Here is a 144,179-nt window from a genome sequence, read left to right as displayed (position 1 = left end):
TCAAAACAAGTGACAAACAAGTATCATGCGAATCGTCTTGTCAGTTTGTGGAGAGTATGGTGGCTCCGTGGATAAGTCGCCGGAGTTTGAAACACAAGATCCGGGGTTCGCATCCCACGACAACACTCACGTCCTTTGGCAAGGCATTTGTCTACATCTGCCACTCCCCACCCAGGTGTAGTAAATGGGTAGCCGGTAGGAGGACATTCCTTGCATGCTCAAGCACCCGAGCAGAGTGGCAGTGCTAAAAAGCAGTGATAATAGTATGCAGTGCTAAGCAAACATTGTATTACGTTGCATATAATCATAGCATATATGTCTCTGCATGTATCTGATGTTAACTGTCATTATCATACTCGATTTAATATCATTGCCACCAGTAGCATAATGAGTCCAAAGTTATTAGGGGCACAGCATGAAATGTGCCAATAGTCGCGCACGAGCGAAGCAAGCGAGCAAAAAAAAAATCGACTTTTTAAATAGAATTTTTTTATTATTATTATTTGCTGGGGGTCTCCTGTGCCTGGGAGGTGAAAAGCGAACTGAATCACTATGACCCGCAGGTCTCTCCTCCCGATACAACTGATTGGGGGAGTGTAGGTGGACCACTACACCGGGGTTCCCCCCCCCCCCCCCGGGGGGGGCACTCGACCAAAAAAAGTGGTAGGGGTGTGCCGCGGGCGAGACAAAAAACGGGGGCCTTGGAGCGGGCTTATTGTAAAAGGAGGGTCCTCGGAACGGGCTTCGGAACTACAAATGTTTGTGAAAACGGGGGTCCTTGGAACTAGTGGATCGCCAGCGTGTGAGTGCGTATGCATCCCTATGGAACGGGCATGCGTGCATGATGCAGCTAGCGCGGCCTCCGCCGGGTGCGCTCGCGCAGAGGCGATGGTTGAACATCGCTCTGCGGCCGCTTTTCACCAAAATTGCAGCTCACTGTAGCAGATCAATGCGACCGGAACGGCGTAACGAAAAATATGCGAAGCTTTGGAGTGGATTTCTTTCTTCTTTTTTCTCGATAAGAAGAAAATGCTATGCTTTGGAGCGGCTTTCTTTGTTCTTTTTCTCAATAAGACAAAAATGCTATGCCTTGGAACGGAAATTTGAGTGTAAAAATGGGGGTCCCCTCCGCGGCACATACCCACTATGCATTATATACTGAGTGCCCCCCCCCCCGGGGTTTCCCCCTACTCTTATACGAATAGTGCAGTGGGTTCTTAACGTGCAAAGGTGGTGACTCTCCTCTACACGGGGCCTTCATCGTCCTATCCGAGGGACGGAGTGTTTTCCATTCTAACATTCTGCATCTATGAAACATGGGAGAGACGTTTACATACAACGCACTGGCTTCAGTCATCCGCCCGGGGTGGACTCGAACCCACGATATTTGGTTCGACGGGCAGACGCGTTACCGACTGAGCCAAAAAATCATATTTACATTAATATCATAGCTTTGTAACAAAAGTGTTTTTTTTTTATGTGACATAAACTGACATTCTAATTTCAGTTTACAAAGAATCTGTCAATGAGAATTGATATGGTGGTAAAGAAACTTTTATGACGTAATTTTATGTATATTATTCAATTAAAAAACGGACTCTAATTCTACGGTTAAACTACAAAGTTACCAGAAAGATGATATTACGTGTACCATGGCGAATATAAACTGTGATGTGATAAAATGCACCAAAACAAGATATATTTGGTATGTGGCGTCATTATTTCACTCATTTGCATACCGCCGCATATTTAACATATGACTTCCCAATTTACACGTTTGTTTAATATTCAATATTTACTCAATCTAACTTGATATTTTTGTTCAACAGTAGTGTTCACTGAAAAGCACAGTATTGTCCGGCGAATATCCGAGCTATTCCAACTTCAGGTTTTAAGTACCTGGAGATACGATATTTATTTGGAAAAAAACCGCGTTATGTCTACATACTATTTGTGTAATAATTGGATGACATTATGTCGAAGATATTACACCAGTTCAAGCATTATGTATGTTAAAAACAAAATACATTGTTGTATTTTTATTCTTGACACATGTAATTTATCGGAAAGATTTTGGTGTAATGAAGGCAAGATGGATTTTTTTCCTGTACTCTTGGTGTCAAAACCCCCGCCAAATAAATTTTCCAAATTCTACTGATGGATATCACTAAGTAGAAACGACAATACCAAGAAATGTGCGATATTTCAACAGCTTTGCATCTTTTTATATAACAGAAGTTCTGGGCCCCGTTTTACAAAGAGTTAGGATTGATCCAATCAACCACAACTATGAAAAGCAAGCAACGTCAACATCTAAAATACATGTTCGTTCAAAATATTTTCTAGAAATATTGTATATTCATACATTCATTGTTCGCTTGAACATTCAATGTGATTCTCTTTGTTTACGAAGGAGACTGTGCAAATTTCTTAAAGAAAAAAATTATGACACTGAGGATTTCCATATACTTGATGTTGATCGGATCAATCACAACTCTTTGTAAGACGGGGCTCTAGTGAATGTTGAGTCATTGGACCATGTTCCCATTATTCAATAATGTATTGATCGAATTATTTGCATAATTCTATTTCAACCGTTAATCTTTTTTTTCTTTCTTTTCTCAGTGGGGAAGCAAACATATTGAAAGAATGAGCTCCATGAATAGCTTTCCTTCTTTTATTCAGTGTTCAAGGTTGTTCTATATTGCAAATCCCATTTTTCACAAGACATGATCACAACTAGTCTAGATTCTAGACGTCGGTGTCCTTGTTATTTCTCTCCCGTGCAGCTTCATTCTCCCCTGCGCGCCATCCCCAGTGATCGCGCTATCCCCTCTTTCACGCCCCTCACTAGGAAATCGTGGGGCTGTTTTCATTTCGGGCGTAGAGGTCGAGGATTGTGTTATTGATCAACTGAAAAGCAGAACAGTCCTGGCAAAGGACTATATCACAACTTGAAGCACATCATACCTGAGGCCACAATCGACCCCCTCAAGTTCTCCTCCTATCCAAGAACGATAAGGAACTGGAACAACCTACCCAGCTCAGGAATGTCCAGTTCCAAGGAGGCTGCTCCCCCTGCCATCAGAATGATGCAGCCTCCTGTTGGATCCTAAATGGTTTAAAGTCAATAGCTTGGTTTTTACTTGCACTCGGGCATAGCATGTTTTACTGTACATATACAAAATTGCTATGTCTATCCATGGACCTACTACACTGTAATAGGTCCATGGTCTCTCCATCACCATTTCTGCACTTCATGACACTCCTTCCATAGTGGCTCACTTTATTCATCATCCCAGTAGAGCTTCCTGTATGAGCTGCCAAAGGGATTACTCCATCAAGTATCAAGTATTCCCCTTAGATGTTAACACTTAACATGGCACTGCAGTGTAACAGTGAACCTTAAATCTACAGGTACAGGGTATGTCAAGGAAAGTTGAAATTTGTGTTAATTCATTTTTCAATTATTTTGGTGCTATTCCGTTGCTAGGAAGGTGATAGGAGCATTGCTCTCATAATGGCAATTAATCCACATACTCATAATTAGGTCCGGTCATATTAGGGGAAGTAAGTTACCAATACGTCTATTGCCAAATCGTCAACACATGGTCTACCTTCATTTAGTCTAATGCCACTACGTCCATCAACATTTCGTCTAACAACCATTTCGTATCTTAACCATTTGATCTAAGGCCAAGTAAAACAAGTAAAAAAAGATAGTAGTTGATCGTCCGGTTTTTTCGAGAGAGAGTAATGATGAGGGAGGTCCTTGCTATTTGCTATCTTACTATTTTTTTTAATTCCTCTTGTTAAGTTTTTGCCTCCATTGTCTATACATATATTGGTTCATATATATATATATATATTCAGATACGATTCGATTACTGAATGGGCGGATTATATACATTACAAACAAAAGGGAAATGCGGTTAATAGGTGCACTGTCATTGTCAATTTTTTTTGGGTAATAATATTTATTAATCATTCAGTTCAAAATCAAAGTGATGGTACATTGCAAAAATATTACAATATAAATATTAACAAAACACTGTTCACAAAAGACAAATGATTATCCATAATACAAATAATCGTAAAAAATTCCATAGTATTAACATAATCATATACAGTGGATAAATTCAGTAACAAAAAAAGTAAATATTAACCATTTATAACCAATATAAATTCACAGAATCATACAATAGTTATGCAGACAATTTTTTGCTCAACATTGGAGAAACTGAATGAAATTTATAATATAAGAAACGGAAAAGGGTTCGAGTGCTCACTCCCCACACACGCCCATATACACACACAAAAAGAACGAAATCGCTCTCACACCCGACCCCCCCCCCCCCCCCAACACAGACAAGACACAAATCAGTAGACAGTACAAAAAAGGCAAAAGAATACAAAACAAATAAGAAAGAAAAGCATAATGAAGGAAAGAAGGAAAGAAAGAGAGAGAGAGATATTAAGAAAAAAAGGAAAGAAAAAGAAAGAAAGAGAGAGAGAAAGGAAAAGATAAGTAATAATCTCCAAAACGATGGTAAAAAAGTATAATATGCCATTATGCCTCCGAGGGTTAGGCAGTCATGTAGATTCCGGGAACTTTGTGAAGAGGCGCCAATATATTCCAAATGATGCCTGAATCATCCGTGGCGATGGGAGGATACACGATTGGCTGATCGAGAGAAAGAGAGAAGGGCGGGGAGGGGGAGGGAGAAGGAGAGGGAGAGAGAAAGAAGAAGAGAGAGAAATATAAAAAAATGGAGGGGGAGAAACAGGGATACCGGTGAACTTCCATCATACGTGTCATAAGCCGATGAACAAATACGAAAAAAAATACCCACATTTTTTACGCTTCAACTCCGATACTTTTTTTCTTTGTAGACTTGTACTGCTCTGTGCCTGGTACTGTCTTGTTTTCCCCCGTTATCCTCTCTTTATTTGTCATTGTCATCAGCGCCATCCACCATAGAAAGTCAAACACGATCTTGAACTTTGTTTACAATTTTAACCACGCCTAAAAAATTGTTGGTGGTTGTCTTTAAATCGATTGAACTTAACTCTTAATAAGCTGTAACTTATACATTGTTATAGCTTCTAATTTTATCCGCCATGATGTTACTATCCTTCCAAAATATTATTTTGTCATTAAGTTGAATTGATTCATATTTTCATTTTGATAATGCTTTTTATTTTTTAAACACAACAAGAGAACATTAAAAATATGTTTAAGTTTCATTTCATGTACATACATCATATACCATGAGGTCGAGTAAATAGATTTTTAAAAATAGAAATCTAGCTACCATGTTATTCGAAATTTCGAATTAATTTGCAGTAGTTTCAACTCGAGTTTGGCTTTACGTAACAAAATAATTTTGTATTTTCTCCTCTTAGCAGATAGCCCACACCCCCCGTAATATCTGGATAAAATGAGCATCCCGTGTCTCTGACGATGACCTCCAAATTGTATATATTGTATACATGTATCTCAATTTTCCATATTTATGACTTATGACTTCCACTGCAAATGCATACATTTCAAATTTATTTGCGGCATGTATATGTATATTGTTCACCTCATTTGAAATACAACTTAGGATGAGATTATACAGTGGCGGACCGTGACCCGGAGGAGACAAAGCATTGGAGGGGCACAGCATTGTTCACAAACAATACAGTGCCCCTCCAATGCTTTGTCTCCTCCGGGTCACGGTCCGCCAATCTGATTATATACAAAAAAGTAGGCTAGACGTACTCTCTAAATTTTCCCGACGATTTAAAATAAATTCAGCTCATCTACGAGTAGTAACCAACCGAACATTAGATTTGATTTAAATCCTTTTGCCTTAGCGCTGTTACTTCTCTTTAAATAGGTTGGATGTCATGGTTTTACCATCTTTTCTCTTCAGTGCTATCTCACAGTATTCATTGATCTTTCTGCCTGTCATTCCCTCATTATTTCCAAGCCAGCTTTTCCTTATACGTCCTCTTCTGTCTTCATCTTCTTTTTTTAGATTGAATAATAATTAATCTCTTAAGGATGAAGATTAAATCAATTTTTTCGGCTGGTCAATATTCACAGCCGATCTTGACTTATTTGCAATAGTAAAAACCAAGTGGAAATTATGTTTATTATTTTTCTTTTGTTACGTCACAGGACGTGAAGGATGTCGATCCTATCGTCGAGGGCATGGAGCTCGAGACGTACGAAACCGTTGATGAGAAAAGGCGGAACGTTTTCCGCCAGCCCGACGATGGGGACACGAGCACCATAGGGGAGGAGATCTTCCACCCAGAAAGTAGGAAGAAAAAGTCGATGACCAAGTCCCTGTTAAAGGGATTCATCGTGGTTGCAGTCGTAGTCGTCATCGTTGTCGCAATCATCTGCCTTGTCATTTTCCTTGGTGAGTGGCGCCTTATCATCCATTTAACTTCTCGAAAGAAATACTGCTTCGTTTGTCAAAACGTGACTTTTCATGTAAAAGTCCATATGTAAAACTGTCACTTTTATTTCAAAATTTGTGAATGTTCTAAAACGTTGGTCTCTCTTGCTGTCTTTTTCCGGTGACAGCCCGCGAGACCGAAGGCCCATGAGACCGACTTTTTCCCCCATCATCGGGTGCCGCGGTCGAGTGGTTTAAGGCACCTCGTTGCAGCGGCGTAACAGGTGCCTGTTATCAGAGGGGGAGGGGGCAGAGGCAAATATTTCCCAGTAATTCCGTCTAGAATTAGTGGCATAACTAGGATTTCAGTTTAGGGGACAGTAGTGAGCACGGGAAGCCTGCACCCCCCCCCCCCCCCGAGAAGCGCGGAAGGTCCGACGTTCCTTTGAGCTGTTCCTTATCTGCTCTAGCTCATCTTAAAACGTCCTCTGCCTGTTATCGGAAGGGGGGGGGGGCAGAGCAAGAAATTTCCCGGTGACTAAGTCCAGAATCGGTTGCTTGGATTTCAATTTAGGGGGCGGTAGTGAGCACGCGAAGTGTGCGAAACACTTAATAATGAGCGCGCGAAAGGCGCTCCATATTATAAGGGGAGTTTTCCCCCTCCCGCGAAGCACGGAAGCTCCGATGTTTTCTTCGAATCGTTCCTTGCCCGCTCCTGCTCTTACGGTCTCTGCCTGTTAACGGAGAGGGGGAGAGAAACATTTCGAATTGCGGAAGCTCCGACGTTTCTTTGAATCATTCCTTGTCTGCATCCGCTCTTCTTACGTTTTCTGCCGGAAATGGGGAGGGGCACAGCAAAAAAAATTCCCGTTAACTTAGTCTAAATTTAGTGGCGAAGCTAGGCATTTAATTCAAGGGGGCGGTAGTCAGCACGCGAAGCGTGTGAAACACTTACTGACCCCCTCTCTCTGTCTCCTTCTCTGTTCTCTTTAATTATGTTACCATGTTCTTCCTAAATAAATTCGCTTCTTTTTTCTTCGTGATTTTTGTCTACGTCTTTTTTCTATGCTCCAGGTGAACTCGGCGCTTCTATTAAAATATTTTCCTACCATTTTACGGCTATTTTTATTATCATTTACCTCATCTACCATTTTTTTCTTCATCTGGATTTCTCTTTTCCTCTTTCCTATCTATCTTATGCATGTACTTCCTCTTTCACGCTTCCTCTACATTAATAATATCAATAAAAATATCAATAATCGTATGATGATAATGATAATAATGGTGAATAATAACGACAATAGAAACAAAATATTGGGTTTATCACGACTACTTCTACTACTACGACTACTACAACAACTACTACGACGACGACTACGACTCCGACTACTACGACTTATAATTCTACTACTGCTGCTGCTGCTGCTGCTGCTCCTGATATCATAACAAAAATAGTAACAACAACAATAAAAAATGGGTTTAAGGACAAATCCCCGAGAGGACTACTCCTCCGGAGGGTGATTCCCCCATGAAAACTCCCCCGAGGACAGATTTCCCGGAGGAAAACTGATTTACGTTCTTTTCTTTAAAACTTTCACCTTCTTGTATTTCTTATTTTTCTGTTTAAATGAGAAAACAAAAATGCTACGATAGGATTGCCCACAATGAAGGCTCAATGTTCCAGGTGTATGTATTTCCATAATATTTCCAGTTTTCTTGTTAAACATTAAATGCGCAAGATCATGAAGCAGAATTACCATAAAAATAAACGTTAAATGAGTAAAGTTAATGATTAAGTAGGTTCAGTGAAATTAGGCAACGTAAGTTTATACTGTAAGGAGCGGAAACATCCCCTCCCTGCAACCCCCCCCCCCCCCCCCAGAGAGTCGTTTTGTACGCGCAGTAGGTATTTCGCACGATTCGCGTGCTCACGACCGCCCCCTTAAATGAAATCCTAGCAACGCCACTGATTCTAAATTTAGTTACCGGGAATTATTTGCTCCCCCCCCCCCCCGATAACAGGCAGAGAATGTAAGAGGAACGCGAGCAGACAAGGAACAATTCGAAGAAAACGTCGCACAGTGGGCCAGGAAAGAGCAAAAGTGCGCCAAAACTGGTTTTGGGTCATGAAACAAATTTTGTTTATTTCATGTTCTAAGCAAAGATAAGAACCTGTAGAATGTCTCCGTACAATATTTCTCAATGAAATTGATTATTAGTTGCCCATTTTATTTAATATTACCGGAAAATGACCCTTTACGGCTACCGCATGTGTAATTGACACGTTTTTAGAACTTTCATTGTTTTAACAAAACGGATTGCTTAATTTATTTATAATTCACGGTACTTTTTGATGAATGATTGTTTTAGGTGATCGGAAATTTTCAAAATAAAATGATAACCCCTTCAGAGGAAATTTTGGACGAAACCATTTGACAATGGGGGGGTTTTAGCAATTTTTTTTTCATGAGCATTTCTTTTACAAATTGCTGCCGATTGCTGCGCTGTAAATACCATGACGGTCTTTGTTATAGTTCATGCTTTACACTGATACCAAATTTAGCTGCATATATGTGCATTTTCTGGAGATATAACCAATTTCCAACCACATGTTCGCCGTATTTATCACAAAATTGTTCCAAGTTAGTGTCCCATTATGCGCGTGCCGAACGTTGCGGGTGACATTAGACAAACTCCCCGTCGCGTGCTGGGAGATAGAAAGAGAGAGAGAGGGGGGGATGTCTTGCTCAAGTGTAAGGCTCTTGTGACTGGTATCTGCCTAAAATATTTTCGTTAAGCCTACGTAAAGACAAGCTTTCATTTCCACTTCCACTAACTATATAATAATACATGTAACACAACTTCATTTTGATGTCAACCTGTTCCATCCCGTGTTCCATATCTGATATGCTATCATCCTGAGAAGATTAATTCTTAAGGTAAGATTCCCGGATAAGATTATTATTTTTTTTTTCGTTAATAAACCAAGTAGGGGCTACTGTATATCGCTATAACACACATGACTAGGGATGTGATAGGTCTCACGCAGTTTTCTGCCAAAATATGAGAATGTGTATAGGAAAGAGATGGGATATATGTGGGCTCTATACATGTATAAGTTGCATTATCATTATTATAATATTTATCCCCCAAAAGGGTTTGTAACTTCACATACACGTATGAATTCGTTTATCTCTTGGCTCATTCTAAATTTGGTATAAGTTATTGTTAGTATCGATCAAGAAGGAAGTGTATATTATCATTTCAAGGATTGTTTGGTTTGTGACTCTCATTGACTTTATATACATGTATTCCACAGACTAATAGTAACAGGTGACATTGTGATTAGTAGCAAGTTTTTAAGAGTACAACAATCACAGCCTCTTCCCCCTGATGTTCAAAGTATGCTAAAAGATCCTCTAACCAAAGACATAATAGTTGGTGAGATGGCAGAGAGAGACTCTGATTCGGAATAACTTTGTATACGCCGTTATTGGTGAAATAGGTAGACCTTGTAGGGCCTTGTACTGATTAACCTGCAGAGGACCCGGCCTCTATTATTTATCATTGGAATAATTTTTTTAAAGATTTCACTGTCCACTTCTGGTATCAATCCATTTTAATTCATGTAGGTGTGGTTAATCATTGTACCCAGGGAATGAAAATACTCCTTTGCATTTTTTTTTTACAATTTCACTTTGAATTTTACAATTCCGGATTCATGGTAGGGCGCCCTCTTTAAGCGATACTCAAGTCACCAATTGAATTGTTTGTATACCCCGAGCACAGACTTTTCTTGTTTGTTTGCCTGTTTGTGTGTTTGCTGTTTGATAATATGCTTAATTATTGCTGAAATTTCTCTAAAACTAGTTTCTGAAAATTTGAAACTTATTGTAGAATTAGAAACATGTAATTTCTTCTCAAATGTTAACAGCCAATCAGAAAACAGTATTTTAACGACGTCATCAATATTTGAAAATATTTTTATTGAATTCTACGGGTGAAATTACCCCTATCTACCAAATTTAATCGTACAAATGTGTGAATAATAGGTTTTGGCGCACTTTGGGTTCATTCTGGCCCACTGTGCGTCGGCGCTTCCGTGCTTTGCGCGGGAGGGGGACTCCCCCTTATAGGGAGCGCCTTTCGCGCACTTAGTATTAAGTGTTTCGCCACTTCGCGTGCTCACTACCGCCCCCTAAAATGAAATCCTTCTGGACTTGGTTACCGCAAAATATTTTGGCTCTACCCACCCCCCCCCCCCCCCGAAAACAGGCAGAGGACGTATTAAGATGAGCGGGAGCAGACAAGGAACGATTCACAGTTTACAGGAACGTCGGAGCTTCCACGCTTCTCGCAGGGGACACTCCCAATCCCTGCACCCCCCCCCCCAAGAGCGCGCTTCCGGTGCTCACTCCCGCCCCTAAACTGAAATCCTAGCTATGTCACTTATTCTAGACGGAGTTACCGGGAAATATTTGGCTCTACCCCCTCCCCCTCTGATAACAGGCATACGCCGCTGCAACTAGGCGCCCTAAACCACTCGGCACCTGATGAAGGGAACAAAATCGGTCTCGCGGGCCTTCGGTCAAGCGGTCGGACCCCCTTTTTTCCATTGGGTATCAGATTCTTATCATAATTGAACAAGGGCGTAGGCTATAGGGGTGCACCTCCCCCCCCCCCCCCCCCCCCCCCCGCTAAGGCAGAGGGATCGACACTGACGAGCAAAATGAAAGCAAAACAAAATTGGTACCCCTTCTTCTGCCTTCAATAGCTGATTTTCCAAACTTTGGTTCCACCTCCCGAAGATGTGCACACCCATACCACTTTAGTTCCACCTCCCCATGCAGGAAGTGCATCTCCCCATGCCCAAACCAGCCAACGCCCTTGAGTTGACTTTTTAAGTCTGATTCCCATGGTGCTAAACTCGGGTGACTACTAACATGCAAAGCGTTAATTGATTAAGTTGGCTCTCTCCTTCCCTGGCAACCTTGTTTTAATTTCTGAGAGAATAAATTTTCGAATCACGTGTAATTTATCAATCAGCATTGTATAATCAATGTATTTTTGATATAAATTTGTCAAATAGATAATAATGCCTGAAAAGCAAAAAATAAAATAAAAGTTCGAATTATACCAAATTCATGAAAATATTAAATCGTTGGAAAAGGCGCATCATAGATGGTATTTCTCTTAAACAGAACAACTTTACGCCCGTAATTCTACGTGGACATATTGTCCCTATGGATTAGTCTCCGGACTTTGAAAGAGATGGCCGTGGGTTCGAACCTCAGCCACGGTGTAATTTTGCTCCAGCAAGAAATTGAACCAGGTGCTTCACTCAACCCAAGAAATGTACCGACAGGAAATATGCAATTCCTAAAAAAAGACGTGATCATCGAAATCGTGATATACCCAGCAAAGCCGGGGACGAGCACATAAAACAGTAAAATAAGGATATATGTGCGTGCCTTATACATGTACAAATATCCTATATAATAGTTATTATAATTTACTGTTATCACATTCTCCCCTCACGTTCACAGGTCCAGAAATAGCAGGGCCCACAACGAAGGCGCCACCAAGATCAACGACAACTCCAGGTAAATGTGATAATTCACCCCAGCCCGGCTCGATCTTCACACACACCTCCTATTTTATCCAACTCGAGAACTCAAATTTGTTTATTTGTATTCATGCCCATGTGAACAAACAAACAAACGAACAAACCCATGCCCATAAGACCGGTGGTGGTAAATGTTGGATTTATTCCACCTCGATCTTCACCCACATGCTCACATACTTTTCAAATCCCCATACTGGTATAAGTAAGGTCCAGGGAAACAAACATATACAAGCCCGTATCCACGTACTAAAACACTTATGATGGGCTTACTGCCTTAACCACGCTTCAGTGTCCACCCACACCTTGAGACACCTTGAGGACTTAAATCCCCACACTAGGCCCATAGAAGCAACAACAAACAACACGTACACGTATTTGTCCATGTACTAATACCCATACATCTTGCACATAACCCCATCTGGTCTTCACCCACATACACACCCACTCCCTCACACACTCTTTACCCCTCTAAAGAACGGAAAAAACCCCATATTGGTACACAGGCCCACATAATAAACACACCCATGCTCTAATAAGATCCGTTATAACTGATGCATTGTAGGTCACATAACCACATTTCTGTCTCCACCCACCCACACACACCCACACCTATCTTAATTAGACACTACTCACCAGCTCCTCTGAAGAACACAAATCCCCATACTGGTATTAAGGTCCATAGAAACAAAGACCCAAGACCCGTGGTAAATGTTCCATTGCAAAATCACATAACCCCGCCTCCGCCGGTCTAATTCACCCTCACCCACTCCCTCACTCATTCGCTACCCTCGAGAACGCATATTACTCTTATAAAAACCCAAACAAACAAACACACACGCCAAATTGCATTACGAAGGCATCAGTCTTCGCCTTCACACACAGACCCACTCAAACTACCCTCTCCTTTCTAGAATGCAAAAGCCATTTACTCGTATAAACGCCTCCCACAGACAGACACACACACGCGCACGCGCACACTATACACGCCTTTCAATGCTCCATCTATTCCGTTCCCCTTTGCATTTTTCATATCCCACACTACCCACATGCACATCCTTGCACTCTGACAACTGGAACGGTTTGACGAAGGTTTTTCTTCTACTTTTTATTTAAAAAAATCCTTGTTCTACTGATCTCTATAAGCACGTACACACACACCCTCTTACACACCTTCCTGGGTACACCAACTTCCGTGGTTCAAGAAAAGGCATGTTATTCAGATTAGCAAGCAATTGCATTTAGAAATATAACGCCATGTACACTTAACCCCCCCCCCCTCCTCTCACCCTCTCTTTCCCGTAACCGTCAATTTCCAGTTTCCTTTTCTCAGACCAAGAGAAAACTATCCCTATCTTAAAACTTTTTATGTCAGTGTTATGTCATGTATGTGATAGCCATAATTCCAATTAAGCCACTGAATAGGTCTAATTATAAGAGAGCACAAAATAAAAATAAATGTAATTGAGGAAAAATGAACTTCATCGTTACAATCTTTTACGTGCAAAAAATGAGTGAGTCAATGAAAAACATATATGCAAATCATCACTTCATGTTTCTATTTCGTTTTCAAAATGCTTTTCTTCGGATTTTTTCCTTTTCTACCTAGCTCCAACCGTCATTCCGGGGGTAGTAGTTGGTAAGTATTCACTTGGTGTACATGGTCTATAACATTTATAAGCAGTGGGTCTTCTTCTCAGAAAATACTCGCTAAAAGTATAATTGCAGTTTGATTTACGCTTCACTTGGTCTAGGACCCGCCTGGTCTAAAAGATCTCATTTCCACTTCGTCTATGAATTAGTTTCCACTTTATGACAACTTTTATTCATAAAAAGACTAAACATAGACTAAGAGATGTTAAATTACCTAGATATTAGACAAAATGGCCCGTCTTGATCTGGTTTGAATAACTAGACTTTGTCTAACCTGTACTAAAATTATGGGAAGCCAACAGTGTCAAAATAATTTGTTGACATTGTATGTTAATTTGACTGAGTGTTAATTGTGCAAAATGAAGAAAATGAAATGGATGTTAGACCACTGGTTATGAGAGTAAATGGTCATAGACGAAATGGTGATTAGACGAAGTGATGATTAGACCAACTGGTTATTGGAACAAATGGTTGTTAGACGAAATGTTGATGGGCGGAATGGCATTAGACTAAATGAAGGTAAACCGTGTGATGAGTGGACCAGTTGGCAATAGACGAATTGGCAATTTACATCTCAGATGAGCTGAGAACTCGAACCTGCACTGTTATTGGTGTTTGTCTCCGAGTCCACAACCACAATCACGTCAGACAGTTAGACCAGAGTACGTTTGAATTGAACCCGAGTTTGCATACATGCCACTGTGTAGCATATTCTGAGCGTTATGGGCTGAATGGTACATGTAGTTTTAGACAAAATGGTTTAGAAGACGAACTCGTTTTAAAAATAATGAGATTAAATCATGTAAGGTGAGATCAAACGGAAAGTATACGAAACTGCCAGGCAACAATTTACCTATTTGCACTTGTGTGCCAAGTTGTCATACTCTAGAAAAAGTTTACCCAATATTGGGTAAAATCATGGGAACATGCATGTTTGTTGGGTAAAAAGATACCAAATATTTTGTAAATTTTACGCAATATGTCGTTGAAATTTACCCTTCAAACGTGCATTTTGCCCAATATTTGGGGGAAAAATTACCCAGCAAATATTCATGCTCCCTTTTACCCAATATTGGGTTAATTTTTACTCTCTGTTTTAGAGTGCTTTATCCCTTTCCAGTTTGGCTTTGATGGTGCTATAGAAGACGCATTATAAATGCCGATTATTGCATGATCATCTTTCACTCAAATGCTCACTTATACCTGATTTATAATTCTCATTTGATGTCATCAATCCCAGGCGATGTGAACATCAAAGTGTCTGCCACCCTGAATGGAGTTGTATTCATTCCAGAGTTCAGTGACCCCTCATCTACTGAATATATGGAGTTTGCGAGCAAGACGGAAGCTGAGGTAATCTTGTACCCACATGGGGGTGGTGGTAGAGAGCAAGGGCCGCGGAACGGTTTTGAAAGTGGAAGGGCTGAGTTAAAAGTTGGGGCCGGGCTAAGTCCGGATAACCATGCAAAAAATCACCATCAGATGGAAATCTTTTACGTTTTTTGTACACGGTTTATAGGGATAGAAATGGGGGCTGAAGCATCCGCAGCCACCCCCCCCCCATTTCGCGGCCCCTGGAGAAGGTCACTACCTAAAGAATGAAATTACTTTCTTTTTAACCAGAAATGGCACCGATCAACATGTTTCTATTTTGTGTTTTTTTTTTTCGTTTTCCTCGTGTCCCTTCACTTTTTTTCCAATTTCCTCTATTGTTCATATCCTCATTTTCGAAAAATATTTTACAGAGGGAATACATCATGTTAATCATTCTGTGTCCTTTCCTGCATAATAATGATAATAATAATATGTCCATTTTTATAGCGCAGTTACTATTTGCATATACTCAAAGTTCTGCGCTTTGATACTTGGTATCATATTGTTACCCCGGCTTTAGCTGAGCCGCCATATTAATAGGCGCTAAAGCGTTCAAGGAATAAATCCTACCGGGTACCCATTCACCTCATCTGGGTCGAGTGCAGCACAATGTGAATGAATTTATTGCCGAAGGAAATTACGCCATGGCTCAGATTCGAACCCACGACCCTCTGTTTCAAAGTTCGGAGACTAATCCACTGGGCCACAACGCTCCACACGCATAAATGAATGATACAATATTTATCGTATACATAAAAAAAAACATTTAAACGGATACAAAATTCCAATTCATACATCAAGAATTAGCATTCATATATTAATTACATGGCGTACTATTGGGAACAATAGGCAGAGTTTAACTAATTTATTATTTTCTTACCGTTTGCTATTTGCCTATCACTTCATGCGATGGATAAGGTTATCTTTATATGTCTGGGTCAAATTTTGTATTCCTTTTACGAGTCAAAATATTAGATTTTATGATTCTTCTCTTTCTTTTAAGATGATGAACGGACTACAGAATGACGATATGATTGGAGGCTTCGTCAACAATGTAACTGTGACAAGTTTAAGGTAAATAAGTACTCTCTTAATAATTTATGATAATAATGATTATTAGCCCGGCTTTTGACTGGTGGCCTTGCAGTGCACAATCATTTCAAGGAATTAATTCCTGCCATGCAAGTACACGTTTACCTAACCTAGGTTGAGTGCAGCACAATGCAGATCAATTTCTTGCTGAAGGAAATTACACCATGGCTGGGATTTGAACCCACGACCCTCTGTTTCAAAGTCCGGAGACTAATACTAGTATATTGGGCCAAAACGCACTCCCGTGCACATCATGGGGCCCTATTGCTTCTATGCGAAGTCTTGGGATCGCGGCAGGGGACTTGTACTTGTATTTTGTCAAAGTCGCTCCTTAATGTTAAACCCTCAAGAAAAGAACGATTGTATTTTGTTTTCTTATATGCCTCTAATTATTTGAAAGACACAGCAAATTAAATATTGTTTGAATGATGCAGGATATACTTTATATTGATAGGGTATACTTTATATTACAAAATATATGATTAGAGGTATTAGTAGTTGTGATAGTATAGCAGCGGTAGTAGTAGTAGTAGTAGTAGTAGTAGTAGTAGTAGTAGTAGTAGTAGTAGTAGTAGTAGTAGTAGTAGTAGTAGTACAAGTAAAAATAGTACTAGTAGTAGCAGTTTCAGTATCAGCAGCAGTTTTAGCAGTAGTTTAAGGTACGGAAGGAAGCAATTTTAGCACAGGGGATGCCTGTATAGATCTACTGCAGCCATACATGCAGACCAAAGTAAAGCATCAAGAAAATGGCTTTAAACGGCTACTTATGTTGGTATCGGCATCGCGTTTTCATATTATGACCCCATCACCAAATGATCATCATTTTCTTATTCCCTCTAGTCCTGGGAGTATTGTCGTGGGTGCAGAAATCGTAGTTTCTGGTGACGTCGCGACGGCCTTGCCTGGAACCGCAGACTCCTCATCGGCATTTGATGTTCAGCTTGAAGTGGCGAATCAGGTGTCTGACGCCACCAACGACGCTGTTATGCAATCACTGTCCAACAATGGAAATCTTGGATCGACAGATGTCCAAGTTGAAATTTCAGAGGGTAATTTTTGGTTAGCTTATTAGGTCTAGTTCTCCCCCATTCCAGAGAGAGCACAGCCACTGAAACACCACAAATCGTTATTGATTTTCAAAGGTGTTTCTGTGTACTATGAATGGCCCTTGAGGTTACTGGTTCTTCACAATTCATGGCCGATTCCTCGGTGGTCTTTGTGACTCCAAAACTTTTGGAGATGTCTTATTCAGGGTTCTTTGGGCTGTTCGTCTACCCCTGGAGAAAACTTTGGTTTTCATCCGAATAAACTTTGAACTTTGTATATATATATATATATATCAGTATAATAGTTGAGATTTCCAAGAGTGCTCAATTCCAACGAAGAGCAATATGTAATTTCATATTCATATCAATTCAATTCAATTATTTATATTATATGTATTTGCACAGCATTTCCGATATTAGATACGCAATTCTCAAAGAGCATTTTTTTTCCCTTTTTTTGTTTTTTACTTTTCATGACAGTATCTGTTCCGGTAACAGCAGATGGCACGAATCTACCAGATACCGTCACGCCTGGTATGTATTGCTGTTTTGCCGTTTATCTCAATATCTCGTCTCTAAATGCCGCAAACAAACAAAGTTTTTAAATAATGTTTCATAATTGAAGGGCAATTCCCCCAACAGAAAATTAATCTGAATATAAAGCAAATAATGGAACAACCAATACATTGGTAATTTCGATTAGAATCGGGTGTGAAATTAAAACGTGCCCACTTAAAAGTATCATTTACTTTCTCAAAGCAGTTATATGCACATCCTAAGTCCCGTTCCATATGCATAAAGACCTGTTGTTGTAACAATTGGACAATATCTTTAACATCACTTTAAATAAATTCATTAGCTTTAAACTGTTATTGTAAATTTGTTATTAGAAGAACGGGCCCCTGGGCAGTAGGCCCTATGCAAGTGAGAGAGCGTGATGTCACTTGTTTTCTACCTTGCACTGTACTATATGAAAATAATATAGAATATTTATCTTTTATGAATATAACAGTAAGGACGTTTTTCAAAGATTTACAATAGGTTATGATACAGACAATTAATTATGTTATTAGTAATCAAATTATAGTAATCAAACCTTGATTTTTGTTGCAAGTACTGTGACATAAACATTTCGTATTTCAAATGATAATGTACAAGAGAAATAGTAGTGTAGTAATCCGGCTTTCCACTAGTGCCACCGAATTGCAAAGTTAGGCCTATATTGCCGATATGAATGATAAGGATAACACGATTAAATTGATTTTTATCATGACGAGATGGTATGTAGACCTATATGATTATTATGTAATCATCATCATGAATTTATGTTAGCCTTACTTCAGTATTATCATTTTTATCATCATCATCATCATCATTAGGTCTATCATCATCATCATCATCATCACCATTTGTCATGATCATTATCATCATCATCATCATTGCATCATCACCTTCAACACCATCGATCACAATATTCTCCCCCTTCTCCTCCTCATTATCACCGCCATCATCATCACCATCACTATGTCATCATCATCACCATCGTCAATCATGATCATCGATATTCATCGTTATCATGAGGCCTATATAATTGCCAATTCTGCCATTTTCATTATCATATACACCATGATGTTAAAGGAGAATGAAACCCTTGAAACCAGCTGAATCCATATCAAAGAGAAAAATCAAAGAAACATATTGTTGAAAGTTTGAGGAAGATTGAATGAATAATAAGAAAGTTATGAGCATTTGAATATTGAGATCACTAATGCCATGTAGATCCCCCTATTGGCAATGCGACCAAGATCTGTGATGTCACACACGTACAACTCCCTCATTACTTTAGTACTTATTTCACTTATATTCTCACTTTTATAGAGTCTTTCACAAGGTGAGGTGTTCTCTTTGTGAGAGGACAAGTACAGAGGTTTCACAACATTATATCATTGATGAATCGTTTGTCATATGATGAGAAATGAGCAAAAAGAGATGTTTTGGGGTATATTTTCAGTGTCCAAAAGGGGAGAGTTGTTCATCTGTGACATCATAGATCTTGGTCGCATTGCCAATGGGAGGATCTCCATAGCATTAGTGATCTCGACATTCAAATGCTCATAACTCTTCTATTGCTAGTCCTATTTTACTCAAACTTTTGTTGATCTTATTCTTTGATTTTTCTGCTTTCACAAAAGCTAACTTGCTCCAAGATCAGAGTTTCATTCTCCTTTAATATTTCCCGTCACAGGAGAAGCTTGCGAGGAAGGATTTTTCCGCTGCAACGACGGCACATGCATCACTCAATCGTTAAGATGTGATAACGAGGAGCAATGTTCGACTGGGGAGGATGAGCAACTATGCGGTATGTTTTAGCCCCCTGTCACCCCCTTCCCGCTTCCTCCAACTAGGAAACATGGAAATACTTAAAGGTCAAGTCCACCCCAGAAAAATGTTGATTTGAATAAATGGAGAAAAATCAAACTAGCATAATGCTAAAAAAAAATGTCATCAAAATCGGATGTAAAATAAGAAACATGACATTTTAAAGTTTCGCTTATTTCCCAAAAAGGTGATATGCACAATATAGTGACTTGTAAATGATCAGTCGATGATGATGTCTCTCATTCACTATATTTATTTTGTTTTTTTATTGTTTGAATTATACAATATTTAATTTTTTACAGAAAACAAGGACCAACTTGACTTAACCATATATTATTAAACAATCGTGCTAATATAACAAGAGGAAAAAAATAAAATATTTCATGTAATAAAAAACAAAAGAAATAGTGAGTGGATGACATCATGAGTCTCCTCATTTACATGCCGACAAGGATGTGCATATAACTGTTTTGTGATTAAGCGAATATTTAAAATGTTGCATATCTTTATTTTTCATCCAATATTTATGAAATTTTCAGTGTTATGTTTGTTGGATTTTTCTCCTTTTGTTCAAATCAACTTTTTTGCTGGGGTGGACTTATATCCTTTAAGAATCAATTGATTATTTTGTAGTTATTCCCTTCCAATGAAAAGCTATTGCTCGGGCCGAGGCGTCAAAGCCGGGGTCGCCAACACCCCCCCCCCCCTCCCCCGGACTGCCGAAATTATTCATATCCATCCGAAATAAAGGGGTCCAAGCTTTCTCAGATGCAGAATCTGGAACAAGGAAGAGATTGGCTAGTTATATATTGCATAACAACATATAGTATGATCGCGATTTCGAGTTGATGATGCCGTGTCGTTTATCCTCATCGAAGATTGAATGAAAGTTAGCAAACACAGCTAACATGTGTGGTAGGCCTGCCCCGAGTCTCCGGTGTCATCCACCAAACGGTGTAAGAAACGACTGTGATTTATTTTTTCCCAAGGATTCAATCATTCAAAATAAAGAGATGGGATGCGGATTTTCAACACCGAGGCCGTGTGCCTCCAACAACATCAGCGAGGTACGAGTGTGTGACTGTGGGAAAGATTGTACGGAAAGTCTGGGGCGATGTGCGGTGTTGGTTGTGGCAAAGCATGGTACCGGTACTGAACGATGCGTTTCAATTAAAAAAGCCATGGAGCTGAAAGAGCTTAGTTAGCCGATGACTCTCCGTGATCGGCTGATCGATTGTCGGTGACACTGTAACACTACATTTGTTGTGGTGACATTTGATCTGGTCTTAATATCTCGAAGGGCATTGGGTTAGACTTATTAGAGTGAGAATTTTAATTGAGTTTTTTTGTACAGAATAGTGTAAAGATAAGGATTAGGGTTTATTTACCTTTGCCCGCTTTGGAGGTAAGGTTTTGTGTTTGACTCAAAGAGCAGTTGTTGCAGCTAGGAGCGAATGTCATGGAACCCAATTGTCCGAGCATGCATGGGGTAACATTTCTCTGGTATGTTGATATGATTTCCATTCAAAGAACATTTTTTATTCTGATGAGTGACGGTGGTGGGGAATCTCGGCTGGGCTGCTCCCCCTTGGACCCCAAGGAAAAATTGGAAATCTCTTAGGGCTATATAGTCTTGATAAGAGGCAGGGAACGATTGGATTGATCAGTGATCGACAACTTTTATTCATTTAAAGTTATTTTTGCCTTTCCAACTAGATGATAACAGTACCCTAGTAGTTTTTTGCTGCAAGAAAATATTTTTTCCCCCTATTTTCTCTCTATTTTTTGACTATTTTTAGTAAAAGGGGACTATTTTTTTACCATTTTTACAAATGAAATAGAAAAAAAATTGTCTATCTTTTCCCTATTTTTTACTCACCAACTATTTTTTTGCTATTTTTACAGGTGAAATAGAAAAAAAATAGGCTATTTTATTTCCATTTTTAACGCGCATGCTATTTTTTGGCTATTTTTACAGGTGAAATAGAAAAAAAATAGACTTTTTATTTCTATTTTTAATGCGCATGCTATTTTTTTGCTATTTTTACCGGTGAAATAGAAAAAAATATGCTATTTTATTTATATTTTTAACACGCATGCTATTTTTACAAGTGAAATAGAAAAAGGATGAAATAGTTCTATTTTTAACGCGCAGACTATTTTTTTGCTATTTTTCAACCTTCAAGGCTATTTTCTATCTATTTTATTATAATCAAACAAGTTTGTATGAACTGAGATGTTGAAAATTGGACCTTGGGCCTGTTGAACAATACTACAGTATGATAGGTCAATTTTTTTTTTTAAGTAAATCCAGCAAGTGTGTAAGGAGTGCACATCTTGAAGAGGGGAACATGAACTATTGAAATGAGTGTTTAGTTTCATTTAATTTGAAAAATTGATATAAAATCATTCGATTAAACTAGGGTAAATTTTCTCCATGCTGACATTTAAAGGAGAATGAAACTCTTGGAGCAAGTTAGCTTTTGTGAAAGCAGAAAAATCAAAGAATAAGATCAACAAAACTTTGAGTAAAATAGGACTAGCAATAAAAGAGTTATGAGCATTTGAATGTCGAGATCACTAATGCTATGGAGATCCCCCCATTGGCAATGCGACCAAGATCTGTGATGTCACACACGTACAACTCTCCCATTCGGACACTGAAAATATACCCCAAAACATCTCTTTTTGCTCATTCTAATCATATGACAAACGATTCATCAATGATATAAATAATGTTGTGAAACCTCTGTACTTGTCATCTCATAAAGAAAACACCTAACCTTGTGATAGACTCTATAAAAGTGAGAATATAAGTGAAATAAGTACTAAAGTAATGAGGGAGTTGTACGTGTGTGATATCACAGATCTTGGTCGCATTGCCGATGGGAGGATCTACATGGCACTAGTGATCTCAATATTCAAATGCTCATAACTTTCTTATTATTCGTTCAATCTTCCTCAAACTTTCAACAATATGTTTCTTTGATTTTTCTCTTTGATATGGATTCAGCTAGTTTCAAGGGTTTCATTCTCCTTTAAAGACCATATGCCTCCTATGAAATCATGAGTATTTTTATTAAGATATTGATCAATTGGTGCTCACATGATAAGAGATGATTTCACTAAGAAAAAAAAACTCTGCTCAAGCTCTGTGTATAGTTCATTGAGCATGCGCAGTTCTTCCCAGGAAGTAAAATGAAAAACATAGTGGGATCGAGCTCTCACCGAGTTTTCATCATGCCAAACAACAACTACAAACAAGTTGCAGTGGTGGCGGATCATTTAGATCAGTCAAAGAGTATGGGGGCAGAATGGAGATTCGACCCCCAACATTTCTTTTGTCTCAATTAGCTCGAAAAGTTCCGCCGAAAAGTGCCCCGTCTTACAAAGAGTTACGATTGATCCGATCAATCGCAACTATGAACGGCTAGCAACGTCAACATCTATCATGCATGTTTGTTCAAAATATTTTCTAGCTCATGCATTCATTGTTTTCTTGAAAATTCACTGCGCTTCTCTACAAAAGACATTGTGCAAATTTTTTGTAGAAAACAATTATGACACTGATGGATTTCCATAGAGTTAAGATTGATCGAACTAATCGTAACTCAAACGTAACTCTTTGAAAGACGGCCCTGGTGATACCACATATGATATGGCCATGCAAAACACTCTGAACTAGCATGCTCAATGGTTAAATGGACATTCTATTGCATAATACTTGGCCTGGGGGCCGTTTCATAAAACTGTTCGTAAGATTAGAGCAACTTTAAGAACGACTGGTGATCCTTTCTTGTGGTAAATGATATGTTCATTGGTGATTACCTAGCACATAAGAAATGTTCACCAGTCGTTCTTAAAGTCGCTCTTAACTTACAAACAGCTTTATGAAACACCCATACATGTAGTTTTATCAGGAAATTGATTTAGTTTGTATCTGTTAATGTCTTGTAAAGAACCAGTATGTCATTGGCGAGAATTATTTTTTTTCTTTTCAAAGTATTGAACGGTGTGTTTAAAATTGATCTAGTTTGTATTTTTAATGTCTTGTGAAGAAACATGACCAATATGTCAACGTCAATTTTTTTTTCAATTTTACACACAGAATCACCAACAGAAGAGACCACAACAGCGACACCTACGACAACAGGTAAAAAAAATCATACTTTATTGCCTACTTTCCAAGACTGCAGTATTGCAGAGTGTGTTCAGAGTATATGCAGAATATGTCCACAGTGTGAACACACTGTCAAATGATTCTGAACACATCCACTGTGTACAGACTGTGAACACACTTAACACACGGAACACCCTGTTAAATGATTCTGGACACACTCTGAACACATCCACTGTGTATACATTTAATACACAGTAAACACACTCTGAGTACACACTGAACAAACTGATAAATTATTCTGAACACACTCTGAACACATCCACTGTGTATAGACTGTGAACACACTTAACACACAGTAAACACACTCTAAGTACACCGGAAACACACTCTAATAACACACTGAACACACTTTTAAATGATTCTGAACACATCCACTGTGTATACACTGTGAACACACTCTGAGTATACACTGAACACACTGTTTAATGATTCTGAACACATCCACTGTGTATACACTAAACACACAAAACACAGTAAACACTCTCTGAGCACACACTGAACACACTGTTACATGATTCAGAACACACTCCGAACACATCCACTGTGTATAGACTGGGAACACACTAAACACAATTAGCACACACTGAACACACTGTTAAATGATTCTGAACATATCCACTGTGTATAGACTGTGAACACATTAATCAAAGTAAACACACTGAACACACTGTGAATACACTCAGAACACACACTGAAAACATTTTAGACACACTCTGAACACACCCACTGTGAATAGACTTTAGGCACACTGAACAAACCGTGGACACACTGTGAATACATTCTGAATATATATACACTGCAAACACTCTGAACATGCTGTGAACGTACACACCCTGAAAACACGGTGAACACACGGTGAACACACTCTAAATAGAAACTGTGTTCTTACTATCAGGTACTGAGAGTGGATAGAGAGGTCCATTAACATGAAAGGCCTACATCAAGTGGTTTGACAATGACTGTTTTTCGAGGCCTTTTCAAAGCTTCTTTTGTTTTCATGCACCTTAACATCAACATTAACATGGAATCAAACACACCTCTGCACAAGCAAAAACATAACAAACAAACATGCATGGGCATTTCAAACCACGACTCAAACCATGTTATCTCACAGAACCATCACTACAGAAGCACGGGCTTGATTTGAATGGATTTCATCTCTATTGACACAGACAAAAGAATCATGTTCTGTATTAACCTTCATGACTATTTCTGCTCGTTTTGCAGCTTTTCAATTCAGTCCTCATCCAACACTTTTGAATCCTGCTCTTTTCGTGATGGCATGATCATAACAAGCATAGTATCATTTTAAAGAGAATTAAATGATCTTTTGAATGATATCAAATATGCATTGTGTAAAATTGGGAGTTGGGAGAAATTAATGGTCAAACTAAAATTTTCAAACTTTTTTGCTCTTTTTGCAGTTTTTCAATTCAGACTTCATCCAACACTTTTGAATCCTGCTGTTTTCGTGATGGCATGATCATAACAAGCATGGTATCATTTTAAAGAGAATTAAATGATATTTTGAATGATGTAAAATATGCATTGTGTAAAATTGGGAGTTGGGAGAAATTAATGGTCAAACTCAGATTTCCAAACTTTTTTTGAGGGGTTTATTTATTTTCAAGAAAATAAAAAGTGATGTGGTAGAAAATGTAAATGATCTCGTCAAAATTATTAATGAGTGCCCAAATTAGGCGGAGTTTCATTTTCATTTTCACAAAGTTATTATTGTTCTTTTACTTGTTTCCTACTAGTTACCATGGCTCCAACAGTGATTCCTGGAGTGGTCGTTGGTAAGTTAATGTCACATATAGCATGGCAGTTGATCATGAGGCTGAATTATATGATTATGATCAATTATAAACATGATCTCCATGACCAATCGCCAAGCTCTACGATTTAAGGCCCTGTGTACTGAAGCACCACTTGCTCTTATCCCACTTTGTCTAATACCTATTCCGTTAATAAACCTGCCATACGCTGCAAAAAGTGGTGTTAAACTACTCAACCGTTTTGCTTTGAGAGGAAAACACCAAGCACTTTTCACCAGTGTCAGATTCATGGTGTTATATATTTCAACACCCATTGGTGATGTTTTGATAAATAGGCATACTGTTTGTCATTTCAACTGTATGTGGTGTTGTGTTCAAACTCTCAGTGTATTTAACACTTCAACCCCCCCCCTCCCACACCATCCCCCATCCCACTTTTTTTTTCTTTTCTTTTTAACTTTTGTATACCGTAAGTAACGGTGTATTAACCGCACCCGTGTATAAACCGCACCCCCAACTTTGGACTAAAAAAAAAAAAAAAAAAAAAAAAAAAAAAAAATCCTCACATTTACATGCATATTTGAGGTACGAAGAAACAAAAACTAAGTTAAAGATTTCAAAGTATTCAAAGAGATTACCAGTATGCAGAAATCTGCTGTTCTTGATCAATTCATCTACAAATGTTAGCAAGAAAGAAAGGTCCCGCCAATATTGGCAATTTACACACTCACTCACCTCACAGTCACAGTGTACACACACACAGCACTGCCTTTCTAGTTTCTTGTACATGTACATTTCAAACTTCGATACGGTACCACTACCAGTACATCTTATCAAATTGTGATCTGTGTCTTTCACATTTCTTGCATCACAACCTCACAATCACTTTCAGAATTTGTCTAGCATTCGATGTCTTAGCATGAATTTTGGATACAGGATTACAGGAAGGTTCAAGAAACAAAGAAATTTGTATTTTTTCCAGTTGTTTGACGGCTTCGTGCCGTCTCTATCGTGCGTGGTGCACGGTGTACATGGTATCTTATGAAAAGCAAACGGGAAAGAAAAAAATAAGCTGGCGCGAAACGGGACTTTGAGGGGTTAAATTAAATGAATAGCGCCAGCTTAAGTCGCACTAAAACCAAAATACAACGCAAGCTAGCTCTTGGCTCTCGCTCAGCTGTGACAAATTATTACCGAGAATGCTTGGCGTCTCTATGAACTTAGCCAGGGAACTTCGAGAATAAAGTCGAAATTAGTGTCATGAAGGTGGGTGCATTTGTTACGACAGTATTTGATCATAAGATCATAATAATCGCTACCCATTACCCGCGGCTCATACCCCTCTAAGCGACATTGCACTGGGCGGCTACGGCCGGCCACTCGATGGGTTGTGAACTGGCAGACTTCTTACATGTTCGGGAGGGGCTACGCGGGCGGGCTCAGACCCGTCACCGTGTATAAACCGCACCCCCGACTTTTGCTTATATCCCGCCGAGAAAAAGGTGCGGTTAATACACCGTTACTTACGGTAAGTTATAATTTGTAGTCATATCTTACCTTGTATAGGATTGATTTATGTCTTCTTTTATACATGTATTTGTTTGTATATTGTATGTTTGTATTTTTTAAACGCGTCCACTGGACCCCTCAGTAGAACAGCCTGTGGCTGAAGGTGGCCATCCAGCCCACGAGTGGAAAATAAATAAATAAATAAAACAATAAAACACCAACTATTCAGAATACCTTAGTTTTACAGCATACCCTCATACAAATTTCTCCAGTTTGTCTCATTGCTTTGTCAAATTGCCACATAGCTAGTGTGCCTTGCTATCTTATTGCCAATTTAATGGTGACCGTATAGTCGGTTATTATTTGTCACCAAATGGTGAAAAACAAACAAAGAAAAGAAGTGTCTTTATTTCTGGTGTCATTCACATTATACTGTACATGCTGTGTTAGTATTAGTGTCATTTTATTGGCACTATGTCATACGTTGGAGCACAATTCAGTGTCATGTGGAGTATAGTGGTCCAGTGGATTAGTCTTCGGGCCTTGAAATAGAGTGTCATGTGTTCTGATCCCAGCCATGGCGTAATTTCCTTCAGCCAGAAATTGATCCACAATGCTCTACACTGAACCCAGGTGACCTAAATGGTGCTGTGAGCACTTCAATCGGTAGACTAGCTTAACCGGGGTTATAAAGGAGCACCTCGAGCACCTAATAAGGTGGATATTTGCTTATAAAAAATACACTGTTATTATAACTATTTTTTTCGGGGCAGGGATTTGCAATTTACACAATAATATATCTTCTGTTGTATTTTTCAATTCTAGGGGATATGAATGTCAAAGTTGCCGCCACCTTGGAGGGAGTTGATTTCATTTCCGAGTATAATGATCCTTCATCTACTGAATACATGTCTTTCACTGGCACAGTAGAAAGTGAGGTAAGGTTATTATGATTTGTTTTATATGTGACCAATGACCATGAGGAGGATCCCAGTATAGCTTCTGTATGAGCTGCCAATAGGATTACTACATCAAGTATCAAGTATGGCTTGGTGTAAGCTGGGAGCACTGTTAAAGCATGCTATGTTTTATATTCTTATTACTGACTCTCAACATAGGATTATGTGTTGATTGCTCAATTATCCGTAGATCTTTCATTGTTGTTCAAATTATCTTATGGGCTATTCCACGGTTACTCACGTTACATTTGGAGACACCTTGACTCATACTTGGAGCTGTAACTCCTTTATTATTGATAGGAACCAAACATCTCTTTATCACAACATAGTATGCAGTCTGACTATCCTTTGTATAAAAACAAACTTGGGAAATTTCATTATGCTCCTGGCAAATCTTTGAAATGTGTCGGTTACTCATGTTACATGATTTGGACATGCATAAAATGAAAAGTGGACATAAGTGAAAAGAGTCCTCATGCAAGGCTTTTATGAAAGTTGATTATATCCATTTCAAAGAAGTATATTAGGGAGACAAATTTGTATATAATAAAAAAAATAAAGAACACATAGTTTTTACAAGGGGTGCAGATAAAGTGGTTACTCACGTTACGGTTCAGATGGGCTATATGTACAAAGACACATTGAGCTCATGTCCACCAACCTATGGAATTGCCCTTATCATGCTGACTTTTTATTTTTGGTTCTTCATGTTTTTTTCTGTGGAGAGGAAAGGGGTGGGTGTACAACCCTGATAAGCCATGCATGTAGTTGCTTTGTTGCCTAATCCTGAATTGGTTCAAGTCTGTTATTAGCTTTCAATCAGGGGTTTTTAATTTTGTGAGACACGGTCCTCAAGGATTCTGTTGTAGATTGATGAATCAAATCCACATTCAGTTTGTGAAATTCAACCCATGATTTTTTTTTTGGGGGGGGATGTAGATAGGCCAAACATCAATTAAGACACAGTCAGTGTGTCATTTCTTGCATGATCAGGTTTCATGAACAAAATTAAGATATGATAATTGATATGGTGTGGTCTAGTGCTTAGAGCACTGGACTCATAATCGCAAGGTTGTGAGTTCAAATCCCCACTATGCCATTAGCTCCACTTTAATAAAAAGACCCAGTAGTGACTAGTGATATCTGTCTATAAGGTCAGCTACTATGCCTGTATGTGATTGGTGATATACACCAGCTTGGTATTTACCAGCAAAAAAACTGTCCTGTTGAGTTCCTACAGGTGTTACCATGAACATAGCTCATGCTACCAAACCCTAGAAGAGGAGCTGCTGCTCTTGGAGAGAACTCAGAGGTCTTGCCTCTTTGATTCATAAGCTTCAAGTGACAACTATCAATTCTAACTAGGGTTCCTCCCATATAAGAATTCCAATCTAAACCCAAGCTACTTAAATATTGCATTCACCTGCTAATAACAAAAACCTTGCAAGAAAACTATCTGAACCGTCCTAGCGTTGAATAGGGATCAGGATTTAGAACTTGCAAGAGAGTCTATTTCAAGCTGCCTAACACCGAGTTATGCAAGGTATGAAACACACAAATGAAAAAGTGCTAATAGCCAACTGCACTGCATAACTCTGGACAAAAGGAAAAGATTCATAACCAAGACAAAATATTTGGGTCACTGGCATAGATAGACATGACTTGTAACACTCATGATTGCTAATTTTACAGAGAATATAAAAGGTAAAGTGTTTTGTGATATACTCACATCCTTTTTTTTATAGCAATTCAGGTCTTTCATTGGTTCCATTATTTTGACATTTTTCAATTTTTATAACAGTATAGTTGTCCGACTTTTTTAGCAGCAGCCTAATATTTGAGACCTGAGAAAAATGATTATATTCCTATTTTTATGTTGTTTAGTGAGCCGATTTATTGTTGCTGGTGACATATCCATGAATTCTAACTACCTTATGAATCATTGATTTAACCGTTTACTTCAACTTGATTTTATTAATCGAACTTTTCAAAATAATTAATTCATTACCTTGAATTTGTTCCCTTTTCCAGCTGATGAATGGGTTACAGAGTAATGTCCAGCTCATGGGTTACATTACTGGTGTGAGTGTGACGGGCCTAAGGTAATTCCTATCCCTTTTCATCAATTTGAATAAAAATCCATATTTTATTGTTTGAAATAGTAATCTGAAATAAAAAACTAACTTTGCCCAATTGATCATGGGCCCAGGCACTGTGCAGTACTGGATCGACGCTGCTCTATCCCTTTAATGGTTGATCGCCGAACATGGTAGCAGCAGTATCTTTTTGGTCTGACGGGGCTGGGCTTGAACTTACACTTGGTTGATGTATCTCTGGATGTGTTGTTTGTCTGCACACGACGGCAATTTTAAAAAATTTGTGATGAATATACAATTGAAATCAACGTTACAAAGCACAGATATTCACAGTTATTTTTTATAAACTCCTCGAAAAAAAGTATGGAAATCTGACTTTGATCGATAATCTCTCCTTGGTTTTTAGTAAATATCAATGTGTAATTAATATATATGAATAGTTCATTTAATTGTCTTTAAAATGATGCCCTACATGATATGATTGTGGTTCATATGGAGGTGCAGTACCTTGAAATGTGGGGTAAGGTCAAAATTCAAAAGTTGCAAAATGACACAATATTGAAAGTCACTGTTCTTTTTTCAGTGGTGATGAGTGAGTTTTTCAGCGGTTTCTTTTAATTGTTTTCATGCACCTTAACATCAACATTAACATGGAATCAAACACATAACAAACAAACACACATGCATGGGTATTTCAAACCACGACTCAAACCATGTTATCTCAAAGAACCATCACTACATAAACCACACCAAAACATAAGAATGAAGAAGCAGGGGCTTGATTGACTGGATTTTCATCTCTATTGACACAGACAAAAGAATCATGTTCTGTATTGACCCATCATGACTATTTCTGCTTGTTTTGCAGCTTTTCAATTCATTCCTCATCCAACACTTTTGAATCCTGCTCTTTTCGTGATGTTATGATCATAACAAGCATGGCATCATTTTAAAGAAAATTAAATGATCTTTCGAATGATATCAAATATACATTGTGTAAAATTGGGAGTTGGGAGGAATTAATGGCTAAACTCAGATTTTCAAACTTTTTTTGCTCGTTTTGCAGCTTTTCAATTCAGACCTCATCCAACACTTTTGGATCCTGCTCTTTTCGTGATGGCATGATCATAACAAGCATGGTATCATCTTAAAGAGAATTAAATGATCTTTCAGATGATGTCAAATATGCATTGTGTAAAATTGGGAGTTGGGAGAAAATAATGGCCAAACTCAGATTTCCAAACTTTTTTTGAGGGGTTTATTTAATGCACACATTTTGAAAAAGTTAGCAAAAGCTGTTATGGAACACATGCAGAAGTTTATGGATCTAGTTCTTGAAACTTGGACATCAAAGCAACCATGTATCACTGAATATCATGTGCACATTTCAGGAACATGACCAAGATCAAAGGTCATTCAAGGTCAATGAACTTTGGCCTTGTAAGGGATTCTTGTTGAATTGGCATTCTAACTTAGAAAGTTTATGGATGTAGTTCTAAACATAGACATAAGGGTAATCAATTATGAATGATTGTTTTGCACACATCTTAGGTCACATGATCATGGTCAAATGTCATTTTGGGTCAATGGACATAGTACATATGAATGTTTTCTGCTGTGAATAATTATACAATAGCTGTTTTCAAAGTCAGCACTGCTGCTATATCGTATCGCATAATGCAGGTGAGACTTCCAGAGGCGTTCCACTTGTTATATATCATGAACTCTTTACCAAGTCATTTTTCTCTAACTAACCTTTATTTCCTGTTAGCCCTGGGAGTGTCGTTGTGGATGCAGACATTGGGGTCTCATCAGTGTTCGGGATGTCTCTATCTGAGGAATATACAAACACCATGTCAGCCTTCGAAGTTCAGCTGGCCGTAGCGAATCTGGTATCTAGCGCCATCAACGACGCCGTTATGACATCACTCTCTAATAATGCTCAGCTTGGTTCATCAGATGCTCAAGTTGATATCACAGATGGTAATTTGTCATCTTTTATTAACTTCTTACTTTGTAGTGATTGTGACCAGCCAACAACTAACTAAAGTCATAGCATAATGCGCTTTTACGGTATTCTGAATTCAGAATTGACGGAATGGGCGTTAGAAATCAGAAAGGTGTGTGTGGGTGTGTATATATGTGTGTGTTTGTTTTCAAAGTTTTTTGTCAATCCAATATCGAATTTGTAGAATTGATAGCAGACTCAATATTTTAAATTGCCCTTACCAAACAAAAACCTGTCCAGTCGGTTTGGTAAAGATTATTAAGAATATATTTTATACACTCTATTTACCACTGATATTTACAGCAAATATTCCAATAAAATGATTCCAATTTCTAAGAAAGTTTCAGCTGAAAATATGATCACATGTCAAATTTTCACTGCTCTAGGGCAGTACACGAAGCATTAAACACAATACATGTAAGGATTTGGGTTTGTCTGTAAACTAGTAAAAACCTGCAAATGGAAAACAGAGCTTGACATTTTGATGGTCCCCTAAAAGATACAGTGAGTGGTTTCTTTTATAACATGTAGTGATTGTGACCAGCCAACCATCAACTAACTAAAGTCATTGGGAAGATTCTCTGTAAATACCCGAAATAGTACAGTGTGCAAATCTCATGCCTGATGAGTGAACCCCAAACTTCAAACCTCGTTTTGTTATTCGTAGAAGCTCTCACAGGATTTATTTTAGATTCAATCAACTAGTACACATTTGAATAATATGATTCCTCCTAATGTTATTTGAGCAATGTTATTATCATCATTCAATGTAAAAACAAGGAGAGTCTCTCCATTTTGGGAGAAATTATTCAAGGCATGTGAAATATACAATTATATGTATCTTGCAACCTGGCTGACCATAATATTCTCCACCCTGTACATATAATGTGATTACTAATTGTATAGCCATCTAGATTGTACCATTAATACAGAATTTTACCGTCTGAAAAGGTACAGTTTTATCATTTTGATTTGTTGTTCAGACATTTTATCGCGATAAATTATGTGGATATATTTATTATGATCAAGTCCCCATTAAAATAAGCTCAGTTTTATGCAAAAAAACCTACATTATAAATGTTCAATGACTACATTTTATACTTAATCTTTGATCTTAAGCATGTATTAAAAGAATTAGTTAAATAAAATTTGATATAAGCACCTGGCATGCCTTTCCAATACTGAAATCTCATGTGTACATAAAACATATCGTAAAGTGGACAGTAATTTCTTTTTTCTCTACAGTACGTGTTCCAGTAACAGTCGATGGCATAAGTATCCCAGAGAGCATCACTCCAGGTTCGTCTCACAGTTTCAATGTTTATTCATAATATACACTATTTATTTATTTATTCATGCATGTTCACAATGTACAATGTAAAAGAATACACAGATAATATATAAATATATATATGAAACACAAGTAAATAAGGAACATACAAAGGTGTTACAACATAAGCTAAAAGCTTGATTGGTTGAAGCACCTTTAAACTGGTTTTGCATTCAAGAAAACAAAATAAAATGTAAGAATAAGGAGGAGAGGAAAGAAAGAGAAGAATGTAAAAGTGATAGACTGCCGAGATATTACAATTAAGTTTCAAATTGTTATGAATATATGGTATTTGGCTCTGCATATATGTTTATTGATAATTTATAGGACAATAATTGCTATTAAACTATAAGCCAAATAAGCATTATCTTAGCATTATTTTCAAAAAAAGTGCACTTTTCGTTACCAAGAATTCATATAGCATTTTCATTTATTTGAATGCAGGATAAAAGAGCACTGTCGATTAAATGCCTTGCTCATGGGCATAAGTGCCGTGGCCGAGGATTGAACCCTGGACTTTCCATGTACAGTCAGGCGCCTTAAGGCGACCGCACACCTTACGATTGGTCTGCGACTCAATTTTGGAATAAAACGTAGTAGAATTTGATGCTAATATTGAGACTTGGAATATCATACCGTGTAATGTTCGAAATCATCATACGAATACCTATGTTCAAATTTTTGACTATATGCTATCATCCTTCTTAGAATAAAAGCAAATTTAATATCTAGTCGGAATGACGTCATAGCAGTCGTACGATTGGCTACGATTTGAAACTAATTTGGCCTTTACTCCAAAATAAAGGCTTGCAATCTTTCAAAATAGTTATAAAAGTATTCTTTCAATTAATTTTAATCTCAAATAAAATGATAAGTTCCATTCACATTTTCAGAAAATGAGCAAAATGCGATTTGTTCCAAAATCGGATCGCGAACAGTCGTAAGGTGTGCGATGGCCTTTAGACCACTTGGCCATGGAATCTTATCATTATTATGCATGGTTTTGATTGAATAACAATTGTAATAATGTTTTCATTATCTGGCACAAATCACTCTTTGTAGCATTGAAAAATATAATATATTTCATTACATTTACGCCTGTACGTGTATGTATTTATCTCAGTTGTTGATCCAGTCAGATTGGACTAAATATTTTAGCCAGGCCCCCACAATTGTAAACAAACAAAATGGGCCCCATATGGTATTTTGTCGAACCCACATGGATCCCCTACTTATTAACTGATGGAAGTCTTCCTGTTAGTTGTTATATCAATGAATTTCCAACATCTTTTCCTTGATCACATCCCGATGTATAGGCCTAAGCATTGATTCACAAAATGAGGCAATAAGAGAAAAACTGGCATAAACCAGATGTCTCTATAATTCATTATTGTTTTATTATTATTGTTATTATTATTATCATTACTATTATTATCGGTACTATTATTATCATTATGATTATTCTTGTTATGATGATGATGATCATATTTCATATTCCTTGTATTTTGAAAACCAGGGGATCCTTGCCCTGATGGGTTTTTCCGCTGCACTGACGGTACCTGCGTCCATGAAACCTTGCGATGCGACTACTTTGATCAATGTCGAATGGGAGAAGATGAGCAATTATGTGGTAAGTGGAAAAACAAGTAGTTTTCACTGTGATTTTTTTTCTTACCATAGAAATCTAATTTTGTTGGGGATTGGTTGGAAACAATCATAAAGTGTGTATTAAATGCCAGACTGCTTATTTGAAACAACAAAATTTAATTGAAATAATCAAGGGTTACTTAAAATTGTGATCATTTCATTACCATGTGCTCTTGCTCATGTAGCTAACACAATAAAAAAAAAGTGAGACCACTCTTTAAATGGATAGGCCTTTTTCAGTAATTTTTCTGATCTTAATTTGTTCATTACTCTGTAATTACATGTATATATTTTCTGCAAAATGGTTTGACACATTATGTAGAGGTATTGTGGCTCAGTGGATAAGTCTCCGGACTTTGAACCACAAGGGCTGGGGTTCAAATCCCACTTTAGCCCACGCGTCCTTTGGCAAGGCATTTATCTACATTTGCCACTCTTTACCCAGGTGTTGTAAATTTGTACCCAGTAGGAAGGAATTCCTTGAATGCTTGAGCGCCTGATCAAGGTAATGAAAATCATGAAAATTCTGGGGTTATACTTGTTTGGTATTTCTCTTGTTTTTCAAATAAAATTTTTGTTGGGGAGGGTTTCTCCTCGAGGGGATTGGGGTTACACAAGCTGAGTCAGTGCTCCAGCAATAAGTAATTCAGTCATGTTAGTTTTTGGCTTGCCTGCATAGCAGTGCGAAACTATAGGCGCCGCTTTTCCGACTGGGGCGGCGTTGTTAACATCCAATCTTAACCAAAGGTTAAGTTTTTTAGATATCATAACTTAGAAAGTATATGGGCCTATTTCATAAAACTAGGACATAAGGGTAATCAATTATTACTAAACATACTTTTTGAATTTCAGTTCATATGACAGGTAAAAGGTCATTTAGGGTCAATGAACTTAAACTATGTTAGAGAAGGTTAAGTTTTTTAAATGTCATAACTCTGGAAGTATATGGATCTAGTTCATGAAACTAGGACATAAGAGTAATCATGCATCAGTGAACATCCTTCGTGAGTTTCAGGTCACATGACCAAGGTCAATGAACTTTGGCCGTGTTAGGGGAATTTGTTGAATTGCATTCGTAACTTTGAAAGTTCATGGATCTACATTAGTTCACTTCATGAAATGTGGACAAAAGGGGAATCAAGTGTCTCTGATTGTCTTGCACAAGCCTTCGGTCACACGATCAAGGTCTAATGTCATTTAGGGTCAAGGAACATAGTATTTTATCATCATATGAATGGTGTTTTTTGTGAATGATTATTCTGTAGTTGTTTTCAAAGTCAGCACTGCTGTTATTTTAAATCACGTAATGCAAGCAGGACTGCCAGAGGTGCTCCACTTATAGTTTTTTATCAAGCATGTGCAACCCCCCTCTTTCTTTGGTAGTAGAATATCATACAGCACCACTGAGAAATGGTTTATATAAAGCAGACTGTTCATTCAATTTTTTTTTTCACTGAATTTAGATTGGAAAATCTAATCTAGAATTTGAAAAGTATCCTTTATTAGAGGTAACATTGTGTAACAAGGATTTTTAGAGAGTATTGACATATTTAATTTTTTTACTGAAACCAATCATCTTTTTACAGGTGAATGTGAAAGCGATGAGTTCACATGTGACAACGGCAAATGTATACCAGAGCAATGGCAATGTGATTTTTACGTTGATTGTGGTTCTTACAGCAACTATGAAGACGAGACTGGCTGTGGACAAGGCGAGATAGGTGAGACGGATAAAAAAAAAAAAAAAATAGTTAATCAGGTAACTTTAAGTCACATAATCCGGTGGCAAATATTACTGTGACTGGTTGAATATCTATTTTACTTGCAGGAGGATGGCTTATGCTTACTTACCTATATATTTATTGTTTTTTTATTTATTTATCTTGATCATCATCTGACTATTGTTAGTGTTATCCTCCTCAGTCCTACTCCTCGATATAAGTCTTGTTTATTTTCCTCATCTTCCTCGTCCTTTTTCTTTATCATCTTCGTCCTCCTCCTCTTCTTCTTCCCCCTTTTCTTCTTCTTCCTCCCCCTCCTCTTCCTCCTCCCCCTCTTCTTTATCATCTTCCTCTTCTCCCTCCCTCCTCTCTTTCTCCTCCCCTCGTCTTCTTTCTTCTTGTATTTTTGTCCCTCCTCCTACTGATCATTGCTTTTCCACCTTCTCCTCCTCATCATCAATATCAATTCTTTTCTCTACAGTAAACATCACCCTTGTTCAAGGAACACCGGTGCTTGTCCAGCCCCCATCATATCCCAACCCGTACCCCGCTCTTGAGAACCGATACTGGGCCATCACCACCGAGGACCCTGACCTCATCATCGGATACACTTTCATAACATTCGACCTTAGACTTACGGCCAGACTGAACTTTGAAAACGGATCAGATACAAGCCATCCATCAAACGATTTGGCGTTCTATTATTACCGCTTTGAACCAGTTCCAGGAAGAGTTTATGCTCTACAAACCAACGTCGCATTAATGTTCTTCTTTCCCGGCACTCATCCTGGTGGAACGGGATTTGAAATTGAATTTAACGCCATTCATCCATCTAGTGAGTCGATATTCAAATTTAATTTCCTATAAAGATATTATTTTTCTTAGTGAAGATATAAATAAGACATCATCAGCATGTTGAATATAGAACATTAACAGAGCAGAGCAGTGGGGTAAAAAATGTACGAGGAATTAAATCAAATCGAATAAGATTAAAAGAAATTACAATCAAAATAAAGAAATTGAAATTGTCTTCTGACGGTAGTATTAAATGTAGATTATATATAAGGGACGTGGCTGGTGAAGGGAATATTTAGAGCTGTCATTTGGACATTTCCAACGCGGAAAATATTTTGCATTTTGGGACGGACGGATACGTTTTCTGCCTTGGGTTGATGACTTATATTCACAGCAATACATTTTCAATGTCTATACTGATGTTTATTGTATATTTTTACTTTTGTTGTGACATCTATTATCGTGTTGACTTTTTTAACTACTACTTTAAAATTCTGAATGAAAACCACGTTCATTTACTTCCATTGTTAAGAAATGTGCATTTTGGGTTGTGTTAACAAGCTGTTTACTTAATGTCGGGTGCCACATTATTTCCCTTCTTTTTTGCTCCCCCACAATGATGTTTCTAGATTTATTTGAATTATATTTTGAATCTTACTCTGTTCATATTCATTTTGTATTGTCCATTTTTTGTGTGTATATTTGTAATGTTTTTTGCATTGTTGTGGAAATAGATGATTTTATTTGATTTTGATGTGGTCCAGTGGTTACCATTCTCGTCTTCCAATTAGAGGGACGTGGGTTCAAATTCCAGCCACAGCGTGGTTTTGTGCAGCAAGAAAATCACTCACATTGTGCTGCACTCAACCCAGGTGAGGTGAATGGGTACCCAGCAGGATTAATTCCTTGAATGCATGCACTGAGCGCTGGAAGGCAACAGGAGCTAAAGCCGGGATAATACATGTAGTAGTAATAACAATGCACGTCGGAATATATTTTTCTGGGTACATGGTGCTGTATAAGTGCTTATTATGATAATTTATACTATTTATAGCATATACACCTGTTTCGTGTGACCTTGGACAGTTCCAGTGTGCCAGTGATGGAGAGTGCATCCCCAGCTACTGGCAATGTGACGATTACTACGACTGTTCAGACAAGTCGGACGAAATTCCAGAGGTTTGCGCCAACATGCCCGCTCCAGGTAAGCCTACGTTTCTCTGTGTGTTGCAAGAAACTGGCAGTCAATGGCAGGTCAGTTTCAACATCAAAATCAATCATAAGTCTTGCAATTCTGATTTGCATTTGATCGCTGGAGTTTTGCTAGAAACTTGCAATCATTGCAAGTCAATTTCAGGGGCCTGTTTCATAAAGGACTTACAACTGATGTAACTCTGCCATTATGGCAACTACCATTGTAGCAGGGCTCAGCAGCCAATCAGAATCAAGGTTACCATGGCAGTTGCCATAATGGCAAAGTTACAACAGTTGCAACTCTTTATGAAACGGGCCCTTGGTCCCAAATTAAATCATGAATTTTATGTTAATTGCAAATACAATGTCTGATTTATATATCAAGTCGAATCATCTGATGTTGTGTTGTTCTTGTATTATGTTCACATGTGGAATATGTAAAATAAATTTAAATTCAAATTCAAATTCAATTCAATTCAATTGAATGAAACTTGATTGAATTGAAATATTATACTATATACTATACAATAATATACGGGAGGCGCGATAGCTCAGTCGGTAGAGCGGGGAATTCGTATTTCGGTGACCCGGGTTCGATTCCCACTTGGTGCGCTATACCCTTTGGTAAGGCATTAATCCTCAGTACCAGGTCCTTCGGAGAGGACCTTAAGCCGTCGCTCCTCTGGTTGCTTGCTTACAAGCATTAATGCTTTCTTAGCAATCAGGTAAAAAATCACCACCAATTTCTATTCCATTTTGCAGGAGAGTGTGTTGCCGGCAACCATCAGTATCAGTGTGCGGACGGTGAGACATGCATCCATGCTGCCTGGGAATGTGATCACTTTGAAGATTGTCCCGGTGGAGATGACGAACATCAAAATTGTGAGTTTTGTTCAGTCGTCGTTGGTGCTGTTGTTGAAGGGGACGAGAGTTCAACCTGACGATAAGTTGGATTAATTTTGATAATTTAAGTAAAAGAAATAACGGAGCATTTTGGAGAAGGTTCAGTGATATGAAGATTGTCCCGGCGGAGATGACGAACATCAAAATTGTGAGTTTTGTTCAGTCGTCGTTGGTGCTGTTGTTGAAGGGGAGGAGAGTTCAACCTGACGATAAGTTGGATTAATTTTGATAATTTAAGTAAAAGAAATATAGGAGCATTTTGGAGAAGGTTCGGTGATATGTCAAACGATAACAGAGTTCTGAATTTTTAAAGTTTTGATTCTTGGGATGCTTCTCACGAATTATGTCGTGTGTTGTGAATTCAAACAAATTCAATTTTCTCTAAAAATTGAAAATGATTTTATGTGACTTACTATTGATAAGAATGTTATAAAGCCTGCCTATAGCTGTGATAAGGGCCAGTGGTGTAAATTATACTTAAATATCATTTGATATCATAATATTAAAAAGGATCTGTAGTAGTCATTGAATGCATTTTTATCCATTTTAAATGTGGTATGTTCTGGCTGTTGGGATTTAAATTCAAATCTAGCGCCCTCTTGTGGTATTTCTCTTACTTTTATTTGGATTAAAGATGAGCATGTACTATTTAAATATTTAGTATTTGGATATTAAAAATCTCCTGACAAAGATCATATCCCGAGATATTCAGCCTTTGATTTCCATGCTTGTAAAGTCTTTTTTATAAGTAAGACAAAATTATGCAGATATTTAATTTTGATTGCATTTTATGGGCACCCAATTGAATTAAAGTTTGATGTGTAATATGTAAAATTATACTCTGAAACACATTTTTAGTTCATATCCTTTACACAAGAACCATTTTGTTGCCCATGCAGTAATATAATCTAATAATGAAATGGAATAGTGGGCAAGGTTATTCTAATAAATTTGAGTTCTGACCATCAATTTTTTTTGGTAAATATTTTGTTTTTGTTTTAGGTCCTTGTGATTCAAATAGTACATTCCGATGTGCGCCCAATGAGAGGTGCTTTCCAGTTGCCTGGATGTGTGATGGGTATCTCGATTGCGCCGATTTTTCTGACGAAACATCGTGCGGGGGGCCAGATTCTATAGGTAAATACAGTGTACATTTAGGGTACTGTTTTATAAAGACTTGTTTTAATAGCATAAACAATTTCCTTCAGCCAATCAATCGAATGATTTCAGTAGCTTTAAAATGCTATTGCAAATGATTGTTTTATTATAACAAGTTTAATGTAATGCATGCATGGCCATACTTCGTGGATTAATTTTTTTTTTTTTTCAAATCCCCTCATTGCCTAGCATTCTTTTATGAGGCATGAATCCACATTTTGCCACTCTCCACCCAGGTTTTCAATAGGAATGTGGTACGTGGATAATTTTTTTTTCCAAGGAAAACACCATGCTGGGGGGAGGGGGGCGATTTCTACAGGAAAATACATTCAGTTTGTGGAAGAGCCTTTTATGACGCATGAATCCACACTTTGCCACTCTCCACCCAGGTTTTAGATAGGAATGTTGTATGTGGATAATCTTTTTTCCAAGGAAAACACCATGCCGGGGGTAGGGGGCGATTAATTTCTGCAGGAAAATGCATTCAGTTTGTGGAAGAGCCTCCTTTGACAATTCATGCTTTATTGCCGCTCTCCACCCAGGTGTTAAATGGGTTGTAAAAGCCTATGCTTCATGGCTGGTAATTTGGATTAGACTTCTCAGGGCGTGGAGATTCAAGTGCTTACATTGGATGTGGACAAGTAGGGATCTGCTGAACACTTTTCCAATGCTTTAAACCACATTACGTCAAACCCTCGTTGCAAAGGCGACTGCATGCACCAGCTCATGGCTTTGCTGCTGTCGTATACCCCGATAACAAAATCGTTGTTGGAGGAACCAAGATATTTCATTCCCAAGCGATATCAACCCTGAATTGCCCGATAATCCCTCTTATGTAACGTTTCTCCTTCTCAGCTAGGCGCAAGCCCAAGGGTTAGACCACAACAGCTGTGATATTACGTAAGAGCAGCTCTGCCTGTAGTAGGCCTTTCTGAATTAAATTATTGTATTTGATATTTAATCAAGATATCAAATGCATATTGTATTTTGAAATCCAATGTTATTCTGTTTTAAGTTTCGAACGAAGAAAATCGGCCCCGAAATAAGGAAACTTTTAAAGAGAAATCAAAATGACTGCATGCGATGGCGAGCGAGTTTGCTCGAATTGGTGCGCTGTGTATGTAATTGCGGTTTAGTTTTTTTTTCGGACCCATCGAGGTCAAGAAACATATGTCTAGATACTTAAATAACTGACCTGGGGTGATTTGGGTTTTCCATGGTTCGTAACAGGGGTTTGCCTTCTCCAACGATGGTTTTGCGTCATGAGGTACTTATTCGAATTCTTTTAAATTTGGGTTGCTAAATGAGAAACAATTCTATCAGCGGCATAGATTTCGATTTGTCAGCATTTCTTAAATTTGATTTAGTAAAACTTTATTGCCTAGAGGTTAGAATTATAATGGTTTTAAACCAGACAATCATGATTTAAGAATCAACTGAACATAAGGGGGGATGGAGAGTTTATTCAAGGTTTCTTCAGTTTTCAATTATCCCTATGAGAATGACAGTATACTTCCATAATTAATCTAAAAGTTCTTGACATTATTGAGACAAACTAGTGTTGATTCTGTTTATGGGTCTGTGAATAGAACGTGATTATCAGATTACTTATCAAGCAGGATTGGTCTTTCTTGCACTTTACGGGAACAACATCGCATTACCACTCTAAATTAAGCTAAGTTTTAGTTCTGGTATAGAGTTCTAATTTCAATAGGAAATGGTTGGAAGCAATCCTTAAGTGTTTATCATACGCCAGAATGCTTATTTAGAACAAGCAAGTTTAATCAAATAATTCAATCATACTTGAAATTATATTCATTTCATTACCATGTGCCCTTCCTGGTTTCGCTAACACAGGAAACAATATGTGTGTACAGACATTTTTCATGAATTTTTCTAATCTTTTATTGCTCATTACCCTGTAATTAGTCCTATACATTTTCCTGAGAAATACTTTGGCAGATATCATTTATTCATAGTTTTTTATAATTCTGTGTAAGTTTTTTTTTTTATTCTATGGACATTTTATTTTCTGTTGTTCCCAGTACCAGAATTTATCTGTAATTCTATATGGCTTTTTGTTTGTTATTTATCTGCAGATGCCCGAGTTTTAAGTCCAGGACAAACCATGAATTTCACATCCCCCAACTATCCTAATGATTACGGGATGAACGTGTTCTACGTCTTCACCTTCCAAACCATCGAAGGATATAGAATTCGGGTAGGCCCGCCATAGTAATTGTATATTAATAGTGATAATGATGATAATGATAACAATCTCTCTCTCTCCCTCTCTCTCTCTTTTCTTTTCCTTGAGGGGGGGTTCACACCCGGGGGGGCCACTTACATTGACGAGTGGAAACCATGCGCGACCAAAAAAACATGTAAAAAGGATGTCTTTTTCAAGATAGGGCACGTTACGTAAGTAACGTGATAAGGGTGTCAAAAACACAAAAATATTTCGCTCGGAAAAATATACGTGTTTAGGGTCAAATATGCGGGGATGATAAAACAAAATCAAAATGTTTTATAAAGGATGTCCTTTTTGCCCCAACACTACGTGTTTAGAGTCTGTTTTGCGCGAGGTGTGATAGGTGGGGCCGTACTAAACCAAAATAATGGTGTGTAAAGGTAAAACCGACGACCGACGGACCCGTGACATAACAATAAAATATCGCTGTACTTGTTTAAGGGTTCATTTCAGGAAATACTTGCCAAGAGTATCTTTTGTTTCTAATACTTGTTAAGGGGTGCATTTTCAGAATATGGAAAATACATCGCTGTACTTGTTTAGGGGCTCAATTCTGGGAATACTTGCCAATAGTATTTGTTTCCAATACTTAAGGGTAGGGTTTCACACGCCAATACTTGTTAAGGGGTGCTTTTTCAGAATATGGAAAATACGTGTTTAGGGTGCTTTTCAAGACCCCGTGGTCGCGCATGGTATCCACTCGTCAATGGAAGTGGCCCCCCCGGGGGTTCACATTATACAAGCTAAACATGCCTTTGAGTGAATCTCCCATTTCCACAGATACCCTTTTTTCTATTTAAATCATAATATATCATTCATCTACAAAATGCATCATATTTTGTATATATCTTTATATGTTAATTATCATCGAGGTTTTTAATATAATTATAATAATGATTAGTGTCGTAAATATTTGTTATAAATGCATGAAAATGATTTGTATCAATATTTATGTCATTTCTGTTGGAAATAAATCTGAATCTAAATCTAAATCTGAAAATCTAAATGATAATAATAATGATAATAAAGATAATGATAATTAATACAAATAAGTATAGTGTAGCTTTTGTATGAATATATTCAGCTGCGCTTTAACCACTTGGCTGCGGGCCATGTAATATTACGTGCTTGGCTAGTTTGCATTCTGTGCGGACCACGTAATATTACGTGCTTACAACACTGTCCGATTTAAGTGTCAGCATCGCGCTGTAATACCCCTATGGTGGAAATAGCACAGGACTATCAAAACTGCGGATTTGGACAACAGATGGCGCTATAAAAAATAAATTTCGGGACTTCCCCTGTGATTTGTAGAAGCTCAAAGCCACTTGCTATGTAGTGAAATTTGAGTGTGTATTAAATTGGCTCAGCACAGAGGGGTTGTATATACTAATTATGGCAGTCAGCAGTCAAGTGGTTAATACTCAGAGACCGTTTTACTTAATTCTGCATGTTCACCACATTTTTTTGAACTAAAGAGAAAGGTTTTCAATTTCAATTTGAAGATTGACAGAGACGAAGAGCTTATTCAGCCGAGGGTTCCCAGCCCGTCAGGGAAATCAGGGAATTTGATAAAATTTACCTCAAATCAGGCCCAAAAGTTGAAAGCACAGTCGTCAGTCAGACTCCATTTTACTTTGTTGCATATCAAAACAACATCCATCGAATGACTGGTTTGGTGGGTTTTTTTTTGTATTTTTTTACATTTAGTTCACTGCATCAACTTAGAAAACATGCGAAACTGGGAATGGGTTCAAATAATTATCAGGGAATTTTAAAAACTCCATCAGGGATAAATCAGGGAATTTTGTTTTCTTGAAAAGCTGGGAACCCTGTTCTTGTGTCAATTGGCAGGTTATTCCATTGCCAAGTGTGACTTTTGGTTTGCGATAGGAGATCTGGAACAAAAGTTTATCTGTTGAACTTTGAAGGCTTCCAGTGTGTGAATGGGTTTTACAGACCTGCCAACCAGTACGTTTTAGCCGTATTTAGTACATTTTTGCAACCAAAATAGGGCAGTACGGTTTTTCTTTAAAAAATATGTTTTTTGTTTTAAAAAAATAAAATAAATAAATAAAAAATCGTAATTTATTGAGAAAAATCATCTCTATATGTCTCTATTTCATAAAACGTACACAAATATGGTTATTAGATCAATGTAATTTCAGGTAACTTGTTTTTTTTTCATCATTTTGTAAAAACCAGGGTGAGATATACACAAGTTTCAATGGGTTTTTTTTTCATCTGCAAGAGCAGTGCGCATTTTAGCTTGCATGCAGCTTGAGCGCCGTGATGGGCGAGTGCGCCAAGCATTTTATTATGAAATACACTTTTGGGGGGGAAAATACATTTTTTTGTATCACAGAATACAGTTTCTCATTCCCAGAGGTTGGCAGGTCTGGTTTTAAGGTTGAATTTTAATTCCATAAATAAGGTTAAATAATGATTCCATGGGGGCGTCCTGGTCTAGTGGTTACGGCTCTTGTCTCTCAATCTGAGGGACGTGGGTTCAAATCCCAGCCATGGCATGATTCCTTCAGCAAGAAATTTATCCACATTCTGCTGCACTCAACCCAGGTGAGGTGAATGGGTGCCCAGCAGGATTAATTCCTTGAAATGCACTGAGCACTGGAAGGCTGCTTGAGCTAAAGCTGGGGTAATAATGATAATAACAATGCGCCTCGGAATAGATTATTTCTAGATAGATGGTGCAATTTTTTATAAAGGCCTATTATTATTATGCTGATGATAATGAATCTATTATATGTGATAATGATGATAATAGTTTTAATGATGATTAAAATTACTATTTTTACAATAATGATTATAAGAAGATAGCTTGCTGATTTTGGTATTACATTCCTTCAATATGCACATATCTTACAAACCATCGAGGAATATAGAATTTGGGGAGGCCTGCCAGCTGGTGTACAAGGCACGACAAGGTCTTGTGAATAATTTGGTGCCATACCGTTTAACACTTTCCAAGTGAGAAGAAGTATTTTAAATTCTATACGCTTCCGGATTGGTAACCAAAGTAGCTTTTGGAGAATTGGTGAAATGCGTTGATATTTTGCTGTACCAGTTAATGGGTGAACGATGGTGTTCATGATGCACTAACGTAAATATTACTTATACGTTGATACCGTTCTTGCCACCCAGATCAATGTTTATGACTTCTCCACTGAGGTCGGAGGGTACGCACTGGTAGGGGATGGATTCGATCCAGACAATTTTTACACAACTCTACTCTACCTGGACTATACTACTGAAGTCCCAAGCGTAGCACCAATATCGGTGATATCGCCTTCACATGCAATATGGGTGAAACTGCACGGGGGCCCGTATGGATTCAACAAGCTATATGCGTCGGCGACGTCAACAAGTAAGTGTTTTGTTGATACATGTACTTATTATTCATACGTGGTCTGGTGTTGCCACATTCTGTTCCAATAATACATATCATTTGCCTTAATTCAATCGCACCCTGGTGAATAAGGCCACCGCACACCTTACGACTGTTCGCGATCCGATTTTGGAACAATTGCATATTGCTCATTTTCTTTGGGGTTTGAATTAATTAAAAGAATACTAATATAACCATTTTGAAAGATTGCAAGCCTTTATTTCGGAGTAAAGGCCAAATTAGTTTCAAATCGTAGCCAGTCGTACAACTGCTATGACGTCATTACGACTAGATATTAAATTGCTTTTATTCTAAGAAGGATGATAGCATAGTCACAGATTTGAACATATAGGTATTTGTACAATGATTTAGAACATTACACAGTAAGATATTCAAAGTCTCAATGTTAGTATCAAATTCTACTACATTTTATTCTGAAATCGGGTCACAGACCAATCGTACGGTGTACAGTCGCCTTAAGGGATTCTTAAATGATATTGAGAACAAAGTGGAAATAAAACACATCGGAATAATATGTCTTCTAAGCTTTTATCTTCCCCAAACTATTTTGTATTTATATTGCCCGCCAATCGTAATTTGGTACTGGCTAACACACACCAGAGCAATCTTTTAAAAAATTATGTTCCCTTCAAATGTGATTAATAAGACGGATCATTTCCACCAGACAAAAACATACCAATTACCGACACAATGTTCATTCCATTCCCTGAAACTGCTGAATTTATACAACAATACACTTTAAAAGCAATTTAATTTTGTGTAGAAATGATTCCTAAGAAATTTCATGACTTTTTAAAGCATGTATCAAGTATGCATAATTCTCATCACCTATCTATTTACATAGCAGTGTGTCGTGCACACTCATTGAATATCATCCTAAAGCATGAAATAGTCAAATTATTGACCAGTTATATAGAAACCTTGTTGATCAATGAATTTGCCTTCATTTGAAATGAGGATGAATGCATCAAATGGATCATGCATTCTTAACAAACACTCATTGATGTTCAGATGACTTCATATACCTTTACTCGTCTTTTTTCCAAAATTAGGTGAATGCATGAAATAGTCAAATTATTGACCAGTTATATATATAACCCTTGTTGATCAATGATTTTGCATTAAATTATCATTTGAAATGAGGATGAATGCATCAAATGGATCATGCATTCTTAACAAACTATATAAGACTCATTGATATTCAGATAACTTCATTTGCCTTTACTTGTCTTTTTCTGAAATTAGGTGAATGCGTGAAATAGTCAAATTATTGACCAGTATCATATATAACCCTTGTTGATCAATCATTTTGCTTTTGATTATCATTTGAAATTAGGATGATTATTCAGATTACTTCATTATGCCTTAACTCGTCTTCCAAAATTAGGTGAATGAATCAAGAATGAATTTGAATGCCCAGAATGTATCCTCATTTTATATTGTAATAAATTTTAGTATTCCTTACATTATTTTCCAAATATAGTCAATTGAAATGAAAATGAGTTTGAATTCCCTGATGGCTAAATACACCAATTACCTCTTTGATATTCAAATTGCAGTTTTCTATTCCTTAAGTTTTCTATCCAAATATAGGTGAATGCATTGAAAACATGTTTGAATGGCCAGCTTGCTCATGCATTATTGACCAATTACATAAACCTATTGCCGTTCTAATGATTTTGTCTTTGTGAATATAGATCAGTGCACTGAAAATAGTCCCAATGCCAAGATGGCTTATTCATTTTTGATCAATTATGGAATTCTCATTGACTTTTGAGTGATTTTATAAGCCTTTAAATTGTGCATTTTATAATACCGGTACCTGTGCACACTGCACTCTTATTGCAATTTTTTTTTTAGCTCAATCCATGTTAATTCTGGGCCCCTTTGCATGAATGTTACTATTATGTCAACTTTTTCTTCCAACGGTAACTACTATCATGGTAACACTGATCAGCGGCCAATCAGAATCAAGGATTCCATGCAAGTTACAATAAATTGCATGGTAAAGTTACATCGTAACTTTTATGCAAGGGGCCCCTGGAAACGAAATTCTTAATATGCCTTTAATTGTCTTCAAAAATGAAGAGCTCACTTGCAAAAGGGGTTAGGTCCATTTTTCATCAAATTTGATTTGTATGTCTCAATGTATAGATTTTTAGTAGCTCTATAATATGATACCAAAGAAAAGTTAAAATTCCTATTAAAAAGTTAACTAAAATGAAAATCACTTTTTTCAAAAAAAGTTAGGTCCATTTCAGTTTAGTTGCAAAAGGGGATAGCTACACATAATTTTTTTTTGGAAAAGAATATCTTAAAAAATTTGAAGACAGGTAGATTTCTTTTATACCCAATTTTATGTTCTCATGGTAGGGTATCATGAAAATTCAGTTTCGCATAAGAATATTGCAATAAGGGAGAATTTAAAAAATTATTTTCTTGGAGTGACCTAATCCCTTTTGCAACCAAACTCTTCTGAAGAATTCATTTGTCAAAAGGGTTTAGGTCCATTTTTCATAAATTTTATTGTTTTCTGTCTCTAAACCTCTAAATTTTTAGTCACTCTGATGATACAAAAAAAAATTTGAATTAAAAAGAAAACGTGAATGAAAGTGGCAAAGAAAAATCATTTTTTTAATCAAAAGAGATTAGATTCATTTCAGTTTGCTTGCAAAAGGGGTTAGATCCACAATGATAATTTTTTGTTAAATATATAGAAAAAAATTGAAGACAGGTAGATTTCTTTTATACCCAATTTTATGTTCACATGATAGGGTAGTACATCATGACAATTTAGTTTCTCATAAGAATATTGCAATAAGTGAGAATAAAAATCATGGTTTTTCTCGGAATGGTCCAAAGTGGACCTAACCCCTTTTGCAACTAAACTCTTCAAATGTAGATGAATGCATTGAAAACAATTGCAAATGGCCAAATCCAACAATTGTGCAAGCACGATTCATTTACTTGTCTTCCTAATTGTAGATGAATGCAGTGAAAACGAGTTTGAATGTCCAGACGGCTCTTGCATACCTTCATATTACTTATGTGACTTTATTGCTGATTGCAATCCGGGATACACGGATGAACTGAATTGCCCAGAACACCCTTCCATTGGTAAGAGATGTTTTAGGTTTTGGGGCTGGTTCTTGATTTAAAAAAAAAGAAAGAAAGTTATTATCTGGTCTTGAGTATGACTTTGAAGTAAATCACTCTTGGAGTGACAAGGAAAGGTAGTGTATAATTCACCTTGGATTATGTCTATGCCGTGAGTTGTTGAAATCAAGAATTATGCTAATGACTTGTTAGAAGTTTGCCAGGTGAGAGCCTTTTGCACACAAATTTATACATGTATGGGACTATATAAACACATTGGGCTTAAAGTGATTGGTTAACATTGGTTTGACTTTTAAAAATTCTGAGCTAGAAGGTCACACTTGTCACCTGTGTCTGTGATATGTTACAAAAATGAAGCCCAGAAAAAATTGCGTTCGAAAATAATTATTTAGTGCTTCAAAAATTGAAATATAATGTGACCGAAAACACCATCTTAATCTCATCCCATACACTTATGTGTACTATTTAGGCATCTATAAGACGCCTATTTACAAAATCGGGGTTTGCCTTGTAGTTTTAGCTTTTCATTCTCAATAATGGTTGTTTTCAGGGTTTATTAGTTCTAATACATGCACTTGTACACATGTTTCATCTTGGTTTGAGAATTTTTTAAATCGGCTGCTCACAAAGTTACACAATACCTTTAACTGTGTCAGCTATGTTATATGCCAGAAGCATTTATGTTTTCAGGTTCCTGGTCAGTCTGTCCCCTTGATTTTGTAATAACTAAAGAATAATTTAATGGATCAACTTAAAATTTGGGTCATGTAAATATGCATACAGAAATGCAAAAAGAAAGATTTATTTGGGCAATGGGGGTTACAAATTCACCGGTCAAATGTTTCAGTTGTCCTTTATATATACACAAATATCCTGTTCTTCTGATTAATAAAACGGTTTGAGGCCTCGACTTCAAACTTGACTTACAGTCCTATGAAAGATTTTGTTGTCGAAAAAGTCAGAAAATGTAAGATATTCTGACGTTTCTTTCTTGCAAATTTGGCTTTTTTCAACTCAAATAGAGATGTCAAGTACAGCTACAGTGTATGCACAAGATTTTCTGTGATTGGGCACAAGGTTACAGGCATTATGCATAATATATATATTGGGATAGGCTGTGGAACATGCATGAGAAAGGTTTGCTTGGATGAACAAGCTAGAGTCCCCAATGTGGGAGTCTTTGTAGTGCATGAGACTAATAGGCAGGTCTGTTGAAATATATTGTGTAAATTCCTACCCTAATTTTTGTATTTTTTCTCAATTTCCAGTTCACCAAGATGTCTTAGTGGATACTTCTCATACGTTCACGTCCCCTCTCTATCCTGCAAACTATCCCGGCAACAGCACGTTCTTCCCCTACACCTTCTCATCCCCCGACCCTAGCAAGCACATCAAGTTTGAGTTCACGCTCTTCGACCTCGCCGAAGGTGCCTCTCTCATTTTTGGAACGGGGCACGATTATTACGATATTTCGTCGGGGTTTGATGTGTTCCACACGAGAGTGCCTCCTACTACCGTATACGCACCGTCAGACCGCGTATGGGCCGACTTCTATTCTGGTTTCACAGACGCTCCAGGATTCTTTGCCACCGTATCGACGTACCCTGCTGGTCGTGAGTATATCACTATCTTTAGACTAGACCCACACCTGACTGAAGGCACCTTGTCAAAAGTCAGAGCATGTCTATCCTGCAGGAATCCTGCAAGCGGCTTATCATTTAAATTAAACCCTGGTTTAAAGTTGTGGGGGTTAAGTATGGAGAGCCTGGGGTGGTCATGTCAAATATATTGCTGTTCACATGCATGACCAATAAAAAAAAAACATGTTTAAAGTGGTGTTTTTTCAGTTTTAAACGCGGGCAGTGCGTGCACTCGTTAAAGGTATAAAAAAGACAAGATAAATGGTCAATCGCGGGGTCAAACGTTTTTAGGGTGTTTTTTTCCAAAGCTTTTTTTTTTAAAGAATAGCCAAACGTGTTTAGGGTATGTTTTTTTCCCCCCATGAATATAGTTTTGTCTATTCAAGCTTATTGTTAGCAAGTAGAAAAAACTTGTTTAGGGGTCGTATTCTTGCAACAACTTGTTTAGGGGCCAAAATGCGTAAATAAAGCCCACAAAAAACTTGTTTAGGGGGTTATTTTGCACACAGAAAAAAAACTAATTTTGAGGGTGTTTGGATTATTTTGGTCACACATGTGTACAGCAATACCTTTGACTGCCTCCCCCTGGGATGGACAGCCAATATGGGCACGAATCCCTCAAAGTACACATCCAATTCATTCACTCATTTGACACTAAAATTATTCATAATTGTCTGGAAATGATAACTATATTTGAGGTATTTTTTTTCCTTATTATGGAAGCAAAAGGAATCAAAATGAGAAATATAGAATATAAACATAATTTTTTATTTTGGCTCCCCATAATTTAGCACAGAGTTAGACCGTGCCCTAAGTTATATAAACCTGACTTCAGAATACGAGTTATAGTACTTTTATATTGGGATTATTGCTAAAAGATGTGGCACATACTTTTGAAAAGTTGAGTTATGGGGAGTTCCAATTAAAGCCTGGCTCACATCCTGTGCGTTTTGGGCTGTTTATTGCTGCGTTAGCTAAAGAAAGCAATAGATAAATCTTCTTTTTCATTAATTGTCTAAAGTGGGCTTATTCTTAAAATAAGTTCTTTATTAAAATCATGGCCCCCTTTCTTCTCCATTCGTGCTACACTTTACATTCCTTTTTTTGAAATCATTACAAATTTTCATATGAACCGGAAAATAGGACAAAAACAATCATCCCAAGAAGGTCTCGAAAATGAAACCTTTGGAACAAGAAAGCTTGTGTGAAAACAGAAAAATCAAAGAAACAGATCAAGGAAAGTTTGAGAAAAATTGAATGAATATTACTGTAAGAGAGTTATGAGCATTTAGAGTTTAGATCATTATTGTAATGTAGATCCTCCTATTGGCAATGCGACAAAGATGTGTGATATCACATGTGAACAACTTTCTTATTGCTTTTATATATATTTCACTTGAAATGCCTCTTTTATCACATCTATCAGGAGATCATTAATTCTTTCTATAGGAGGGCTTGTATACAGATTTTCGAAGAAGATATTATGGATAAAGAGTTTGTATCACCATAAGAAAGAGCAAAAAGAGACATTTTGGGGTTATTTTATAGTCCATCAAAGGGAAAGTTGTTCACATATGACATCACACATATCTGTCGAATTGCCAATGAGAGGATCTCCATAGCATAATGATCGCATTATTCAAATGCTCATAACTTTCTCATTATTTGTCTGATTTTTGTCAAAATTTCTTTGATCTTATTCTTTGATTTTTCTCTTTCCACACAAGCCCACTTGTTCCTAGGGTTTCATTCCCCTTTAAGGGTGGGGGTAGATGTTCCTACTTAACTCTTTGCTTGCCACGTACAGACAGAATCACTCCTGTGCCACATTAATTTCAAGGTGCAACTTTAAGAGGGATCCTGCATGGACTCTGCTAAACCAGCTCACATAAGCTTGTGATTGGTTTATTGTAAAGAAAATCTTTGGGTGTGTGTATACAGTACGATGCAATGCAGACAACTCTATTGTGCGTGTGTGTATGAACAACTAACCTAATGCACTCTGTGTATACTGTGAATAGAATGTGACTGGAGTCAAAGTTGGCAGTCTGATGTAGGTGACCCTAGTCGAATAAAGCGGGCAAAGATTAAGTGGAGTTGCTCTAGTGTTAAAATAGTGTATTTATCGCACCCATTTTCTTTTTCTCTCTTTCAATCCCGTAGTCATTCCTCCCCAAGTGGTCTGTGATTCAAGCCAATGGGCATGTCACGATGGACTGTACTGTATTCCACTAAGCTATCGATGTGATGGTCATCGGGACTGTCCTTCCAACGGAGAAGATGAACATGGATGTTGTAAGTTGATTTATCCTTTATTTCTTTAGTTTCATCCCACCTACCAATTTTTTATGAATATTTATATCAAAGGATTTTGGGTACAGTTGATGAATTTAGTCCCTAAGAATGATCGAGACATGGACTTTTGAATTGCAAAAGTATATTTCTATAATGACCCTGTAAAGATATTCTAAGGTTTAAATCACACTGATAACTGGTTATTACTGATTACTACCAGAACATAAGATTACTGTGATGTTAGCTTAACCCTTAACCCTAAATCTCCCGGGGTATTTTTATTCTTGTCATTCCGGGGGGGGGGGGGGGGGCCATTATGGCCCCCCTTGAGATCTCAGCCGCGGATTGCGTGATCACAACGAAAATTTGCATGATGGTAGAGAATGACGTAATCTACGCAGTTGTATTGGTAAATTTCACTGAATTCATATATTTTTATTTTTATGAATTATGCTAATTTATTCATGAAATCATACTCTTTGCTCTGATTCACTAAATAAAGCTCCTAGAATGCTATTTTTTGGTGAAAATATTCTTTATAGCATTCCTAACAATTGTGAATGAAAAAAATTCTGGTACCAAGTCCGATTTCTTATGTATCTTATTGGTTTTTTTATTTCTTTGTTTTTTTACTTTTTGTTTTTTTATTGTTTTTTCAATGGATATCGTTCCAGACTTAATTCTGATCATAAACAAGGCAAAATTAATTAAGTTTTATCAGTAAAAGTAGAAATAAAGATACATTTATGAATTTTGGCTAATACACAATCTGCATTGGATTTGTACATGAAATCACGTTTATGAGCAATTGTCTGACATGCACTTACATAATGTTGCGTAATGTCGTAACCGCGTACCTGGGCATCACAAATTTGGTCTCAAAATTTGCGCGAGACTTGAAATGAAGAAGTCAGTGAGCGGCGAGGTCAAAAAATTTTGCGCAGCAGATATATCGCGAAAATTGTCGAGGGGGGGGGGCCATTATGGCCCCCCCCCCCGGGAGAATTAGGGTTAACTTTTATCTCCTTCTCTGTCTCGTCGATCTGTATCTCCTTCTATGTCACCATCTCTCTATTTTTTGTCTTTCCATTTCTCTTATTTTCTATCTATCTAATTCTCTCTCTCTCTCTCTCTGTACGTCTTTCAATACCTGTTTCTTATGTGCAGCTTCAAACTGCAGAGAGTACCAGTTTGAATGTAAGAACGGTGAATGCCTTCCTGAGCATTCCCAGTGTAACGGCCTAGAGCAGTGCTCAGAAGGAGAAGATGAAATAGGCTGCCAAGTTGAAGGTAAGGCTGGGTACCGTAACACAAAGCATAGCGATTAATCATACGCTTGATTTTCATGATTACTTGTACATTGTAGTCAATGGAATCAATCATAGAAAAATGTGTCTACAATCATTGCTAAGCCTTCTGTTACGTGGTCCCCTTGCGTACTGATGTTGGTTAGGGGCATTGACCTAAAAAAAATTCAGGAACAAGAAAAAAAGGAAGAAGGGAAGGGGTGACATAAGGTATTATTTTTGTGAATATTTATTAAAATCTTTGGTAAACTGATATATTTGTATTGAAAAGGTCTACTTTACAAAAAATCTTGCACGATACGCCATGTTTGGCCCCTTCTCGTTACGCCACTGGTTTGGTCCATGGACCTGGGGGGTGTTTTAAAAAGATTTAAATATGACTTAGAGTCGCACTTAAATGTCTAGGTGCACGTGGTATAAAAGGCATGGCAGTATTGGCCAGATCATGCCGAGAGGACGCACACTACTGCGTATTGATCCAATTAGATTGCGTGTGTTGCATATCATGCACGCGTCGGCATTTGAGTGCGACCTAAATCATACTTAAATCTAAATGAAACATCCCCAGGCCACGGAGGATTATCTATTGTTACTTGGGGTGCTGTGACAATGCTCAGCACCCCCAGTAGAATAATCATCCGTGGACAGGGCCCTGGTTTGGTCGATTTTGCTTTTTCTTCTTGCAGTATGGTGTCATCCCACATGATCTTCACCAGTTATTATATCTGATTTGTTTTGTGAAATTTCGCCCTCGGCGAGGGTAGATGTCTTAATCGCCCCTTTTACGATGGTCGCGCACTATAAATGAGGTTTTGCCCAAAAATAGTGTAATAAAAGTGTTATTTCTGTAACGGGTTTCCCCATCTCCTATGTTACTTAATGTCGTGGTGGCAGCGGTGGGATACAAACCTACGACTACAACCAGTTTGTCTGCTAAGCATTAGGTTTGATTACCAATGAGTCCATTTTGTCTCATTTCCAAAGAGACTTTACCCATTTTGCCTAATATCCACATGGTCTACTACCAACTAGTCTGTATGATAAGTTAAGTTTTTTTTTATAATAATGCTTATAGATAAATATTTTTTCTTAAAGGACAAGTCCATTCCAACACAAAGTTGATTTGAATAAAAAGAGAAAAATCCAACAAGCATAACACTGAAAATTCCATCAAAATCGGATGTAAAATAAGAAAGTTATGACATTTTAAAGTTTGGCTTAATTTCACAAAACAGTTATATGCACATCCTGGCTGGTATGCAAATGAGGAAACTATGATGTCATCCACTCACTATTTCTTTTGTATTTTATTATTTGAAATATGAAATATTCGAATTTTCTCATCATTGTCAAGTGATACAATGATTAATTCCTCCCTGAACATGTGGAATTAGCATTGTTTTATACTATATATTGATGCAGTCAAGTTGGTCCTTATTGTAAAATCTATAATAATAATAATAATAATAATAATATAGGGTATTTATATTGCGCACATATCCACCTTGTTAGGTGCTCAGGCGCTCCTATATTACCCGGCTAAGCTAGGTGTTCATAGCGCACACAGCTTTTTAAGGAATTACTTCCTACCTATAAAAAAAAGAAATATTGTATAATTCAAATAATAAAAAACAAAAGAAATAGTGAGTGAGGGCATCAACGACTGACTCACCTAGTTGTGCATATCACTGTTTTGTGAAATTAAGCGAAACTTTAAAAATGTCATAACTTTCTTATTTTACATCCGATTTTGATGAAATTTTCGGCACTATGCTAGTTTGATTTTTCTCTATTTATTCAAGTCAGCATTTTCCTGGGGGTGACTTGACCTTTAAGGTGCAGCTGGGATAATAATATGATCGGGCGCACTAGAGTAAATCCATAAAGTAACTACGTTTTATAAAATCGGCATATTATAATTTCTGATATATTTTTTCTAGGAGAGTGCAGTGATCAACAATTCAGATGCAACGATGGTCTTTGTATCCCTGATAATTTGAGATGTGATTACTTTTACCAATGCTCGGATGGTTCAGACGAGTCACCGGAAGAATGTGGCAAGTTATAATAATAATGATAATAGTTATGATAATGTAAAATATTGATGAAATAATAATAGCAATAATAGTAGTAATAATGATGATAATGATATTAATACTTGGTCCTTTTAAATCACTTCACACATACAATGTAGTTGAAAAGACTAATGTTTTGTGCTTGATATGACAGCAATGGAAGGATGGCAGTATGGTATTCTGTTAAGTGCATGTAGGTTGGAGCAATATTTTCAAACCATTCATGAGAAAAGCTAAAAGCTCTTAAATAAAATAAAATAGAGTTACTTTCTCTCTGTTCATCTGTACTTTTTTTTTTCTTTCATTTTCTCTCCCCTCTCTTCTTACATGTACATGTCCCATCTGCTTGTATTAATTTTGCACGCAAATACAGACATGCCAACCGTTCCCTTTTTAGAGTATTTGTTCCTCTTTTTTGCTATAAATACACCAATACTTTTTTGTATGATTCGTTACTTCTTTTTTTTTCTGATCAAGGAGTATGTATTATACACAGCGCGTGACACTAGCGCCGGTCGGACAATCCCAGACTGGTAAAAAACACTGTTGGGCCAGTCACTTGTTGCATGAAAAGAACAAGTAAATTCTTGCCTGCGAGCACATGTTTAAAAGGGTGAATTATCAAGTTTTCAAGTAGAGTCATTTCACATGTTTCCTCACCGATCTCACTACAACAGGTTGGCGATTGTAACGTTGAGACAAATTTTTAAAAATACTCTTTTTTGTCAAAAATACTTTTTTCCCATTATTAGAATACTTTTTTTGGTTTTATAAGGTTGGCAGGTCTGCAAATATGAGATACAAGTAATTTATTGAATGTGTGGCCAGAGATATTGTATCCTGTTGTCTTTTCGAAAAGAGGATATTAAGAAGAATGCTTCAACCTAAATAAATAAGCATGCAGCTCTCTTTTGATTTCTCCTCAAATTCTTGACTTTAGATTGAGGATAAATATATGAAATTTGGAAGCTGTTCATACTCATTCCTGTCATGTAGTTTTCGACGAACATATTTTTTTTTTTTTTTTTTTCAAGCATTGACAATAAAATGAAAACATTATTTTTTCTGTAATAAATTCCTGCACTGTTGTATCACCAATACAACAGTTTGGATAATTGCCAACAAAATGTTCAGTCACCACAAAAATGCAAAATTATGAAATCGGATATTACCTTTCCCTTTCAAAATTGCATGACTAAAAGTGTGAGAGTTCACATTTTTCACTGCTTTCACCCATTTTTGCTTTTGATTTTCAGCTTGATTTCAGCTTTTCCATCAGCTTTTCCATCTGTACAATAGTTCTGGGAGCTCTTTCAATTTTAGCATTTATCAACACGTTTCAGCTTTTTTCAGCTTACTTTATGTGTGATCGTTGACACTCGTGCCGAAAGTCAAGGGGCCATATTTTTTTTAATCTAACCCACGCCCACCACCCCCCCCCCCCCCTTCTCCCCATGATTAGGTTCCCTCTTCAGCATCTGTATCCATCTAGTATAAAAATGAAATCATGGCGATACGGTAATAGACCCATCAATATATACATATATTGTTTTCAATCTTATTCCTCCCTCTATCTCTGTCAGGATTTTGCAACGAGTTGGACCACTACCAATGTGCTTACGATGGCAAGTGTATCCCTCTCTATTTCCTCTGTGATTACTACTATGACTGCTTTGGAGGTGACGACGAGATGCTGTGTCATTTTGATACTGAACCAAGTAAGATTTGACTTTTAGATGGGGATGAAATGGTAAAAAAAAAGAATATTTAAAAAAAAATTGCAAAGAATAATTTTGTGAATTATGCGTTATCACAAAGAATACAAGATTCTGTGTTGTCATCCCCCTTTTATTCTCCAAGTTTATTATCCTGCTTTAAATTGCTTGTTTAATTGCATTTTTGAGCTGTAAGAATTTGTAAGATATATCTAGGTCTGATCTACAACTTAACATTAGAGAGTACCTGTATGTGAGATTCATTAATGTACTCTTTGTCAGCAATTACTATAAATGACTAGCGTAACAATTGCTAATTACTAATCTTGTAATGAGCATTTCACATGAGAAATTATCTTTTTAAAAGAAGTAGGAAGATGATTTTAATTGATGTGAAATATCACAAAAAACTGAACTATCCAGGTTATGTTTGTTTTTATTCCTTTAGGTCTTGTTGAAATCGAGAAATTCTGATGATTTATTATTTATTCTTATTATTTTAATCACTATTACAGCCAACATCACATTGGCGATGGGTGAGAAAGTCAACGTCACTTCCCAGAACTGGCCGCAGTCGGCCGACCCGGCCATCTACCAACTCTGGCATATCGCCGCCCCCAAGGGCGCTCTGATCCACTTTGACTTCCTTGATTATGACCTTGGCGTTCAGTCCTTCATTGTCTTCTCCGATGGTCATATGGTGGGTAACCACTCCAACGAATGGGCCCACTATTTTCACGCTTTCAATCCCGAAATCCTTCTCTCCCACGATAACACAATCTCGGTGCAGTATTACAGTGGAGCTTACGTCGGAACCCGGGGCTTCTTTCTGTCTATGAAGGCAGTGCATGCTGGTATGTATTAACCCACTGAATTATGTCATTCCCATAGACTTTGTACAGGTATATCCTGGTTCCATTTGGCAAGGGATTAATTGAAGGTAGCACGACCTGACCAACATTATGTGTGGTTTCTCAAAGTTCTCATACTCATACTTAAAGTATCCCTTTTAGAGGCTAATTAGATAAAATAGTGAATAGATTACCCCATTAGTTTATTTGTATCAAGAAAATAGATAGTTTTTTTAGAGGAAAGTACCTGCAATGCGTCTTGGTATCAAAACTATGGCAGTATTTATGTATTAACCCTAAAAGTCTGGGGGGGGGGCCATGATGGCCCCACACCCACAACGCTCTGCATGATATTTCCGAAAGGCAAAAAGATAGTGCCGCAAAATTTTATGACTTTTTTCTTTGAAGTCTCGCGCAACTTTTGAGACCCAATTCGCGACATACGGGTATAGCATCGCGTCGTCACATGACTTTTACGAGACTACTTCATGCCGAAAATGACTCATTTTTGTACTTTGTGTACAAAGTCTATGGGAGATGAAATTCATAAAAGGGTGATAATTTTTCATTCTAATTGGTCTGCTTAGTTAATTTAGGGTTAAATTTAATCATTAAATGGTCTGTAATAATTTCCGTTGAAAAAAGCAATGAAAAACAAAAGATGAAAAAAAAACATAAGAAATTCTAAAAACAAAGAAATACATAAGGAAAAAAATTGGCTTTCGCAAGTATTCTTTGTGGAAACCTTTAAATTAGATTACAAAGATGACCTGCATAAAAGAAGAAAATTTGAAGTGAAATTGCATGGGTCTTAAATATGCAAATAATGTTTTTCATGGACAAATTTGCATATTTTATTCATAATGAATAAAAATAATTATTTTCAGAGTTTTTTATACTAGTTTGTAGTTTATGATCGTGTGAAGGGCGGTGGAGATCATGCCCCCCCCCCCAGTCCTCAATACATCTCAAAAAGCCCAGTCCTTTCAGAGTTAGGTTCTGAATTAGCATATCATCATCTAACCTGCAGTCATTGTATATAGACAGGTGGGATTCTTTAGCAGGGGTTGTTAAATCAGTATGTGTGTGTGATGTCATAATCATCTGAAATTGTCAACTGTTTGCTCAGGTCATGTTCATCCTGCGTGTCCGGACACAGCTTATCAATGCGTCGATGATTCTGAGTGCATTCCCCTCTGGTGGCAGTGTGACGGGTATTTTGATTGCTTGGGTGGAGACGACGAAATGGACTGCACATATCCTGCTCCAGGTCAGTATTTGCCGTTTTCGAGCTCGAAGGTGATGACGGTAGTAAATAGGCCCACCGGGAAGTCATGATTGTGATGATGATGATGATGGTGGTGGTGATGATGATGATGGTGGTGATGATGATGATGGTGGTGATGATAGTGGTGGTGGTGATGATGATGATGCTGATCATGATGATGATGATGACGATGATTGATGATGGTGGTGATGATAATGGTGGTTGATGATGATGATGATGATGATGATGATGATAGTGATAATGGTTGATGATGATGATGATGATACTGTTGATATTGATAATGGTTGATGATATTGATGATGATGATGAGTGATGATGATGATACTGGTGATAGTGATAATGGTTGATGATAATGATGATGATACTGGTGATAGTGTTGATGATAGTTATGATAATCATACCATATTTTATCAAAAAAATATTGGGTCATTTTATTTATTCTTTTTTTAAATAACCACTTTCCTGATTGGGCAATTCACTTGATAATTGAGAAATTCTGGCCTGCATGTCATTTTCACTTGCCCTAGGAGAGCAGGTTGATGATATTTTCAGTAGTAGAAAACAGCCCCACAAAGTAGCTTAGCTTTATGATAAGGGGCCCTTGATGTGTCTTCATAACAAATGATTTGCTCATTACTTTAGAACAAAACTGGGTTCCAAAAGAAGCTGGGCAAACTTTACAAGGGCACTGCACAGATTCCACTCAGTGAAAATGAAGAATATTTTGACACAAGCTAACTTCCGTAATCTATTCTAAGCACATGTCAATAAGTAGAGATTTCTTCAACCACAGAGAGGCTGTACATGTAGTTCCTCACATTAATTAGCTTCAGAATCCAAAGTCACAAAATGACATAAAGGTCCTCTCATATTCCAAGTTTACAAAAGTGTTGTAGCCATCTAGTTTGACTGTTTGACTCGTTGATCTTCCATGGTTCGACCATGTGTCGGATGCATCGTGGTCTAGTGGTTCTGACTCTCGCCTTTCAAACAGAGGGTCGTGGGTTCGAATCCTAGACATGGCGTGTTTTCCTTCAGCAAGAAATTTATCCACACTGTGCTCCACTCGACCCAGGTGAGGTAAATGGGTACCGGCGGGAAGTAATTCCTCAAAAAAGCTGTGCGCACCAGAATCGGTAGACTAGCTTAGCCGGGGTAATATAGGAGCTCCTTGAGCACCTAGCAAGGTGGATACGTGCGCTATACAAATCCTATATTCTTTATTTATATTTGTATGGTGTAAAATCCTCCATGAAAACTGATGGCTATCCTTCTGTGAAAAGGGCTTTTCAACAATTTTAATCTGTGCGTGTTTCTTTAGGAGAATGTGGTGTCCACCAAGACGAATACAGATGCCAAGACACGGATATATGCATCCCGGGGTACCTTAGATGCAACTACGACTCAAGCTGTCCTGGCCACGATGATGAGTTTAACTGTAAGTAAAGATGATGATGCAAAATGTATATGTCAGGGAAAACATACAAAAATTTCTGGGTTTCTTTTGGAGCTCATCAGCATAAGTTTGCTACATTGTATTACAGTTTACATTAGACCCTATGGGAATTTCAGGGGCTCTGTATTGAGGTTGAACTTGTATTTTGAGAAAACTTCATCGCAGCCGGCCAAAGGCTGAATTTTTTTTTTTTTTTCTGTAGGGCATTTCGGGGGCGAATTCTCCTCGAGCCCCAATGCAATTTGTTTCCCCTTTTGCATGTAGTTTCCTCTGTTTGTAAATTATAATAATAATACTATTCTCGTTTAGACTTTCAGTATTAAGGGCATTATCGTCATCAGTCATAATATGACAGTGCAAAACCCGTTTCAGAAGAAATTCAACTTCAAAGTTTACTATAATTTCCACACTTTTGTCCCCAGTCTTACAAGATTTTCAGTGTTAGACAAATACATGGTTGGAAAGACCAAGACAGTTGCTTGACAGTGGTATGTTTGTAAATAAAAAGAATCAAAGAAATTATTTCAAAAGAGCTGCAAACTTGTCATTTTGGTTTGAGCGGTTAAGATTTCCCCTGTAAAAGAATGACAAAGGGAGTACAACGCTGACCACATTTTCAATACTTGCGATCAGCAAAATGCTGTATCAGATCTTTCACATGCAAAGTTAGTGAATTGCAGATACAATGGCTTGCTGACCGTTCATTTACATATTAATTAAGTGCGCATAGCTGTTGTTTGTTTGTTACACAGTACATGTTTTCAAGGGGATTTGAGCATTTTGTCAAAAAATGACATTGCCTCGAAAATCCCCACATATCTCGGGAACTAAAGTAAATTTGCTGCCCAGAAATTTAATTATGAACAGGAGCGATCGACTTGTAATTTCATTTTCTTCTAAAATCTCAAAATCAAAATTGTGACCAAACTTAACTGTTAGGACAGTTCAGATGATTGCTAACGTTACTGTGTCCCGCCTGTTAGCCGTCCCTGGATTTGGAAACAAATCCTGAGATTTTGAGATTGCACTGCAATGGCCAAGATCATAGGGGTTGCTGAGCAGCCACAATAGTGCAAAGGAAATGAGTTTTAGTTAAATTTCTTTTTTTTTATTCATTGTAGCAAAATAATTATTAATTTGCAATTTTGATTTCTACCTCTATCATCAATGCTCCTCTTATGTTAGTATTGGAGGGTAGCGCTATTGAAATAGCAAAATAATTATTTTTCCTGACCGATATGACCTGGGATCTGTTTCATGCAGACTTGATATAATACCGAATGCACAGTTTCTAGTACAAATTTACTATCAGCCAATCAACTTGGATTATTTCAATAGCTTTAAACGTTATTGCAAATTTTTTTATCATTACAAGTATTATGAAGTGGGTACCCGATGGGTGTTTCATTTAACTGTTCATAAGTTAGGAGCGACTTTAAGAACGACTGGTGATACTTTCTTACATGCTATATAATCACTGATGAACATTTAATGGTGAATATTATTTATCACAAGAAAGGATCACCAGTCGTTCCTAAAGTCACACTTAAAGGAGAATGAAACTCTTGGAGCAAGTTAGCTTTTGTGAAAGCAGAAAAATAAAAAAATAAGATCAACAAAAGTTTGAGTAAAATAGGACTAGCAATAGAAGAGTTATGAGCATTTGAATGTCGAGATCACTAATGCTATGGAGATCCTCCCATTGGCAATGCGACCAAGATCTATGATGTCACAGATGAACAACTCTCCCCTTTTGGACACTGAAAATATACCCCAAAACATCTCTTTTTGCTCATTCTAATCATATGACAAACGATTCATCAATGATATAATGTTGTGAAACCTCTGTACTTGTCCTCTCATAAAGAGAACACCTCACCTTGTGATAGACTCTATAAAAGTGAGAATATAAGTGAAATAAGTACTAAAGTAATGAGGGAGTTGTACGTGTGTGACATCACAGATCTTGGTCGCATTGCCAATGGGGGGATCTACATGGCATTAGTGATCTCAATATTCAAATGCTCATAACTTTCTTATTATTCATTCAATCTTCCTCAAATTTTCAACAATATGTTTCTTTGATTTTTCTCTTTGATATGGATTCAGCTGGTTTCAAGGGTTTCATTCTCCTTTAACTTACAAACAGCTTTATGAAACGGCCCCCAGGACAATGTTTTTTTCTTATCTGATAAACTAACCTCTGATCTTCTTTGACAATATCTGTATAAAGGTACTTGTAAAGAGAGTGACTTTAGATGTCTGAGCAGCGGCCGATGCATCCCGGGTTCTTATCAGTGTGATTTTTACTATGACTGCACCCCAGAAGATAGGTCAGATGAAATAGAAGGATGCGGGACTCCAGATACAATAGGTGAGTACTTTGCTTTTGCTGAATTTCTTAAGATAGTCCGGTTGAAATTCAAACCTCTGTCAAGGAGCATAAGATGAATTCTGAAATTTATCTTCATCATTTGCTCTGGACATGGGTGAGAAAAACAAACTTAACATTTCAGGTTACAAAAGTCTTTAACCCTTTGAACCCTGAATTGATTTGGACGGTCGTGACCCTCACCCTGAATTATTTGCAGATATCAAGCTTATAGCGGCAAAATTAAGTAATACATGACAGGTGACCACTGAGAAAAATATGATGAGAAGATGGGGAAAAAACTTTGCCGATGTTTACCTGGGCATCTTTTTATCTTTGTTAGTAGCTAAGCTACGTACGAGACGCATTTTAACTTAGCTTCTAACAAAGAGAACAAGATAGCCACGTAAACATCAGCAAGTTCTTTTCCTGTCTTCTCTTCATATTTTCTTGTTTTTTATGAATATTTGTTTAAAAATGAAATCAATATTGTATAATCAGTGACTTTTTTTGTACCTTCCCGTTCGTGAAATAATTTATCGGGATACCGGATTCCGATCGGTAGAACTCCGGCATATTCCGAAACAAAAAAATTCTGACGTGACTTGGTCCTTTTATCATCATCAGTACCTTCACCACCAAAGTCAATATAACTACCAGTAACAACATTACCATCATCATCAACATCTTTACAATTGTAAATACAATTACATAATCATCCTTACCGTTATCTTCGCAGTGCAAGAGAACCTTCAAGTGGAACAGCTTTACACCATCTCATCGACCAACTACCCAAACCCTTACCCACCGAAAGACTACCTGGTCTATATCATCACGGCTCCTGATAACTACGTTGTCCGTGTGATATTCAACGATTTCTCCATCGATTGGAAAGGTTTCCTCGCGTTCGGTCACGGCAGTGATTACCATGATCATGACCAAGCTTTTGCCGTGTACAACCATCATGACAAGAATCCTGTGAACTTCTACACACCCACCAATCAGTTCTATATTGTCTTCCATGGCGGTCCCTATGGGCAATCCACTGGTTATAATATCAGTATGATCCCTATAGAAAAAGCAGGTCAGTATGGACTGTATTGTATGATGTGAGAAATTATACATTTACAACAGCTTAATTGGCAACTCTTGTATTTAAATATGTTGTGAAAGAAATGAATGAAGAGAACAATTCCTATTGGTCCCGTACATGTACTGTATCTAAGGAATAGCTTGATCCAGCTGAGGCATGGCAGCTTGTCATTGTTCAAAACTCACCTACAGCCAACTAAGGAAATTTAATTGGTGGTGTCAAAAATCTGTTTATCTGATGGTCAATCAGATCGGGGTTGCCCTTGCCACTTACCCGTCTCTGTGGTCTAGTGGTTAAGGCACCGGCCTTCAAAGCTGGGGGCCCGGGTTCGATTCCTGGCAGAGACATTTTTTCGGCATCACCAATTTTTCCAAAGGGCAGATAGCTCTGAGGAACTCTGATTTAAGCTACGCCTACCATTGTTCTCTTCATTCATTTCTTTCACAATATATATATATATAATTATATCTATACATGTATGTACATACATACATGTACATATTTGTTTTTGCCCAGTTCAGAACCCATAAATTTTCATGTAAGTCACATCCGTGTCATTACGAATTTATGATGGATGGATATTTTTTCATTTTATAATCTATTCATAGGAATTGTCTGCCAATGTGGTTTTTAGTTAGATCTTACAAGTCCTGCTGCCGTTGGACTTGGACACTATCAAAATATTCATTTTATCAACGATTATTCATGCTCAAAAGATAAATTGCTGTAGTCATGGAAAATTAATGTGTAGTTGTCATTGGTAAGCAGAATCGTTGTTCGGAAATTTAACTTGAAAAACCTGTTGATACATTCATCATGAAATAAGGGTTATCTTTCAATAAACAGTCTGTAAAAAAAAACGCTTCTCCCAATTTTCTCAAATAATTGAATGGGCTACATTGGTGCTTGAAAATGTGCAAATAAGTAATGATATCTTTTCATGATACTAAAATCTGCTTGTGTTTTAAAACAAATCTCTGTCAACAAGCATTGATGATTGTGTAGTGCAACCACATTTGAATTCAATGAATTGACATGCCCTCATTTATTTGCCCCACCCCCTGGCAGAAAGTATTTTCATTGGTTGGATGAGATGAGAATACTAGTAAACAGCTATTCACCTAAGATATTGCTTCATAACTAGGGGTCTCTTACATAGATACAATGAAGATGAATGAAACCAGGGGGCGGATCCAGGATTTTCCAAAAGGGGGGGGCAAATTTTTTGGAGGAAAATTTTGACAAGGCCCCCCCCCCCCCCAAAAAAAAAAAAAAGGTTTTCAACCACAAATTTAGGATATTTCGTAAAAAAAGGGTCTTCTATTACAAAAGAGGGGCCACACCTTGTTTTGAATGGCATTTTTACATTACAAATTTAATTTTGCTTCTCATTGCTTCTCAAAAGGGGGGGCATGTGCCCCACCCCCCCCCCTGGATCCGCACCTGGATGAAACAGATCTCAGAATACCTATTCAGAGAGGTTGTAAGGATATTTTACCTCAATTATTCTAACAGGATTCTTTTTCCCTCCCACAAAATCCCCTGATCAATTTGAGGAGTTAAACCGATTCCTAAACTTTGTCTTTTAAAGGACAAGTCCATACTAACAAGAAGTTAAATTGAGTAAAAAGAGAAAAGTCCAACTAGCATAATGCTGAAAATTCTGTCAAAATCGGATATAAAATAAGAAAGTTACAACATTTTAAAGTTTTGCGTAATTTCACAAAACAGTTGTATGCACATCCTGGTCGGTATGGAAATGAGGGGACTGATGGCATCACTCACTATTTATTTTGTATTTTCATGATATAAAATATTTAAATTTTCTCCTCATTGTCATCTGAAATGAAGTTTTATTCCTCCCTGAACATGTGGAACTACCATTGTTTTAACATTTCATTGTTCAGTCAAGTTGATGATTATTATTTTTATCTGTAGAAATTGAAATATTGTATAATTCAAACAAACAACAATTAAAGAAATAGTGAGTGAGGGACATCATCGACTCTCTCATTTTCATTCCACTGAGATAACTGTTTTGTAAAAAATTAGCGAAACTTTTATAATGTCATAACTTTCTTATTTTATATCCGAATCCGATGAAATTTTCAGCATTATGCTTGTTTGATTTTTCTCTAATGATTCAAATCAACATTTTTCGAGGGTGGACTTGACCTTTAACTTCTTTTCTTCTACATGTAGCTATCCCAACAGCAATCCCACCCAGTACGTGAGCGCCAGTTTAGTTTGCTTGCTTTGATAAAACTTGTATCCCTATGATATAACATTTCCTTAAATTGGATTTCTGAATACCACCCCAGGATTTTTTTTCTCACTCACGAAATCCCTGATCAAATTTGAGGAGTTAAAGGGGAATCCAGCCTTGGCTATAAAATGTTGTGTTGGGAAGCAGAAAAATAAATTAAACAGAATGGTGAAAGTTTGAAAGAAATCGGACAAGCGATAAGAAAGTTATAGCTGCTTTAAAATTGAGATCACTAATACTATATAGATTTCAAATTGGCAACTGGGTAAGTAAATTATGACAAGGGGCAAGGACAACTTTCCCATAGGCCATGTACTTTATTATCAGGGATTTGTGGTTTTCTCCTAAGTACCCATTCCCCTGGGGCAGTAATCTAAACATAACCCAGGTAGTATATTGTTTAATGTCCTCATGAAAGAAAAATATAATTTGAAATAAAACTTTTAGGAAAAATTACATTTTAGCCATAATATGTATTGGATTACATGGAAGAGTAGTCCTTGCCTTACATCACTATGACATCCCATATGCAGCCAATTTGAAGTCACCATGAGTATAGTGATTACCAATAATTACAACTTTTAAAAATTCATAACTTTCTTGTTGTTTGTCCAATATTGTTCAAACTTTCACCTATCAATTTGTCTGATTTTTATTTTCCTTATAAAAAGTTTTTATTTGGGTTGGATTCCTCTTTAACCGTTGTCTAAACTTTGTCTGTAAACTTCTTTTCTTTTACGTGTAGCTACGCCAACAGCAATCCCACCCAGTACGTGTGCGCCAGTGCACTTTGCTCGCTTTGATAACATACTTTTTCCTTAAAATGGATCTCTGAATACCACCCCAGGATTTTTTTTTCTCACTCACGAATTCCCCAGATCAAATGAGTTAAACCGATGCCTAACCTTCTTTTCTTCTACATGTAGCTACCCCAACGGCAATCCCACCCGGTACGTGTGCACCATGGGAGTTTGCTTGCTTCGATGGAACTTGCATCCTGGCAACATTCGAGTGTGATGGCATTCATGACTGTCTTCAAAATGAAGATGAAGCTAGGTGTACCGCAGTTGGAGGTAGGGCCCATACCATTTGTCTTTCATGTTTAAACCCCCATTCCACACAGAGCAAGACCTCTGAAAGACTGCTGTAAGACCATGAAACTTGCTTGATCTTTCAAGGGTCCTTCAACGAACTTTCAAAGATCTCCGAGGTCTTTCACGATTCCTGATGGATCTTTCAATGGTCTTTGTGGTCCTCGTGAGTCCCAAAATTTATGGTTCAAAACAGTCTTTCAGCAGTCTTCCAAGAAAAGAGTCTTTTGGTGGTCTTTCAGCAGTCTTTCGATAAACTTTAAAAGTTCTTATTAGTCTTTCCATGATCTTTTTACAGTCTCTCAAGATTTTTATGGAGAGCACTGCAATACTCATGAGAGATCATTGAAAGATCTGTGAAAGATCATTGAAAGACAAGGAAAATTCCATGGCAAGAAATCTGAAAGATCACTTGTTGCATAAAAGATCTCTGAAAGACCATTGAAAGATATCTATAGAACTAGCCTAAGAAAGTATCAATCAGTCTTTCAGAGTTCTTTGAGGGGTCTTTCTGAGCCATTCCACAGAGATGAGAATTTCAGTGATCTTGGAGACTGCTGTAAGACCTAGCCAATTTTCGGTCTTTCAAAGGTCTTCCCTCTGTGGAATGGGGGCCTTAACAATTTGTAACCTATAAACTACAATCAATGACTGGAGGAAAAGGGTCGCTTTCACAATTACTCTAGGAGGGGATGTTTTTTAGTAACTGTGTAGAATAATGAATAGAGATTCAGTTTGAAATACTATATTTTGATTTGATCACTCATTTTTTTGTATACAATAATGATAATAGTAAAAAGAAGCTGCTGAAAACTGCTTATCTAATAAAAGAGAGCCAAAGGAGTAAATTAGAAAGTCAAAAGGGGCCTAAGCTTTCGATCCTAGCAGAATCTTCGTCGGAGGCAAAATGACAAACATATAAAGTGGAACAACCATAATATGCCCCTTTTGTCTCCTTGTTTCTAGTGTTGCTGTAGCTTGTCTGTGGTCTATATTATGGTTGTTCCACTTTATATGTTTGTCATTTTGCCTCCGACAAAAATTCTGCTAGGATCGAAAGCTTAGGCCCCTTTTGACTTTCCAATAATGATAATAATAGTAATAAGTGGTTGATAACTAGTATAGTTCTTTAAGCACTTTACAATTATGAATAAACAAAATATGAATTATGTACAGCAAGATGGTTAAATGATTCATCAGACGTACATGTAATAAGAACATATTGAAATATAACATTATGTAATCTAAAATATCAGACTTTTGTATGAACATAAACCCAGCCTAATTCTAATTCTGGATGTATATGTGAGTATTCTGTCTGCATCAAGCTTTCAAACACATGGGTGCAGAGAAAAAACAATCACACACATCCAGATCCAGACTGAAAACCTAGAACATAAATAAGTTTTTAGGGCTCTTTCCAAGCTAGCGGAGGTTCCAATATCTCTAAAGTGGGTCAGGAAGCCTATTTCAGAAGGCAGGTGCTGCTGTTGAAAATGCACGAGTCATCTGTTTTGGTTGATGAGATTAGGCTCAAGATATATTCATATCAACTTGTCACATTTTCAAATGTCAATAACTCAATACAAGCAATAATAGATAATACAGATTTTCATAGATAAGCATAAATAATTATCCTTGTAAAATATGAAATGTATACATGATTAGATGATAAAAGAAAAATGCTAGAAAGTATTCTTGTAGTTGGTGCTTATAAAATAATGACGAAAAGAAAGAAAATGAGAGATGTGGATATGAGGGAGCCAAAAGTAAAAGCAAAGCTTGTTGGTTGAAGGCTCCTATGAATATGCAGTGGGAGTCTCATAAAAATATCAATTTGACAAGAAAGAGAAGGAGAATAAATAAAAATGAAACAAAAAGAGGGAAACATGAATTCATAAATAAATGCCAAGTAAAAAAAAACAATCAACGTACAGATTTGAATTGCATGCAAATAATTATTTCTAAGAGTATACAATAAAATGGTAATGGAAATCGATGGGCATCAGAGAACAATGAGTGGAAGGGACGACGAGAATACCATTGTTCATGACTTTTTGTATATCATTAATGTTACATTGGACCCCGTGGAAGAACATGTACCAAGCTGTTATGCTAACAGCTCAGAAATGGGCGATCAAGTCATGTCATTTTCATTATTATTAAGAAGTTGCTGATTATGTTAAACTGTCTTTTTAATGATTTCAGGAATAACACATACAGTTCAATCCCTGACACTGATAGCTGCCATGTCGTAACATAGTGACCTCGCCCCTGTTATTTACATGTAGAGTATATCGATTGATTGTAGGGCTAAAATAGTCTATGGTTGCTTGCGTTGATTATTGTGTTATGAGCAATCTCATAAACAATATCACCTCACTCTTACATCTTTGTTATGTTACCTAGGCCATTCTGATGTTGGTGATCATCTTATGTATTTTACGGTATTTTTTTTTTAAAGAACTCATATCAGCTTCAAATTATTGTGAAAAAACACATTTCTTGTATAAAGGGTAGAATATTTACTGATGTTTTTAAATGTTCATGTTTACATTTGATTATGTCATCTGGTAATAAATAATAAGTCCAAGCAATCAATATTTTTTTGTTTCCCAGGAACTTGCCAGCCACATCAATTCACCTGCAACGATGGTGCTTGTATCCACGAATCATGGAGGTGTGATGGTTTAATTGACTGTGTTAATGATGAAGAATATTGCCGTGAGTCATTGTCACAATAATAATAAAATTTCTGTAGCGCCTTTCCTTGGAAAGGTACAAAGCACGTTACATCTCCAATCCATATTTTATTGTCCGAAATAGACATGAAATGAAATACTCCGAAATTTTGCTTTGCCCAATTGATCGTGGCGCGGCCCGGCGGCAGCTGTGCAGCGCCAGATCGACGAGGCTCTATCCCTTTAATTATCAAACGCCAAACAGGGTAGCAGCAACTCCCCTATTATAACATATTTTGGTCTGAGGTGGCCAATGCTGGCGAGCGGGAGTTAGATATTTCTTGAATAGAATGAGTAAAGCTGCATTCTTTGTAGAGTTGGGGAAATTGTTCCATGCTCTTGGAGCAGTGGCTAGGAACGCTTGCTTGCCAGCATTGGTCGAGGGTTCAAATCCCGGATGTGTCAGACCAAAAGACATTATAAGATGGGAGTTGCTGCTACCCTGTTTTGCGTTCAATGATTAAAAGGATAGAGCCTCGACGATCTGACGCTGCACAGCGGCTGCCGGGCCCATGATCAATTGGGCAAAGCAAATTTTCTGAGTATTTCATTTCATGTCTCTTTCGAACAATAAAATATGAATTTTCATTTTTAGCTTATACCATGGCGTGGCGTCCATTGTCCGTCGTCTGTCGTCCGTCCAAATTTCAAAATGCTTCTTCTTTGTCATTTCAAGTCCGATTTCAATTCTGTTTCCTTTATATGAAAGCACTAGGTGGGGGATTCAAAACTTGTTCACAGAATTTTAAAACTCATTAAATATGCTATTTATGCGCATTTTTCAAAATTCACAAAAATGCTACTCGTTTATTTGTGGACCGATTTGGATTTTTTTTTGCTTCCATCTAATAGAGCTTCATGAGGTTCATTTACCAAACTTTTACACAGAATTTTGACAAGAAAAATTTGTATGCTTATTTATGTGAAATCAATTTGTGCATGTTTTTCTTCTTCTTTATTTGTTGACTGATTTTGATTTTTTTTCTTCCATCTGGTAGAGGTTTATGAGGTTCTCCAAACTTTTGAGTAGAAAATCATTTACCCTAATTCATGCAAAATTTATTCATAAATCACAGAAAATTCCTCTCTTTCTTAATTTGTTGACTGATTTTGATTTTTTTATTCTTCCATCTAGTAGAGCTGCATGCATGAGGTTCACCAAGCTTGTACACAGAATTTTGAAATTTTGACTAGAAAATTTTTAAGCTTATTTATGTGAAGTTGATTCATTAAAAAAAAAAAAGCCTTTTCTCCCTCATTTGTTTTATCAATTTCAATTTAGTTTGCTTTATATGATAGCTCCTGGTGGGGATACAAAACTTCGACACATAATTTTTTTTTTCTCCAATCTAGTAGACCTGCATGAGGTTCACCAAACTTGTACACAGAATTTTGACATTTTGATTAGGAAATTATTCATGCTAATTTATGCATATTTTTCAAAACTCACAGAAAAATTCTTCTTATTTATTTGTTGACCGATTTTGATTTTTTTGGGTTCCATATGAAAACTGCATGACCAAGGTTCTACACAGAATTGAGGAATTTTGACTAGAATATAATTTATGCTAATTTATACAAAATTTATGCTGATTTATACAAAATTTATTCATAAATCACAAAAATTGCTTCTTCCCTGTCATTTCTTTATCAATTTCAAATTTGTTTCCTCAATTTTTGTCACCAATATAATTCACTACAGTGTCTCCTGGGCTGAAAATAAAAATTGTGTTAAATTTTGTAGCAAGATGCGGGATGAGCACCACATCATTGATGTGCTAGTTTTAATAATGACCATGTTCTGTTTGTATCTGCAGCCTGTCCTGACCACTTGTACGAATGTGCCCCAGGGGAATGTATTTACCTTTTTTGGCAATGTGATGACTTTATCGATTGCTCAAATGGAAAAGATGAAGCCACTTGCGGTAAGGATGGGACTCTTTCGAGACCTTGTAGATAATATTTATTGATATTCCCAATAGATCTCTATTTCCTTTGATTTTGTTGCCACCCCAAAACCAACAATAAGTCTCCCAAAATGGATTTTAGGCTTTATTGAGTTAAAAAGGGCACATCCTAAAATTCTTAAATTGATACACAACTAATAACTCTTCCATTTAACCCTATCTTTACTGGGCTTTTTCAGGCCCTTTATACGGGGGGGGGGGGCAATTTGGCACCCCCCCTCCGCCCTCAGATCTCGGCCGCTGATTGCGCGATCGCCGCAAAAATTTGCATGCGCATAGAGCACGATGTAACCTACAAGACAGTATAGTAAAATTTTCAAAAAATTATATTTTTTCATTAATTATGCAAATAAGTGTATGAAATTCGCCCTAAATTGGGGTGGTTTATATTTTTGGCTTTAACTCAATTTATATAGCTAGTAGAATGCTAACTTTAGGTGAGAGTATCAATTTTTACATTTTGGACAAATATCTGCAAAATTATAATCAATTTCATATGTATTTCATTTTTTTTTTATTCTTATGTATTTCTTTGTTTTTTATTGTTTTTTTTAATGAAGTTTGTAGGGGACCATTTTGCGATCATAAATAGCATACAATAAATCCATTTAAACAACCAAAAGTAAAAATAATCATACGTTTAGGATTATTGGTTGAAAAACATAATTTTCATTGACTTTGTACACGGAATCACGTTTTTGAGCAATTTTTGGTCTGACACGCACTTACAAAATGTTGCGTGATTTTGGAACCGCATACCCGGGCTTCGCAAATTGGCTCTTAAAAGATGCGAAAGTAAAAGTCAGCGAGCGACGCGGTCAAAAAAATTGCGCAACGGCGTAGTGATGAAATTTGTTGAGGGGGGTTCAAATTGAACCCCCCGGTTTAATAAGGGTAAAGCTTATGTTTTATTTTTAAAGACCAAATTAGTTTTTTTCGCTATTTGCATGGAGCCTTAAATGGCAACTTATTGTTAATTTGGGGTGACTGGTAACAAACAATGAAAGTGAGAATGATATTTATAGTGAAGACTAGTGTTCAGTTGTTATGGTTGAAGACACCGGTTCTTGACGATTTTCATCAGGAACCAGTTTGATTTTGAAAGAACCGGTGCTCTGAAGATAAATAAATGTAAAATCTGAAATGCTTATTGTTGCTGTGACATCAACAGAATGGGCTCAGTCTAGCCAGGGTTAAAGCTGGCAACTTTTTGGAAATATGGATATTCTAATAGTTTGGCATCAATTTACATATGCATGTCAAATACTTACATGGAGATAAGAGGTACAGTTTATGAGAGTCAACCTAATAGAATAAAATGCATTACAGTCCATTGTAAATTCTTGTTAAAGTAAGGACTGGTACGGGGCTGTTCCTGTAGCATGCCCCGTCTTCAAGAGATGAGAGATGAGAGATTAAAGATGTATTAAAACATATGATCGCAGCTTGTTAGCTGAATTGACAAATGTTTTACAAAAAAGCATAAAAACACACAAAAAATCAACAAAACGGCAATGTTACAATTACAAAAACAATTACAGTATAATCATGATAATAATGAAGAAGTGTTTTGGAAAGCTTTGAAAAAGTACATATGTTTGAAAAAAATTCACTCCTAAATATAAAATTGTTGTGATGTAATATGGGTTTAACCCTAAATAGACTGGGCTATTTTGATGCCTAAGAAGACTGGGGGGGGGGGCTGATTCAGCCCCCCCCCCTATGATCTCGGCCGTCGATCACGACGAAAATTGGCACGTGCATTACCCACGGCATAATCTCCAAGACTGTAGGATCAAATTTTCCGAAAAATTTCAAAATTCATTAATTATGCTAATTTATACGTAAAATCAAAGATTTGCTCTAATTAACTAAATAAGGCCTCTAAACTGCTAATTTTTTTATTCATAGACTCTTTGTAGGATTCTAATCAAATGTACATGAAAAAAAATTCAACATCACAATTCTTTTCTTATGTATTTTATTGTTTTAAAAATTTCTTATGTATTTCTTTGTTTTTTTACTTTTTGTTTTTTATTGTTTTTTCAATGAAAATCATCCGTGACTTTATTCTGACCATAAACAAGATGAAATTAATTTAGTTTGATTAGTAAAATTGAAAATAATGATACATTTATGAATTTTGGCTGAAAACACAATTTGCATTGGATTTGTACACAAATTCACGTTTTTTAGCAATTTTGGGTCGACATGTACTTACGAAATGTTGCGTAATTTCGGAACCACGTACCCGGGGGTCGCAAATTTGGTCTCAAAAGTTGCGCAAGACTTAAAAGAAAAAAGTCATGGAACGGCGCGGCGCCAGCTTTTCGCATTACAGATTTATCGCGAAAAATGTCGAGGGGGGGGCTGAATCAGCCCCCCCCCCCCAGTCTTTTTAGGGTTAAAGAAGAATTAAAAGGAAATTTGTTGTAACGGCTTTACAAAGAGTTAAGATTGATCCAATCCCAATCAATCGTAACTCTATGGATATCAATCAGTGTCATAATTTATTTTTACGAAAAACTTGCACAATGTCCTCTGTATGCGAAGAGAAGCGCAGTGAATTTTCAAGAAAACAATGAATGCATGAGTGTACATTATAGTTAGAAAATATTTTGAACAAACATGAATAAAAGATGTTGACGTTGCTGGCCATCCATAGTTGCAATTGATTGGATCAATCGTAAATCTTTGTAAGACGGGGCCCAGAGCTGTCAAGTAAAACTGATCTTCAGTAATAAGTACTGAAAATTGAGAAGAAAACTGATGATTTCATACAAACTACTAAGATAATCTTGTAAGATAATCCAGCCTTGTTTATTTTTTTACTTGGGAGAATATGTAAAAAAAAAAAAAAAATACATTTAACAAGGATTTACATATAATTTTTACAAGAAAGATATGATGACTTGTTTATTGTATCTATTTTGAACTACAACAAGAACGATATGATTAGTATATTATATATATATATATTGTTTTTTGCATTAAGTCTTATTTATTGAAGGAAACCTTCAATAACAAGCTTTGCTTTCCAGAAGGTTCCTATTTCATTTCAAAATGTTATATTATATTTTGCTTTACTTTGTAACTTTGTTGAAATTTTGGAATGAATAAATTCGTTGTCAATCAATCAATCAAGAATATGATTTTTGCACAGGTCCATGTGAAGAGGATGAATACACTTGCAGCGATGGAGCCTGCATACCTGGGGTCTACAAATGCGATGCCTTCTATGATTGTTTTACTCTTTCTGACGAGATGGACTGCGGAACGTTGGAAAACACAGGTTTGTATTGTCACATTCTAATTTAGCTCACGTTTTTCACCCTTCATGGATAGCACATTCACCCCCATTTCAAAGTCAATGGTCTGTTTATCATTCCGGGGGGGAAGGGGATTTCACATATGGGAACGGCCATATATAAATATGAATATTAGTATATATATATATATATACATGTATATATCCTTCGAATGGTCTAGTGGTTCTGACTCTTGTCTTTCAAACATTGAATCTAGGTTTTGATCCCAGCCATATATTGCTGTTCTCCTTCAGCAAGAAATTTATCCACGTTGTGCTGCACTCGACCCAGGTGAAGTGAATGGGTAATCTAATCCCGGGGGGGCCACTTACATTGACGAGTGGATACCATGCGCGACCAAAAAAACACGTAAAAAGGATGTCCTTTTCACGATAGGGCACGTTACGTACGTAACGTGATAAGGGTGTCAAAAACACAAAAATAATGAAAAAAGGGTGTCTATTTCGGTAGGAAAATTACGTGTTTAGGGTCGAATTTGCGGGAATGATAAAACAAAATTAAAATGTTTTATAAAGGATGTCCATTTTGCCCCAACACTTCGTGTTTAGAGTCCGATTTGCGCGAGGTGTAGAAGGTGGGGTCGTACTAAACCAAATAAGGTAAAGCCGACGACCGAAGGACCCATAACAATAAAACATTCCTGTACTTGTTTAGGGGTTCATTTCAGGGAATATTTGCCAAGAGTATCGTTTTGTTTCCAATACTTGTTAAGGGTAGGGTTTCACACGCCAATACTTGTTAAGGGGTGCATTTTCAGAATATGGAAATTACGTGTTTAGGGTGCTTTTCGAGACCCCATGGTCGCGCATGGTATCCACTCGTGAATGGAAGTGGCCCCCCCGGGAATCTAATATAAATTGCTTGAATGCACTTAGTGCTACTGGTAAAGCGGCAATCGGGCTATTAAGTTTGGGCAATAGTTGTTGCGCTTTGTATCCTCTGGCCAAAAAAAAAGGGATGTACAGTATAAATCCAGCTATTATTAATATCATTTTAATGTTATTTGTCTAAATTTATCAACAGTAAACATTTCACTGTCTGAGGGTGAATCCCAGGTGATCCGATCCCCTGGCTACCCTGTCCCACATGACAGCGGCTGCTATTATCTATGGATTATCACGGTACCGGACGGACTCTACGTCCACGTCACTTTCCAAGACTTCTCGGTCACCATCTCCACGTATCTTTCCTTCGGGACCGGTGCTGACCCTGATGACGTGGACTCGTTCTATACCGCCTACTACCATCGCACTGCTTGGAACGAGGTTGTTGTCCCGAGCAGTGTTGCTTGGATGCAATTTCACTGCGGCGTCTTTGCGAATGGCCGAGGGTTTGACCTGACCGTCACAACTACAAACATCACCAGTAAGTAATGATAATGATGATAGACCGCACTTATTAAGCAATGATAGTTTATTTGTATCAAGAAAAAATCTAATCTACAGAGGGCTTAACCACAACTAAAATACTAAAGGACTGTAGGACCCTAATGTGTAATATGCTTGTAAGCTTTTCACACTACTTTTCCTTAACCCGATATTATCCTTAACCCCGGACTATCCTTAACCCTATACTATGTTTTGGGTGTTTCACACTGTCTTTCTTAAGCCCATACTATTTGCTTCGCCAGGTTTATGATTTTTATCACATTTCACACTGTACTGTACATGCCTTATCCCTGGACTATTGCAAAGCTCATGAATATTCATGACTGTTGAAAATAGACCACCTGGACAGGCTAAATGACAGTTAGGCTAAAGGAGGATTATTCCAAGTGATGGCTGTTGGACCAAGTGATTATTGGACCAAATTGAAAGTAGACCAAGTAGGATGAGCCAAAATGGTGTTAGATGATCTGGGAAATTAGACCATCTGCTAGTAGATCAAGTGAAAACAAACCGGTAAAGTTGAACCCATATTTATAGTAATTTAAATGTAACGAGCCACTAGATCATTATTATTATTTTGATCTGCTTTGGTTTTTTTTTTCAGCTCACGAGTTTGCTGACTGCACAGCCGGGCAGACACAGTGTTACGATGGGCACTGTATCGATAGCTTCTCTCTTTGTGATAACTTCAGAGATTGTTCAATGGGTGAAGATGAAGGTCATGGCGCACTTGTGAACTGTTCTACCTATGATTATAGTAAGTTTGACAGATAATGTTCTTTTTGATGCAGTGATATTGTTGGCAGGAGGCTATCATCACCAGGCAGTCAGACGGCAGGTCCCAAGAAAGTGGCTTCTTTCATCCAAGTGATATTCATGACTTGAGATGTTTTGCATATTTAATGAGCTTGATGCGGACCAAAACACCTCTTTTCATTCGGTCATTGCTGCTCTACTTGTGCATCGAATTTCATGAATTTTGTATCATTGTAAAGAAGAAGAATCATTCTTTCAGTTCATGTGTTTGAATTTATTCAAAGATTTTGTAATATAGGTTAAATTTTTGATCTAAAATATGCTACAAAATAATTATTTTCACCTGACAAAAGCTGCTATTTTCACACTTTATTTTTGTTTGAGCCCAAATGATTTTTAGATCATGATAAAGCTGAATATGTATGCTTTAAAATAATATAGGTTTCAAAATAAGAATTGGTTTTATCGGGTCAAGATCACACTTTTCATTTGCAAAGTACATAAAGCAGCTTGAAAACAAGAATACTGCACTCTGATTGGTCAAAGAGACCACACACTGGCAAATTACAACGGTTCCAGTGCCTGGGTTCATGGGAAGGTCACACTTCCTATGTGTTAATCTCCTCAAATACCCCGTGCCTGTTATTCTGTGAACCTTATCCAGCCAATCAGAACTCTGGATTTCATGCAAGTACAAAATTTCGTCTTGTACCTTGGTGGGAAAAGTGTGATCTTGACCCGATTAAAAGGTGCCGCATATCAAGAGTGGCAATGTGAGAAAGTACAGAAGTTCAGCTTTATGGTGATATAGATATCATTGAGGCTCAAAATAAAAAGTTTTGCACAATTTGCAAAAGAAAACAGAGGAAGAAAATTCAGATTTGAGGCACATTTTCAGGCCAGAAATTTACTTATTTAACAAAATATTGTATACAAAATAAATGACCAATATGAAAGAGTAACATTTACTCTATCTGATGGTGCAATAATATTTCATTTAACTTGAGGTAAAAACAGGTAAATTCTTAGATAAAGAAAATCTCACGAATCACGAGATTTTGCAAGGAGGAGGATTCAGCCACGAGATGATTTGGATTAATCTGGCCTTTTTGCTCATTAGCATAGGGACCTGCGGTCTGACTGCAGGTGTGGAGATGTATCTCAAAATTGAAAAAAAAATTAGGGCACCTCAGACAAAGCTGTATTTTAGAAATATGGTTCAGCTTCATATTGTGTGAAAGCAGAAAGAGAAGGAAGAGAAGAAGAAGAAGGAGAAAGGAGGAGAAGAAGACAAAGAAAAAGAAGATGAAGAGAAAGGAGGAGAAGAAGAAAAAGAGAAAGGAGGAGGAGAAGAAGAGAAAGGAGGAGTAGAAGAAGAAAAAAAAAACGAAGAAGAAAAAAAGAAGAGAAAGAAGAAGAAGAAGAGAAAGGAGTAGAAGATGATGATGAAGAAGAGGAAGAACGAGATAAAGAGAAGAGAAGTGGAAGAAAAAGAAAACTACAAAAAGAGAGAGGATGAGTTATGATAAGATATGATAAGGAGGAAAGTTAGAGTAACAGTGGTAAAATGATAAGAAGTAAAAGAAGAACAAGAGCAGGTACAGGAGGAGAATGGAAGGAGGAAGGAAAGATCATTTGATCTTCATACCATCATTAGCATCACTATCATCAGCATCATTACCATCATTATCATCATCATCTTTATTCCTATTGTTTTCCTACTACATGAAACCTATTCCCTTGAACATCTTTTTGTTATAACCTTCATCACAAAACAAATAAGCATGATCATCATTCTCCTCATGTTACGATACTGCAACAAATAACAATGAAAATTTAGTTTTAAATTTGATTTCCTTTTCTTTTATTACAGGAAATAGATCATTCAACAAAACAAAAAATAACAATGATCTTACATGTCTTGAAGAGTTAGATGCACAATCCAAGGTTATGTTATAAATCCAAATAAAATCCAAGTTGGTTGGAAAGTTTCCTTAAAGTAAAGTTCACAATGATGGTGATGATGAAATCGATGTTGAAGCACGATGAATAACAAGAGTCACTGTAACGAGTTGAAGACGATGTTGATTAACAGTCAATTTCAGCAATCCATGGGTTGAAAAGCGTTCATTAAAACAAGTTGATGATCTCGATGAGAACTGAGAATTCCTCTCTCAAAGTAACTGCAACAGTTCATTGATGCCGTGCAAATAATTCCACAGAAAATAAATGTTGTATTCCAGTTGGAAATAAACTATGCTTTGACATAAAGTCTGGTGTGAAACTCTGAGTTCTGATCTGATATGATGATGTCCTTGAAGAAACTGCCAGCTTATATACATAAATTTCCACTATTCTGGAAGCTTGTAGTATTGTCTTTAAAAAAAGAACATCATCCTTCTTTCTAGAATAGTCCACTTCTAGAAGACTCTTGGATGACCTCAGTGAAATTAACAATGTAAACAACATAGCTAATCCTATTGTCCTTTTCACTGCCACTAGCAGTCTATTGTCTGTCTTAGTACATTCCAGAGATAACAAATATTATTCTATCTTATTAAATAGCATGCCTAACAAAGCTTTACTGAGACATTCTGGAATATTCTTATTCATTATATGCTATGAATATCCTTAAAGAGGAAATAACTAAATAAATGAACGTAATTGCTCTTACATCTTACCATTCTACTTATTATATATAACAATCATCATTCTTTATTTCATCTTCCTAATTTTCATTGTTTATTGTTTAAATTTCAGGCGCATGTGGCAACCATGACAATGAGTTTGAATGCAATTCTGCGTTTGGTGACTTTTGTATTCATGGCAACTGGCGATGTGACTTTGTATACGATTGCCCAAACAACGAAGATGAATTGAATTGTCCAAGTAAGTTCCCACAATAAACATGTAGGATGACCCACAAAGTTAAGTGTGACAAAAAGGCAAACTTAAAGGACAAGTCCACCTCAACAGAAAGGTCATGTAGCTTAATTATAACTGTTCTTGCAAATTCGTTATTATAACGAGTTTTATGAAATGAATGGGGCCGTGATCTTGCTGATGGGACATGCTTTCACGGCGTATGCCCCCCTCCCCCATCCCTGAAATTATGAAAACTTACATTTTTTACCTGAAAATATCCCATAATTCACTAAAATGTGCACAAAATCCATCAAATTCTCTTTAGAAAAAGTGAAAGTGCCCCCGTGACAAATGCTCTCATGTCACTTCCTTGCTTCGAAATTCACTGAAAATTTGTATGCTTCTTTGCCACCCCCCAGGAAATAACTTCTGCGTATCGCATGCAGAAGGTTCCCCCATGACTTCACCATTGAGGACATAATAGTTGCAAACCTGTGCATTAATACACCATTTAACCCTAACTAGGCCGGGCTTTTTTGGCTGTTCTGTGGCCGGGGAGGGGGTTGATTCAACCCCCCCTGAGATCTCGGCCGCCGATCGCGCGAGCGCCGCAAAAATTTGCACGCTGGTAGTGTGCGATGTAATCTACAAGGCTGTATGGTAAAATTTTCCAAAATAATGAGATTTTATTTTATATGAATTAATTATGCTAATTTATGCATAAATCATACTTTTTGCTCTAATTCACTAAATAAAGCTCCTAGAATGCTAATTTTTGGTAAAAATATTCTTTGTAGCATTCTCAACAATTGCACTTGAAAAAAACTTCGGTTTGGAAATCAATTTCTTATGTATTTTATTGTTTTATGAATTTTTTATGTATTTCTTTGTTTTCCAACCTTTTTTTTTTCTTTGTTTTTTTCACCAGATTTATTGCACAACCTTTTTGAAGCATAATTATGCTAAAATCAATTGATTTCAACTGAGGATTCCCCCTGGTAATGCATGAGGCAGCGTTCTCATGTTTGTTTAACTTGTACACAAAATCACGTTTTGGAACAATTTTTGGTCTGACATGCACTTACAAAATGTTGCGTAATTTCGGAACCGCGTACCCGGGCGTCACAAATTTGGTCTCAAAAGATGCGCGAGACTTAAAAGTATAAACTCTGTGAGTGGCGCAGAAAATGTTCCCCCCCCCCCCCCCCGTTGTAGGGTTAAACAAGGACTGATCACAGTTGTATGGACAAGTTTTGATTGTTTGTCCTCCAACATGACTGCTCTTATGAGCCTCAAATGATAATGCGTGTTACATCATGTGAATGTTGGAACAAATTTTTAGCCCAAGGTTTATTTTAACCTTTAAAATTGGATCATGAGAAACGTAGTCAATGTTGTTTAGTATGTTCTGAGTTCTTTTTGCTCGCATATTTGACATTTTATTTTTCAGTTCATGGAGCCATATGTATTTTAAAATTTGCTTCATGAAGCACCCCCTGTAAATAATCACCCATGATGTCACTGATTTTAATTGTAATTCATGTTTATGAAACCGCCCTTGTTTTGATTTATTGTACATTCTATGCTCATGATATTACTGATTTTTATTGTAATTCGTGTTCATGAAACCGCCCTTGCGTTTCATTTATTGCACATGTCAATGCTTGTGACATTACTGATTTTGACTGTAATTCATGTTTATGAAACCGACCCTGTTTTAAGTTATTGCACATTCAATGCTTACGATATGACTGATTTTGATTGCAATGTAGATTTATGAAACTGCCCTGTGTTGTGATATCATTCACTTCATCATCCATGATATAACTGGTTTTTATTGTAATCTATATTTGTTAAACCGCCCTTGTTTTGATTAATTACTGATTTTGATTGTGATGTATACCTGTATATTGATGAAACCACTCCCTGTTATGATTATTATTCCTGTCATCGTTCGTATTGCTGATTTTGAGTGTAATGTAGCTTCATGAAACCACCCCCTGATATGATTATTGTTCATTTCACCACCAATGATATTACTGAGTTCGATTGCGATGTTTACAGGAAATTGCACTGAGCATGAGTTTGAGTGTCCGGACCGTCAGTGCATCCCAAGTGCTCAACGATGTGATTTCCATGTTGATTGCCTCACTACGAGTGCAGATGATGAACTAAACTGTGGAACACCGCAAAATACAGGTAAGGCCCCGTTTCCCTACCACGATCTGAAACCCCCATCCATCCCGATCATTAAGTCGACGGAGAGCGGGATAGGAATCCGTTGAAATCGGGAGCAGCGTAATATCAACGTTGTGGAGACGGGGTAACAGTGGGCATTTTATTCAGATCGGCGTGATCGGCTAAACATTTCTAACATGTTCAGTATTTCATGCCGATCTACCCGATCAGAAAATGCACATTTTGAATAGTGGGGGAAGCGGGAAAAGCGTAAGCCACACGACGTGCAATCGTGGGATGAACATAATCAGGTCTTTCCGCTGGCGTACGAACAGCAGCACACATGCAGACGTAATAAATCCCCCGTTCCTTTGGAAAACTTATATTACTGCAAAGTTTGCTGACTTCCGGTAAAATGGTTCATTTTCCCCTGATCCTACCCGATCAAATCATAGCAACATTGTCATTGGGGAATAGGGGATCTACAGTCAATTTTGTCATTAAATAAAATGAATTGCCAGTATCCTTCATGTCGGCCATTATTAAATATACCTTTCATATCATGTTACATTCATTCATTGCCTTTATGCATTACCGAGAATTGCATTAGCTTTTTAAATGTATAGCCTTGTTAATGCATTTTACTATGTTTTTTTAATGTTATTTATGGTTCCCACCCAAACTTATAAACAGTAATTTTCTAGCTGCGGCTGTTATCTCATGTGCGGTTGTTATTAACATGTTTGATCATCAATAAAGACCATTTTTTAGTTGAATTGAATTGAACTGAAAGTGCATCTCCTACAAATTTGCATAAAATTAGATCATTTCTACAGTATTTAAGACAGATTGGAATTTCTGCAAATTGTTTCAATAAAAAAAAATCTGAGCTGCCTTTTGCATATACTACTTTACTAGAAATGGGACCCTAACTATTGAAATATGTTTTCGTGTTAAGTCGTAAAAAATCTACCGGAGGATGAGTTATTCACATCATACACTCTTTAAACAGGGAACAGACTTACTGAAATACTGTGTGTTGTTTCTCATTGACTGTGTGTTAAAATAGCTTGTCTTAAAATATACCTTTTTTAGAGTAATAGAGAGGATAAATTGACCCATAATTTTATTTGTTTAGAGAAATGAAAATGCTTTTAGGGGAAAGATACAGTTTTGCTACTTGGTAACATATTGCAATGTATTGATAAGTGAATTAGTGTGAAACTATTCAAATGATAAGTCCCACTTAAATCTTTGTGAAACACCCCCAACCCCCACCCCCCCCCCCCCATAATTATTGCAATGTATTGATTAGTTAATTAGTGTGTAACTCTTCAAGTGATAATTCAAACTTAAATCTTTGTGAACCCTCCCCCATAATTACCGGTATTGCAATGTTTTGATTGGTGAATTAGTGTGTAACTCTTCAAATGATTAGTCATACTTCAATCTTTGTGAACCCCCCCCCCATAATTATTGCAATGTATTGATTAGTGAATTAGTGTGAAATAATTTCAAACCACCTCTCTGAATTTGGTCTTGTAAGTCTGCAATTTTTTTTGTAATGTTAATGATTTGATAATGCTATTTAAAGAATCAGACAAAATACTGTGCATTCTATATTTGATATAAAGTTTAAATTTACATGTGTAGTACCTGGTAGGAATTAGGAATTTCCTGAAAGATCAGGGGCCTGTTTCAGAAAGAGTTGTGGTTAAATGCAAGTCGAAATACATGTATAAAGCGCAAGTCCCAAAGTTGCACAGGATATTTTAAGTTGCGTTTGATCGCAACTCTTTCTGCAAAGGGCCCCAGGTGAGTTCACCTGATCAGGTTAGCCATACTAAAGCCAGAACAGTATGCAGTGCTTGGAAAAATAAGCATTATATAAATGATTTGTATTATTATTATTATCATTATTATTATTATATATTGTATCTCCTTCGTATGCAGAATATATCTTCTTAAATGAGAACATTACCACGCTGATATCGCCAAACTTCCCTGACGTCTATCCAAAGAACACGTACATAGTAACCCACGTTTCCACCGTTCCCGGTAAAGTGATCAACGTGACGATCAACGCACTCGACCTCAGCCTCCGCTCGTACGTTGTATTCGGCAACGGGACAGACACGCATGACTTCAGTCAGATCTTTGAGGTCTACATGCACAGAAGTGTACCTCCTTCCTATCTCCTGTCCCAAGGGCATGAACTCTTCATCGAGTTCTTCACTGGCATCTACGCTTTGTCACAAGGATTTAACATCACTCTTGAGGCCGTCGATGAACCACCCGGTGAGTCTGTCTCTGTGGCAGTTCTTGCAGATTGATAAAGGTGCCTCATTGAATGTCACGCAAATTTCACGCCAAATCCTGCCTTATATTGCCTATATTTATAACTCTTTCATTCAAATTTTGTATCACTTTGTGTGATCCGCTATGAGGCCTGCAGGCTAGGTCACCAAACATTCACTACAAATTTGTTGGCAATCGTTTTTCCGTTCACGCTTCCATATGCTAGCCTTCTCACAGTGACATGTGAAGGAGGCGATTGCACTGTATTCAATATAAGCAGGCACAACTTGCCCTCTTTACAAAAGAAAACCAAAATGTGACAAAGACGGGTAAGTAATTGACTCTATTTTATTTTATTATTTTTTTTTTTTTAATGAATGATGGAAAGATAGCAAGAATACGGCCAATTCAACAACAAGATGATGAATTCAAGGTTTTGACAATTGGAATTTGAAGTTTGACGATGATATCAATAGAAGCAATCAGTATTAAAGTCTGGGGAAAAATTGCAGTAAAATCTCATGGTATGGATTGTCTAAAATCAGTTCAATAAATTGAAAGTATCAATAATATTGCTCATTAAAATGTAGCTCACTCTGATGGACTCCACTCATCTTCTAACATGTATGAATTCTGATTTTATCTGTTCTTGAGTTTGAGATTGCCAAATTCGAGAACACCAAACGTTGGTGGAGGGGAAAGCACCCCACATGAACTGCTGGGAATATCCTAGGTCATAATCCCAACACTCATTTTAAATACGGTATTTTGGATGGTGTTGTTTCCACAACACTAACACCAGATTTCAACACTACGTGAAATCATCCATTCTCTATTATTCTGTTCTAATACAACTAGACTACCAAAGTGGCAGTGTAGAGAAAATTCTGAATTTCACACTCTGAAGTACAAAAGCTGGTACCATAGGGCTTCAAGTGATAAAATGCCCTGGAATGTGTATCATTTCTTTTCCTCACCCCCAGATGCGACGTTTCCACCTTGTGAGGATGAAACTAACTTCCAATGTGCAGGAGATGGCCAGTGCATTCCGGATAGCTGGGTTTGTGATGTCTGGATAGATTGCGGAGATTTCAGTGATGAGGTTGGATGCGAAGGTATGACTTTCCAAAGAGTAGCAGTATTGTGCGAAGCTTGGTCAGCCAAGACTGAGGCCAGAGCTTGCAAGAACATGGCCAAGGCCAATGTCTGGCTGATCAAGAACAGAATGTCCCAGGAGATAGCCAGGGGCTAAGGCCTGACTAACAGAGATAAGATCGTTCCAGGAGATAGCCAATGGCAAGGACTGAATAATTGAGAACAGAATGCCCAAGGACATGGCCAAGGCCAAGTTTTTACTAACCAAGAACAGACTGCCCAAAGACATAGCCAATGGCAAGGCCTGACTGACTGACCGAGAACGGACTGCATTAGGACATGGCCAAGACCAAGGCCTGAACTGACCAACAACAGACTACCCAAGGACATAGCCAATGGCAAGGCCTGAATGATTGAGAACATACTGCCCAAGGACCTGGCCATGGCCAAGGCCTGACTGACTTACCAAGAACAGACTGCATAAGGACATAGTCAAGGCCAGGCATGACTGAAAAAAACAGACTGCCCAAGAGCATAGCCAAGGCGAAGGCCTGACTGACCGATAACAGACTGCCCAAAGACATAGACAATGGCAAGGCCTGAATGATCGAGAACAGAGTGCCCAAGGACATTGCCAAGGCGTGGGCCTGACTAAATGAAAACATACTGTCCAAAGACATAGCCAAGGCCAAGGCCTTACAAACCAAGAACAGAGTGCCTAAGGACAAGGCCAAGGCCTGACTGACTGACCAAAAACAGACTGCATAAGGACATTCCAATGTTTTTTAACGGGGAGTGGGGTATTACAAATTGAAGATTTTAATATGCCTGTAACGCAATGTAGAATATAGTACATGTATTTGAGAGAAGTTTTACCCACGAAGCCTTAAAGGCCTTCCTTTAAGTTCTCTTATTTCATTTCATATTTTCATGTATTTGTATATTGGCATATTACATGCATGTGATAATCGTGTATGTTATACTTTGTAAATATCTTTTTATCGAAATGAAATAAATGGATTCAATCAATGGCCAAGGCCTGACTGACAGATAACAGACTGCCTTAGGACATTGCCAAGGCCAAGGCCTGACTGAATGACAAAGAACAGACTTCAAGCTCATAGCTAAGAGCAAGGCCAAGCCCTAGCTTTGCGAGACCAGAGACAAAACAATGGACCTAAAAATGTCAGACCTCGTAGTGCTTTTGTACAGGAAAGGTTCATTCAGACATAACATCACACCTAATTAGAGGCAAGAGCCTTTCACAATGCATGACAACGTGTTGACAAGATTACTTTGTGCCACAGATACACAATTAAACATTGTACGCCAATAGCACAAAGTAATCAGGTATATTGATTTATGTCACCTAATCGAAGTGGGGTAGCTGCTTTATCACATGGGATGTCACAAAATTTATTCTGCAAAAATCTATAGCATTGTTATTCTTTGGTTGATTTCCACCAAACCTTCATTGTTGTTTTTGCCATGATTACAACCAACTTGATGCTGTGTCATTAAATTAATGATTTATGCTGAAAATTTCACCAAAATTATATTTTGAACTTTTGCTTGATTTTGAAAACTCACATGCATGTCCTGTTCATTATTAAAATGATGGAACTGACAAAGTCATTCTCTACACAAAGTCACTGCATGAAATATCTCAATGTTTGATTTCATTGCAGTTTGCATGGTTCCTCCATGCATATGTCCGATTGTCATTGTTGTAATGTACTGTAGTTTGATGAATATTGTAAAATCTAAAAAAGTTACACTTTGAAGGTTTGCTTAATTTCAAAAGAGTTATATCCATATCCTGGTCATTATTCAAATGAGTGAACCGATGATGTCACTCACTGTAAGAAATTATTCAAAGTTTGATTCTTAATGAACTTAATGAATTACCACTGTTTAAAGGTATTTTGGTTTGATGAAATTTTAAAATTGAAATATTGTATTATTCATGCAATGAGATACAAAAGAAATGTTGAGTGAGTGACAACCTCAACTCTCAATATAACTGCAAAAAGTACCAAATTTGCAAATGTCATAACTCATCCAATCCCAATGAAACGATCAGTCTTAATGTTTGATTTTCTCTTTTTATTCAAGTCAACTGTCTGTTGGCGTGGCCCTCCCCTCTAAAATGATTAAGTGCATCCACAAAAAATTAGGATTGATCTCTTTACAGATGTGACATGCCAGCCGGACGAATATGAGTGCATTGGTGGACTGGGATGTATTCCTGAGAACTGGAAATGTGATGCATACGTAGACTGTTTGCTTGGAGATGATGAAGAAGACTGTGGTATGTATGAACCTATTATGTACTGGGACTGGATGGTCTCTTTATAAAGTCTATGGCCCGTATTCTGAAGTCAGGTATAACTTAAACTTAGGTTTAAAGTTGTGGTTTAAGTATGGATAGCCAATTGTTACATAAATCACTAACAGTAGAGATATAATATTTCAGCTCATTTGGCTCTTAAATCATTCATAATTGTGTAGGAAGTTTTTTTAATTGTTTTCACCATCGATAAATCAGGAAAGAGCACAGTAAACATAAGAAACGTACAACTTAATAAAAATTTTGACACTTTTGGCTTCCCATAATTTTAGCACAGAGTTAGACCATGGTCTAAGTTGAACCAAATGAGACATCAAAAAAGAGAAAAACTTTCAGCATATACATTTTGGAAGGTTGTGATACTTCTTCTCTGTGGGTGCATCGTGGTCTAGTGGTTCTGACTCTCGCCTTTCAAACAGAGGGTCTTGGGTTCGAATCCTAGCCGTGGCGTGTTTTCCCCGACTTCAGAATATGGGCCATAGACTTTGTAAAGGGACCATCTACACTGTGCTGCACTCGACCCAGGTGAGGTAAATGGGTACCGGCAGGAAGTAATTCCTCAAAAAGCTGTGCGCACCAGAATCGGTAGACTAGCTTAGCCGGGGTAATATAGGAGCACCTAGCAAGGTGGATACATGCGCTATACAAATCCTATATTATTATTATTCTCAATATTCATATCTTCTTTGATTCTTTTAGAGATTTCCCTTTCAAGTAAGTATTACAAGCTAAATTTATGACAATCTATTCCTGATTGATTTCTTATAAGTATATATTTATAAATACACCAAAAGGCAATTGTCAGGAACGACTCTAGTTCAGCTTCTTTGTGAGCTTTAAGTAAATGTATTTCTGTTCTTTTAAGGTCGACATTTCATACTAACTTAGTTATTGTTGTCAATTAGGAAAATAATCTTTTATTTAGATTACACTTTTTATTTGTGATTATCTTGTCAAGAGAATTTGTACTGAGACCACCTCTTCTGATCGTTTCTTTCCAAGAACTGATTTCTCGACTGGCAAACTTAGAAAAATTATCTTACGTCAAGCGCCTTGCATATAATACCATTTCATAAGTTTCTGCGAATACCCTATTTTCCTTGTAGATTGCATGTAGAGCTTAGGCCAGAAAGTCTTCTGTAATTGCTTGTAATATCGAGTGATTATTCAATTTAATTCAATTCAACATTTATTTCCAAAGATAAGACATTAATACATTTTCAAAAATTTTACAATACAATGGAGGTAGCAACTCTGTAAGCTGAGCTTGTTATGTGTGCACCATGATATATAGACAATAAAGACATAATGAAAAAAAGCTTAAGTACATTACATAACGAGGGGAAAAAATATATCAGGGCAACATTATATACATTATATCAGACGAAACATTAAACAAATTTTCAAACCAATCAACCCACAACTGAAACTAAGCAAATCTATCAATTTAGGGACCGGATTTAAGTATTTTCTTATCAAGTGTTGTCTTAAGTAATTCAAAGATAGTGCATTTCTGATGTCTTTAGATAAATTGCTCCTCTTTTTTGGACCTATAAAACAAATATTATGTTGATAAGCACACGTCCTGTGTCTTGGCAAATTAATTAATGAAGAGGAGTGTGTATTGTATTTAAAAAAATTATAATGCATCAAACAATTGATTAGGTTCTGGCGTGCCTGCACACACTTTTTCCACTCCCTGGGGAGCATGTCGGAAAGTTATTAAGAAAAATATGCCTTTGTTCTTCCAGGTTTTACATGTTCTTTCTTTGAGTTTGCGTGTCAAGCTACCGAAACATGTATCCCATCCTACTGGGCTTGTGATTACTATCCTGACTGTGACCTAGGCGAAGACGAAAGAAATTGCTTTGGTAAGTTTATGATTGTAAATTTCACCATATTAAATCAACCTGGCTTTTTATAACCAAACTTTAACTTTTAACTCTGATCCCCCCTCCCTCCATCTCAGATTTGGCTCTGACATGTCTGGGTTTTTTCTGATGAATTTTTTCAAGAACTCTTTTGCAATTTTAAATGGCATAAAATGAATTCGTTTAAAACAGAAAATGTAAAATTGCTCGTGAAATTAAGATTTTTGGTTTGAAAAAAAAACAATTTGCATTGCCTTTGCACCTGAAATCAAGCAATTTGAGGTATGTCATGCAATTAAAAAATGTTGCAGTATGTCGGAATCGCGTACCCGTGTGACGTAAATTTTGATCTCAAAATATGTACAAGACTTGAAAGTAAAAATTCAGTGAGAAGTGCGCTTGAAAAATATTGTGTGGCAGCATAGTAATAAAAGTTGTCATTTAAATAAGGATTAACCCATTGCCTGTTGGAACCTGCTGGTCCCTATACAAAGCCTATGGGAACTTAAGACTTCGGTAGTCATTGGGTAAAGTCTTTGTGAAACACACTCCTAGTATGTAAATGTTATTATTTTCCTTCATTCAGACTGTGGCGAAGGGTACTTCAATTGCAGTGAAGGGGTCTGCATTCCAGACTACTATGTTTGCGATGCAGATAACGACTGCTGGAATGAGGTAGATGAGGATAGCTGTGGAACCATTGAAAACACTGGTAAGCAAGGTTTCTTTTTATACAAAATTCACTGGTTTGAGGCACCGGTCATTTCAATGTCTTGGGTTTCGATCCCACCGCTGCCACCATAACATTGGAAGATGTTTTGAAAGGTTTTTTGTCTCACCTGCATAGCAGAGTGAGACTATAGGCGCCGCTTTTCCGACGGCGACGGCGGCGGCGGCGTCAACACCAAATCTTAACCTGAGGTTAAGTTTTTGAAATGACAGCATAACTTAGAAAGTATATGGACCTAGTTCATGAAACTTGGCCATAAGGTTAATCAAGTATTACTGAACATCCTGCCTGAGTTTCATGTCACATGACCAAGGTCAAAGGTCATTTAGGGTCAATGAACTTAGACCATGTTGGGGGAATCAACATCAAAATCTTAACCTAAGGTTAAGTTTTTGAAATGTCATCATAACTTAGAAAATATATGGACCTAGTTCATGAAACTTATACATAAGGTTAATCAAGTATCACTGAACATCCTGCATGAGTTTCACATCACATGACCAAGGTCAAAGGTCATTTAGGGTCAATGAACTTTGGCCGAATTGGGGGTATCTGTTGAATTACCATCATAACTTTGAAGGTTTATGGATCTGATTCATGAAACTTGGACATAATAGTAATCAAGTATTACTGAACATCCTGTGCAAGTTTCAGGTCACATGATCAAGGTCAAAGGTCATTTATGGTCAATGAACTTTGGCCAAATTGGGGTATTTGTTGAATTACAGCCATAAATTTGAAAGTGTGTTGGTCTAGTTCATAAAACTTGGACATAATAGTAATCAAGTATCACTGAACATCCTGTGCGAGTTTCAGGTCACATGATCAAGGTCAAAGGTCATGTAAGGTCAAAGAACTTTGGCCACGTTGGGGGTATTTGTTGAATTGCCATCATATCTCTATAAGTGTATTGGTCTAGTTCATAAAACGTGGAAATAAGAGTAACCAAGTATCACTGAACATCTTGTGCGAGTTATAGTAGTTTTCAAAATCAGCACTGCTGCTATATTGAATCGCGTGATGCAGGTGAGACGGCCAGAGGCATTCCACTTGTTTTTTATGGAGGTACAGGTGATGCAGAGGTTGCTTGTGATTCGCTGTGTGAATTTTTTTTGTTTCCACTTAGAGTTTCCCCATTTTCAAGCAGTTCTTTTCCAGATTGATCACATGTTGAACCAGTGGAGGAAATGTTTATATGTATATCATAGATTAATAAATTGAATTGAATATGTGATTGGTTTTCTTAACAGAATACATCACTCTTGGCATTGGTGAAGAGCGCACCATCCAGTCCCCTGGCTATCCTAACATCGACGCCCACGACGCGCTGTGCTATGTCGAATGGATTGTCAACGTTCCCGACGGCTATGCTATTCATCTCACCGTCAATGTCTTTGCGATACCTCCCGAGGCATGGCTTCAGATGGGTACCGGGGACGACGCTGACAACGACACCAGTCGCTTTGCCGTCTATCACATCGGGACAGCCCCAAGAGAGATTGTCCTCCCTGATAGCACCGCCTGGATCTCGTATCACTGCGGAGCTGGGTCGGCCCGAGGATTCTCTATTACCATTAGACCAACCGATATTGCAAGTAGGTGTGGCCTAGCTATTAACCCGCTGACTACTGAATTCTGTAATTTCCCAGGACCAAAATCCAATTGAAACCAGTTGGATTTCCAACTGGTTTCAATTGGTTTCAATTGGTTTTAACTGGTTTCAATTGGTTTTAACTGGAATTTAACAATTTCCAGTTGAAACCAATTGAAACCAGTTGGGCAACTGGAAATCCTAACTGGAACCAGTTGGGTAACTGGAAATGACTTCCAATTGGAAATGATTTCTAACTGGAACCAGTTGAGTAACTGGAAATCCCAACTGGAAATCCTAACTGGAACCAGTTGGGCAACTGGAAATCCTAACTGGAACCAGTTGGGTAACTGGAAATGACTTCCAACTGGAAATGATTTCTAACTGGAACCAGTTGAGTAACTGGAAATCCCAACTGGAACCAGTTGGGCAACTGGAAATCCTAACTGGAACCAGTTGGGCAACTGGAAATCCTAACTGGAACCAGTTGGGTAACTGGAAATGACTTCCAACTGGAAATGATTTCTAACTGGAACCAGTTGGGTAACTGGAAATGACTTCCAATTGGAAATGATTTCTAACTGGAACCAGTTGAGTAACTGGAAATCCCCCAGTTGGGCAACTGGAAATCCTAACTGGAACCAGTTGGGTAACTGGAAATGACTTCCAATTGGAAATGATTTCTAACTGGAACCAGTTGGGTAACTGGAAATCCTAACTTGAACCATGCAGTTGTGTAACTGGAAATCCTAACTGGTACCAATTGGGTAACTGGAGATGACTTCTAACTGGAAAGATGGGTAACTGGAAATGAATTCTAATTGGAACCAGTTGGGTAACTGGAAATAAAACTGGAACCAGTTGGGTAACTGGAAATGATTTCCAATTGGTTTCTAATTGGAAATTTTCCAGTTACCCAACTGGATCCAATTGAAACCAGTTAATTTGCATATTATCTGCCAGTGTGCACAGATTAATGTTTTATGAGATCCATCATCATTAACAATGTATCTATTTAATTCTTTTCAATTTCAAGTGCCACACTTTTTAAAGATAAGTATTTAGAATACTTAGCAGTGAAAACCATGTTCATGAATGTTATAGATTATAATTAAAACAGATTAAAGGATAATTAGTACACCACTAACTGTTACCAAATTACATCAAATAAAAATACATATATTTGAAGATCTTCCATATAATATATACATATGAAAGTCTGTATTTTATCAATGCCCTTTACATTGGTATTAATAGACATATAATACTGCTTCTGTGTTGGCAAATGAGCAATAGTTAGTGCAAATGCTAATTAATTTGTAACTAATTAAGTTCATTCCAATTAGTTCCAATTGGATCCAGTTGGAAACCAATTGGTTTCAACTGGTTCCAGTTGAAACCAGTTGCCTCCAATTGGTTTCAACTGGAACCAATTGAAACCAGTTGCCTCCAATTGGATTCAATTGGTTTTAATAGGGAAATTGGAACAACTGCACCAATTGCCAACTGGTTCCAGTTGCCCAATTGGTTTTAACTGGAACCAATTGGCAACTGGTTTTCAATTGGAACCAGTTGTTCCAATTTCCCTATTGAAACCAGTTGGCCAACTGGTTTCAATTGGTTTTGCCCTAATTGGTTTTAACTGGATTTTGGTCCTGGGTTCCATAGACTTAATACTGGGGCCAATCCGGTTCCAGTAGGCAGTGGGTTAAGTGCTTGATATCAAGACTATTTTCTGCATGCGATTTACATGAACAGAGCCCCAATGTCCAAGTGGGGTTGAACCAATCTGCTTGTAAATTACAGGAAATTACGCACAACTTGCGACTCTTCCTTGTGCTTTATGAGATGCCACAAATTTTCCCTGGAACCCTTCATACCCTGGGCTATTTTGAAATGGCATAGCCCGGGGGGGGGCTTTATTTATAATTAATTAGTTATGCTAATTAATGCGTAAAATCATATTTTGGCTGTAAACTAAAAGTATAGCTCCAATACTAGTAATTTAGTGGGTGTGCACTCATTTTAGTATTCATATAATTGTATGTACATGTATTTTATAATTCCTATGTATTTTACTGCTTTTTAAATTTCTTACGTATTTCTTTGTTTGTCCTGCTTTTTAAATTATTTTTGTATGGCAATCCTTGGCAACTTTTTTTTGTCATAAAAAGCCAAAATATTTCCTTTTAATCAGTAAATGTAAAAAAAAATATGCATTTATAAATTTTGGCTACATACAGAATTTGCATTGGATTTGTACAGGAAAAAACGTTTTTTTGCAGTTTTGGGTCTGATATACACTTACGAAAGGTTTATTGTAACTTTGAAACCATGTATCCCCCCTCTTACCACCCAGATTTTTTCTTTCTTTCTTGTTTTTTTAATAAATGTATTATGATTATTTATGTTTAGTGAGGTAATGTAAATAGAAATTATTGAAAGAAAAAACAGTGTTGTTGCAGTGACTGTTTTACTCTATAGACTTACCACATTTCTTCCATGCCCCACTTCAGCTCACAACTATACGGCCTGTACAGCCGCAGAATTTGAGTGCAATGATCATCACTGTATCCCATCTCATTATCAATGCGATGGCTTCAAAGACTGTTCTAATAATGAGGACGAATTTGATCACTTGGGACGTGTCAACTGTTCAAACTTTGATCACAGTAAGTATAATATGTATATGTTAAATGTTGATTTATCAATGTGATGTTAATGGCTTTAATATACCATGTCAAAAGTTGGAGCCATGTATCAAACCTTTTATTACCAATTCTCATGCTTCATCATACACAAAATAATGGGTAATTTGGGGAAGCCGCTATGAAAACATACAGAGTGCCTTTGTAGCGTGATTCCTGCTTTAGTCCGAATGACCTTCTTCTGATTGTGCGCAGAATGGAACCCCAAACTGGCTTATTTCTAAACATTTCGTTTTGTAATTCATGTAAATATTTTGTAAATAAATAAATACATAAATAAATTGTATGTGGTGTTAAAGATATTTCACAAAGAGCCACATGTAATGGATACTGTTAAACTATCAATATTTCTTAAAATTTTTGCAAGTTGGTGGCCTACTTAAAATGCCATCATTTTCAAATGTCAATCGTTTCCATCTGACTGTATAATGAATACGGAGAGCTATTCCTTTAGTGATCGGTAAATTAAAATGGCAATTTTCTGTTATTGACAGCCATAATCACATCCCCCTGATCAGAGAGGTTCTCAAAATAAGCTCAGAAAAATGAGGATTATGTAATTACTGGTGGATTATCCCAGGGGCTGATCCAGGATATTCCGAAAGGGGGGGGCACATTTTTCCGAGGAAAAATTTGACAAGCGAAAAAAAAAAGGTTTTCAAGCAAAAATTAAAGATATTTCGTCCCAGAAAAAAATTTGACAACCAAAAAAAAAGTCTTCACTTTCATAGGGGGGGTGGCACACTTCTGTTTCAACGGCATTTTTACATTACAAATTTTAATTTTGCTTCTCAAAAGGAGGGGCACTGGCCAGCTGTGCCCCCCGTCCCCTGGATCCGCAAGTGGATTATCCATCCACAGTATTTGAAACTCCAAACATCAGCAATAATCAATTCAATTGAATTCATTTATTTGACATGCTTTAAACACATACAAACATATGTACAAGTATAAAATGATACAACAACAAAAAGAGTAAAAGAGTTTAAATCACAGTATAAGCAATGAAAATGGTACAAATATGAAAGAAATGAAAAGAAAATGTAGCGGATGTAGGGGCGACCTGAACACTAACCTGTATAAGATCATTTTGTTGAGGCGTTATGGCTCAGTGGATAAGTCTCTGGACTTTGAACCACAAGGACCTGGGTCCAAATCCCGCTGCAACCCTTGCATCCTTTGGCAAGGCATTTATCTACATTTGCCACTCGTCACCCAGGTGTAGTTACTGGGTACCCAGTTGGAAGGAATTCCTTGAATGCTTGAGCGCCCTATCAGGGTAGCCATGCTAAAGCCGGGGTAATTTTATGCAGCGCTTAAAAACATTTGTATTAAGCGCTATATAAATTTTGTAATTATTATTTTGACAGACATCTCTATATTCATCCATTGTTAAATTTTTAACATGAAATATGTATTTTTGTGTTGTTGGGGTCGTTAATTTTCTCTGAAATGTCTTGAGCATCTAACCAAGATCGAAAGTGCGCTATATGAATCTTTTGTATAATCATTTATTGTTATTCTTTCACCTCAGGTGCGTGCGGAACATTTGAAACAGAATTCCGATGCCCATCGGGAGCCTGCATCCATTCCAATTATAGATGCAACGGTTATTTTGAATGTCCATATTCTACTGCCGATGAAACGTCATGTCCAAGTGAGTCATTAATTGTAATACTCATTGATATGCAAACGTCAATGTTCTCGGCGAAGCAGTTACAGAAAATTGACCATCCATAGTTGTAATACCCCCTAAGCGGCCTTTCATTACCGATTCTCACACTTCATCTTTCACAAAACAATGGGCAACTCAGGAAAGCCCTTCGGGAGCCTGCCTCTATTCCAATTATAGATGCAACAGTTATATTGCATGTCCGTATACTAGTGCCGATGAAACATTATGTCCAAGTTAGTCATTGTTAATTTAGCAGTACTTAGTAATATGCAAACATCAATGTTCTTAGCTAAGCAATTACAGCAAATTGACCGTCCATAGTTGTAATACCCCGAAGCGGCCTTTCATTACCGATTCTAGCTCACACTTCATCTTACTCAAAACAGTGGTAACACAGTAAAGGCCATCATGAGGGGCATGTATCCATTCCAATTATAGATGCAACAGTTATATTGAATGTCCGTATACTAGTGCCAATGAAACATTATGTCCAAGTTAGTCATTATTAATTGAGCAGTACTTATTAATATGCAAACGTCAATGTTAATTACAGCAATTACAGCAAATTTACCCTTCATTGTTGGAATACTCCCCAAGGAGTGGAGGTTGCGCATACACCGAATGAAAATTTTTATCTTAGTAGGCGAAATATTAATTGTGTAGTGATAATTAACATGCGAGCGTCACTGCCGGTGGGTGTTTCATAAGCTGTTGGTAAGTTAAGAGCAACTTTAAGAACGACTGGTGATCCTTTTTTGTGGTAAATGGTATATTCAATGGCGATGGTTTAGCGCGTTAGAAAGGTTTACCAGTCGTTCTTAAAGTCGCTCTTAACTTACGAACAGCTTTATAAAACGGCCCCCTGTTTGCTTTGCAATTATAGCAACTTTACTGCCCATTGATGGAATACTCCCCTTGGGAGTGGAGATGCATACATTGAATGAAATGTTCTTTCCAAGTAAGTCATATATTGATGGGTATTACTCATTATGAAACATATGTCAATATTGCTTGCTTGGCAATTAGAGCCATTTGACTGCCCATTGATGGAATACTCCACTGGGAGTGGAGATTGCGCATACACTGAATGAAATGTACTACCCAAGTAAGTCATATATTGATGGGTATTACCCATTATGAAACAGATATCAATATTGCTTGCTTGGCAATTAGAGCCATTTGACTGCTCATTGATGGAATACTCCCCTGGGAGTGGAGATTGCGCATACACTGAATGAAATGTTCTATCCAAGTAAGTCATATATTGATGGGTATTACTCATTATGAAATAGACATCAATGTTGCTTGCTTGGCAATTAGAGTCACTTTACTGCTCATTGATGGAATACTCCCCTGGGAGTGGAGATTGCACACACACTGAATGAAATGTTCTATCCAAGTAAGTCATATATTGATGGGTATTACTCATTATGAAACAGACATCAATGTTGCTTGCTCGGCAATTAGAGCCATTTGACTGCTCATTGATGGAATACTCCCCTGGGAGTGGAGATTGCGCATACACTAAATGAAATGTTCTATCCAAGTAAGTCATATATTGATGGGTATTACTCATTATGAAACAGATATCAATATAGCTTGCTTGGCAATTAGAGCCATATGACTGCTCATTGATGGAATACTCCCCTGGGAGTGGAGATTGCGCATACACTGAATGAAATGTTCTATCCAAGTAAGTCATATATTGATGGGTATTACTCATTATGAAACAGACATCAATATTGCTTGCTTGGCAATTAGAGCCATTTGACTGCTCATTGATGGAATACTCCCCTGGGAGTGGAGATTGCGCATACACTGAATGAAATGTTCTATCCAAGTAAGTTAAATATTGATGGGTATTACTCATTATGAAACAGACATCAATATTGCTTGCTTGGCAATTAGAGCCACTTGACTGCTCATTGATGGAATACTCCCCTGGGAGTGGAGATTGCGCATACACTGAATGAAATGTTCTATCTAAGTAAGTCATATATTGATGGGTATTACTCATTATGAAACAGACATCAATATTGCTTGCTTGGCAATTAGAGCCATTTGACTGCTCATTGATGGAATACTCCCCTTGGGAGTGGAGATTACGCATACACTGAATGAAATGTTCTACCCAAGTAAGTCATATATTGATGGGTATAACTCATTATGAAACAGACATCAATATTGCTTGCTCAGCAATTAGAGCCACTTTACTGCTCATTGATGGAATACTCCCCTGGGAGTGGAGATTGCGCATACACTGAATGAAATGTTCTATCCAAGTAAGTCATATATTGATGGGTATTACTCATTATGAAACAGATATCAATATAGCTTGCTTGGCAATTAGAGCCATTTGACTGCTCATTGATGGAATACTCCCCTGGGAGTGGAGATTGCGCATACACTGAATGAAATGTTTTACCCAAGTAAGTCATATGTGACTCGTCCTGTCAAAAGCAGACAGAATTCGATTTCTTCAAACATAATCTTTTTTAAGATTATGATTCTCCATTTCTCAAGCTTTAATTTGGTATATAGCACATGCTAAGGGACATAGTATTTGCTGAGAAAATAGTCTTTAAATGTCCCAGGTACGAGAGTTCATAAAAAGTATTTTTATGAGAAAATCGCTTCTGAAGTTTCGCCCGCTTTCAGACTGCTCGGAGCCTTTTTCACATGTTTCACGCGGAAACTCATCCTTTCATTGACTGAAAGTGCTTAGCAACCGTCAATGATTTACAATAAAATTGGGTTTTCCTGAATCCTTGAGATCTCTCCTCAAAGAAAATAAGTTTTTGTAATCGTTTCAACCATTAATTATACGTTTTTTTAAGAGAGAAATACAAGCTATTGTATTGGACCGTGAGGCACTTTGCGTGGCTTTTGCCGTGTCTGGTATTGTTCTCTGTCTATTGTCACATTGTGCTTTCAGTTGCGATTGTGCGTGGCGTCCATGTTGAATGCGGACTGAACCTTTTTTAGTCTATACCAGCGCCTGTATCGGCCCTATACTACCATGAGTCTAATCCGGGAGTTTAATCTGCTATCTCCTCATTTTTTCTTCTCCTTCTTCTCTTCCTTCTTTTTTGAAGTTATTATTAATTTCGTGGCATCTTAAGAACTTTCATCACCTTTATGAGAAGAGTTTAAAACGTAAAATGCCGGGGTAAAATGAGTAAAGCGAACTGTGTTTATACCACTGTAAAAACCAACACACAGAGGCACACGCCGTCTTTGTTTTTATTCCGCTTTATTTTTCTTCCATGTAGGATATTTTCACAGATGTGTTTCTTAAAATCATGCAAGGAGTCTAACATCCCCTCACTCATAGACCCCGCTTTTTGTTAAGAACGTGTTACGTTTAACTCTTAGTGTTCGTTCTCTTTAAAATTGATTAACAAAACTCACTTCCACTGCCGATCAATCTTTTAAGGATTTGAAAATCTTTCTTTTGAAAAAGTTAAAAACGCTAATGAAAATATCGTAATCATGATTAAAAGAAACTTTCTTAATTCTGCATATCCTTGATAATTTCAATGAAATTAATTAATCCTCACATACGACCGGTTTTTTTTAATACGTCTTGTCCTTGGTTATTTCGCGTTCATTGTTCATTATCAAATCTGTCTTTTTTTCTACGTAAAGGCCCATGCTTGCAACATCAAAAGTAGTAATAGGAATCTTGACAGATTGGTTTCTTATTTATTTTTGTTATGATTGTGTTGTTTGTATTTCGTCATGAAGGCCTACTTAAGCCAGTCACAGATGCTAACTCGAACATAATTGTTTGTTTTTTAATTATGATTTTCTATCATAACTTTTTTATTAAACCACAAGCAAGATTCAGTATTGATGCCATGTTTTTTTATCAACCCTCAAAGAACGCTATTATGCCTATGACAAATTAATATAAAGCTTATTAGTCATTATTCTTGAATTGGTTAGAAGATATTTCATTTTAATAGCCAGTAATATTGAGATACGGATAAAATATCAAGCTCCTAATATATTTTTTATATTGTATTAAAAAAAAAAATCATCATTCATAATCAACATTTTTACCATTACAGGCCTATCATCATTATCATTGTTATTTTATATCTATGATTACTGTTATTATCGTTTGTATTACTGTCATTGTTATTTCCATGGTTATTATTTTTTCAATTATCATGATTATTGTTCGTGATGGATTAAGCCATCAATTTCTTTCTTTTTCTTACATAATTCACCATTGTGAAAGGGGCTTCACTTGGATAGCGCAAACTTTGACGTTCGATTTAGTTTCTTTATTTATTCTCTTTAAAACTAATAGATTAGCACACGTTCACGGACTATCAATATTTTCTAAAGATTTGAAAATCTTTAATTCTTTTGAAAATGCCATCTCCGAAAAAAAAAAGTTTTAAATAATGAAAAGATCCTGATCATGGCCTATGATAGAGAAAGTACCTGTTATCATTGTCTCCTTGATAGTATCCTTTGTAATTCTAAGGAAATTAATCCTCATAAAAAACCCGTGTTTTGAATACGTTTTGCCCTTGGCTTTTATTTCGCGATTATACTCGAGCTCATAATCCATCGCCCATGCCCCCGCCCGGCCCAGTGCCATTATCGCCACACCTACGCCTTTTGAATTCGCATCCTCTTTGTAAACTTTTCTTAAAAACATGCTTTTGAGAACACTAAAAAGCGATGTTTTTGATCTATCTATTTGAAGCGCGGGCGGGAAGGCGAGGGGGATGCTTCCTTTCTTTACCACAATCTAGCTTTTATAATTAGAAAAAGAAAAAAACCTAAGCCTTTTGAAGTATTTTACAAAAAAATTGCACCTGGCGCAGGCCGGGAGCATCTCCACCCTCATCGCTACACCCTGGACTATCTTCATTGTTCATTATCAAATCTGTCTTTTTTTTCTACGTAAAGGCTTATGCTTGCACCATCAAAAGTAAAAAATAGGAATCGTAACAGATTGTGTTTTATTTTTTTATTTTTGTAATGATTGCGTTGTTAGCATTTCGTCATGAATTGGCCTACCAAAGCCAGACACAGATGCTAACTCGAACATGCTTGTTTTGTTTTTTATTATTATTTTCTATCACAATAACATTAAACCACAAGCAAGATTCAGTATTAATACCATGTTTCTTCTCACCCATCAGAGAACGTTATTATGCCTATAGGCCTATAGCAAGAAAACACTAAGATTAAGCCTAGTAGTTTATGATTCTTAAATTGATTAGAATTATTTTATTTTGATAGCCATAACTGTTGAGATACGGAAAAGGCAGTACAAGCTCAAATTGATTTTTATATTTAATTATTGATTTTCTTTAAATTATCATAATTATCATTTTGACTATTATCATCACCATCATCCCTGTAATTATAATTGTTATTTTGTATTATCATTATTATTATCTTCGTTAGTATTATTCTATCATTATCATTGTAGTTACCCTGAAACACGATTATCGTTGGTGATTGTGATTGATTAAGCAATCGATCTTTTTTTCTTGTTTCATCTCTCTATTGGATTTGTTGGTATCTTTGTTAACATTTCGCCAATGCTATTGTTTCTTCAAACGACATGAGAAAATTTGACGGCGAGAGGTTTGAATCATAAAGGGTTTGATATGATTCTAATCCCTATGTGACTGCCTTCGTAAAACTTTCTACGAAGGAGTTTCGTCTACTTATGTCCAACTATTGTTATTCACAAGGCACAAGGAATCAATCAATGCTGGACTCGACTTGTTGAAATAAAACAAACTTTCGCTTTATTCAGTTAATCTCCAACACTGGTGACAAACTTCAGTCGTACTTTCAGTTATACTTCTATGCACCTTCAGATAACAATCTGTAATGATAATGAATAAACAAACAATAATAAACAAATGTTTCATCTTGAAATCATGTCAATAACTAAATCTAAGTTAGTACAATTACGATTATATGATTAAATGAGAATCAATCTGACACTAATATAAGCGATCAACATACACATGTACTATTATACCTTATAACATTAACCTAAATTAAGAGAGTACAAAATATACAAGGAATAAAGTTAATCTGGCGATTAAATCCTTGTATGAACACATCTACACTCACTCAGTGCAGTGCACTACTAAGTATTCTGTCCAATAGACAGATTAGCCGTGTGAACATAACTACATGCCAACACAGTCAATCATTCAAGGTTTCTCCCTAAATCACTCCCAGAGGAAAGGTCTTTCTCTCCACGAAAGTTATGGTTTTGTTCTTAATAACAAATTGGCCATGTACAAACAGTAATCTACATTATCACAAGTTAAACATGAAACTAAAGAATTAACTCTTTAGAGATGATTAGAGTATAATAAGAAAACAAACTAGTAATAGTTCCCACTATTACACTAACTCAGCTTATAACGAAACAGCATAACATTATTCTATCTTGAGATTAAAGTTAAACCAGATTAAAATACAAATGTGAACAAACCCTGCATTTACAACGTGCAGTAACTTATCTACTCAAAAGAGAAAGTAAAAAGGGATGAATGTGAAAGGGGCCACATTCCAAAGTAATCATTCATAGACCCTGCTTCTACTGGATTAGCAAAAACAGACTCTCTTTGTTTCCCAATGAAACTAGACTTCTTGCTTTATGTATAATTACACCCAACTAATTCATTGTATTTAAAAGCCTTTTACATCTTAGCACTTCTAGATGGAAATATATTATAATACAAGATTATGTGATTTATCAACATAATGCTAAACTCATATTCCTCAGAAATACTTAATCAACACAGAAATCAACTTTCCTACACTATGCAATATACGTATTACACTCTGTTAACACAAACACAACATCTTCTCTCTAACTAAACAAACTCAAACTATCCTAAATAGTTTTATGAATTCTACAATACATTTACCATGTTAAATATCAAAACAATATTATATGAAATATGTTCTTACCGAATTGGGCCTTTGTAGTTGTCCACAAATAACAATTTACTTGAACTTTCTGCAACTGATTGTGAGTAGTACTTTACTCCATCACTCTGACTATGAGAATGAAAGTTATCTTTACTTCCAAGAAGATATTCTTGGAGAGAAGTTGGAGAACAATGAAATTACTCTACTATTAGCGGTGAGTCACACCTTCTGGGGAAACATATACCTCTTTGGTGGTGTAGTCTTGATAATCAGACTCTTGATGAAGATTGGATGAGAGAATATAACATCACTACACACTGCTGTAGTGACATGGCTCCTTTAAATGTACCTACATTTACTAAATTAGCTTCAATTATTACGAATATAAAGTACAACAAATTATACCACATCATAATACAAATTAATCTTAAACAATACTTTGACCAATACTATGTCTATACCCAATGGATACATAGTCTAAAAATACACATAATGCAATCTTTAAAACAGCATTCCAGCCTTTAGAATTATCACTGAACCATACATGAAAATAAAACAACAATTTAAACGCATCATTTATATCATTGATAAATGAAAATGTAAAAAGATAATGGCTCCTTGAGGGGGAATGCTTCAAGTCTTTTGCGAGACAAGCGGGATACTTCCACTTTACTACTGTGGATTTTGAGTGGGAATAATTACTGTTGGTTGGGTAACAGAAGAACTAACTTATTTACTGGTCTGTCGAATTTAGTTGGTGGGCTCTGGCGTTTGCCATTATTATCTAACTGTCCATCAGCCATTAGAAGTTTCACCTTCCTAATTCTACCATCAGCACTAGGATAAACATCTATCACCCTAGCTAAGGGCCACTTGTATCGTCCTCCCTCTTCTTCTTTGGAGATTACAATATCACCTATCGTTAAGTCTTTTTCTGTACTTGTCCATTTTCTACGCTCTTGCAGTCCCTGCAAATATTCTTTCCTCCATCGTAGCCAGAACTCATTGGCGAGGTGTTGGACGCGTCTCCACCACTTCCTAGAGTAAACATCTTCGCGCTGGAAGACTCCTGGTGGGGGTAATATGACTTTGGGCTTGGCAGTCAAGATATGATGAGGGGTCAGTGGTTCTGGTGCTTCACTGTCACTTAGATTGGTTGTCGTCAATGGCCTGGAGTTGATTATGGCTTCTGCTTCGGTCATGAAGGTTCTGAAGGCCTCATCATCAAGTTGACTCCCAGATGATTTCAGCAATGGCTCTAGTGCACGTCGCACTGACTGAATCTGCCTCTCCCAAACTCCACCCATATGAGAGGCATGGGGCACATTCATCTTGAATGGTATCCAGTCACATCCATTCTCAAGCAGGTACTCTTGTACCTTTCCCTGGTCCATTTCAGACAGCGCTTCCTTCAACTCGTTTCTGGCTCCAACGAATGCTGTACCCTGGTCAGAGCGTAGATGCCTTACAGCACCCCGTCGATTCATGAAACGCCGCAACGCGTTGATGAAGGCACTGCTACTAAGACTGTTAGCAGTTTCCAGGTGTACACTTCTTGAAGACAGACATGTGAAGAGCACACCATATCTCTTGACTTCACTCCGTCTTTCCTTGATAAGAAAGGGTCCAAAATAGTCCACTGCACAATACGAGAATGGTGGAGAAGGCTCAACTCTTTCTTCTGGAAGATCTGCCATCTTTTGTTGGAGGGGCTGTCCTCGCAATCGTCGACATGTCACACAGGACGAGATGCATTGTGAAACTGCAGACACTCCTCCTATCACCCAGTATCCTCTCTGACGTAGCTCATTATGAGTAATGCCTCTACCACTATGTTGGGTCCTGTGATGAGCATCTCGGATCAGCAGTGTTGTGACATAACTCTTACGAGGAATAATCACTGGATGTCTAATGTTACTGGACAAATTGGCGCGATGTATCCGGCCGCCGACTCGAATCACCCCGTCATCATCTAGAAACGGGTCCAATCTGAAGAGGGCACTGGTTTTCTTCAGTGCCGCATTTCGAGTAGGTACTTCATGTCTACTCATTTCTCCTGTCTTATCTAGTTCTTTAAGAATCTGCAGCTCCTGCGGGAAGTTTTCTTGTTGTAAACCTCTAATGATGACCTTCTCAGCTTCCTGCAGCTCACTCACTGTCACAACCTTAGGGATCGTTGCTTCCACTGATCTAGACCTCGTTCTGGTATGCTGGTTAGCCCTTTTCTTCAGACTCGTCTTCAGCTGTATACATCTGGCTACTGCCTTCTTGGCAGAGTGCCAACTGGAGAAGCAATCCAAACGGTTGGATTCAAATTGCCCTGTACTGACCTTGGTGGTTGCTTCTGTTCTCAGGACTGAGGCATGCTTCACCTCTGGGTCGTGGTCATCTACCGTACATGGATCATCTCCTGGGGGTGCAAACAAACCATCATTCCACAGGAAATCTGGGCCTCGAAACCAGCAGTGGCTAGAAGTGAGCTCCTTTGCTGAGATTCCTCGAGAAGCTCCATCAGCAGGATTCTCCTTGGTATCAACATAGTACCATGCATCAGGGTCAGTCTGCTCTCGGATTGTCTGAACTCTGTTGGCAACGAAGATATGAAACCGCCTGGCTTCATTTTTTATGTATCCAAGAACAACCTTACTGTCTGTCCAGAAGAACTCCTTCACAGAATCGTATTCCAGTTCCGACTTCAGAAATGTGCTGCTCTTGGCTGACAATGTTGCTGCTGTTAGCTCCAGTCTTGGAATGGTTATTGGTCTCAATGGAGTAACTCGGGCCTTTCCGATTACGAATGAACAATGCACTTTGTCATCCTCATTGATGAGACGGAGATATGAACATTGCCCATACCCATCCTGACTGGCATCAGAGAAATGGTGGACTTCTACCTGCTTGACCTTGCCGAACCTACTTGGTTTGTAGCATCTCTTGAGTTGGAGGTCACCTAGATGCTGGAGATCAAGCAGCCATTTCTCCCATTCTGAACGCTGTTCATCGGTCATAGATTCGTCCCAGTCCATGTTCATCTTGCACATAGCTTGGAGAATCCTCTTGCCTTTAAGAACTACTGGACCAAGAAAGCCGCTTGGATCATAGATTGAACTGATCGTTGAGAGAACACCTCGTCTGGAGAATGAGTTCGCCTTCACCTGCACTCTGAAGTTGAAGGTGTCATTCTCAATGTTCCAGGACACTCCTAGAACTCTTTCCAGCACAAGCTTGTCGACATCTAAATCCAGGTCTTGCAGGCTTTTTGCTCGTTCATCTGCTGGAAAGCTTTTCAGAACTTCTCTGCTGTTAGACACAATCTTGTGCAATTTCAGTCCTGATTTTGCACAGATTGCTTGACTGTTTTTCAGCAGCTGCACAGCCTCTTCCGCAGTAGGTCGTGAACTAAGACCGTCATCTACGTAGAAGTCTCTACGAATGAACTCTGCTGCACTTGAACCGAACTCTTCTTCACCATCTGTTGCAGCCCTTCTCAGTCCAAAGTTACTGCATCCTGGAGAACTAGCTGCTCCGAAGAGATGAACCTTCATCCGGTATTCAACAGCTTCCTTTGTTTCGTCACCGCCTTCATACCACAGGAACCGCAGCAAGTTCCGGTCTTCTTCATTTACGTAGAACTGAAGGAACATTCCTTTCACATCAGCCATGAAGGCAACTTCTTCCTTTCGGAATCGGCACAGAACACCAAGTAGTCCATTCATCAGGTCAGGACCTTGCAGAAGATGATCATTCAAGGATACGCCTTCAAATTTTGCTGAACAGTCGAATACAACACGGATTTTGTCAGGCTTGTGAGGATGGTACACCCCTGTGTGCGGAATATAGTTTACTCTGCCATCTCGAACCTTCAAGCAGTCATCTGGTACTCGTTCTGCGTAGTTGGTGATTACATCATCCATGAAGGTCTTGTAGTCATCCAGAAACTTCTGGTTCTTCCTAAATCTTGCAGATAGCTGTCTCCATCTTTTAACAGCAAGAATTTTGTTGTCAGGAAAGGTCACCTGATCTGACTTCAAAGGCAAGGGCATTTGGTAGTGTCCATCACTTCTCTTGCGGATTCCATTCTCCAAGATTGCCATGAACCTTGCTTCTTTCACTGAAAGTGGCGCTCCTTTCGGACTTGTCATTTGGAAGTCTCGTTCCAAAATCTTCAGTACAGACTCTGGTGTAAACACTTCCTTCGCTTGGCTTGAGTGCACCAGGTGGGGATATCCTTCACTTGTCTGAATCCTGTTACAGACGGCATCATCACTTTGAGAACTCTGACATACTCTGCCGACGACGCCCCATCCGAGTGAGGTTTTCATCGCATACGGGTCGTCTTCTGCACCAGCGAGTACTTCTCGGGGTCGAATTGCTCTAGGACAGTTGTTTCCTATGAGCAAGGAAACCTTAATTGACGGGTTGTATGGCATCAACTCATCTGCGATTGGTGCTAGATGCCTCCATTTCCTCAGAACTTCTACCTTGGGAATTTGTGACCGCTTGGCCGGAACCTCTTGTCTGGTGTAGCAGGACGGGAGTTGGACAACTGTAGACTTCTGGAAGTCCAAGACCTCGAGACCACTAATCTTTTGACAGCTAATGCGAGCACTCTCGTGCATTGTTGTCAGTAAAAGATCAGTCTCAGGTCCTTTAACACCCATTCTGTCGCAAAGACCACTGGAGACAAATCCAACATTGGACTGGTCGTCGAGGATCGCATATTCCAGGAATTCCCTCGATGGATCATCAGCTTGCCTCACCCAAACCGGCACAATCATACAATGGTCCTTTCCATCTTGGTCAGGAAGATCGCAGATGTTGGTACAGTTTGAGCTAGCCGATGATTTTTCTATCTTCTGTCGGTGTAGGCATGTCAAGTGGTTTCCCTTACACCTTTTACATTCCCGGCGTTGCTTGCAGTCCTTCCCAAGGTGGTTGCTACTTTGGCCACATCCCATACACAGATACTTCTTGAAGAAGAACGTCTTCTTATCCTTGTAGTAGATCTGCTTGAACTCTGGGCAGTCGTCAATGTGATGGTCCTTATCACAGTAAGGACATGATGAATACTCCTTTCCATGTGCGGCTGTTGTAGACAGTGACCGGCCTTGAAAGGTCTTCCCTTTCGGAGGTGCTGACTTTACTTTCGCCTCGTCTAACCTGGTGTATTCCAACTCTGGAATATTGGCCACTTCTGCTGCACTGGTAACAAAGTCTACGAATCTGGCAAAGGTAGGGTAACTACCATATCCACATCGCTGCCACTTGGCCACCTCATCTCTCCATTTGCGTTCAAGGTAGAATGGAACCTTCCTCAACAGCTTGACGTTCTCCTGCGGATAATCGAGAATGCCAAGGGAGTCAACAGTCTCCTTGGCAACGCTGACCTGCTGAAGAAAGTCCGCAAATGACCGCAATCCACTTGGATCCCGGTCTGAGATTCTCGGCCATGAGTCCAACTTCTTCATGAACGCTGATGAAACTACACTGGTGTTGCCATACCTATTGGCGAGAGACTCCCTAGCTTTTAGGTAGGCTTCATCGGTGCCAAGAAGAAGATAATGCTCCACGACCTTCTTTGGTTCGCCAGTAACATATGTATGCAACATATGAAGCTTGGTTGCAGCATCTAGAGGTTTGGAGTCAACGAAACTCGAAAATGCATTTCTCCAGAGGGGATATCGTAATGGGTCACCATTAAATACCGGAACATCCACCTTTGGTAACTGACTGGCTGCCAATACTTGTTGACTAGTCGCATTTTGGTTCATCATCATGTTGGCTACCTTGGCAAGCGACTCAACCACGTTTTCCATTCCTGGTGCAGCATTGGTTGGTTTATGCTTCACTTCATTCCGAGTGGCTGGAACTGGTGGGGCTTGGGTCTGGATATTGCCCTCATCCGTCGATTGAGATTCAAAGAATCTTTGAACAGACTCCTCCTTCGTCTCCTCTGGCAACTTGATACTGGTGTTTGAAAGCTCATCTTCTGATTCTGCAAGTTCGGCTAATTTCTGCTGATGTTCTTTCTGCAGCTTCAACCGTTTCAGCTCCATCTGGGCTCTCTCCAGTTGCATTGCATGTTCATGCTCCCTTTGCAGAATCTTTATGTTGTCCTCTTTGTCCATAACATCAAGTTCAGCCTGAAAGGCCTTAATAAGCATCTCGCTTTTGGCTGATTTTCTGCTTGCTAGACTCCTAGCTGGTTTTGGATACTTATCCATCATTTCTGGCAGCGAAGAGGACGTCCTCTGAAGATCTACACGTGTAGCCTCGCTGACTAGATTTTTTCCATCTATGTTGGCCATGATGAAAAACTTTTGGGCAGTAAAGTTCCAAGTAGTATGTTTGGATGATTCCAGAACTTTCTGAACGTGATCCTGACTGGACGACACAAGTTGTCCGTTCGATTGTTATTGTGACTGCCTTCGTAAAACTTTCTACGAAGGAGTTTCGTCTACTTATGTCCAACTATTGTTATTCACAAGGCACAAGGAATCAATCAATGCTGGACTCGACTTGTTGAAATAAAACAAACTTTCGCTTTATTCAGTTAATCTCCAACACTGGTGACAAACTTCAGTCGTACTTTCAGTTATACTTCTATGCACCTTCAGATAACAATCTGTAATGATAATGAATAAACAAACAATAATAAACAAATGTTTCATCTTGAAATCATGTCAATAACTAAATCTAAGTTAGTACAATTACGATTATATGATTAAATGAGAATCAATCTGACACTAATATAAGCGATCAACATACACATGTACTATTATACCTTATAACATTAACCTAAATTAAGAGAGTACAAAATATACAAGGAATAAAGTTAATCTGGCGATTAAATCCTTGTATGAACACATCTACACTCACTCAGTGCAGTGCACTACTAAGTATTCTGTCCAATAGACAGATTAGCCGTGTGAACATAACTACATGCCAACACAGTCAATCATTCAAGGTTTCTCCCTAAATCACTCCCAGAGGAAAGGTCTTTCTCTCCACGAAAGTTATGGTTTTGTTCTTAATAACAAATTGGCCATGTACAAACAGTAATCTACATTATCACAAGTTAAACATGAAACTAAAGAATTAACTCTTTAGAGATGATTAGAGTATAATAAGAAAACAAACTAGTAATAGTTCCCACTATTACACTAACTCAGCTTATAACGAAACAGCATAACATTATTCTATCTTGAGATTAAAGTTAAACCAGATTAAAATACAAATGTGAACAAACCCTGCATTTACAACGTGCAGTAACTTATCTACTCAAAAGAGAAAGTAAAAAGGGATGAATGTGAAAGGGGCCACATTCCAAAGTAATCATTCATAGACCCTGCTTCTACTGGATTAGCAAAAACAGACTCTCTTTGTTTCCCAATGAAACTAGACTTCTTGCTTTATGTATAATTACACCCAACTAATTCATTGTATTTAAAAGCCTTTTACATCTTAGCACTTCTAGATGGAAATATATTATAATACAAGATTATGTGATTTATCAACATAATGCTAAACTCATATTCCTCAGAAATACTTAATCAACACAGAAATCAACTTTCCTACACTATGCAATATACGTATTACACTCTGTTAACACAAACACAACATCTTCTCTCTAACTAAACAAACTCAAACTATCCTAAATAGTTTTATGAATTCTACAATACATTTACCATGTTAAATATCAAAACAATATTATATGAAATATGTTCTTACCGAATTGGGCCTTTGTAGTTGTCCACAAATAACAATTTACTTGAACTTTCTGCAACTGATTGTGAGTAGTACTTTACTCCATCACTCTGACTATGAGAATGAAAGTTATCTTTACTTCCAAGAAGATATTCTTGGAGAGAAGTTGGAGAACAATGAAATTACTCTACTATTAGCGGTGAGTCACACCTTCTGGGGAAACATATACCTCTTTGGTGGTGTAGTCTTGATAATCAGACTCTTGATGAAGATTGGATGAGAGAATATAACATCACTACACACTGCTGTAGTGACACCCTATAAGTTCACAAAGTGTACAGTAAACAGTATACATTTCCAGATCCCGCTTTCCCTATCTTGAATAAGTGATTATGATTATTCCCGCTACAGTTTTAGTTCAGTTCAGTTTTTATTTTTTTCTCATTTCCCCAAAAATACAAAATTCATACAAGTATCATGACAATAATGCAAAGTAGAATACATGCAATCTACCTTTTAGTTATATTTATATATTTTCAGTTACATTTATAAGTGTGAAACCAAAATTGATAAAAACTCATTGCAATAAAAAACTATGGTGAATTAATAATATTTCGCTGGAAATGGAGAGGTCCACTTAGAAGCTGGATCGTAGACCCCTCGGATAACAATAGTTATAATGAATTACATATGAAATAAATACCTATGACAATGGCCAACAGAGAGAACCATAAAAAAAGACATGGGAATACACAGTGAACCAACATAGTGAGGGGAGAATGATATATTTGATCTCTTTCGTTCTCTTGAACTTAATAAATCAACACGCATTCACTGACGATCAATATTTTAAAGGATTTGAGAATCATTCTTTTGAAAATGCCATCTCACGTTTAACGCTTAATGAAAAAATCCTGATAATGGGCCTAAGATTAAATAAAAGATTATTTCTCAATTCAGCATATCCTTTGTAATTTCAATGAAATTAATCCTCATTTACAAACCGTGTTTTAAATACGTTTTGTCCTCGGCTGTTATTGAGACCCAATAATCAAGCTCATCGCCCAAGCCCCCGCCCTTCCCAGTTCTATTACAACCTCCCCGCTCGCGCTTCAAAAAGATAGATCAAAAGCATCGCTTTTCAAAAGCATGCCTGTTAAGAAAGATTTACTAACGGGATGCGAATTCTTAACTCCAGCTCATCGATTTCAGCTAAATAATCCCCTTCATGCACCGGCTGCGTGCGAGTACTATGAATAGCCAATAAAAAATGGCGTACGTTGCTAGGGGCGGAGCTTAGTACAGCGCGAAGATTTGAGCTTGATGAACGAGCGGAGTGTCAGAAAAGTTCGAACTGACCGAAAAAACACTCGCAGAAAAACGGCTTTTTCGACAATTTCCCGTTATCATTTTCGATTGATATTTCGACAGAGTATACTTGAAACATTGAACATCCCTAAAATGTAAAAATAAAAATTTCGAGATTTTTGAAGATTTTTTGCATTTTACCCATTTTCTCAATTCGGTATCGAGCGACTTCTGTCTGATTTAGACAAACCATGTCACATATATTGATGGGTATAACTCATTATGAAACAGATATCAATATTGCTTGCTTGGCAATTAGAGCCACTTGACTGCTCATTGATGGAATAATCCCCTGGGAGTGGAGATTGCGCATACACTGAATGAAATGTTCTATCCAAGTAAGTCATATATTGATGGGTATTACTCATTATGAAACAGACATCAATATTGCTTGCTTGGCAATTAGAGCCATTTGACTGCTCATTGATGGAATACTCCCATTGGGAGTAGAGATTGTACACACATGAATGAACAAACCATTTTTTACTATTTAATTCAAATACCAATAGGTATTACTCATTGTGATGATCTTACATGTAAATGAGGAAAGTGTTGGGGATTCTTCAGTAGATGGCAGGGAGTTCTATGTTTGGGGCGCTACAGTTCAAAGGAAAGATGAAATGATTGTGGAATATGTACATGGACGTGGCTACGGAGGATTATCTATTGTTACTGGGGGTGCTGTGACAATGCTCAGCACCCCCAGTAACAATAGACTAATCCTCCGTGGACAGGGCCCTGAATATGTATGGTTTTGTTTCCTTACAGCGTGTGGGGAGACAATGTTTGAATGCCCCCTCCAACAATGCATACATGGGACTAAGCGTTGTGACTTCTTTCTGGATTGCACTGGGGGCGTTGACGATGAACTCAACTGCGGAACACTCAACAATACAGGTAAGACTTAATTTGTAAAGATCTCTTTGGAAATCTTTGTTTGGTTGTCGTGGTCTAGTGGTTCTTACTCTTGTCTTGCGATCTGAGGGTCATGGGTTTGATTCCAAGTCATGGCGTGTTTTCCTTCAGCAAGAAATTTACCCACATTGTGCTGCACTTAACCCAGGTGAGGTAAATGGCTACCTGGTAGATGAATTCTTTGATTGCATTGAGCACTGGATGGCAGCTCGAGCTAAAGCCGGGGTAATATTGTTAATGCGCCTTGGAAAAGTCTTCGTCTATCTTTCCTTCTTTCTTTCTTTCTTCCATTATCTTTCCTACTTCGTTTCTTCCATTATCTTTTCTATCTTTCCTATCTTTCTTTTTCTTCCTTCTCTGTCCTATCTATTGTCCTGTATTATTTCTTATATATGTAGTTTTGTTTGCCCTGCCATTGGCATTAAGTTTTATACTTTCTATACCAGAGGCCTGGGCTCTTAGCATTTTCTTGCTATAGGAATGTGTAAGATTTATTGTATAAGCATCTCCTTGTGATCATTATTTTATTGATGTGCTTTTAATTTCCATCTTTATCAAGCCTGTTTTTTATGTGTTATGAGTTAATACTTTTTACGGCAAATGAAGATGAATGCAGCAGCAGATAGATTATGCTGTACAAATGCCCATTATTATTATCATTATTATTATTATTATCATTATTATGATTATTGTTATTATTATTATTATTATTGATATTATTATTATTATGTAATTATTGTTATTATCATTACTATTATTATTATCTTATGAAAAAATCTTATCACTTTTTTCCCTCCAAAAATAGAATGAAGTCCATTTTCTGTAAAATAAAGCAATTAATTTTTTCCCCATTCTATTTTATTTTCAGAATACATCTATCTGAATCAGAATGGCATAAATATTACATCAGTAAACTACCCGGGTGTGTACGAACCAAATGATTATTACGCGATAATAGTCCGCACCGATCCCAGCCGAGTGATCCGTGTGATTTTCTACGACGTCAATCTCGCCATCGACACTTTCCTGGCCTTTGGGCATGGGAACAACACTCAGGACTTCAACAACCTCTTCCTGGCATACACCCATCAATCGACCACTCCCCCAGAATTCATTTCAAGTACCAATGAGATATATATCGAGTTTCACGCAAAGAACTACATAGCATTAGCCGGATATTTCTTAGGGTTAGAAGATGTAGACCCAACGGGTGAGTACTGATGCGGACAAAGTTCCGACTCCAGGGGGCAGTCTACCCAGAATCCGCTTACTACTCTGGATCTTTGGCTGTTTTATTTATACACACCAGCCAAAGATCCAGAACCCATGAAGAAGGCTTAAAGCCAAATGCTTGGCTAAATAAATTTGTGGTTTTCAGCAATGTCATATCGTCTTGTGTTTTCTATTGTCTATGTATCTCTCACAAGACAACAGAGACCTGTTAATAAGTAGCTGCCTGCTTACATATAGACATGTACAGTATATATATAATCTACCATAATGTCAAAACAGCATAAATAATAAAAGTAGAGCGCTTAAAATTCTATTTCACATTTATTGTAAATTGTGATCCACTTCCATGTAGCATCAAATTAATTTGACATTTATCCCATTCATCATTTTGTCTAATTTTCAGTTAGGCTTTGCTTAATTACTTTACTTCTTCTTTTCCACTTTTTTTTCAAAAATTCAGACATGAACTTCTGTCCTTTTCATATTGCTTTGCACGTACCTTTTCTTGTACATGAAACTTGACCTCTGACATCTTTCCCCAAATTTAGACTTGAACCTTTACCTTTGGCATTGTCTTTCATCATCTCCAATTTTCAGACATGAACTTTGAACTTTGACATTGTCTTCCACCTTTTCAACATTTAGACATGAACTTTGACATTTAACATTTTCTTCCATATTTCCCAAAATTTACACTTGTACTTCTCCTTCCACCTTTTTCCTACATTCGAAGGTGATCTTTCTACCTTTGACGTTATCTTGCACCTTTTACCAACATTCAGACACACACCTTGACCCTTGACATTGTTCTGTCTTCCATGATCCAGATTTTACTCATCCACCCTGTTACAATGATGAGTTCCAATGTCACCTCACTGGAGTTTGCATTCCTCTTACTTGGGAGTGTGATAACTTCCAAGATTGTGGCGATGCCAGTGATGAATATTTCTGCCAAGCACCAGTCGGTAAAGCACCTTTCATTTGATTTTGATTTTATTTATTTATTTTTCTTGTACATAATATAATGTAACATAAATATACCAAATATATTTTGACAATAAATCAGGCATATATCATGGAGCATAAATCAGTAGCAGAAGATGGATTGCCATTGTAAGCAAAAAATGCTTCAAAATATGACAAACCAAAACGTATATTAATTTTATCATATTACAAGCAGAATGGATGAATACGAATTATTTAAGTATCAGTTAAGTATTGAAAAATGAAAGTCAAACAAACCAACACTTGATATTATAATAACAATGATGATGATGGTGATGATGATGATAAGATGATGATGATGGTGGTGGTGATGGTGATGGTGGAAATAATGATGATGGTTTAACTTCATACTTTGAATAGGGCTGATATCGTCCTTTCCAGGGGAAAAAAGACAATTATTTAGTTCCGGGCGACTTTTTGAGCTCGCGGGCTCAATTTTGCTACGTTGTATTACACTTTATATAGACCCTAAAGGAATTTCAGGGGCTCTGCATTAGATTTCCAGGACTCTCTAAAGGAGAATGAAACCCTTAAAACCAGCTGAATCCATATCAAAGAGAAAAATCAAACAAACATATTGTTGAAAGTTTGAGGAAGATTGAAAGAATAATAAGAAAGTTATGAGCATTTGAATATTGAGATCATTAATGCCATGTAGATCCTCCCATTGGCAATGCGACCAAGATCTGTGATGTCACACACGTACAACTCCCTCATTACTTTAGTACTTATTTCACTTATATTCTCACTTTTATAGAGTCTATCACAAGGTGAGGTGTTCTCTTTATGAGAGGACAAGTACAGAGGTTTCACAACATTATATCATTGATGAATCGTTTGTCATATGATTAGAATGAGCAAAAAGAGATGTTTTGGGGTATATTTTCAGTGTCCAAAAGGGGAGAGTTGTTCATCTGTGACATCATAGATCTTGGTTGCATTGCCAATGGGAGGATCTCCATAGCATTAGTGATCTCGACATTCAAATGCTCATAACTCTTCTTTTGCTAGTCCTATTTTACTCAAACTTTTGTTGATCTTATTCTTTGATTATTCTGCTTTCACAAAAGCTAACTTACTCCAAGAGTTTCATTCTCCTTTAAGGCATTTTTGCAGCACATTTTTCCCCCATTCCCCCCCCCCCCTTATTATTTCTTCAACCTTCAACATGAAATACAGTAATAACTTATAAGAGACACCTATATTGTTCCCCATTTTAAGAATAAAAGCTGCTGCCATGAGATTTGACTTTTTTTTTGCAAATGGGTTAAAATGATTAGTCCATAAAGATTTTTGTGGATATTTTCTTGTAGACAGTGTGACAATTATCTCAGGCATGGGTTAAAATTCTCATACCGTGAATTTCATTGTTCGTAATTTTAGGTGGACAGTATTATCTCCAGACATGCCAACTGTTTCCTTTTTAGAGTATTTGTTCCTCTTTTTTTGCTATGAATGCACCAATACTTTTTTTATGGTATGTTACTTTTTTTTCTAATTTTTGATCATGGAGTATGTATTATACACAGCGCATGACACTAGCGCTGGTCCGACAGTCCCAGACCGGTAAAAATCACTGTCGGGCCAGTAACCTGTTGCTTGAAAGGAACAAGTAAATTCTTGCCTACGAGCACATGTTTAAAAGGGTGAACTATCAAGTTTTCAAGTACATGTAGAGTCATTTCACATGTTTTTTCACCGATCTCACTACAATAGTCTGGCAATACTTGCGTTGAGACAAATTTTTAAAAATACTCTATGTTGTCAACAACAACAAAAATTTCCTTCTAAGAATGCTTTTTTTGTTGTTGTAGAAGGTTAGCAGGTCTGTATCTCAATTCAATTCAATTCAATTCATTTTTCTCAGTATAAAAACAATATAAATAGTACAAACATGAAATAAATCAGACATTGACATAAATAAAGTATTATACTGAAAGGGTAGCAGCCAAAAAGAAGTTAACCTTATGTACGGCCGACCCAATCTCGGGCATATGATGCAATGGTTCAAATTATGAATTATTTTTAATCGTGAATGATATCTTGAATAATTCAGATGGACTGTGTGAGGACCATCACTTCACATGCAATAACTCGAATTGCATCCGCGAGGATTGGCAGTGTGACGGCCTTGATGACTGCGGCGATAACAGCGATGAAGCAGGCTGCCGTGAGTACTCTTTTCAATGCTTTCTGACCTATACACACCTACCTCCCCCCCCCCCCCCCCGTTCACAGTTCACGGTGGCTTCTTAAACAAGTGACTGTGGCGATAACAGCGATGAAGCAGGCTGCCGTAAGTACTCTTTTCAACGCTTTCTTACCTATACACACCTACCCCCCCCCCCCCCCCCCCGTTCACAGTGGCTTCTTAAACAGGTGACTGTGGCGATAACAGCGATGTAGCAGGCTGCCGTAAGTACTCTTTTCAATGCTTTCTGACCTATACACACCTACCCCCCCCCCCCCCCCCGTTCACAGTTCACAGTGGCTTCTTAAACAGGTGACTGTGGCGATAACAGCGATGAAGCAGGCTGCCGTGAGTACTCTTTTCAATGCTTTCTGACCTATACACACCTACCTCCCCCCCCCCCCCCCCCCCCGTTCACAGTTCACAGTGGCTTCTTTAACAGGTTACTGTGGCGATAACAGCGATGTAGCAGGCTGCCGTAAGTACTCTTTTCAATGCTTTCTGACCTATACACACCTACCCCCCCCCCGTTCACAGTTCACAGTGGCTTCTTAAACAGGTGACTGTGGCGAGATAACAGCGATGAAGCAGGCTGCCGTGAGTACTCTTTTCAATGCTTTCTGACCTATACACACCTACCTCCCCCCCCCCCCCCCCCGTTCACAGTTCACAGTGGCTTCTTAAACAAGTGACTGTGGCGATAACAGCGATGAAGCAGGCTGCCGTGAGTACTCTTTTCAATGCTTTCTGACCTATACACACCTACCTCCCCCACCCCCCCCCCCGTTCACATTTCACAGTGGCTTCTTTAACAGGTGACTGTGGCGATAACAGCGATGAAGCAGGCTGCCGTGAGTACTCTTTTCAATGCTTTCTGACCTACACCCGTTCCCAGTGGCTTCTTAAACGGGCTCCCACTATGCTGATTCAGTTGGAACCGGGCTAGCTAACTGAATGTTGCAAGATGTCTTGGAAGCGATATATCAGAAGTGATCTTGGAAACAAATTTATAATGTGACCTAAGGATGTACTTGTTTCTATGCTTTGTGGCCTACACCCCCCCCCCCCATCCTCCCATGGACTCGCCGTACAAAGAGTTGTGAGTGATCTGATCAGTCTCAACTATATGGAAATCCATCAATGTCATTATTTTTTTCCTGGAAATTTGTATGATGTCATTTGCAAACTAAGAGAAGCACACTGAATTTTCATGAAAATTATGAGTGTATGAATACAAATCTTATCTATAAAAAATTTCCATAGCTGAGGTTTATCTGATCAATCGCAACTCTTTGTAAGACGGGGGCCAAGGAAGATATTTTTCAGGGTTCCCAGCCCATCAGGGAAAATTATTTTTTTTACTTTTTACCAGTCAGGGTAAAATCAGGGAATTTGATAAAAAAATAACTCAAATCAGGGAAAATGCCTCAAATGAGGGAAAAATCAGGGAATTTTGACCAGCCCAATAGTCGACAGCATGGTAGTCAGTCAGACTCTGTTATATTTTGTTGCATATCAAAACAACATCCATTGAATGACTTGTTATGGTGGTACTAATTAGTTTTACATTATTGTTTTTATACTGAAATTACATGTACATGTAATTCACTGCAATAACTTACATGTAGATAACATTTGAAACTGGGAATGGGTTTAAATAATTATCAGGCAATTTTTAAACTTCATCCTTGAAAAATCACGGAATTTTGTGTTCTTGAAAAGCTGGGAACCCTATTTTTGCTTGGGAAGACAAATCATGTAAGGAAATTTAGGGATGTAATTACAGCAGTGAACTCGCTGGCTTGTAATTCCAACCAGGCCCCGCCCATTTGTTGCTTTGTGCAATAAGTCCTAATCGTGAAAATATTTCGCTGTTACATAAAGACTCTCAATTACCTTTACCATATCGCCATGGAAACCTAGATTTTGATTGGCTGCTCGGACCTGATACCGTACACATTGTTACCTTATTGCCAAAGTTATCATTATGATATTTCATAAGCTTAAAAACCGCTGATGAAGCCGGCCCCTGAATTGCACTTGTATCCCTTTTTCGGGTTCAGTTTCAGTTTATATCCATAATTCACAATCACACACAAACATTGTAATGGTTGACACAATTATAAGGTGTAATGATATGAAATAAATGGTTCCTATGACAAAGCAATTATACACAATTATACCAGTGAAGAATGGAGGGGACTGGCTACATGTGAGTTGAAAGCAAAGCTTGTTATCATAGGCCCCAAAATAATGTTTTTATCAGTCTAATTCTAACATCACTTAGTAATAATTGTCATATCTCCCCCCCCCCCCTTTTTTCAATCTCTTGCAGCTTTTACTGGCTGTGGCGGCTCTCTATTTTTCTTTGAATGTTACAACAGCTCACAGTGCATCTTTTTTACAGAGGAATGCAACCATGTAGCAGACTGTGAATATGGCGAAGACGAGATCGATTGTCGTAAGAATCTTTCAGTTCCAGTTTGGTTTTGTTGTCTCACCTGCATAGCAGAGTGAGACTATAGGCGCCGCTTTTCCGACGGCGGCGGCGGCGTCAACACCAAATCTTAACCTGAGGTTAAGTTTTTGAAATGACAGCATAACTTAGAAAGTATATGGACCTAGTTCATGAAACTTGGCCATAAGGTTAATCAAGTATTACTGAACATCCTGCCTGAGTTTCATGTCACATGACCAAGGTCAAAGGTCATTTAGGGTCAATGAACTTAGACCATGTTGGGGGAATCAACATCAAAATCTTAACCTAAGGTTAAGTTTTTGAAATGTCATCATAACTTAGAAAATATATAGACCTAGTTCATGAAACTTATACATAAGGTTAATCAAGTATCACTGAACATCCTGCATGAGTTTCACATCACATGACCAAGGTCAAAGGTCATTTAGGGTCAATGAACTTTGGCCGAATTGGGGGTATCTGTTGAATTACCATCATAACTTTGAAAGTTTATGGATCTGATTCATGAAACTTGGACATAATAGTAATCAAGTATTACTGAACATCCTGTGCAAGTTTCAGGTCACATGATCAAGGTCAAAGGTCATTTAGGGTCAATGAACTTTGGCCAAATTGGGGTATTTGTTGAATTACAGCCATAAATTTGAAAGTGTGTTGGTCTAGTTCATAAAACTTGGACATAATAGTAATCAAGTATCACTGAACATCCTGTGCGAGTTTCAGATCACATGATCAAGGTCAAAGGTCATGTAAGGTCAAAGAACTTTGGCCACGTTGGGGGTATTTGTTGAATTGCCATCATATCTCTATAAGTGTATTGGTCTAGTTCATAAAACGTGGAAATAAGAGTAACCAAGTATCACTGAACATCTTGTGCGAGTTATAGTAGTTTTCAAAATCAGCACTGCTGCTATATTGAATCGCGTGATGCAGGTGAGACGGCCAGAGGCATTCCACTTGTTTGTCATATACCTCACAAAATATGATATCATTCGACAAGAAGGAATAACTCGTTAATGATAAATTAGTACTACTTTGATCGAAAAAAACAAGCAAGCAAGGCAATATTGAAATTGCAAATTGGAGACTGCATGATACGTGAGAATATGAAGGGAAAACTAATAAAAAAGGACGATTTCTATAACAAATTTTCTACCAGCCAATAGTGTTGAAGGATTTCAGTAGCTTTTAAGAATTATTGCGAGCTTGTGATTCTAACAAGCTCTATGAATTGGGCCCTGTAGACGCAAGATTGTGTTGATCTTTTGGTCATTTTTTTACAGCTATTTCTGGAGATTGCGGAGTTAACTTCTTTAGGTGTTCTAACGAAGCCTGCATACCAAATTACTGGCGTTGTGATGGATTCAACGACTGCTTTGATAACGGTGATGAAATGGAATGCGGTACTGTAGGAACTATTGGTAGGTCATGGTGGTGATTTTTGACCTGGGGGGACATGTTATAAAGTTGTTTGTAAGTTAAGAGCAACTTTAAGAATGACTGGTGAACTTTTCTTACGCGCTAAATAATCATCAATAAATGTTTTGGTGTTTACCATTTCCCACAAGAAAGGATCACCAGTCGTTCTTATAGATAGATAGATAGATTGGTGGTTATTATTTTTTCACGTGATTGCTAAGAAAGCATCAATGCTTGTAAGCAAGCAATCATTGGACCTACGGCTTAAGGTCCTCTCCGAGGGACCAGGTAGTGAGGATTTAAATGCCTTACCAAATGGCACTTGCGCACCATTTGGGAATCGAATCCCAGTCACTGGACTATGAAACCCCCGCTCTACCGACTGAGATATCGCGCCACCTCTTAAAGGCGCTCTTAACCCTATCTAGGCCGGGGTATTTTGGGAGTTCATATGGCCGGGGGGGGGGCCTCCCATGCCCCCCCTTGAGATCTCAGCCGTCGACCGCGCGATCGCACTGAAAATTGGCACGCAGGTTGTCTAGGATATAATCTACAAAAGTGTATAGTAATTTATTTCATGCGAATTGTTATTCAGTAATTATGCTAATTTATGCGTAATTAGTATGCGAAATCATACTTTTTCCTCTAACTCCATAAATAAAGCTCCAAATGTTCTAATTTTGGCATAGAAACTCTTTGTGGTGTTCTTAGCAAGTTTTCATGAAAAAAATTGTGATATCAGATCAATTTCTTATGTATTATATTGTTTTTTGCAATTTCTTATGTATTTCTTTGTTTTTTGGACCCTTTTTTTTTCATTGTTTTTTCAATGAAATTCGTTGGGGACTCTTCTAAGATCATTAACAGCATAAAATACATACATTTAGACCAGCAAAACTAAAAATAATGATACATTTATGAATTTTGGTTGAAAACACAATTTACATTGACTTTGTACACGAAATCACGTTTTTGAGCAATTTTTGGTCTGGCATGCACTTACATAACGTTGCGTAATTTCGGAACTGAGTACTCGGGTGACGCAAAAATGGTCTCAAAAGTTGCGCAAGACTTGAAAGTAAAAAGTCAGCGAGCAACGCGGCAAAAAAATTTGCGCAGCGAAAATATCGCGCGACTCATTGAGGGGGGGCCTCGGAGGCCCCCCCCCCCCCGGCCTAGATAGGGTTAAAGGGCAATGAAAACCTTTGGAATAAGTAGGCTTGTGTCGAAACAGAAAAATCAAAGAATAAGAACAAAGAAAGTTTGAGAAAAATCGGACAAATAATGAGAAAGTTATGAGCATTTGAATATTGCAATCACTAATGCTATGGAGATCCTCCCATTGGCAATGCGACAAGGATGTGTGATGTCACATGTGAACAACTTTCCCTTTGATGGACTATAAAATACCCTCAAAATGTCTCTTTCTGCTTTTTCTTGTGGTGATACAAACTCTTTATCCATGATGTATTTTTTAAAAATCCATATTACATGCCCTCCTATAGAAAGAACACATGATCTACTGATAGATGTGATAAAAGAGGCAATTTAAGTGAAATATATACTAAAGTAATGGGGAGAGTTGTTCACAAGTGACATCACATATCTTTGCCGCATTGCCAATTTGAGGATCTCCATAGCATTAGTGATCGCAATATTCAAATGCTCATAACTTTCGTTGATCTGTTTCTTTGATTTTTCTTTTTTCACACAAGCTATCTTGTTCCAAAGGTTTCATTCTCCTTTAACTATGTGAAACACCCATCTGATTTCTATGAAAGCATGAATGCTTCTAAACAAGCAAGCAACCAGAGAATGAAAGATCCTCTCCTAGGGACCTGGTAATGAGGATAAGTGCCTTGCCAAAGAGCTCTAGCGCACCAAGTGGGAATCAAACCCCAGTCTCTGGTATCCAAGACCATTGCTCCGGCCCAGAGGTGGGGGGGGGGGCACTCGAATTATAACATGATACCTATATGCCACACCAAAGACAAAAATTAGGTTTTTGTCTCACCTGCATAGCAGAGAGAGAGACAATAGGCGCCACTTTTCCGACGGCAGCGTCAACATCAATCAAGTTTTTTAAACGACAGCATAACTTAGAAAGTATATGGACCTAGTTCATGAAACTTTGACATAAGATATATCAAGTATTATTGAACATCCTGCCTGAGTTTCAGGTCACTTGACTAAGGTCAAAGGTCATTTAGGGTCAATGAACTTAGACCATGTTGGGGGAATCTAAATCTTAACCTATAAGGTTAAGTTTTTGAAATTTTGTCATAACTTTAAAGTATATGGACCTAGTTCATGAAACTTGATCATAAGATTAATCAAGTATTACTAAACATTCTGCCCGAGTTTCAAGTCACATGATTAAGGTCAAAGGTCATTTAGGGTCAATAAACTTTGACCAAGTTTGGGGTATTTGTTGAATTACCATCATAACTTTGAAAATTTATGGATCTGATTCATATAACTTGGACATAAAAGTAATCAAGTATCACTAAACATCCTGTGTGAGTTTCAGGTCACATGACTAAGGTCAAAAGTCATTTATGGTCAATGAACTTTGGCCAAGTTGGGGGGGTTTTGTTGAATTACCATCACAACTTTCAAAGTTTATGGATACAGTATGGATATAGTTTATGAATATAGTATGAAATGTGGACCTAGGAGTAATTAATCAAGTATCACTGACAAGTCTTAGGTCCTAAGCCCCTCTTCCCTCTCGGCTATAATAGATGAATTACTTGATCAGCATAAACAGTGAGATTACGGTCTAATATGGCTATGTGTACATTTGTGGCATCTACATGTGTACAGCCCAAGCATAAGAAATGAAGCTGTGACTTAATTAAACTTTGATGACTTAAAATTTGGCAATAATTCCAGTAGTATCAAAACTTTGTGAATTGTAAAATTTTGGAATACAGGGTGATATTCTCACTGCAGTGTTTGTAACTTAGACTTTTATGGAGACCAAGCCACAGTCCTCTCATTCATCTAGAGCAAATTGCAATGAAAAATTTGTTCAAAATTAATTTTCCTATGAAATTAGAATACTATGAGGGTATGAGAGATTTCATTGGTTAATTGACTCTGTTTTTTAATATATTCACAGAAAGCATCACCATTGGCTTGGGAGAGACGGCAAACTTCACTTCCCCAGGCTATCCGGACCGCTACGAACCGCAGTGCTACATCGGCTGGGAAGTCACTGTTCCGGACGGATATTGGGTGCGTTTCCAGTTCTACTCCATCCAGCTTGTATTGCAATCGTTCCTTTCGATTGGAACAGGCCTCGACCACAGCGACCATGACACGATCGTCGCTGAATTCCAGCACAACCACGAGCCGAGACAGTACGTCGTCCAAAGCAACAAGGCTTGGCTTGAATTCCACTGTGGACCGCATGCACGTGGAGAAGGGCTCCTGATCCATGCTTCAGCCATTGATCCAAACAGTGAGTGCACACAACCTTTTGTGAGGTCAAAAATTATTAACTCATTTTGCTCATTAAATTGGCAACATTCATTAATTAATTTTTTATTCATTTTTATATAATTTTTTGATATAGTATGGATATAACATGAGTCAAAATTATACAAGAAATATTTCAGGCTTCGAGAAAGTGTAGGGGAAATTCTTTATCCAAGGTTGGTCTGGAAAATTCTATTTTTCCCCTCTAGTTGTTATGTGCATATTTTTCAGAAACGCATATAATTGTTGCGATATACGATATCGGTATCTGATATATCTACACACTTACAACTTGCAACCATGGCCGCTTGACCTAAGTGATCAAAGTCACCATGTACATATGCTCTATAACAAGTGTCCCAAGTCTCATCTGACAGCCTTCACCATAGCCATATACACAATATTGATTCATGGTGGCAGCGGTGGGATAACAATAATTATATGACACCTTGACAGATCCTTGTCATTTGATTGGTTGCTTGATATCGATCATTCTGCCCATTTTACAATGACGTCATCAACCGTGCAATTTTGGATCCATTCATCGTTCAATTCTGGATCCTTACGATTTTGTCCATTTCACGCGTGTGCCAAGACGGCGCAGCGGGCACCACACAACCACTCGTGTTTGAAGCGTGCATGTTGTATGTACGCGATAATCTGCAGACCGAGCTCCCACTGCATGACCATATTTTGCATTGAAATTCATAAATTTCATATGAAAAAGAATCAATTTTTAGGTGTCATATATAAACCAAATAATGAATGTTCTCTCCATTCGTGCAATGGACTTAATACTTCAATCGGTGAAAGATGAAATGAATGATCCATTCAACTCAGCTACGCCTTGTTGAATGGATCATTTTTCATCTTTCAACTCATGAAGTATTCTGTCCATTGCACTCATAAACATTCATTATTTGCATATCATACAAATAATCTCTTTGTGATTTGATATATGAATTCTTAATTGATAGCTAGTACATTTAAATGAATTTTATGTTGTCAAATTCTGTTATTTGATTGATACTACGGGGAAGGTTGTTCCTCAGTACGGAGCCATTTTTTCATTAAAAAAAAAAGCCATCAGCAGATGTCTTGGACTTACACTTAATTCACAGCTGGCAAAAAATTATAGTCATTTGGGGGGGGGGTACTTTTTACAATCTCCCACCTAAATCAGCTTTACCATGATGGAATGAGGATTTTCCAGGGCTCTGCTGAGCATTTCAGGGGCAAGACGGCCTGTGCCCTTGTGGAATTTTTTCCTGCTTCATTGATTTGGCAATAAAGATTGAGACAGAGCGAATATTTCCTAATGAAATTGCCAAGGCAAGCAGGAGCATTCGCATATACACTTAAAAACATAGGTAAAGATTTTGAAATAGATTGCGAGCCTTTATCGGACGGTAGCCATTGGATTCTATGTACCATCTATGTCACATGTTCAGTAACATGTTTTTTTAATCTTATTTCACCGACAGATTACGTACATCCAACTTGCCCTAGCGATGAATTCCAATGTGATGATGGGAATTGCATCGAGCCCTTTGACCTTTGTAACGGAAGAAATGATTGCTTGGGAGGAGAGGATGAAGACCAAGATTGTGGGAATTTCGACCCATGTAAGATGATGTCATTATTTAGCCCCTGCACCCCAGTTTTTTTTCCTTAGACTTTTTCTTCAGTTTTTTTTTTTAGTTATAAAAACTACATGTCATGCATAAACACAAATCGTAAAGCCTAAAGCCCAGCGCAAACTATGCGATTCTTTGAAATCCAAATTTCAAAGAAATAGTCAAAACATTTGATTATGAACATTCCAACCAATTAAATCTTAGCAATCAGAGTTAAAAAATAGTGGAAGGACTATACTGAAATTGAAACTGAAATAGTAATCTCGGCCGTCGATCGCGCAATCGTGACAAAAATTGGCATGCTTGTTAACCCATGGCATAATCTTCAAAACTCTTTGCTAATTTAATATGCGTAAAAATCTAGAATTTGCTCTAATTAAGTGAATAGGGCCCCTAATTTTTTTTTTATTCACAGACTCTTTATAAGATTTGGATCATATGTACTTTAAAAGAAATCAATATCACAAATATTTTCTTATTTTTAAAAATTATTTTCTTAATTTCTTTTATTGTTCTTCGACTTTTTTTCTTTACAAGATGAAACTAATTGATTTTGATGAGAAAAAAGTCAGCAAGTGGCATGGTAGAAAAATTTGCGCAACAGATTTATCGCGAAAAATGTTAGGGGGTTGGATCAACCTCCCCCCCCCCCCATTCTTGTTTATAGGGTTAAAGGTAATAAGCACTGAATAGAGAAATTCATTATCTTGGCAAAATGGGATAATACGTGTGCATACAATGGCAAGGTTGCGGGTTCTAATCCCAATATCAGCAAGAACTTGATATGAAAAATTTGATGAAACTTGAAGCGAGACTTTGAACAAAAGACAAGTCAAAGTCTTGTAGTCAAAGACTCCAAAATGATGGTTCGTCAGTATTCATCTACTCTTCTTTTCAAATTGGCATCTTCATGTTGTTAAATAACTTGAGTTGAAATGCTGAATGAAATCAGTGTTTCAGGGGAAAATGTCAGTTTGCTGTTTAAACAGTGATTTTTAGGGTTCTCATTGCTTATAGCCAGTTTAAAGTGTATAATGATGAAGTTAAGTTTATTCACAAACAACCCCAAGAGAAATGGTGTCAATATTTTACTTGCATTTTCTCTAATTATATTCCATGTGTGATTGCTACAAAACATTAATGAGAGAAAAGGTTAATTTGCAATATGGAGACAGGATACATAGACAGTTAATATGCTAATAAGGCAGTGCTTCTCAAACGGTTGGCTGCGGCCCTCTGGTGGGTCGTGAAGCTCTCTCAGGTGGGCCGCGAGAAGCTCAAGAAGGAGAAAAAAATAGGAGAAAATTAAACTATAGACTTTTCACAGACCTGTTTGAACATGGTTTGTATGATCAGTCTACGTGGGTCAAACAAAACTAAAGCACGCTTAGGTATCATGCACACTATATGGTTTCGATCTAACTTTAATGTGAACCTCATGTGCATGGATATTGTGTATGTAGTTAATTGTCGCCCATTTACCGGACATTTGCAAATGCAGATTAGTTCTCAAACTGTTGGTTTCGAATGTGCTTCAGAGCTTTGTGTTCAAATTTCACAAAACATTTTTGCCTCAAAATTGACATTTTCTTAAAAATTTTGTAGGTGGGCCTCGAAAAAAATCAGAGAGTTAAAGTGGTCCTCGAGTAGAAAAGGTTGAGAAGCACAGTGCTAAGGCATGATGGGAGAAAATAGGCTTGTACTAGAACATCTGAATCTCGTTTCTCATCAAGACTTGATGTACATTTACAAATAGAAACAAAGGCACAGTTTCTACAACAAGCTTACTGTCAGCCAATCAGAGCAAATGATTTTCAGTAGCTTTAAACTATTATTGCAAATTTGTTGGTATAATTAATTTTCAGAGAGTTTCTATTTTCCAATAATAAAATATGGATATTATGATTATTATTATCATTATGCTGACCTCTCACATATCCTGCTTCTGATTCCATATATATAAAGTATGCTATTTTCTGAAACCTACAACATAGATGGAGACACTGCCTGCGAGTGTGGGGATCGAGGATCAGAAGATGCTACACCTTTTGGTCTGCCCCCTCCTACCAGACTGCCAAACTGAAGATCTGGAGTCTTTTAACCTCAAAGTCGGATCTTGTTCCCTCCACTGGACACGACGTGTGTGGTGACCCGAGAAGGAGTAGATTTTCTAAAACCTAGGATTTTTTTTCTCTTGCGATTATAATGTTTACGAATTTAATTCGACATTATTCTAAATTTTCATTTCTTAATTTTGCTTCTTATTTTTTATCGTGTAGATGGTTGTGATGTAGAAGGGAATACGGTTGTATGCCATTTCTTTTCCTCTGCTTACTGTGTGCACAACACATGGAGATGCAATGGTCGGTCGGATTGCTTTTTTAACGAGGACGAGCATGACTGTGGTAAGTATTACCTCTTAGATTCTATTGCCTGTATTCTGAGCTCAGGTTAATTTAAACCCTCTGGTTTAAAGTTGTGGTATGACTATGGAGAGCCAATTTGGGCACAATCCCTAACAGTACACATCCAGTCTATTAACTCATTTGACAGTCAAAGCAAGGCATTTAATCGACAATGCTTTTTTATCCTGCATTCAAATAAATAGAAATGCTATATGCATTATTGGTATAACTAGGTGTGCGCTTGTTTAAAAAAATCACTTGAATTGGCAATTTAAAGATTTAAGGACGTTCCACAGTTAAAATGAAGTCCATGTCATTTTCACCAAATTTTGCAGAGAGTTACTTTGGTATCTATGCATTATTAAAATGCAAAAAAATAATATAGGTTCATGTGCTTTTTTTTTTCTACGGGTCTTCAAAGTCGCCGTATTTGAAAGATATGAAATGTTGCGCAATCAAGAGAATTATGCCTCTCTTAGACCTCACGAATTCACCAAATGAGTTTAAGTCATCTTTACTCAGTGGATAACGCATCAAACTTCATCAAACTTTCAGAATATGTAACTTAGTAGATACCAAAGTAATAAAAAGTCTTTTAATTGGTAAAACTATATCTATTTGGAGTCAGCAGCGCCCTCATTTGGCAAAAATGATGCAAAAACTCAGAAAAAACAAATCTTCAAAGACGTGAATCTATTCAAAAATTAAAAAAGTATTTTGTAAGCTGCACTTTTTTCAAAATCCATGTCATTTTCATCAAATTCGGCTTAATTGTAGAGGAATGCATATCAAAGGTGTAGGGAAGTTAAAAATATGGGGTCCATGTGCTCGTGTTTTAACTATGAGTGTCCAAAGTGATGCGAGTTGGCTTGAAAATCGCCTAAAATGCGCCGAAAACGTGCAAAAGTCTAATAATACCGTCTAAAATGCGAATGGTTCCCGTATTTCGCTCCCAAACATGCAAAATCCATGTCATTTTCACCATACTCTCTAAATTTGTAGAGGAATATATTCTAAAGCCGTTAAAATATTAAAAATATAGGGTCCATGTGCTCGTTTTTTAGTTATCAGTGTCCAAACTGTTGCGAGTTGGCTTGAAACAGCCCAAAATGCGCCGAAAACAAGTAAAAGTCTGATAATACCATCCAAAATGTCTAAAATACGAATGGTTCCGTAGTTCTGCTCCCAAACATTCAAAATCCATGTCATTTTCATCATACTCTCTAGATTTGTAGAGGAATATATTCTGAAGAAGTTAAGACATTTAAACTATGGGGTCCACGTGCTCGTTTTCAAATTATCAGTGTCCAAAATATTGCGAGTTGGCTTGAAACAGCCCAAAATGCGCTGAAAACAAGCAAAAGTCTGTTGATATACCGTCTAAAATGCGAGTAGTTCCGCAGTCTTGCTCCCAAACATTGAAAATCAGTGGCGTAACAGGCGGGGGGGGGGCAGGGGGGGCAAGCTGCCCCCCCTGGCGGAGCTCACCGGGAAAATATAAAAAAAACGGGAAAAAGAAAAAAAAGGGGGGAAGAAAGGGAAAGGGAAAGGAAAGAAAAAAGGGGAAAGGGAAAGGAAAAGGGAAAAGAAAACTAAGAAAAAACATAAAAAAGGGAAAACGGAAAGATAACGGGAAAAGGAAGGAAAAAGAACAAGTGACAAAGAACAATTCGCCCCGATATACAAATACATTAGCATGATTAGTAAGACAGGGAAATAAATTAAAGATGACAAAAAGGCAAACAAAAGCGGGAAATAAAGGCAGAATGGAATTAGCCAAAATCTAAATTGGAAAATAAAGAATAGGGACAAGATAACGTACACTACAGGGCTGCCGAGGATTGAGATAACGAGCGGGAAGAAAAATGGATGGTATATAGCATAATGTCGTATGAAAGTCTATCATAAACTTGCTAAATCTCCAAAGGCTCTGTCCAAGAGTCAAGACCCCGTGCAGTGGGGGCTCTTCATCTGTAACCTCCAATGGGTTCTATAACGGGCCCCTGTATGGACCTTTCCTGCATTAAGCTTTATGTTGAAGCACTGGCGTACCGGGGGGTGGTTCCACAGCCAAGGGAAATAAAAGAAAATAAAGGAGGCAGCGAAATGAGATGAATGAAAAAATATATATGACATGATATTTGCTATAATGATGTAAAAATCTATCACATAATTAGAATTTCATTTTAACAGGCCATTTTTTTTTGGCTCGCTTCGCTCGCTGGCGACTTTTTACAAATTTTCCCACATTTGCTATGGTGTGCCCCTCACAATATTTGGATGATTACGATACACAACTGCATTGAATTTATGTGTTGTGTTAAAGCTATATAAATATACACGCAATTTGATTAAAATAAGTGGCCATCTGTAAGGTTTAAAATGGCTTTGATATCAAGAGGTTCCGGGGCTCTGCCCTGGACCCTACCCATAAAGCACTGTTATATGGATGAGTTTGGACCATGGCCCCCAAAAGTTCTATAACCAAACAAACAAAATGAGGAAAGAAAGGAAAGTGTATTATATTTTTCTGAATATCACATTAAAATCTATCTTCATGTTAGATTCTCATGAAAAGGTGATTTTTTTTCTCGCTCGCTTCGCTCGCTCGGGACCTATATCAAGCTACTTCTTGCCAAAAGCGCCATACTCGGCCCCCTCAAGCATATAGAGCTTCGCCCTGATGCTCACAATCATAAGTTCATAACAAAAATCCTGTTCACCGTGGCGTACAAAAAAAGAGAGAAAAAAGGAAAGAGAGGAGGGTGAATATATGATATCATCTTTTTAACATTATGTCAAAATCTATCACAAAATTGGATTTTTTGCAATAAAGTTGTCAAAAAAATTTTGCTCGCTCGCTTATATATATATACATTTTCCCGATACGCCATATCGCCCCCTCAAAATTTTTGCCTTATGACGCCATTGCCTGTTCAATGATATGACCGGGAAATTTTTGGCTCTTGCCCCCCCTGGCCACCGACCCCTGTTACGCCGCTGTTGAAAATCCATGTCATTTTCATCATACTTTGCATAAAGATACTTTAGCATCTGAATATTCCAAATATACAAAAATTTACATGTGTCCATGTGCTTGATTTTTTGCTATAGAGCTTCAAAGTTAACCAAAATGGATGATGTTCTTAAGAATTGTGCATCCAAAAGTATTTGGCATATTTAGACCTCACGAGATCACAACAATGAGTTTAAAGCTATATTACTCAGTCAAAATCCAGGAAGATTTCATCAAATTTTGTTATATGATCAATAATTGTATCCGTAAGATGGATTATTTATTTATTTATATTGCTGTCAATTGTTTGCTCATTAAAGTCTAACAACACTCAGTTCTCAGAAATTGCGGGAAAGATACTTAACGTCAAACATTTCAAATTTCAATAACAAACTTGAGAAGTAAAAGAAATGCTGCACTTTAGTCAAAGCCCATGTCATTTTCACCAAACTTTGCAAAGTTGTAGAGGAAGGTATACCGAAGAGGTGCAAACATATGGGTTTGTGTGCTTGTTTTCAAACTATCAGCACTCTTATTAGAGCAAATTTGCTTCTTAACCCTAATTCTCCGGGGGGGGGGCCATAATTGATCCCCCCCCCTCGTCAGTTTTCGCGATATATCTGCTGCGCAAAATATTTTGACCTCGCCGCTCACTGACTTTTTACTTTCAAGTCTCGCACAAATTTTGAGACCAAATTTGTGACGCCCGGGTACGCGGTTACGACATTACGCAACATTATGTAAGTGCATGTCAGACCAAAAATTGCTCATAAACGTGATTTCATGTACAAATCCAATGCAAATTGTGTATTTAGCCAAAATTCATAAATGTATCATTACTTCTACTTTTACTGATTAAACCTAATTAATTTTGCCTTGTTTATGATCAGAATTAAGTCTGCAACGATTTCCATCGAAAAAACAATAAAAAAACAAAAAGTAAAAAAACAAAGAAATATATAAGAAATTAAAAAAACAATAAAATACATAACAAATCGGTCTTGGTACCAGAATTTTTTTCATTCACAATTGTTAGGAATGCTATAAAGAATATTTTCACCAAAAAATAGCATTCTAGGAGCTTTATTTAGTGAATCAGAGCAAAAAGTATGATTTCATGAATAAATTAGCATAATTCATATAAAATAAAAATATATGAATTAAGTGAAATTTACCAATGCAACTGCGTATATTACGTCATTCTCTACCATCATGCAAATTTTCGTTGTGATTGCGCAATCCACGGCTGAGATCTTAAGGGGGGGCCATAATGGCCCCCCTCCGGGAATGACAAGAATCAAAATACCCCGGGAGATTTAGGGTTATAACACCCGAAAACGCGCCATAAGCTTTGTATCTATGTGAGGAAAAATTCCGAACCACTTTTCCATTTATTCATACTCGGGGTCATATTTATCATACTTTGCAGCACTACAGAGAAAAGTATTTTGAAACTGTAGAGGAATTAAAAAGTGGTCCATGGAATAATTCTAGTTTATTAGCTTCATAAAATAACACATCAGATCTGAAGTTACATGTAGTGCAGATAAGGAGAAAAATCAGCTCACATTACCTACAGCTGGTTAAATCACCAGTTCATCCATTGTGACGTCAGCGCGCAGAGTGTAAAATATGCGCAGATCATGATGCGCACAAACATAACTGTGGAACGTCCTTAAGTTATTATTTTACTTGGCAGTACCTAGTTTTTTAGCATTAAGGAAAAGATATGTTCATGCAATAAAATTTTGCTCATTATTAAGCCAAGAATCCTTGGTTGTGAAGGTGGTGGTTAAGCTATTACTTTCAAGACAATATTGATGTAGCTATCTTTCTTTAGCTTCACTTTGGAAAGGTAGCATGTACATACATGTACAGCTTGCCAAGGGAGTGACAGTTTGTCTTTTTACCCCAGGGGGGGGGGGGCCACTTACACTGACGAGTGGATACCATGCACGACCAAAAAAACACGTAAAAAGGATGTCTTTTTCAAGATAGGGCACGTTACATACGTAATGTGATAAGGGTGTCAAAAACAAAAAAATAATGAAAAAAGGGTATCTGTTTCGCTAGAAAAGTTACGTGTTAAGGGTCAAATTTGCGGGGATGATAAAACAAAATTAAAATGTTTTATAAAGGATGTCCTTTTTGCCCCAACACTACGTGTTTAGAGTCCGATTTGCACGAGGTGTGGAAGGTGGGTTCATACTAAACCAAATGATGTATATTAAAAGGTAAAACCGACGACCAAAGGACCCGTGACAAAATATTCCTGTACTTGTTTAGGGGTTCATTTCAGGGAATACTTGCCAAGGGTATCGTTTTGTTTCCAATACTTGTTAAGGGTAGGGTTTCACACGCCAATACGTGTTAAGGGGTGCATTTTCAGAATATGGAAAATACGTGTTTACGGTGCTTTTAGAGACCCCATGGTCGCGCATGGTATCCACTTGTCAATGGAAGTGGCCCCCCGGGCTTTTTACCTCAAATCAAGAGGTGATTATTTGCTTTATATTCCACATCTAAAACTATTTAAAGGAAGATAAGAATTTTTATAATATTTTAAAAAAGAATTGGTGTAAAAAATCAAGGTCCCTTGTTTTAGAAAATGGTAATTGAGTCAGTGCAGTTCAATATACTTGCTTTACTGTGAACCGTTGCATCCCTGCAAATATGCAGTGAATGTATGAAAACTATCTCCTTATTAAATGTGTCATATTTTTTACTATCTACCTGGAGTGCCATGATATGGTCAATATGAATGCATGAGCCATTGTATACCTGCAAATAAGCAGTCAATATATCTCCTTTCTTAACACTCAATATATGAATGCTACCTCCTTGTTTTTAAAAATCTTAAGCAGTCAATATTTTTATACTATCTTCCCATTAAAGTTCAACCAGTCAATATTTTAGTAAAATCTCCTTACTAAACAAGTATTATATTATTTACTATTTCCCTAGAGTGTGATGCTGGTCAATATGCCTGCGGAGACCATTGTATCCCTGCTAGTTACTACTGTGATGGGTATCCTGACTGCACTGATTATTCTGATGAAGATTCTTGTGCCAATATAAACAACACAGGTAAGTAATACATTCCTACCATTTACCCGTATTCTGAAGTGCGGATTTACCAAAGACCTGGGGGGCCGTTTCATAAAGCTGTTCGTAAATTAAGAGCAACTTTAAGAATGACTGGTCAACCTTTCTTACGTGCTAAACCTTTCTTACATGCTAAACCATCGCCAATGGTGTATACCATTTACCAAAAGAAAGGATCACCAGTCGTTCTTAAAGTCGGTCTTTTCATACAAACAGCTTTATGAAACATCCTCCTGGAGCCTGCAACACAAAGCTTACCAATCAACAAACTTTTCTTCAGGGTGAACTTTCCCTGTGAAATGCTGTCCGTATTTTGTGTATGGCAGCCTTGATCTGACAAACACTGCTGAGAACGTTTTCAAGCACCAGTAAAAAAAAAAAACTAGTGCCTGGTTTGTTTTCAAAGAATCAGTGAATATGCACTTCGTAAAAGTGCTATCTATTTATGTATTTTTGCATAATTCCACAATAATAATTATTGGTATTCATCTCTTTCTCGTACCCTCTATCACTGTTTTGTTCCAGATCCTGTTTGATGTTGCCTGCCTCATTACCCTAATCCCTCTTGGCTTGAGGACTTTCTTTGGCCTTACTTACACTAACTTCCCTTTGTGTCTGCCTACTCCTTTTCTTTCATCCCCTTCACTAACCTGATTGGTCTTCTCTACTCACTAATGCCCCCTGTCTCCTTGTTTCTAGTGTTGTTGCAGCTTGTCTGTGGTCTATATTATGGTTGTTCTACTTTATATGTTTGTCATTTTGCCTCCGATGAAGATTCTGCTAGGATCGAAAGCTTAGGCCTCTTTTGACTTTCTGATAATAATTATAATAAAATTAGTAATGATAACGAAAATGATAATGATGATGATGATGATGATGATGATGATGATAATAATTACAAAAATAATAAAAATAACGATAACAACACTAATAACAATAATGATGATGATAAAAATAGTGCCTACTTTATGGTGAACAATTCCACCTTTCCATATCATGGACACTTGAAGAAAGTGAATCTTCAAAAGGACAATAATTGAAAAGAATAAAATATTTTAGATTTAATATTCCTGAATGTAGTAAACTGTTAAATCATTAATGAGAGGGGGGGAAGGTTTTCTGTTAGGACTTGAATGTTTCAGTTGATGAAAGTTGGCATAATTGGATAGGTAGTTGATTCCAAAGCTTTGGTCTTTAACTGAAAAAAAAACATGATCTATCCATCTTGTTTTTTGTACTGTGTGTATGGAGCAATAGATCATTGGATGATGTATTGAGATAAAGCTGCCCAAATATGTGGGGGAGAGGGAGTATACTTAAATAATAGTGACCAGAGTCTTTAGACGTGGGCAATATATTTGATGTTCCCCGAAAGAAGAGCCAGTCAATAATTTTAGTATCATCCAAATCAGATATCTAGAGCCAAAATCATGATAATGGTGATATTTCTTTTAAAAATAGAGTTCTATTGTGTCATGTTGATATCAGGGTCTAGGCTCTGCACTTTGCCATTATGATGTACTTGCAAGCGCCCGGACCCAACGTTGTCTTTATTTTGACGTATATTGTTGGTGCGTGGATCAATATGAATCTCTTCATATGCATCCTCAAATGCCCGGATGTGAGACCAGGAAAATACAAAGGTATATTTGCATTGTCTCTGCATGCAAAGTAAATACACGCATTGAGATTGAGAAAAATAAAAACATTATACCTATCCCTTCCAGATATTCAGAAAATGTAGGGCAAAATGGTTTCTGTAGAAGACCAGCTCAGATGCCTGATACGGGTAATAATGAATATTGTATAATAAATTCCAAGTTAAATCCTTTTTTATAACATTATTCTTTTCAGTGAGTTATACCTTGACCAATGATCCTATCATCATCACATCTCCCAACTATCCCGGAGACTACCCCCCGAACGATGTCACGGTGACGCTCGTCACCGCACCAGAAGGAATGGCTGTGTTGGCGCAGATATTAGATTTCAATGTCAGCTACTCGACGTTTCTCCTCTTCACGAACGATCACGAGGTCCATCCGGTAACCAGCAATTTCATCACAGCACTTGGCTACACGTATGGAAGGAGTTTGACCGATGCTCAGTCTGAGATTATATCTAGTGGCAATACAATGGCCATTACTCTCTACACAGGATATTACGGCCAAGCCCATGGCTTCCAGATACAACTATCAGTGGTAGAAGGTAATTAACCTTTCTATTTCAAAAGGCCATTAGCAGGGCTGGGAGAGACAGGTCGAAAGGCCACGAGCATGGCCAAAAATGTTATATTTATTTTTTATTATCATTATTATCTGTTTGAAATCACCTGTGCCTGGGAGGCAAAAAGTGGAATGAATCAATATTCAGGTCTCTCCTCCCGATATAACTGATTGGGGGAGTGCAGGTGGACCAATACACCAGGGTTTCCCCTTACTCTTTTACGAATAGTGCAGTGGGTTCTTAATGCTGTATTTATTCATGAAACATGCCTCAATGATTGTGTATAAATTTGAAGCAAATAATTCGCAAATGTCATAGTTGTAAATAAAAACATTCTTCAATCGAATGATTGTTTTTCAAATAGCGTCCTGTATTGTTGTATATTTCAAATTAAAAAAGATGGCCATTATTTTTCAAAATAGTATAAAAAGGAAGTAAATTTCATTTTTCATATTGATAAATAATTCATCTCTAGAACATCATCCTGTGATTATCTGGATTTGTTTATGATATAATAGGGATTAAAAAAAATGAAAATCCAGTTTATACCCCGAGCAGCCCATGAAACATACATAGACAGTGTTTTATGGGCTAGCTAGTATTTTTTCATTGCATTTGCAATATAAAGTGTGTTATGAGAACATAATTGTCATAATATGTGTTATATGCTTGTATTGAGTATTTCTTATACATGTATGCCTTTATGTACACTGACCTTTGTGAAATCTATAGCAGAAAAATTGAAATGAAATTTATCCCATTTTTTTTTTTGCTTAATACTTTCCAGCGCCAACATGTGCCAGTAATGAGTTTACATGCGATGACGGAGGCTGCATCCCTGACTTTTGGGAGTGCGACGTATATCCTGATTGTTTTGATGGTTCAGATGAAATCAGTTGCCCATAGTTTATGGTATGATGATACAACTGTTCTCCTCAAATGGGCAGCCTTAATTTTTCTCAAATTGGCAACGTATATCATTCATTACCCAGTTAATACATAGCTATATAATTGATTGGACTTTTCTAAGGCTTAAAGTATTCAACCTATTCTCCTCAAATTGGCAATACCCAGTTACGCAGCTAATGATATGATTGATTGAACTTTTGTAAGGTTTAAAGTTTTCAACCAACTCCTCAAATTGGTAGCTTTTGCACTCAAATTGGCAACCATTACCATTTATTACCCAGTTACATAGTTTGAAAGCAATTCTGGATGTAACAGCTGTAGAAGTCAAAATGGAAAAAAAAATCTATATGTAGTATGATTTCATCAAAACATTGACAAATTATATAAACAGTGATTTTATTGTTTTCATTACCTTGCCAAATTTCAATTGCTTCAATTTCTGAGATGAAGACCATTTGTAGTGCATCCAATGTTAAGATTGCATAATGCTTAAAGATAAAAGAAAGTATTTCCAGTAAAATCACTGATTTTTTGAGACAGAGGGCTTGGCATTCCCTACACTAGTGTCTCTTCATTTCAGTTCATTTTAATTCAAATCATTTTTTTTTTATTTATCTTTCATTTTCTCTTCTTATTTTCCTCCCCTTCTGTCCCCGCTGCTTTCATCTTTATCATCTCCAGGAATTTGCGATCCAGGACTTTTCTCTTGAACTGACGGAAAATATAGAATCCAGGACTACAGGTGTGATGCCTGATTGTAATTCAGACAGTGACTTTCCATTTAAATGAATGGCCCTTAACCATTTCAGATAATCTTTAATTCCATTTCAAACCTAACCTCAAATGGGAAGTCTGTTTTGTCATAGGAAGAGACAACAGCAAACACATGAATACCATTTTGAAAAGGCAAATGCAATGAATTTTTGCACGAAATGTAAACAACCAAAACAAATTTTCTTTTGCTGCTTTACCCGTGTGACTAAAAATCACTGTCCCTACTTTGCGGGTGGGGAAGATGATTATAACTGTCTCAGGACCTGTTTTACAAAGAGTTACAACTACAAGTATGGCAACTTTGCCATTATTGTATTTTCATTGGCTGCTGATCTGTGTTATACTATTTGACCCAATGGCAAATCTTGGAACTCTTTATGAAACAAGTCCTGGAACCGATTGATCCCATTGCCTTTGGAAGTACTGGACTAACAGTGGGGTCTGGGAGCCCTCCATCTGATAAAATCCACCCCCCCCCCACCCTTTCACCTTTCTTGATAGTTATATTTTGCGAAGATATCAGAAAATACATGACACATGAGTATACACAAAAATGAACCAAGAGTTATGTATCGATTTTGTTACCATCATTATTTTTTTTTCATCTTAAAGGACAAGTCCACCCCAACAAAAAGCTGATTCGAATAAAAAGAGAAAAATCTAACAAGCATAACACTGAAAATTTCATCAAAATCGCATGTAAAATAAGAAAGTTACGACATTTCAAAGTTTCCCTTATTTTCACATAATAGCTATATGCACATCCCGGTCGGTATGCAAATGAGGGAACTGATGACATCACTCACTCACTTTTTCTTTTATATTTTATTATATGAAATATGAAATGTTTTAATTTTCTCCTCATAATTGTCATGTGAAACAAAGTTTTATTTCTCACTGAACATGTGGGATCACAATTGTTTAACATTATATGGTTCTTTGTTGATTCAGATCAACATTTTTCGGAGGTGGACTTGAACTTTAAGTTGGCTTTTGAACAGACCATTTCTGAAATGAGCCCCCCCCCCCCTCCCCTCAAAAGAAATAATGATGATACAATTAGAACGAAATAACAACGAAGAAGCCATTCTCCCATTATTATTCTGTTTAAATACATGTCTTTCATATAAAAAAGCAAAATATTAAGTTAAAAAATGACACCATATTGTTATGACAATCATTTATCTTTCTCACTGCATTATAATACCAATGTGCCTCCATATATTTCTTATGATAAGTTTTTAGGTAACAGAGAGAATATACACTTTTTATTAAGGTGTGTGCAGGGTGAGGGTGTGTGTGTGTGTGTGTAAAGGGAAAATTTGTATGAATATATTATCCATTGTAATTGTTTGGAATGTATGCCTATATCAATTCTTCAAATACAGGCTGTATATTCATGGACCTACAATGTACTACTCTACCTTGGTACAATTTCATAAATTCCTTCACGCAGAAGTGTTATCACCCTCGGTAGGTCCATGTTATATTCAAGGTATTTTAATAGCCAGATGTCACTGTATGGATATTATGTTCATCCTTTTTTTTCCTGTTACTTATAAGTAGCTGTATTCTAGATCAGTACTACTAGTATATTATTCTATGCATCTGTTTTGAATATTTTATCATGTTTTTATGATTACCTGTGGTGGAGGATCGTATCTTTTGTTGCACCAAATATGGGCCCGAATTCACAAAGGTGGTTTTGAAAATCCATGGTTGAGTCCATGGTTTATGCAGATTTCCTGTATAAATTAGGTTACAGCCCGATAGTCCGCGGGTCCGATAGTCCGATAGTCCGCGGTGTGTGTAAAATTATGATCAGAATATAGTGAGATATTTTTTATTACACCATATGTGGGAAAATCTGCTCGGAAATGACGTCACCGTTAAAATGTAAAATTCTAATAGCCTCACCAATATCATTTTTATTATTGTCTGCTATTTCTACAATAAACTTTATGTCAGTGTGAATTTCCCCTGTAATGAATTAAGTATAATACTTGGGATCCAAAGTGTGCTTCAAATTTGAATATTAGAAGAGCGATTTGAAATGAGAAGGCCGTGCATATAAGTCCAGGAAAAAATAAGAAATACCAGCTCAAGTGTTAACAATTTGGTGCAGAAGATCCAAAGTATCATTTGAAAATGTTACCCTTTCCATTAGTCAAACATTGATATAATTTCAATTTTCTTCTCAGAACCTTTCTTATTTAATCTACTGTATGCATGGAGGGAATATTTGATTTTTTCGCATGGGGGTTTAAGACTGACCATGTATACCTCTCCATTTTTGCCATTATTACCTCTGCTATTATTACCTCTGTCATTTATACCTCCGTGATGAAAACATCCATTTGAGAACACTATACCCCAGTTTCCCCCAATCAATTCTCTTCTCCAAGTATGACAAACCATAACTGCCCCAAGCAAGCAATTTAAGTATCAAAACACCCGTTTCTTGACCTTGGTCCGAAGATAACACAACAGCCCGAGCGACGGTCCCTGCAAAGCATGCCGTAATTTTAATTCACTTACTTTCCTTATTTCGAGGTCGATTTTCTTCGTTCAAAATTGAAAATGGACTAACATTGGATTTCTGAATACAATATGCCTTTGAAAACGTGATTAAATATCGAATACAATAATTTCATTCCGAAGGTCCTACTACAGGCATAGAAATCTTACGTAATAGCACAGCTGTTGTTTATCATTTCGTCCTTGGCTCAACGCTCATAATCTGGCCTGTGGA

General features: G+C 37.4%; 2 protein-coding genes across 2 annotated transcripts; one reads left to right on the top strand and one right to left on the bottom strand.

The window, feature by feature from the left end:
• The first annotated feature begins 25,506 nt into the window (after nt 1-25,506).
• On the top strand, nt 25,507-143,508 carry LOC129266193 (uncharacterized). The gene is made up of 53 exons (XM_064103842.1): nt 25,507-25,541; nt 27,855-27,967; nt 30,020-30,090; nt 31,856-32,067; nt 33,338-33,391; nt 34,939-35,052; nt 36,656-36,790; nt 37,272-37,625; nt 38,640-38,789; nt 39,542-39,661; nt 40,685-40,819; nt 42,940-43,061; nt 46,254-46,476; nt 49,504-49,635; nt 50,904-51,248; nt 53,439-53,570; nt 54,738-54,860; nt 56,818-56,934; nt 58,536-58,670; nt 59,183-59,521; nt 60,648-60,788; nt 62,128-62,244; nt 64,496-64,636; nt 65,373-65,717; nt 68,919-69,065; nt 71,703-71,807; nt 73,642-73,749; nt 76,955-77,083; nt 78,144-78,485; nt 79,113-79,265; nt 82,025-82,153; nt 84,194-84,328; nt 86,261-86,605; nt 87,589-87,720; nt 89,895-90,011; nt 91,802-91,921; nt 92,508-92,633; nt 93,902-94,246; nt 96,759-96,914; nt 98,485-98,607; nt 115,399-115,527; nt 116,414-116,755; nt 117,606-117,743; nt 119,840-119,953; nt 122,310-122,435; nt 123,737-123,874; nt 126,997-127,338; nt 128,840-128,980; nt 131,272-131,397; nt 137,378-137,500; nt 139,373-139,726; nt 140,532-140,656; nt 141,335-143,508. Exons 1-52 carry the CDS (start codon nt 25,508-25,510, stop codon nt 140,648-140,650), a joined length of 8,808 nt encoding a protein of 2,935 aa, XP_063959912.1. The 5' UTR covers nt 25,507; the 3' UTR covers nt 140,651-140,656; nt 141,335-143,508.
• Nucleotides 105,830-113,999, bottom strand: LOC135155123 (uncharacterized). Its single transcript, XM_064103841.1, has 2 exons — nt 113,287-113,999; nt 105,830-112,180 (listed from the first exon to the last, which is right to left on the bottom strand). The coding sequence occupies exon 2, from the start codon at nt 111,861-111,863 to the stop codon at nt 106,254-106,256; it is 5,610 nt and encodes a 1,869-aa protein (XP_063959911.1). The 5' UTR covers nt 111,864-112,180; nt 113,287-113,999; the 3' UTR covers nt 105,830-106,253.
• Nucleotides 143,509-144,179: the final 671 nt, after the last annotated feature.

Source organism: Lytechinus pictus, chromosome 8, assembly GCF_037042905.1.
Source record: "Lytechinus pictus isolate F3 Inbred chromosome 8, Lp3.0, whole genome shotgun sequence".
NCBI classification, from domain to species: domain Eukaryota; kingdom Metazoa; phylum Echinodermata; class Echinoidea; order Temnopleuroida; family Toxopneustidae; genus Lytechinus; species Lytechinus pictus.
The sequence above is the reverse complement of the archived record's forward strand: the minus strand, read 5'-3'. Positions and strand labels throughout refer to the sequence as shown.

What these genes read in the sequence shown, in the direction of transcription:
- LOC135155123 (XM_064103841.1), bottom strand. Translation starts at nt 111,863, where the DNA reads ATGGCCAACATAGATGGAAAAAATCTAGTCAGCGAGGCTACACGTGTA.
- LOC129266193 (XM_064103842.1), top strand. Translation starts at nt 25,508, where the DNA reads ATGGCTCCAACAGTGATTCCTGGAGTGGTCGTTG. An exon ending in AGACGAAAGAAATTGCTTTG is followed by an intron (nt 91,922 to 92,507) that starts GTAAGTTTATGA and finishes TCCTTCATTCAG; the next exon opens with ACTGTGGCGAAGGGTACTTC. An exon ending in TGGAACCATTGAAAACACTG is followed by an intron (nt 92,634 to 93,901) that starts GTAAGCAAGGTT and finishes TTTTCTTAACAG; the next exon opens with AATACATCACTCTTGGCATT.